This window comes from Astyanax mexicanus, chromosome 13 (assembly GCF_023375975.1).
Source record: "Astyanax mexicanus isolate ESR-SI-001 chromosome 13, AstMex3_surface, whole genome shotgun sequence".
Taxonomy (NCBI): Eukaryota; Metazoa; Chordata; class Actinopteri; order Characiformes; family Acestrorhamphidae; genus Astyanax; species Astyanax mexicanus.
The window spans coordinates 11940208-12063803 of NC_064420.1; the positions used below are offsets into that span (position 1 = coordinate 11940208).

General features: G+C 38.5%; 6 protein-coding genes across 12 annotated transcripts; 3 read left to right on the forward strand and 3 right to left on the reverse strand.

The window, feature by feature from the left end:
* Positions 1-7389: 7389 nt before the first annotated feature.
* Positions 7390-12971, forward strand: LOC103039124 (chemokine XC receptor 1-like). The gene is made up of 2 exons (XM_007233400.4): positions 7390-7393; positions 9564-12971. Exons 1-2 carry the CDS (start codon positions 7390-7392, stop codon positions 10562-10564), a joined length of 1005 nt encoding a protein of 334 aa, XP_007233462.3. The 3' UTR covers positions 10565-12971.
* Positions 12972-22529: 9558 nt separating this feature from the next.
* On the reverse strand, positions 22530-88049 carry cc2d2a (coiled-coil and C2 domain containing 2A). 5 transcript variants are annotated; one of them, XM_049486401.1, is made up of 41 exons: positions 87903-88049; positions 86947-87089; positions 84370-84445; positions 83880-83936; positions 82049-82129; positions 79928-80075; positions 79181-79272; positions 78195-78296; positions 77569-77658; positions 76559-76774; positions 76180-76339; positions 74438-74574; positions 73383-73514; positions 70866-71075; positions 70619-70725; positions 70288-70428; positions 68984-69140; positions 68431-68690; positions 65504-65681; positions 65249-65402; positions 64080-64227; positions 63177-63315; positions 62618-62821; positions 61492-61584; positions 60511-60602; positions 59607-59621; positions 56591-56758; positions 56037-56142; positions 55108-55217; positions 52405-52501; positions 51292-51390; positions 49552-49728; positions 49355-49369; positions 26297-26500; positions 25597-25686; positions 25369-25482; positions 25119-25253; positions 24330-24452; positions 24151-24209; positions 23875-24052; positions 22530-22882 (listed from the first exon to the last, which is right to left on the reverse strand). In XM_049486401.1, the coding sequence occupies exons 2-41, from the start codon at positions 86958-86960 to the stop codon at positions 22694-22696; spliced, it is 5067 nt and encodes a 1688-aa protein (XP_049342358.1). In that variant the 5' UTR covers positions 86961-87089; positions 87903-88049; the 3' UTR covers positions 22530-22693. The 5 variants fall into 5 exon arrangements, with proteins under 5 accessions (XP_049342358.1, XP_049342360.1, XP_022542788.2 ...); XM_049486403.1 differs by lacking the exon at positions 83880-83936; XM_022687067.2 differs by lacking the exon at positions 59607-59621 and having other exon boundaries at positions 87903-88047.
* LOC125806759 (TOG array regulator of axonemal microtubules protein 1-like) lies at positions 30378-43980 on the forward strand. 2 transcript variants are annotated; one of them, XM_049486417.1, is made up of 6 exons: positions 30378-30671; positions 42059-42341; positions 42503-42608; positions 42739-42974; positions 43110-43265; positions 43364-43980. In XM_049486417.1, the coding sequence occupies exons 1-6, from the start codon at positions 30428-30430 to the stop codon at positions 43473-43475; spliced, it is 1137 nt and encodes a 378-aa protein (XP_049342374.1). In that variant the 5' UTR covers positions 30378-30427; the 3' UTR covers positions 43476-43980. The 2 variants fall into 2 exon arrangements, with proteins under 2 accessions (XP_049342374.1, XP_049342373.1); XM_049486416.1 differs by lacking the exon at positions 30378-30671 and adding an exon at positions 41648-41934.
* On the forward strand, positions 36577-38909 carry LOC125806760 (TOG array regulator of axonemal microtubules protein 1-like). The gene is made up of 6 exons (XM_049486418.1): positions 36577-36863; positions 36988-37270; positions 37432-37537; positions 37668-37903; positions 38039-38194; positions 38293-38909. The coding sequence occupies exons 1-6, from the start codon at positions 36620-36622 to the stop codon at positions 38402-38404; spliced, it is 1137 nt and encodes a 378-aa protein (XP_049342375.1). The 5' UTR covers positions 36577-36619; the 3' UTR covers positions 38405-38909.
* Positions 88050-90333: 2284 nt separating the features above from the next.
* Positions 90334-102031, reverse strand: LOC103037963 (complement C1q tumor necrosis factor-related protein 7). Its single transcript, XM_007233397.3, has 3 exons — positions 101765-102031; positions 96691-96930; positions 90334-92194 (listed from the first exon to the last, which is right to left on the reverse strand). Exons 2-3 carry the CDS (start codon positions 96920-96922, stop codon positions 91566-91568), a joined length of 861 nt encoding a protein of 286 aa, XP_007233459.3. The 5' UTR covers positions 96923-96930; positions 101765-102031; the 3' UTR covers positions 90334-91565.
* Positions 102032-105827: 3796 nt separating this feature from the next.
* On the reverse strand, positions 105828-122386 carry LOC103040049 (NACHT, LRR and PYD domains-containing protein 12). 2 transcript variants are annotated; one of them, XM_022687070.2, is made up of 15 exons: positions 122172-122386; positions 121871-122011; positions 121375-121461; positions 121180-121278; positions 120966-121085; positions 119497-119566; positions 118700-118901; positions 114759-116535; positions 114010-114183; positions 113428-113595; positions 112764-112937; positions 110580-110747; positions 110289-110462; positions 110026-110196; positions 105828-106113 (listed from the first exon to the last, which is right to left on the reverse strand). In XM_022687070.2, exons 2-15 carry the CDS (start codon positions 121963-121965, stop codon positions 105951-105953), a joined length of 3642 nt encoding a protein of 1213 aa, XP_022542791.2. In that variant the 5' UTR covers positions 121966-122011; positions 122172-122386; the 3' UTR covers positions 105828-105950. The 2 variants fall into 2 exon arrangements, with proteins under 2 accessions (XP_022542791.2, XP_022542792.2); XM_022687071.2 differs by lacking the exons at positions 118700-118901; positions 119497-119566; positions 120966-121085; ... (2 more) ...; positions 121871-122011; positions 122172-122386 and adding an exon at positions 117788-118077.
* Positions 122387-123596: the final 1210 nt, after the last annotated feature.

Below are 123596 nucleotides of genomic sequence, written 5' to 3' on the forward strand. Positions count from 1 at the left end.
TGTCATTACTAATATAGAATGTGTTCTTCAAGACTGTCATGGTGCCATTGGATAACACTTTGATTTGCTGGTTTTATAGGACTTTGAAATGTTGTTTATGCAACTAAGTTTGGTATCCAATTACTCCAAAATGATACACTAATATCACTTCAAACATATATCTGGGATACATGACAATAAGGTCTTAAAGAATTTAGTGCTGTGATATGACAACAATTTGATTTGCTTATTTAAAAGCTCTCCAAACATTTTCAAAACGTTACACTGTTCTACAGATAAGCAGTGGTCTTTCTGGTGTATATCTGTGGATTAGACCTCGTTAAATCATGTTTATTTAGGTGTAAAACTAGTTTCTGTTCCATTTTAAGTCTCTGCACGAGAAGCGCCAGTCTCCGCTCCTCCGGGTGCGCTGTGCACGCTGCTACAGTAAAACACGGTTTAGACGCGCACTCCAGTTTTCGGTGTAGATAGCGCGAGCGTTTTCTAAGTGCAGATGGCGTGACCGCGGTAGATTACGGATCAAGACGAAGCTGAACTAGACTAACGTGGACCATTTGCTCAGAGATCTTTCCTGTATAAACCTGAGCAGAACTTTTCAGGCTTTTCTGAGAGAGAGACGTTTTGGAGGTGTCTATTCTCTCTCTATGTGAGGTCCGTGCAGGAAGCCTGCAGCGCGTCCACAGCAGGAAACCTACTGCCATCCCGTTAACTAGCTTGTTTATATAACTTAAGGTTACATTTAGCTATTTAGCATGTAAAGTCCAGAGTTCATTAAGACGTACATGATTTAAGTGGATATTGAAACACCCAGGCGCTGTTTGGTTGAAAAACAGCTTCATCTAGTTAGCGTTAGTTAGTTAACTAGCGTTGGCATGCTTTGGTAAGATAGCTAGCTAAGTAGCTAACGCTAGCTATGTTATCTTTTAACTGTCAGCTTATCTATAACTTACTTTGGGTAAAGTTACGTCTCGCTGCTCTGCTGGGTGGGCTCGTTGTTACTGTAGGCTTATATGGTGGTGAGGCGTGCGAGAACCAACCTCATGACGTCACTTTCAGCGCTGGGACAAGATGGCGCTGCTCTTACTTAAAAAAATTACATTTAGATTGCTTATTATTTAAATTCAGTTTCACTGACAGCTGTTAAACGTTTAAGATTTTTTAGAGTGATAATGCATCTTGTGAATTATATTAAATACTTGAAGTGTTTCATGTCCACTTTAAACACCTATCAGTCTACCTTCCTACTTCCGGCGCCCACGCGAGTTGCTGCCTGTTCCAGTAGCTCCGTTTCCTTTGTGTTTTTCTACGTATTGAACTGTTAGCGGTGAGTCTCCGACCTTACATGCCGCGGGAGTATGGCAAGCCAACTAAGCCAAAACGTGGAGGAAACAAACGCCTCTACGCGCAAAAAAATCCGGGTCCACACGTCAACAAATGTTGACAGATATAGACGTGATCTTTTTACGTGTAGAGGCGTAAATATATGCTGTCTGTACATCACATGCTTTTTTTACCTGTACAGAGGTAGATGTGAAATAGGGGGTACATCATAGTCACATAATTACAACGTTTCAGTTACGTGGACCTTACATGCAGAGTGTGTATGAGTATGTATGGGGCTATGTCACGTTATGTTGACACTGCGTTGTAACCTGAAGGAGCTGAATGACTACAGGCCGGTTGCTTTGACATCTCACGTGATGAAGACCATGGAGCGACTGCTGCTGGACCACCTCAGACCTCAGGTCCACCATGCTGAGGACCCACTGCAGAAAAGGTGGGAGTGGAAGACGCCATCCTCTATCTTCTGCACAGAGCTCTCATCCGGACAAGGGGGGAAGTGCTGTGAGGGTCATGTTCTTTGACTATTCCAGTACCTTGAACACCATCCAGCCCCTACTACTGAGAGACAAGCTGATGAAGATGGAGGTGGACATGCACCTGGTCACCTGGATCACTGACTACTTTACTGGGAGACCACAGCATGTCAGGATCAGGGACTGCTCCTCTGATACAGTGATCAGCAACACAGGAGCACCACAGGGGACTGTTCTCTCTCCAGTCCTGTTCACACTGTACACATCAGACTTCAAATACCACTCAGAGTCAAGCCACATGCAGAAGTTCTCTGACGACACTGCAATCGTGGGGTGTGTGCGTAGTGGTGATGAGAGGGAATACAGAACCCTGGTTGAGGAATTTATGGTGTGGTGCAAGATGAACCATCTGCAGCTGAACATCTCCAAAACCAAGGAGATGTGCATAGACTTCAGGAGGTCCAGGCCCTCTGCTCAGCAGCCAATCTCCATCGAGGGGGTCGATGTCGAGGTGGTCAAATCCTACAGATACCTTGGTGTGCACCTGGACGATAGGCTGGACTGGTCAGTGAACACTGACTCCCTCTAGAGGAAGGCACAGAGCAGACTGTACTTCCTCAGAAGGCTCGGGTCCTTCTGGATCTGCCAGAAACTCCTGCTGATGTTCTACCAGTCTGTGGAAGCCAGCATCCTCTTTTACGCTGTAGTGTGTTGAAGAGGCAGCATCAGCAAAAGGGACACTGGACGACTGGACAGGCTGGTGAGGAAAGCTGGTTCTGTGCTGGGATTAGAGCTGGAGTCCTTAACACCACTGGCAGACTGCTGTCCCAGTCCTGCTCCACAGAGAGACTCCGAAAGTTGCTGTTACATAACATTATTTTTATAGTCTAATCTATTTTCGCACTAGTAGTTTTTGCACAAGTTTGCACTGCCAATTTAATTATTTTACAATTATATTAGGGGTGTGACGAGACAATAATATCACGAGACGAGACGAGACATGATACTGGGTTCACGAGAACGAGACAAGACGAGATTTAAAAATAAAATTTTAAAGAAAACTTAAAAAATGAAAAATGGCTTGAAAAATAAAATTTTGACAAAATCATATAACACAAACTTAACAGACTGGTTTCTCTGTCACATTGATTCTATAATAGAAATAGAAATAAGAATAAGAATAAAAAATAAAAACAAAACGTTTCTAGTTTATAGTGCAAACAATAAGTGCAAACCACAACCAGTCATATTAAGTCTATGGTTTGTGTTTTTTTCTCCTAAATCTCTTGTAATTTAACTATTCATAACAATAAATAGTCATATTAAGACTATGCTTGAAGTGCAACAGAGACAGAAATATTTTTTTAATACAGTACAGAGCTAAGGGATTAGTACAACTGCCTATGAAACAGTCACGTGTAGGATTTACTTACAGTATTTACATACGGTTTGTGTCTTGTTGGTCACTCTGTTACCGTTTATTGTTTCCACTGGAGCCAAAATGCAGCCAGACATACAACTTAAAAAGGGGGTATGCAGCCTATGCGACGCATAGGGGCTCTGCACTAAAGGGGGCGCCAAATGAAAGCCCCAAATAAATTCTCCCTCAGGAGAAACAGCCAATCAGCTTGCTGGTTTTGCGGAGCGCAGTGGGCTAGTACTAACAGAACGTATCTCCTCCACCGCCTCCCCCCCGGGGGCGCTCATTCTCAACTAAACACAGTGGAATCCAGTTCCGTTACGCTGATTACATTTTAAGGTGGATTGTGTGCAATTCTGACACAAATTCAGAGTGGCACATTTTCCATACATCAGTGTTTAAAAGCACTCTCATGAGCATTGTATTGGAGAAAACCTGGTGTCACACTGGATACATTGTTCCTCTTATTCTCTGGTAATAATGTTTCTATTCTCTTTTCTCACAACCAACCGAGAGGGACCTTCCTAAATTTGGACTGTGCATGTGTGTTAATTTACAAAAAACTGTGAGGCGTGGGGGAGAAAATATTATTGTGATATGATTTTATAGTGACCTGTTTAATATAAACAGCTATCTAATGAGACAATAGTCAAATTGCATGGTGCAAATTAATCAGCTAATTAGCTTGACTTTGTCACATTGCATTAAAAGTTGTTTTTTTTCTGGTCACCTGATGTGTAGCATTACCTCCAGTGATCACCACAAGGCAATGTGAATATTTATATTTAAGTTAGACACTGTACAATATTAATTGATATATCCAGTAGTTCAGAGTAAATGCCTTCTTTAGTAAAATGTCTGTCAGTTTAGCCTCAAAAATAACTCTGAATTTAAAGAGACTGTAATTTATTTTTGGAATAAAATACAGGAATAAAGATTGGCATCAGGACTGATGTGCAAAAATCACTCATGTATTATAATTTGGCTCATCTGTCTCTTAAAGCAGCAGAGGGATTAATCCACTCAGATCCAATCTGCTCCGCTGCACATGAGAGTGATCTAGGTGATTTTTAAATAACCAGGAATCATCCAAAAAGAGGTGGTACTGTGCTGAATGCAACTCAACGCTGGTATTCAGAGGCAAGACTGGCTAATTAAAACAGTCACAACTAGTTTAACATTGGGTAAATATGCTAAAAACGTTTTCTGCTTTTTGGTGGGGCATCACCTGGTTGAATGAAGAAGTGGCCACTGTATCCCTGTTGTGCTGAATTCAGCACCCTCGCCAGGAAAAGCACCCTCTCTGGGGAGTGCGTACCCACGTCTTCATGGCTTTAACTTGGCTTTTACTCTTTAAAATGGAAATACCCCAGATACTGTTTTAGGTCATGAAAAGCACCCCTTCTCGGCAGCGCATATGCACTCTTGATAAAAGCAGAGAAAAGCATCTGCAGCAAGATGATGCTGCAGCTCTTTGGAGGTGGTCAGTGGATTGTTCTTGACTGTTCTCACCATTCTTCTTCTCTGCCTTTCTGATATTTTTCTTGGCCTGCCACTTCAGGGCTTAACAAGAACTGTCCCTGTGCTCTTCCATCTCCTTACTATGTTTCTCACAGTGGAAACTGACAGGTTAAATCTCTGAGACAACTTTTTGTATCCTTTCTCTGAACTAGGGCTGGGGCGACGCATCGACATAATCGACGTCATCGATTACAAAAATACATCGATTTGCATAACGTGCGTCGGCGCGTCGTAAACATGGCGGCGCCTGTGGAGAGCATTAGAGGTTAGATCGGGCCCAAAAATTCCAACTGGCTGTTTTCGGGCTGTTTTAATGAGCGAAATATGATCAGAATTATGTTAATTAACACGGTAACATAGAAGCATAGAACTATTATTTAATTAAAATGATTTTTAATAACAGCTAAACACAGTTCTGCAAGTCAAACGCGGAGGAGTTCACGTGCGAGAGAGAGAGAGAGAGAGAGAGAGAGAGATTTGCTTGTTCTACTCACAGGTGAAGGTTCTCTTTGATCTCCTCGTGCTCATATTCTAGTCCCATTCATAATTCTGCAGCTCCCTCAGTGTTTTCTGCCGTATTTTGCGGCTAGCGCGAGCGCTTACAACTGACACCGCGGACCGCGAGGTGCCGCCGCGTTTGTGCCGAATCCGACTCTCTGCTGAATCTGACTCCCGCTTCGCGGACAGAATCGGCACAACACCCCCGCTGTAGAACTGCGGTAGTGAAAACAGCGCTTATAAATAAATTAGTTTAGTTTCACTTTCAGTTTTCGTTATTTTTTTTTAAATAAAAATATAATTAAAAAACAGACGCCTACATCTCGGACTATTTTCTGGAGCCCGGGTCGGATTTACGGGCGGGCCTCGGGTCATGTCGGGTTCGGGCAGAGAATCTAAGCTCTAGAGAGCTTGGACTCCGGAGAGCAATCTCCAGCTACAAAAAAACGCCAGCGGGCATCTAAAGTTTGGGAGCATTTCACGCAAAAGGGCAACAATGTGGTCCTCTGCCATACGTGCAAAAGGAGCACTTGAAGCGCAAACATCCAGGAGCACTATGTCAACAGGGTCACACAGTAAGTTACCGTTTACATCAGGGTCTCCGCGGGTGTCCTTAAAAAGACTTAAGGCTGTCTACCAAAGGTTTTAAACCTGCCACAGGCAGAAATTATACATTTTTGGTTTATATTTGTGCATGGCATTTCGCAGTTTCCAGAAACAGTAGCATTATTCATAAGTTCAGGTGTTTAGCTAAGCTAGCTGCCTTAAGTTATTTTAGCTAGCGCCGTCGGCGCTGCGGTGTTACACCGTTTTCTGTCACCGTCGGAATTTTGTGACCAGTGCTCACGGTTATGAGCGTTCATTGGCAAAACGGAAGCTTTCTATACCTACACCTTACCCTCAGCCCTAAACTGAACCGTTTTGGCCAGTCGGGGTAAACATTAGAAACGAACACGTTTCGAATCGGCCAGTGCACCGGTCTGCTGAGAACTACTTGCCAGTGGTCACAAAATCTAGCGGTCACAGAAAACAGTGCAACACACGGTTGTGGTGTATGGGAGCTTATCCATTTTTAGCGTTATAGATCTAAACGTGTTGTACATGTAAGTGATTATAAGTGTGGGGTTTGGTTTAGTAGGCTTGTGTTGTTGTTGTTGTTGTTATTATATATAAATATAGTAATTTATCGTTTGCTTTAAAACGTAAAATAATTATTTAAATATGTTTCTCAATGAATAGATTAGTCGACTAATCGAAAAAAATAATCGTTAGATTAATCGTTTAAAAAATAATCGTTAGGGACAGCCCTACTCTGAACAACTATGTTGAACTATCTTTGTTTTTAGATCATTTGAGAGTTGTTTTAATGAGCCCATGATGTCACTCTTCAGAGGAGATTCAAATAGGAGAACAACTTGCAATTGGCCACCTTAAATACCTTTTCTCATGATTGGATACACCTGGCTATGAAGTTCAAAGCTCATTGAGGTTACCAAACCAATTTTGTGCTTCAGTAAGTCAGTAAAAGTAGTTAGGAGTATTCAAATTAATATGACAAGGGTGCCCATACTTTTGCACCGGTCAAATTTTGGTTTTCGGTTCTTTTTCAAAAATACATTTAGATTTTTTAAAACTACTTTAATTAACGTGATATTTTACCACAACAGGGTGGAAATCTTAAACTTTACCTCAGTTAATATGGACACAGTACAACAAATATTGAATAAAATAAAAAAAAAAACATACAAACAGGGTGTAAAAAATGATACACTAGTCCCATTTACTATAATCTTCTGATAAGCATCTGAACACGGTATAGCAGTGTGGTGCCACCTTGTGGAAATTTAGATTACAAATAAATAAATAAATAAATGACTTGAGCTTACCCTGTTTATCCAAAAAACGAAAAATTAAAAATCATTGGGAATACAAATAATATGTTTTTGTTATTTAACAAAGCAGCTTTTATTTAGGTCATTTATGCAGCCTATATAACAAAATGTTTCTGTACACATACTTCCTGATTGAGCAGGAAGTAACAAGCCCTTCTGCATTCCTTTTTTTCACTCATTTGAAGAGGATTACAACCATCCAATCTGAAGCAAGCCCTGCAGTACCTGGAGACCTGGAGAAATGGGTACGTAAAGCCATCTTTTAATCTCTTTCTCTCAGTTCAAGTCTGGTAGCTACTGATAGATGCAAATTAATGCAATGTGCAGTTTTCTGATCATGTATCATATATATGAATAAAACTCAAGTCATTCAATTAATCTTTATTTCCCCTCAGAGATTTATTGAGGATGATTAGTGTAGCCAATCATTCATAATAAACAAGGACTGAAAGAGAGAGAGAAAAACTAATTATTTATTAATTAATCATTTAAAAAACAACTGAAACACAAGCAAGTCACCAACAATAAAAAGGAAAAGGAAATAAAGCATATCTAATAGATGATCAAATTAAGACTTCATTAATAAGAGCTGAAAGGGGTAAAATAAAAATAGGTATAGGAAAGTGTTTTAAACAAGAAAATAAAAATTATAAAATTACAACAAAAAAGTAAAATCTGAAAGAACTTAATACAACTCAGTTTAATCCTTTATTGCATGAATGATATTTTTGGGGAAAAATAATTTCACCGCTATTTGAGAGATTTTTCTTTGTATTTTTTTTTTTTGATAACAAGCTGAATAATTGTATCAACTCTGCCTTATTATGATGGTTCTAACAAAAGTGATCTACATAATGTTGCCCAAAGGTAACAAATAAAAATAAAAAAGTTTTACTAAGCTTGCAACAAAAAATTTGTAAACAGTCAAATAAACTTCTTTACATATTCTTTGCACATATACATTTTTTATTTATGACCGAGCTGATACATGATACCTCATTGTCATGGACAACGATATATAATGTAACGCTATATTCAATAAAAATAAACAAACAAACAAACAAACAAATGAATAATACAGTATGGTACGGTATAGTATGGTGTAATAACCTAAAGATGATTTGATGTCATAGATGGTTAAGAGAAAATTAACAATTGTTTAAATGTTAAACGTAAACCACAAAAAAGTGAATTAAATGAAAAAGAATGAAAAAAAAAAAACCCTAAAATGTATTATTTAAAATGATAGAGTGGCACCAGGACTCTCTACTACACTGTGACTATCAGCAGATTTGAATCAACTCTGCTTTTTCATATAATGTTGCCCAAAAGCAACAAATAAAAAATGTTTTAATAAGCTTTCAACAAAAAAAAAACAATATAATAAGAATATAAACAGCAATTATCTTCTTTGCATATCTTGCACATATACTTTTTTGTATTTATAACCCACTTGTATACCTCATAGTCCTGGGCAATGATATACCTTGTAACATTACATTTAAAATAAATAAATAAACAAACAAATAAATGAATATGGTATGGTATGGTATAGAATGGTGTAATAACCTAAATATGATTTAATGCCATAAACATCAATTGTTTAAAAACAACAATTGTTTAATTATTAAAAGTAAACCACCAAAAGTGAATTTAATTAAAACGGGATAAAACCTCTAAAAAATGTTTTAATGTTTAAAATGATGGAGTGCCACCAGGAGCTAAACTTGTATCAAGCTCTTTACTGCTCTTTACTGTGACTATCAGCAGATTTTTTCCAGTTCAATAAAAACTCTTGAAAGCAGGCTAATTATATTTATTATAGTAATGAAATAAGTAATAGATATGATGGCATATGAGAACAAATGTTTCAGTATTTTCCTTTTAATTTTCTTCTTAATTTGGAAAATCAGTTTACTGAAATGGGTCACAATTTAACCAAAAACATTTTATTTAAATGGAATACCTGTTTTTACTCATGTAATAAAAAAATATATATTAAGTTGTTATGCTTATATATCACTGTTTATAAGAAATTTATAAGAAAGCCAGAAATTAGATTTTCTGGAACTTTTGCTGCCAGGAAAAAAAAAAAAAACAGTCACTTTATGTCTGTCAACAAAACAGAGAAGTACTGTAGTTTAAGGAACTGCCAGAGGCATTTTTGTAAATTACATTACCGATATCCAGGCCTCAGTGATTCGTTTTCATGGGGTACACGGGGAAACGGGATTTATTTCAGTATAAAAAACTCTTTACTGACAAGTTACTGACAAAGAATATATGTATATATATATATATATATATATACATATATTCTTTTTTTCAGAACAACAATTCTCTTTTCTTCATTTACCAAATACAATCTGGGATCTGAATATGACTGATCTGTTCTTTCCTCTCTTTGCTTTCCAGCGAACAGTTCAAATGAAGAAAATGAAATAGATTATGAAGGGGATGAAGTATGTCACAAGGAATACGTGGCCCAAGTTGGATCCATTGCAGTTCCATTGTTCTTTTCTCTCGTGGTCCTGCTCAGTCTGGTGGGTAACGTTCTGGTTCTTGTGATCCTGGCACTCTACGAATCTCTCAAATCCTTGACCAACATCTTCATCCTCAACTTAGCTGTATCTGACCTGATCTTCACTGCTGGACTTCCATTCTGGTCCTTTCAGTTTATCTGGGGCTGGACGTTTGGTAAAATAATGTGCAATGGTGTGAGTTTTGTCTTCTCTGCTGGATTTTATAGCAGCACTGTGTTCCTGATGGTGATGACCCTCCAGCGCTATCTAGCAGTGGTCCATCCTCTGTCTGACTGGGAGACGGGCTCAAGTCTAGCAGTTCTTCCCATCCTTGCCTGGGTGATCAGCATTGGAGCAGCTCTACCAGCCTTATTTCAAACCTCAGTCGTGCAAGACCATGATAACCATAACATATCTTACTGTTTGTACAGCAGCAATAATGCCATAATTGCTGCAACGTATCAACAGAACGTCTTCTTCGTGCTCGCCTTTTCACTTATAGCTTTTTGCTACATACGAATTCTTCAGACTGTCCTAAACTCCAGAGCGAGAAAGAGACACAGGACTGTAAGACTCATCTTCTGCATTGTGATGGTCTTCTTCATTGGTTGGGCTCCTTATAACATTGTGATATTCCTGCAGACCCTGAAGTTTTACTTCATTGCAGCTTTTACAGACTGTACCGTGTCTGATAATCTAGACTACGCCCTTTACGCCTGCAGACTGCTGGCTTTTTCCCACTGCTGCCTCAATCCAGTGTTTTACGTTTTCGTTGGGGTAAAATTCCGGAATCACTTAAAGGTGATTCTGCAACTTTTTCGTCCCCAAATCAACACGGACCCCCAGCGAGTACGAGTTGCAACAGTTCAGGGTTCTAAGGGCTCCATGTACTGATACTGAGACCACTGTAGAAAGAAATATAGAACTGACAGACTCTGAGTGACCAAACCTGTAGGCATTTTCATTGAGTGAATGGAAAAAAAATATTTTGTATATTTTTACACACATATATTTTATACTGTGAATCTAATCAATCAATAAGCTTGCTTTACTAAGGGAGTTATAGTTTCTCCTGACAAGGATCTCAGGTGTATCTTACTGGTTACAGCATATAAGAGTGACGTGGGCAGGTATCGAGGTGGGGGTGTTATTATAAATGACTGGTCGTTAATAATTTAATTTTAAATTTTAGAGGTTACGATCTGTCATCACAGCAAACAATGAAAAAGATCTATGGGAAAACCATATGTTTAGGGCATTTGACCAATGCTCTTATCCGGGTATGTACATGTACACTCACTGACCAAACAAAAAGCACCAAGAAGAAGTGGTTGGAACCAAATGAAACTTTATAATTAAACACAGAAGCTGATATGGGCTACTTTTATTTAACTACACATATGGAAGTAGTGTGTAACGCATGTGTAATGCAACATGCCGGACATCTCTGTCTTCATTACAGGCACTTTGACAACCAACAGTTCCATTGGCCCAATCTTTTCTGAACAACAGGAACATTACTCGTCCACATACTGCTAGAGTACCAACAGCTTGTCTTTAAGACACAAATGCTATGCCATGGGCAGCTGCATCGGCAGGCTTATCTTTTCCTGATTGATGGTTGTAGGGTGTAGCATGCTGTTGGGTGCACTATTAACACTCCACCCCCACCAGAAAATCTGAGGGAATATTGAAGCTGCATGGGATGGGTTATCACAAACCATCACTAAGAACTATAACTATAACTCATCAATACATCAGGACATCTATAACTAAATATCTGGCATGTTGGGTTACACCTGTTACACATCTACTATGCATCAATTCTGTATGTGGACTGCCTGGATAAATATGAAAAAGGTCAGTTGATAGTTCTTCCATTTGAACTAACACTTGCATAAAACATAACTGTCTCTGAGGTGCATTATTGTTTTGTCAGTAAGTGTAAATTTTGTAAAACAGGTAGGTGAAGGTAAAGTAATGAATCTTATCCAAGGACTGTTGGTGTGCAGGCATTGCTGCACAGTAGAATAGTGCACCAGGCACAGTGCACAGCAGAACTAGTGCAGCTAGTGACCTAAAAGCTAGAAAAGCAGTCTTAGCATGCACAAATTTAATTTTATGTTATCATAATTCAGGCTACTTTTTCACAGGCTTTGACATTGCGACTTTTTTTTACCAATGCAGCTAAGTGTTTTTTTTTGTTATGCCGCCAAAACATGTGGCCTCGTCTCATCTCGCCAGTTCAGTTAAAACAGTGTAAATCTAAGCTTACTGTAAATAAACAAAAGCCCTTTACTCACCCAAATAAACTGTTTTCAGTAGAGATAAGTGTGTATATAGATTAATATCTAGGACTCGTTGGGACAACAACGTATTTGTAACCACTCATATATCAGTGTGAATGCTGCATTTAAAGAGGGGCTTCATGCTCAATGGAAGGCTTGAATGAATAAAGGCGAGAAATTATTTACCAAAACCGGCCACATGCAAAGAGCAACTTTTGCTCAAGTCTGCAATTGGATCCTGACAGCTGCATCAGCTGATCAGCTACAGGATAAAGAAGACAGCACCAGCTCAAATGATAATTTTCACCTTTATTCTCTTAATATTACAACTGCAAGCTTGACGACTTTATTCTTGTGCCTTTTTTGGTAAGCTTTTGTACTTTTAACAGCCATGTCAGGTCACTGTTCAGAAAAAAAACATTTATGGCATGAAACACTATTCGTGTGTAGCCTATTTAATTTAAAGTTTAAAAAGGTTGGCGCAATCAATTACTTTTCCTGGAAGGCTGTTTTAAATATCAGGCACTTTTTTCACTCTTTTTTGACTCTCTATTTTCCATGTTTTTACTGTTGCTTTGTGTTGTTTTCTCAATTTTTTTTGTCTTTTTTTAGTTTTTGGTACAAAGTAAAAAAAAAAACAAAAAAACAAAAAAAACAAAAGCAACCTTGGGACAAAAAGGTCATGAGTTTTCCCCTGGACTGGGAGGAAGTGGGGGCACAGCTCTTTCCCAATTCACTTACTTGAACCTTCATGTGTGAAATACCTTTAATCTAATGTTTGCTGGCTGCTGCCCATTTCTCTGGGTGTGATTGTGTTCACTTCTGCAAAATATAAAAAATATGTTCTGTGTATCGTTACACCTATGTAGCTTGTTTGTAAGAAAGAAAGATGGACAAGACCATTAAAAATGTAGTAAATGTCTTTTTGTAATTCTTTTTTTATACATTTTATACATTTTTATATGTGAAAATGATTGTACAGAATATTCTAAATAATAAAATGAATTATGGGAAATGTAGTATTTGTGTTGTATAAACTGTACCCTGACCTGTCAAAAGTATACATGTGACGTTTCCTGCACTGAATGTAGATATGAATTCTCTATTGCTCTATTCTGATTACACATTACTGTCCTGTCCTGCTCTCATTACAGACTTCTCCTAAAACAATCTTCAACCTAACATAATCCCTGTGTTACTCATCTGTTTCACTCTCCCCTGTGTCATCTGATGCCCCCCGCTGTCGGATTCATGGGGGGCATTCGTGGTTCCAGTTCCTGCTTCCCTGAGTCGGCTCATTCCACAACTCAGCTCAGAGTTTCACCATCCTAAACCCTTTTACTTTACTTCCTTTCTCTTTCAAACTTTTTCATGTACAGTACCAGTCAAAAGTTTGGATACACCTTCTTATTTAATGTTTGTGTTTTTTCGTGAAGCCTTTAGATGCTAACTGGTAGCTGATGAACTTATCCTGTGTAACAAAGGTTGTAACTCTTGGTCTTCCTTTCCTAGGGTGGTCCTGATAAGAGCCAGTTTCACCATTACGTTTCTGATCGTCTTTGTGACTGCAATCGAGGATACTTTCAAAGTTCTTGAAATGTTCAGATTGACCGAAAATTCCTTTTTCTTTACTTTAGTTGAGTAGTTCCTGCCATAATATGGATTAGAACATTATGGAAATAGGGCTATTGACTGTATACGGCACGGTGGCTTAGTGGTCGGCACGTTCGCCTCCCAGCACTGGGGCCTTGGGTTCAAGTCCCTATCTGGGTGGAGTTTCCATGTTCTTCCTGTGTCTGCATGGGTTTCTTCTGGGGACTCCAGTTTCCTCCCACAGTCCAAAAACATGGAGATCAGGTAAATTGGATACTCTAAATTGTCCAGAAAAATTGATTACTCTTAATTGATGTGGTTTGTATGTGTGTAAAGTGTGTGGTGTGTATGTAAGTTGGTGTGTGTGTAAATATATATATGACTGTGCCCAGATATGGATTGGCATGCAGTCCTCCAGGTGGACGGTTGTTTCCGGTTGAGAGTACACTGTGTGCTATTGGCTGCCGCTTCTCACCGGTGTGTGGATGAGGGTTGATGTGTAATGTGCTTGTGTGTAAAACGTGTTAATTGTAAAAGCGTCTTTGGGTTTCTAGAAAGGCGCTATATAAGTTGAAACTCATTCATTCATATACCAACTCTACATCTTTACAACTCATACTTTTAAGAAATTTTAATAAAATTAACTCTTGATACGTTCAGCACAGCTGTTAACTGAAAGCCATTCCACCAGGTGACTCTACCTCATAAAACTGACTGAGAAAATCCAGCTATTGTGTGCAAAGCTGTCATCTAAACAAGATGTGCTACTTTGAAGAAACTAAAAGTTTAACACTTTTTTTGTTATTTAAACAATTCTACTATATTCTTTGTTCTTACTAATGTTTTTCTTCCTAGTTTGGGTGACTTGCTTATTAATCTATCGTATAGAAATGTTTAGAACAATGAACACTTCATGTAAACTTTGTCCAAACTTTTGACTGGTGCTTTATCTCATGTATTGAGATGCCCTGCTCCACCTGTTGTGTCTCCGTGCGGCTCAGCTGCAGCGCTGTCTTGCACTGGATCTCTGCATTGATGAATTGCTGCCACACTCCGTAACTGTACTTACAGCTGCTTAACCTGCGAGTACTTTTACTTTAACACTGAGTGCCTGTCCTCCACCCACTCTCTACACTCTCATAATTCATGCGTAACCTGCCGTCACACTAGTTACTGTTCCTCATTCACTTATTTATATCACTGCCCAGGTGTGTTTATTGTTCTGTTATTTGTTGTGCTGTCCAGGTTGACCAGAGAATTACGGGTTCCTCTTTCGAGTCCTGGTTCCTCTCAAGGTTTCTTTGTGCTCACACAACTCTGTCAGTCCTCGGGTTGCTATGTTTTGGGGTGTGAAACTTATCTACTGGTGTAAATATTAAACACATCAGATATAAGTGTATGTTGGTGGTCACTTGGTGACAGCTTGGCGAGCGTCTTTCAGCTGTTCACACTACGCGAGTGAAGAGTGATCACCGCGTTTGTGAACTAGGAATTACTGAACAGAGGTTTGAACCAGTATCACTCATTGTATTTGTGACATTTAAAAATATGAAAATGGATTTGATTTGAATTTAATTAAAGAACCATTTTTATGATATAAAGATTCATCACACTCTTTCACACATCTCTATCACAACATGCTTCTCTGTGACACCAGAAGTGGTTCTTCTATGCCATCACCCAAAAAAACATGTGAAGCACCTTTATTTTTAAGAGTGTAGAGAAATAGCAAACCACAGCGCAAGCGAAAGAAGCTGTGGTAACTTTCACCTGATACAGGCCAAGAACAAGAGCATGCTTCCTGTACTGCAGGTACTTCTCTAATGTCGCTCTATTCTGTGAGCCGGTAAGAAGCAGAGCGCTGTGATAAAACAGCTGGAGGTTATTCTTTTTCAAAGCAGTGTAAAAACAGAGCAAATATTTAACTTTTTGGAAATGAGAGAAGGCAGACTCAACCACCAATAGAATTAAAGCATTCTTCAGTATTTTAACAGCATTTATTAATCAGCCTATTTTATAAACACTAATTGCATGACTTTAGACATTTGAGCAAAAACTGCTCAGATGTAGTTTTACCTGCATAATGAACTGCATTTAGTTTTTTTCTTTTAAAAAAATGTGAGCACACATCTACAGTGACATGAAAAAGTGTTTACCCCTTTACAGATTTCTTGTGTTTTTAAATTTGTCATACTAACATTTTTTAGATTATCAAACAACTTTAATAACAGATAAATATAACCTGCGTAAATATAATAAGCAATTTTTAAATGATGATTTAATTTAATAAGCAAAAAAAAACATGAAGCAGCTAAAAGATCTCAAAAGCAACACAGTTTGGCCAAATGTGAAGAAATTCAGTCTGGAAAGAGTTACAAAGTAGTTTCTAAGGCTTTAATTGGGACTCCAGCGGACCACAGTGAGAGCTATTATTCACAAATGGAGAAAACATAGAACACTGGTGAACCTTCCCAGGAGTGACTGCCTGACCGAAATGAGGGGCATGAACAACATGCCCAAAAGGGCATGAACAACTCATCCAGGAGGTCACAAAAGAACCCAAACAACATTTAAAAAACTGCAAGTCTCACCTCAGTTAAGGTCAATAATTCAATAAAAAAGACTGGTTAAAAATGGTATCCATGAGAGAGTTCCAAGGCAAAAAAAAAACTGCTGACCAAAAAGAACCAGCCCATCTTACATTTGCCAAAAACAGCTTGATGGTCCCCAGGTTCTGGAGTGGCCTAGCCAGCTACACCATCTCGTCAGACAGGAGCTAACAGCGCTAGGAACAGCATGGTAGTTAATTCCTGTGTTATTTGTGCAAATATCACATCAGTGTTTTGTGCTTTGCCCAGTATTTCAGAGCTAAGGCAAAAATGGTTAGATTTTTTGTCTATGGAACACCACCAGCGAAGTACAATTGAGCTAGGTAGATATGTATCTTTAGAACATATATAATTGTTGTGCTGTCACTCAATGGTCTTTTAAACGAGATACCTGGAATTCAAGCCATAACTTGGTAAAAAGGGGAATTCAGTAAACAGTGTAAATTAGCTTATTAATAAATATTTACAGCTTCCCATTATCTCGGTTTTGTATTATTTACTTGTAAAATCAATAAAAGACTTCTGTTTACACCAGTTACTTAGCTAGCTAACTATGTTGTGTAAGCAGATGTGGGTAGTCCAGGTCCAGAAAGTAAAAATCCACCCCGCGGGTTTGTTCCAACTGCCTGAGCGGCTCTGCAGAGGCTCAGCCAACAAAACCCTGTGGATTTTTACTTTCTGGACCTGGACAACCCCCTCTGTTTGTAAGTAACTACAGGTTTAAATAGGATCTCCAGTGGATTTTGTGTTTTACAGAGACTCTAAGACTAGGTCAGTGGCTGAACTGCACTTAGCAGGGCATTACACATGTTGTAAAGTAACATATGACATTGCAAAGATCGCTGGTGTCACAGTGCTGTTAGCCAATCAGAGGTGTTTGCATGTATGAATATTCATGAGCAAGAACCAAAAACCGTCCCACTTCTCCACCGGACTAAAGCAGTGTTATACCGGATCACCGGAGCACTTTTTTTTTCCACAAAAAACTTATTTTGCATGTTTTAGGGATAATTATCTTAATCATTCTTACTTAGAATTTATACCTTATTTTAAGTAATTTTAACCAAAAGTAAGCACAATCAAGCAGCAATCAAGTTATTCTGATTCTTGTGTCCAAAAACAGTGACTTTTTTGCTTGATTTAGGTGTTTCTTCACTCATTTTGAGACTTTGTCATTACTTTTTGTAAGAAATCTTACAATCTTAAATTTTGCTTACCCCATTGGCAGATTTTGCTTAATATACATATATTTGTCTTAATTTGCATATATTTTGTCTAGTTTTTGCCAACAGATTTTTTGCAGTTTAGACTACACTTTTAAAGTGGTAAACAAATTTACACAGTAATACAGCACAGGACCAGATTACACATCATCTTTTACAGTTTTAAACATGGAACAAAAGTGATAAGAATGTTATAATACTGATTTTCAGTGTCATCACATCTCCATGGTGCAAGATATTCATACATTGATAGAGTGAGAAATGGTGAAAATAGAGACCATTAAGAGAACTGTAGGGTGATCATATTTTAAAGCATAATGCTGAATGGGCTTGTAGAAAGTGGTCTAATATAACTTGTTCCTACTTTTAGTTTATGAGCATTTCAAAAACTGCCTGTTCCAGCATGTTCTATCTTGTTACCTCAGGTTTTAGCGGTTAGCACTAGATGCTTATTTTGAGAATATTGTGCATTGCAGTAGTATTTTTATTGTACTTAAGCATAACTTCACTGATTGTGCAGCTGTAGATTTAGATTAATTTTCTTTCAAGTATTTCCAAAAGACCAAAGTTTGATGTTTTACATTAGAGCTGCATTCTTTACTGTCTGCATGTATCCTTGCTGTTTTTTCCCCTATTAATGTGACAATTAGATGTCCTGTTTAATCTGTTGATTAGTCTGTGCAATCCCTACTAAGTAGTGGTAGAAAAAAACATGAAAAACACAGAGCACAGTGCACCAAAAGGAAAATACCAAAGACTGAATACCGAACACAGTTTTATTCAATTTGAAACTTTTGTGTGGGCCTTAAAGGAAACACTGTTGAATATTGTTAAAATAGGCATTCATTCACAGTCATTGTTATAAATTATTCAGTCTTTTCACCACTTTTTAATTCTTTTTCTTTGCCATTTTCAGTTACCAAATATTTGGTGCATCCATAAAAAAAGTGAATTTGGACACTAATTTATTAACACACATCAAAACCATTCACATAATCAGCCTTTTTTTCTGATTTTTCCCCATTTCTCCCAATTTGGTTATCCAATTGTCCCACCCCTTTGTGCGTCCCCATCACCAGTGGCACCTGCTACCCTTGGGGGATGTGGACGAGCACACGCCTGCTTTGACATGTGTAAAGTCAGTCACCTCTTTTTTCAAGCTGGTGATGATGAATCATTGCCTGAGCAGCATCACTGCACGCTCGGAGGAAAGCACAGCGGCTAAGTTCCGATTCATCCCCACACAGACGCCTCGTGCCGCCAGGTGCCACCTTTAAACGTGATGGGGAGAGAGCGCCATCTACCCACCCGGAGGGAGCAGGGCCAATTGTGCTCCCTCTGAGCGCTGGCAGCTTATGGCACAGCTGCATGAGAGGGGGTTCTAACCTGCGACCTCCCGCTCATAGTGGCAGCGCATTAGACCGCTGGACCACTTGGTGCCCCCACATAATCAGCCTTTAAACCGTGTTCAAAGCTCTGCTTAAAGCTTTGGGGATTTTGCCATATTTGCATAATGACCTTTTTATGTTTTTCTCCAACTTCCTGGTGCATAATAGTACAGAGTCACATTTGCAGATATAGTTGAAGGAGGTTATAAAAAGAAAACGTGGAAGGCTTATACTAAAACCAGGCTTATAGGTCAGAGGTCATGTCAAGTTTAAAGTTTGTCATCATTTTGTAGTCTGCGCCATGTTGTATATGCCCATATTTGTGGTTCTGTGTCTAAGAGGTTCAGACCCAGAGACTGTAAAAAAAGATGGACGCCGTGTCGCCGTTCACATTCATTGAATAAAAATGAAACCAAAATCTTCCGCCATGTTGGCGATCCTGAAACCCGAGTCTGTGCAGTAGAGACCAGAGGAGGGAGAAAGACTGTGGAGAGACAGCCTTCTCATTTAAATAACCCCGCCCCTGAGGGCTGCCTCCACAGAGCTCACACAGTCTATGGTCCCGCCCATACAGTCATTGGTCCCACCCCTGCTAGGTGTAACCTAGCCCTTTTACAATAACCACACCTTTTTGAATAGAGCTGAATAACGTTTTAAAAAACGATTTATGTGGGGATATAAAATGATGCAATATAAGCAGAGGTTACACTAGCTGTTGCATTTAAATAATGGAGGTAGAATTACAGTATATTAGAAAAAAAACGTGATTGAAAGTTGTCTGTTTTGCCATTGAAACCTATGGGTATGGGTGGGGTTACACAGCTTTCTGCAACCGAACACCTGTGGTGGCTTCACTTTTGAGAGACGATGCTCTGTCCAGCTATATACAGTCTATGTTCAGACGTAAGGGAAATTTGAATGGGCTTTTCAAAAACTGGCCTCTGTCACATTCTGTTGTAAATAAATATGTTCAGAACCCTGTACGTTTTATTCTGTGTACATTTTCCTCCTAAATATCACTGGATCCTCTGAATTTCGAGATCATTTAAGGGTAGTAATTACAAAAATGCTAACTTTAAGCTAATGCTTAACTGCCGCCACAGCACAGCTGCAGGGAGTGAAACCGGATTCGACACTACACCAGCGAACTCCGGTCAGATCGCTTTTTGGATTATTATTCTTTTTCAAAGATGATCATTAAAGCATTTAAACAGGTGAAAAGTCTGGTGATGTTAAGCAGTGTAGCTTGTGTTAGAGCTTTAAAAAGCAGATAAAGAAAGTGAGCTTTGGCTGCTCAGTGGCTCGGTTCAGGAGCAGCGCTTCCCTTTGGGGTTTAGTATTTAATCACGGTCATTAGTTTATACTAATTACAGCACAGCTAATTCAAATAAACAACTAACTTATCAACTAACTATCTGCCCTTGCTGAGGCGAGCTGAGTAATACATCAGTACAGTGTTACTCTAGAACCACAGAGCTAATCCAGCTAACTTAAGAGCCATAGTCTAAAATACTCAATGTAAAAACGCTTAGTTTGGGTTTTTTCCCCCCATTAAAACATATTATAATGACAAACTTTAACGTGGCTTAATGTACTAAAACAACAAGCCAGAAACACCAAACATCTCTAACTTATTTCACTGCATAATAAAGACGGTAAATGGTAAAACATGTTATAGCATTCAAAGCTGGTTCTGGGGTAGTTATGTGCTGTTGGGTTAGTAAATTTCAGCTTCAATTCTCAGCTCTCCACAGAGAGGGCAGTTATAGTTTATGAGTTGGATCAGCTGTGTGTAATATGCTGTAAACATGCAGCCGCAGTTCGCTGGTGTTGCGCCGAAAAGAGTCCTCTACTGATCTCTGCAGCTGGGCTGGTCAGTTCACTCCGCTGTAGCATTAGCGTAAAATTAGCATTTTTCTCATTTCGACTCTTAAACGATCTCGTAATTCAGAGGAACCAGTGATGTTTCAGAGGATCCAATGTGCACAGAATAAAACGTACAGGGGTCTGAAGAGATTTATTTACCACAGAATGTGATAGAGGCGAGTTTTTGAAAACTCTATTAATTTTTCTCACAGGGAAAAACGCTTAGAAACGGAAGCGGAGGACTACAGAAAGATGCACAACTTCAGTGGACTATTGAAGAAGAAAAATAACAGGTGTTGTGCTGAAATTTTACTGCACATCAAGCAGCAAACACTTACACTGGTGACTCCTGTATCTACTGTAACTGTAGATAAACCCCTATTTATTAACAGAAATAAAAAGAATCTGAGGGGAATCTGACCGCTACCTACACTGGCAGGAAGTTATATATGAAACACACAAATGCCACAAATGACATTTCCCATTTCTAAGAAACTTTACACTCAGATATAAGATGGAGTGCCAATATGATAATAATACAACTTATGTAATGCCCTTGTTCAAGGGTTTGTTCTTCTGCCTTTAAGTTAGAATGTATTTAAATGTTTGTATCGTATTTACAATGCAGTCTGAAGTAGCTCCTGCTGTGGACACTGATCATAAAAAAAGAGTAGCTATTCTAACCCAGAATTCCCACAAAATATTTAATCTTATCTGCTTTTAGTGCATCTGTGTTAGCTACGGTGCAATTTAAGGTAGCTCAAACATTCATTAGAAAGGGTGTCTACGTATATTTGGACATATACATGTGTATTTCAGTTGAATTATTGCGCTAAAACTGCAACAACTGAGACAACTCATTTAGAGAAGCAGGTCTGTGGGTATTTCTTATTAAGCAAGTACATTTCCTTCTTTACAACTGTTCAGTATTTAATCAGTAATTTCTGAATGAAGAACTGAGAATTGTGATAATTTAGGAACAACACTGTTTTGTGTTGTTACAAAAATGTGAAAACAGAAATAAATGCAACTAAATGAAGGAAAGAGATTCAGACAGTGTTTTTCTTTTCACAGAGACAATTCAAGCCCCCACACAGTTACTGTAAAAAAGACCACTGTAAGAGGAAACATGGCAGAATTGTGGCTTTTTAAGCATTTGAAACACTTTGAAAACTTTGAAAATAAACACCTACACTGGCAGGAAGTTCAGAAATCAACTAAAAACAGGCACAAATGACATTTGCCATAACTAAGAAATTTTACGGGCAGACGTAGGAGGGGGTGCCACTATGACGATAATTCTTGTTTTTAGAGCTGGTCTATATAGAAATATTTTATTCTTACACTTAAGGAACATAATTTTTACATGTTCTCAATAAACAAAATGTATTGCAAAGTTCCGACATGCATCAGCAGCGGCAGATTCTTACATTTTTTTATTCATAAACCTCTTTATGCCTGGCACAGTGATTTTCATTCAGTTTTTGCTGCTTAATATTAAACTGGATTAATTGTACTCCTTCTAATGAAAGACACAGTTGGTCTTTGGAGTTCTTTAGGCACTGATGATATCCTCAATATATATAAAAGTATCCAGTGGGTATGATACAAAAATGTATCCACAACGTTATACAGTAGATTGAGGAATGTTAAATGTCTGCACAACTACAGAAATAGAATGTCTCATCAATGTGGCACCTACTCACTATAAAAATTTAAGCTGCATCTAGATATATGATTTTTAATAATAGGCTTAATAATTCTCAGAAGCTCAGAAAAGGCACTGTAGATAAAAAAAACGGAACTGAGTCTAATAATAGTATAGTAAAATTTCAGTGCAGAGATTAGCATGGAGTAGCTTCATATCACTTTACAGAAATGACAGGAACGCATTTGTTGAAATGTTTAATAAAATCCAAAATGTACAATACAAAGTTTAAAATCTGTACTATTTATATAAATACACATATATACATATAAAATTGTACTACCTGTACTAGAAGTAATAAATACATTCATACATAATTTTCAGGTTGTTGTGTAAAAGGCAGGCTAGCTAGCGCGTGCGAACCAGAGACGCAATGTAGACCCAGACAGAGAGGACGTTACTGGGGTAAGGGTGAACGTATACTGCCAACGCAAACTCTACATTAGGAGCCTCGACATTATGAACACCGGTGCTGTACACGGCTTCAATGATTGGTCGGATCTCGGAGAATGGGAGGTGCAGAGGAAACCCAGAAATCTGAAAGCACAAATAAAGGAAGTGCAGGTAGATAGATAATGTGTATTCTATTTTAATCAATTTATCAAAGGAACAATAAGTAATAAAAATGAGCGAGTGTGTGAAATGGCTACAGGATTCCAATTCCAAAACAATGGATAGAGATTTCTTCACCAGATGCAAAACACATGTGGGTTGCCATATGTCGACGATGAGTTTTATTCTGATGCTGATCAGTGAATATATAAGTTTCAAAGTCCAAATTGCTTGTTTTTACTACTCTAGTGGTGATAATAAATTGCCCAGCTATGATTAGCAACCTGACTGAAGGTACTGATGACCTGTTCAGTAGAAAAATAGCCAGCTCGACTGTTTTCATGTCTGCAACACACTTTTTGCGTGCTGTTGTCTAGTGTGAAAATGGGACCGGTGGTTGGTGGTGGGCAGATTGGGAGGCTAAAACTCACACAGCTTTCCATGATGTACCCCACAGTTCAAAAAAAAAAATAATAATAATACTGTTTGAGGCTCAGCTAGTTTCCTTAATATCTCATCATACATTTTCACCATGTTATGAGTTACAACAGAAAATATAATCCTTAATGTTCCTTTAAAAGTAAAGTTATATCATACTTTTCTTGACAACAAAGCTGAACAGCATATAGCAAAATAATGTTTTAAAAACTAATTTTAATTGTAGAGGAAATGAAAAAAAAAAGCCAAAATGATCCCTGGGAGAACTTACTGTTGGAATTAAACTCTGGAGATGGAAAGTCAGTTTAGAAAGGAAAATTGCTACATATGGGGCAAAGCTACATATCATATATTCCAAAGTCCAATGAAATGTATTTCTAAGTTATTATGTTACCTTAGTTCCAAACGGGCAAAAAAAATGTACATATCTTTGGATTGGTCAGAGAATAATGGTGAGCCCCCATTTTCATAAATAACAGCGTAATTATGTATGTTTCAGTGTATAATTTACCATATTGGTAATCTCTACAAACACTCACTCTGTAGTCTCCCAGCAGGCTTTGCAGCTCTAGGCGATGCTCCTCTGCCACTTCACGACCTCCACTCATTTCTAGCTTTGGCAAGAATTGCCGTAATGTGGACGTGCAGTAACGATTCCAGCGGGTTGGGTGTCGGGGGCGCCACTCCATGATCTTCTCCCTCAGAATCTTCTCAATTCTACAATAGAGTATTGACAAAATGATACAAGAAACAGCAAGAATGTAAATATATCTAAAAGGAAAGCATAATAAAAAAAACTTCAGACTTAATGTTACCTGTCCTGTAGTTCAGCAGCATAGGCCTTGTCCGTGCGCCTGTACACCAGATCCTCCGGCTTCAAAACACACAGAACCAATTTCCCACCATTTCAATGAGCTTCTGCAGTCTCTATCATTGATAATCACAAACAGATACCTGTAATTGTTGGCGGCGTAGTTAAGCTCCACCCACTCACCTGTACACTGGAGAGGCCGGGGTCCGGGAACGACCTGGAGAAGAATGGCTTCCAGAACTTTGGTTTGGTGACATCAAAACTCATCCTTATTGGAGTGGCGTACAACTGGATGTTAAACCACACCTACAAGAGAACTAAACGTCATCAAACTAATCCAGACAAAGAATGAAACTGTTCAGTTCATCTCTTATAAATCTACTTGAATATGGTGTCTATTAGGGCTTTATTTTGGGCTAAGAAACTTGCAATACAATATGCATTACGATACAGGGGATGTGATACAATATATTGCAATATATTGAGATATTGTAAAAAAGAAGATTTATAGTATTTTTTAAAACAATGTTAAAAACACATCATCTGCATAGAATAAAAAAAGTAAAAAAAAAAGTTTACTTTTATGCAATCAGGGCAGTGAGATCTAAAAGCAGAGCAACACTACTATGTAGAAGTTGGAGTTTTGAAACAGAACACAAAATTAACTGTCCTTCATCAATCTTTACATGTAAAACTATTCATTAAAATGTATTCTCCCCTCTTGGTAACAATCTCACTTTATTCGTTCCCCCAGACTACCTCTCCTTGTAGGTTTTCTTGTCATTTATATTGCATTGTACTTGTGTGGCCCTGATGATAAAGACTGTAAGAGGAAGTTACTGTTGTTTAATTATGGGTAAAGATACACTTGCTTAAATAAATAAAAAAATAAAAACTCAATTCTGTTGGGTGGAATTACTGTAAATGATTAAATTACATTCATTTAAAGAGTTATATTTTGAGTTTACTCACATTGTCTGCATTAACCAGGCATCCTACAGTTTGAAGAGGGCAAAACGTGTCATGCTGTCCATAGTATTGCCCTGTGCTGGGGTTCCAGATCAGGTATCTGTTCTGTTCTTGGGTTAGAACATATGCTGTGGGACCCTGAACATGTAAGAATCGGGTATTAAACTACATTGCTTTGAGTATGTAGTTGGTTACATAATATTTTTAACTAAAGAATCAAAGTTTAACCATATGACAGCCTGCAGTCACTCACCTCAGGGATGGCAGTTCCTATGATGAGCCATGCCTTTTTACCCATGGATAAGAAGTAATTGCAAAGCAGTACAGCATGTTCTTCCTCATCTCCTGCTAACAGTGTGAGGAATTGCTATAAAAACAATAAAACATTTCAGTCAGAGAGTTCAGAATACCTCCTCCAGTTTGATAACACTAAATACTCTGCAAAGAGGCTATTCTCTGCTGACAGCCGAGAAACACTCACATCACAAGTGCTCCATAAGTCACAGATGCCGGCAAATGATACACTGTCCGGCAGAAACGGGATGAGAGACACGTAGCGGACAACCAGTTCCTGGGAAGAGACAAGGGCTAGGTAAATACTATGCAATAAAAACACCAGAACACATAAAACCACATCAAATAAACAGCTAAACCATACTTTATATGGAAACAAAGTACTGGGGCATCTGCTCATTTATTGTTTCTTCTGAAATCAAGTGTATTAAAAAGAGTTAATCCTGCTTTTGTTTGATTAACTGTCTCTACTATTATGAAATGGCTTTCTATTAGATTTTGAAAACAGCATTAATGTAAGGTAGTACCGGGCAGTTAAACAAATTAATTTGAATAAAAGGTTATGTAACTAAAAAACTCAAATCGTAATTAAGAACTGCTCATATATTTAAAGAATATTGAGACTTTATTATTATTATTATTATTTTTTTTTTATATTCGCTCAGCCCTATTTGATTTGATTGGTCTTTAGCGCTCCACCTCATCCCAAACATTCCCAAACATGAATGGAGCACCAGCATTTTAGAGAACAGGTTCCACTGCTCCACATTTCAATATTAAGAGTGGGTTTATATGCTGCAGATGGTCCAATTTTTATTGGCATATTTTTCTACAGGGAGAGTAGTATTAAAGATGGCAGCTTAGTTGTAGCTGAAGATGAGACTGACCGTGGCCTCCTGCGAGTTGTTGGGGAAGGCGTCCAGCAGCTCCTGTGGGGGCGGCAGGGGCCGTATGAAGCGTGTGATGAAGACAGTTTTGCCGTTGATGTCCACTACAGTAGTAACACAGGGTCGGTCAGGGTAGCGCTGGCCAGCGTCCTTCTCAAAGATCTCACAGGCTAACAGCAAACGCTCCACCTCCTGAGTGTCAAACTGCACCATGGAGAGGAAGAGCAGTTAACAGAAAATTAAGGTCATTTACGATACTGTTATTTAAGATTATCCTTTAATGAAAGAACAGTTCCACTAAGATCTCACAGTGGCCCTTGTTCAAGGTATAGTGTAACTGCCTGTCACACCTCTGTCACACATCAGCATTTGAGCAGTTCCAATGAATAACCATATCTATATATATATATATATATATATATATACCATCTAATATATGTATATATAATATATTACATTCAAAAACTAAAACATGCTTCATACCTACTGGTATCATTCCTATATCATACCTATAGGTATACCTATTGAATTTGGTTGACAATAACAATCATAATACTAGTAAAGAAGTTCAGCAGGTCATGAGCCAATAGTGGTGGCCACAGAGTCTTGGTTAAGCAGTTAGTGCACAGCTCCTCTCTGCTGTTCACAACTCTGTTGGTCAGAGCTTAAAAAACATTGCAAAAATACAATAAGAAAAAGAAAAAGAATATTAAGTAAAATTATTAAACTGTCTTATAATACTTGATTGTCTCAGACAGAAAATGTGACATGTCCCAGTTCTGGTCCACACTTGGAAAAACAATGCTGACTTTGCCCAAATATGTGCCAGAACACAGATACAAACTGCATGACAAACCATAAATGTGGCAGCTACAACTTGGACAATTTTTGCCCAACACATTTGCATTTCCACAGATACCTATGATGGCTGTTTTTTTCCTTTAAAAAATGCAAATCTTCCATCTATGGTGTTTGTCCTGCTCTCATTTTACTGATATAGCTTAAGTATTCTGAACTGTTTTTGTAAATATTTGTTTAACAAATGATGTTAATTACTAATGGTATTATTATTATCATCATCAGTATGGGTGTAACAGTACACAAAAATTCACAATTCGGTTCACAACACAGTATAAACTCCACGGTTCAGTGCGATTCCAATACGATGGTTAAAGTGACGGGGTTTCCTTTCGTTAATTTATTTTGAACAGAGAATTGTGCACCTTACAGAATGTTATTTGTTCCTCCAAGAGGAAGTTAATACAGTCTGTACTGCATTAAGCAGTGAAGTGTAAACTGTGAAGATACACTCCCACATGAATCATATTTGTTTTTAGTCTGAAAAGCAGATTTTATGTTTACTGTTGTAAAATAAAAAATTCAATACAAAATAAAGTTGGTCAATAAGAGAAGTATTTTAATTAAATATAAAAGGGGCTTTAATTTTTTATAATAAAATGTATTTTATTGAGATTTTACGTGATAGGCCAACACAAACAAGTGGAATTAAATTATTCACCGTTTTAACATTTTTTATCAATTATAGCAACAAGTCTCTTGGAGTATGTCAAACTACTAGCTATGCACATAGAGAGATTGAGATTTTTGCCCATTCTTCTTTGCAAAATAACTCAAGCTGAGCCAGCATAGCAATTTTTTTGTTTCTTTCAACAGGAGCTAAATTCTATTTAGGGGTTTAGAGTACAGGGAGCTGAATACTTTTGCATTTGAAAATTTTTAGATGTTTATTTGCATTTTTATAATTTAGAAAACCATGTATATATATTTTTTTATTTCACTTCACAATTATAAACTCCTTTATATTGGTCTAAAACTTAAACTTTCCACAAAATACATTTAAGTTTGTGGTTCTAAGGTGGCAAAAGTGCCGCAAGCGGCAATCATCGGGTTCAAGCACCAACTGGCACAATGGTGCCAACTAGAGCATTGAATGGTGATGTGTAAGAAGGTCTAATATGATTGGAGATGCCCTGTCACATTTAGAGATTATAATTTTTTTTTCACCTGTTATTAATGTTGAGCAGAGGCCTTACAACATGATCAGTGCTTAAATTCACATGCAAATCTATTGAAGTTTGTAGGATATTCATCAAGTGAGTTAGAACTAGTCAAAAGGTGTCTACATGTTATGGGTATTGATCAGGTGGCTTCAACCAGAATGTTCACAAAGTGGTGTTCAGATTGACCTTTTGACCTTTGCAAAACAAGCTGAAATGTTTGACCAAACAAGTTTAAATTAACACAAAGGAGTGCATTGTCTGACATGACATGTAATTACAAAGTTATTCTAAATCTAGTTCTAAATTGAATGGCACTTCATCAAGCACCAACTGGCACAATGGTGCCTACTAGAGCATAGGATGATGATGTGTAAGAAGGTCTAACACAGTTGGAGACACTCTGTCACATTTAGAAATTATCAAAAGTCTTTCACCTGTTATTAATGTTGAGAAAAGGCACAACGGAGTGCATGTTCTGATATGACATGTAATTACAAAGTTATTCTAAATCTAGTTCTGAATTAAATGGCGCTTCATCAGAGTGATATTGTACAGAGGTCTTTAACATTGTGAGATTACAGCAAATACTGCAGAGTTACAGCAATTTAGGTTAGAAATTCCAAGGAGGCACAGATTGCTTGATGCCTGGACACTATTGTATGTGAAATTTTCACAAATGTTTTTAATGAATCTTTACCTAGAGACTCTACAGTGTGCATCAAGATCGAAATGGAGCTGATAGGCCAAATATCCAGAGAGTAGTTTCAAAATAGCTATTTTCAAACAATTAACAATCATGAATGAACAAAGCACTTTTTAAACATAGTTGTATTGACAAATTTGTCAGCGCCACTGTACTAAATAGGGCAAAAACAATTAGATGTCAAAATAGTACAGTATGATTGACATTTATTTTTTTGGAACAGCGCCCTCCAGTGGACGGATTGTTTCAGCACTTTGCAGGTCACTACAGTGTCTCCACCTGAACATAACTGCCAAGAATGATAGATTCTGCATGCAAAGTGTCAGCTTGCTAGGTTGCACAGTTGCTGAGAAACAGTGTTCCAAATTTAACTGTTGGAGTGAAAGGGGCATATATCCGGAAGGACTAATTTGCATATGGCGGCCATATTGTTTACAAATTTCAACAAATTTTTTGATTAATATTGAAGGCCATGCTCTCACGAGTATTTTGATACCAAACATGCCAGGATTGGTCAAAATTCCTAGGACTAGTTCGCAAAAGTATGTTTAGCATATTATGCAAATTAGCAAAAAATCTATATAGACGGAAGTGCATGGTCCAAATTGGAAAGTTGTAGATATTGACCCAAGGAATCCATCAAAAAAAGAATTTTGAATGTAGGTCTTATGGTTTTTGAGTTATTGAGAAAAATGTGAAAAATGAATTTCCTTGTTTATAGCGCCACCACCTGACCAATCCGTGCCATTTTTGTTGTCCAAGTTTCATATCAAGTTTCATATCTCTACGACTTACGGTTTAGGCTGCACAACTGCTTTTTCAGAGGAAAAAGAATAATAATAATAATAATAATAAGAAGAAGAAGAAGAAAAATCTTAGCAAAAACAATAGGGTTCTACGGACCTTCGGTGCTTGAACCCTAAAAATTTTAGCAAAAACAATAGGGTTCTACGCACCTTCGGTGCTTGAACCTTAATAATAATTTATATTACAGTAAGTGAGGAGAGTTTAATGTAATCACACATTTTTTAAATAACATATCAATATTCTGATTGCTGCCTTTTTCCTCTGTATCTGTTCTTTTGTTCACTGATTGGATTACACTTTTGGACTGTCTGCATTACCAGCCAGTGCTGGACGTTAAACTCAAGTTATTCTATTGTGGCGCTAATATTATGTATATTTATATATTATATATTATTTATATATGATTATTATTATTACATTTTTGTGCTAACATTGGGCTAACATTTTAAATGTAAACAAATTGCACTGGGCAAGTTACCTAGGATACGGTGGTGACATCACCAAGCCACTGTACATAAGGACATGTGTCCCTTAGTATTCCATCAGTAGGTGACTATACACCTACTGTATTGGACAACTGAGGCTGATCTCCATTTAAAAATGGATTTTCGCGGAAACTTTGAGCCCTTTTTTCCACCGCTGCCGCCCTCTGGACCTCGTCCCATCAGGCCCAAGACTCGCAGGGGTCTGAAGGTGCTGAAACCGGAATGGCTGGAGGACTCCTTCACATATGAGGAGTTCCTTTCCAGACCATTTCCTCAGCACCCCGCTCCTCCACCTGGACCTCCACCTGTCACTACCCAACCAGACATGGTGAATAAAGAGCCGGCCTACTATTCACCGGGTAAGTTTGGCTGCGCGTGCACACGCTGCAGCTTACCCTGTCTTCCTATCCTGTCCTGTTTCCCCCTTGTATGTTATTGTATGGATGGGTTGATGGCTAATTTCGCTGGTTGACCATGTGACAATAAAGGCAATTCTGATTCTGATTAATTCCTTACTAACTAATTCCTTACTAATTACTAATGTTTAATCTATAATTCTCTGCATGTTTTGGTTGTAAAACAGGGAAAGAAAAACCGAGGGACTACGGCTTGTGCGAGCTCTGGCTCAACACCATGCTGATGTGGTGCTGCCGGAGCTCCACAGCGTCAGCACAGCCGTCATTGAGGAGGTAAGAGTTTATAACACACTACATAAACACTCTACAGCAGCTTCTTCTGTAATGATATGATTCAGAAACTGATTCAGAGTTCAATAGACCGAGGCTTAGTGTGCTGCTTCTGTTGTCTCCACTTTCTCAGATAAAAAACCTCAGGACATTAGTCTCTCAGGACGCCATTTACACCATGGCACACCTGTTCCATCACCTGCAGCACAGTATGGACAGCGAGGTCGAGGGCGCCGCTCGCACCCTCCTGCACAAGGCTGGTGAGGCCAGTCTGTTTATTAAGGAGGGTGTGGAGCTCGCCCTCAGCATGATGGTGCACTCCTGTTCGCCTGGCCGAGTCCTGCGCGGGCTGCTGGCCGGTGGATTCAGGTAAATATATATTCACGTTACTTATTCATTACTAGAGTTGAAATGAAACTCTGAAAACTAAATCAAGGAAGTGCCACCAGGTCATGTGATCATGTGTATCTATCTGACTGAGCTCGTTCACTCTCTTCTGTCCAGACACAGAAACCCTGCCACCAGGGCAGCCACTGCACTATGCCTTAATAGGCTAGTGCATGTGATGGGGGCATCCCGTGTGCTGAAGGGCAGGACATTTACCAGCAAGATCCTTCCTGCCATCAGCACACTGGCGTTCGACGCTGCCCAGGAAGTGAGGTAAGCAACTGTCTGCTTTAATCAACCTAAAGCAACCACAATCATATGATTGAGATCTAAGAACTAAATCCACTAACTGTTGTTATCTTTCTCTACAGGACTCCTGCCCCTTGTACAGTTTTTGTATATAGTTCAGATGTATTCGGTGTTCAGCTGTTCAGAGTGGGTTTGGGGTGAAATCTCTGTTCTAGAGAAGCTTACAGAGTCAGAGCTGTTCACAGTGGTGGAGACAGGAACCACATCTGAAGAGGTGGTCGAGGCAGGGACTCCACTTTCTTACCAGAGGTGGGGTCTCTGCTTGGCGGGAAACGCATCGGCCCTGTGGCATCAGGACATCCCAGTCAACCAGCTGGGAATGTCCTGCCCCAAAACAAGCCCTACAAAGCTTGTGAGGGGTTCGCCCAGGGCCGGCCGGCGTCCCCCAGCCACTCTTTTAGAGCCAGTCCACCCTTCAGACATATGGGTCCTGTCTCCATCACTCTGACCAGTTCTGACTCGGTCAGCTTCTCTGGAACAGAGAACACCTTAACACCGAATACATCTCATCCATTTGAATTTTTATCATTGCAAAATAAAAATCATTTAAAAAAATCATTGTCTCTGTCATTATTCAAATACAGGTGCTGGTCAACGAATTAGAATAATTTGAAATAGTGCAATCATGAAATTCTTTGAATGCATTTTTTGTGCAGAAAGCAAATCAGGTGTTCACCGCACCTGTCCTACTCGTTAGACTAATCACAGAACTCGTTACCTGGAAAAAAATTTGCTCAGCTGAGCTTTCCAAAAGGCCCATTTAGGCCATTTAACTGTGGCACTGTTGTTTTATTGAATTAGAATAATGGAGAAACCGTGTCATTGAATTAGAATAATTTTTATTATAATTACAATCATCACTTTCTCAGTATTTTGTGGCTGCCCCCTTGGCTTGTATGACTGCCTGAAGTCTCCGCGGCATCGATTTGACCAGCTTGTCGCAAGTTTCCGCACTCACAGCTTCCCAGGCAGTGGCGATGTTCTGCTTCAGTTGGTCCAGTAGGCGTAGTAGGCTTTCTGTCGCGAATTTTCCGCTTGATGATGGCCCAAAGGTTTTCAATGACATTGAGGTCAGGCGAGTTGGCCGGCCATGCCAAAACTTCAAGCTGTTTTTTAGTGAACCAATCTTTGGTCGACTTTGCCGCATGAGCCGGTGCAAGATCCTGTTGAAATATGAAGTCTTCTTCGCCGAACTGTTCCTCAACAGTCGGAATCAGGAACGTTTCCAGAACATCTTGATATACGGCAGCATTGACAGTCTTCTTGAGGAAGCAGAGTTTCCCTACACCTCGAGCGGACATGCATCCCCAGACCATAACGCTCTGGGGAAACTTGACGGATCTTTTCACGCACTCGTGGTTGTAGGTTTCGCCACCACGACGCCAGACACGAGGACCTTGGTCACCGAAGGAGATGCAGAAGCGTGATTCGTCACTGAAGACCACTTTCTGCCAGTCTTCAGCAGTCCACTCGCCGTGTTCTTTGGCCCACTTCAGCCGTTTCTCCATTTGTTTCTTGTTCAGCATCGGTTTTACTGCTGGAACGCGAGATTTGAAGCCGAGTTCGCGCAGACGACGGTAAGTGGTTGATCTGGAGACGTCAGCGCCGGTCTGCTTGTTCCACAAGTCGGTGAGCTCGGAAGTGGACTTGAACCGGTTGCTGACTGCGATCTTTCTCAGCTGCTTGTTGTCGCGAGCAGAAGTTTTTCGGACGCCGGAACAGTTGGTGCGCTAGCTGCAGTTTTTCTTGAGAGCTTTGCAGACGGAAGACTGGCTGATGCCGAGCTGCTCAGCAATTTTAGTTTGGGTCAAGCCTTGTTGGCGAAGGGCTTGAATTTGAGCCACTATTCCGGTTGAGAGGTCGCGCTGCTTACCCATGATTGATTTTACAACTTAGAAATTCTACTCAACCCTGACTTTATACTGAACAGTGAATACTCTTCACAGAAAACAAAAATTTGAGCATTTATTCTAATTCAATGAAATGGTTTCTCCATTATTCTAATTCAATAAAACAACAGTGCCACAGTTAAATGGCCTAAATGGGCCTTTTGGAAAGCTCAGCTGAGCAAATTTTTTTCCAGGTAACGAGTTCTGTGATTAGTCTAACGAGTAGGACAGGTGCGGTGAACACCTGATTTGCTTTCTGCACAAAAAATGCATTCAAAGAATTTCATGATTGCACTATTTCAAATTATTCTAATTCGTTGACCAGCACCTGTAAGTAAAACTATTCAGACAGACAAGTAGAAAGTAAAGGTCTGAAGGAATACAGATATAATAACAACAGACAGATGCATAGACTGAATTATAACACTAGCCAGTTAGCTCTTTTAAATCTATGAATACTTTATATAACTTGAAGGATAATATTAATGCAGACTGAACTGACTGTATTTATTAACTGGAGAAACAAGGGAAAGTGATAAACTGATAAACAGCTGCTTAAAATACTTTAATGCCTCTAATGGCTTCAATAAAATCATATTGTAATTTAATATTAAACTTGTGTCTTACTTGTGCAATAGAGCTTCTGAGAAATCTCTCTTTTGAATACTTAGACACTGAGGATTTTAGGTCTATTTATAGTGTTTATAGATCTATTTACCTCTCCTGTTATGTTACGGGTCAAATTGACCTGTTTTAAAGTTTAAAGATGTAAATAAAATTGTTGAAGTATTTTTTTAAGTATGAAACTTTTTCTGCTTGCCTTAATTAGTGTAATCATAGACTGTGAATAGCTGGACAGAGCAGCGTCTCTCAAAAGTAAAGCCACCACAGGTCGGGCGCCCCCTGCTGTTCGGTTGCAGAAAGCTGTGTAACCCCATCCATCCCCATAGGTTTCAATGGCAAAACAGACAACTTTCAAATCACATTTTTTTCTAATATACTTTCATACCTTTATTTAAATGCAACAGCTAGTGTAACCTCTGCTTATATTGTCACATTTTAATATCCCCACAGAATTCTTTTTTAAACGTTATGCAGCTCTATTCAAAAAGGTGTGGCTATTGAAAAAGGGCTGGTTACGGGCGGGACCAATAACAGACCATCAGCTCCGCTCCTCTCTGCAGTCTGTGACCGCGAAGCAGCCCTCAGGGGCGGGGTTATTCAAATGAGTAGGCTGTCTCTCCACAGTCTTTCTCCCTCCTCTGGGCTCTACTGCACAGACTCGGGTTTCAGGATCGCCAACATGGCGGAAGGTTTTGGCTTAATTTTCACTGAACGAATGGGAACGGAGACACAACGTAGTGTGACGTAGAGTGTTGATGACACTCTGAGTGTAATCAACATATAATATAATACGTATTCAGTGGTGATTCAAAGCACAAATACATTCTTGACAGGGGAATATCATAAACCTGCTTTGAGCTCCATTTTACAAGCTTACATGATAAAAGAAATAAATCTTATATAAAGCTGCTTTAAGCCCCACCTCATTAGATTAATAAGATTTTAAAAGTGTTAAGAGAAAAAAAAACTAGCCCTATTTAAAAAAGGTAAGAACATAGCATTAGATGCAAACCAGCAAGAGTATGTGTGAGAAAGAGTTGCCAGATAGAAAACAACCTTTAAGGTAAAAGAATAAAAAACCCTAATATACATGCTTTAACTTAAAAAATTACTGTATTCCTGAAAAAGCAACCCTTTTCTTTTAGTCACATTTCATAAATAAGAGTTTTTATACAATTACCATTTTTGTAAAATCTGATTTTAAAAATAATAATAAATTGCCTTGCTTACAGTACTGCAATATACTGAAATATATATTGAATCGAAACTGCTAAAAAAAAAAAAGGGGGGGGGCAAAAAGCTAATGCTATACCAACTACAGTGGGCGCCAGGTAATTAGTGCTAAGCTAAATGCTAACCTGCTAAACAGCTTCAACACTATTTAAAACTGAATGTTTTAATTAAAAAAGTAATAATAATCATCATTTTAAAAATGTGTTATGTAACCACTTTATCATCCACCTTAACCAGGCAGTACTGTGAATAATGCAAAAAGGCGCCCCGCCCACCACACACCACAGGAAACTGTATAAAATGTACAGAAAGTTCTTTAAAGTGAAAATTACATTTCTTTATATGTGCATTAAAGTGTTAAACAGGGTAGATCTTGAATTTTGCAGTAACAATCAACCAATCACGGGATTGACAAAAAAAGTTTAAATAAAATAAATAAATAATAAGAAAACAGCATTTTAATAAGATATATAAGATATTATAAAAAATTAAGAGTAGGAATCATAAAATTATAGGTAAAAAAAAATTGAGGTAATAAAACTAATAAAAATGAGAGTTGTACTTAGATAAAACTTAACGTCTTTTAATCACACTTTATAAATAAGTGTTTTTATACAATCACCATTTTTGTAAAATCAAATTTTAAAAATAATAATATATTGCCTTGCTCAGAAAACTGCAATATACTGAAATATATATACTGAAACAAACTGCTTAAAAAAGGGCAAAAATGTAATGCTATGCTAACTACAGTGGGTGCCAAGTAACTAGTGCTAAGCTAAATGCTAACCTGCTAAACAGCTGCAATCCTATTCAAAACTGAATGTTTGAACTAAAAATGTAATAATAATTATCTATAAAAAAATGTGTTATTTAACCACTTTATCCTCCACCTTAACCAGGCAGTACTGTGAATAACGCTAAAAGCCTGAAATATACATAATATTATGTATATTTATATATTATATATTATTTATATATGATTATTATTACTACATTATTGTGCTAACATTGGGCTAACATTTTAAATGTAAACAAATTGCACTGGGCAAGTTACCTAGGATACGGTGGTGACATCACCAAGCCACTGTACATAAGGACTTGTGTCCCTTATTATTCCATCAGTAGGTGACTATACACCTACTGTATTGGACAACTGAGGCTGATCTCCATTTAAAAATGGATTTTCGCGAGAACTTTGAGCCCTTTTTTCCACCGCTGCCGCCCTCTGGACCTCGTCCCATCAGGCCCAAGACTCACAGGGGTCTGAAGGTGCTGAAACCGGAATGGCTGGAGGACTCCTTCACATATGAGGAGTTCCTTTCCAGACCATTTCCTCAGCACCCCGCTCCTCCACCTGTACCTCCGCTTGTCACTACCCAACCAGACATGGTGAATAAAGAGCCGGCCTACTATTCACCGGGTAAGTTCCAGTTTTGAGTGTCCCTAACTAATCTCTTACTAATTAATTCCTTACTAACTAATTCCTTACTAATTAATCCCTTACTTGACCTTACTTCTTCCATTTATCGTTTAAATAATAACAGGTAGCAGGATCCCAATCCTAGACAGGCGGAGGAAGCAGAGGCCAGTCCTCGCTGTGGAGCAGCCTACAATCAATATGGCTGCCCACAGCATCCAGGACAAAGCTGCACAGGTGGAGAGAGCCCGCAGGAAGCCCAAAATCGTCAGGGCAGCTCCTCAGGCTGTTGAGAGAGGTCAGGGACTGGAGCAGCCACCGGTGCTACCAGCCCTGACCCGGGAGGAGCCCCTCAACAGGCCTGGGGAAGCTCTCGGCCAGGCTCTGTGCCTGCTGCAGGATGAGGAATGGTAAGATCTTTACTAATTCTTTAATTCTAACCGAGCAGAGATATGTTTTAGAGTAGAGCTCAGACTAGAGTTATAAGAGCTGAACATTACTGAATACATTAGCCACCATCTTCCAGATGTGTTTAATCTATAATTCTCTGCATGTTTTGGTTGTAAAACAGGGAACGAAAAACCGAGGGACTACGGCTTGTGCGAGCTCTGGCTCAACACCATGCTGATGTGGTGCTGCCGGAGCTCCACAGCGTCAGCACAGCCGTCATTGAGGAGGTAAGAGTTTATAACACACTACATAAACACTCTACAGCAGCTTCTTCTGTAATGATATGATTCAGAAACTGATTCAGAGTTCAATAGACCGAGGCTTAGTGTGCTGCTTCTGTTGTCTCCACTTTCTCAGATAAAAAACCTCAGGACATTAGTCTCTCGGGACGCCATTTACACCATGGCACACCTGTTCCATCACCTGCAGCACAGTATGGACAGCGAGGTCGAGGGCGCCGCTCGCACCCTCCTGCACAAGGCTGGTGAGGCCAGTCTGTTTATTAAGGAGGGTGTGGAGCTCGCCCTCAGCATGATGGTGCACTCCTGTTCGCCTGGCCGAGTCCTGCGCGGGCTGCTGGCCGGTGGATTCAGGTAAATATATATTCACGTTACTTATTCATTACTAGAGTTGAAATGAAACTCTGAAAACTAAATCAAGGAAGTGCCACCAGGTCATGTGATCATGTGTATCTATCTGACTGAGCTCGTTCACTCTCTTCTGTCCAGACACAGAAACCCTGCCACCAGGGCAGCCACTGCACTATGCCTTAATAGGCTAGTGCATGTGATGGGGGCATCCCGTGTGCTGAAGGGCAGGACATTTACCAGCAAGATCCTTCCTGCCATCAGCACACTGGCGTTCGACGCTGCCCAGGAAGTGAGGTAAGCAACTGTCTGCTTTAATCAACCTAAAGCAACCACAATCATCTGATTGAGATCTAAGAACTAAATCCACTAACTGTTGTTATCTTTCTCTACAGGACTCCTGCCCGAGCCGCCTTACGGTTTTTGGGCGGGCACAGAGAGGCTGCGGCAGCGGTGGAAAAATTTATTTCCATTAGAGATCAGGCCTCAGTAAAACAATTATTGTAAATTAATCAAATCCAATTAATCCCTTGTACAGTTTTTGTATATAGTTCAGATGTATTCGGTGTTCAGCTGTTCAGAGTGGGTTTGGGGTGAAATCTCTGTTCTAGAGATGCTTACAGAGTCAGAGCTGTTCACAGTGGTGGAGACAGGAACCACATCTGAAGAGGTGGTCGAGGCAGGGACTCCACTTTCTTACCAGAGGTGGGGTCTCTGCTTGGCGGGAAACGCATCGGCCCTGTGGCATCAGGACATCCCAGTCAACCAGCTGGGAATGTCCTGCCCCAAAACAAGCCCTACAAAGCTTGTGAGGGGTTCGCCCAGGGCCGGCCGGCGTCCCCCAGCCACTCTTTTAGAGCCAGTCCACCCTTCAGACATATGGGTCCTGTCTCCATCACTCTGACCAGTTCTGACTCGGTCAGCTTCTCTGGAACAGAGAACACCTGAACACCGAATACATCTCATCCATTTGAATTTTTATCATTGCAAAATAAAAATCATTTAAAAAAATCATTGTCTCTGTCATTATTCAAATAAGTAAAACTATTCAGACAGACAGATAGACAGTAAAGGTCTGTAGGGATGTATAAATAACAACCATATGCATAGACAGTAATAAACAGACAGACAAGTAGAAAGTAAAGGTCTGAAGGAATACAGATATAATAACCACAGACAGATGCATAGACTGAATTATAACACTAGCCAGTTAGCTCTTTTAAATCTATGAATACTTTATATAACTTGAAGGATAATATTAATGCAGACTGAACTGACTGTATTTATTAACTGGAGAAACAAGGGAAAGTGATAAAATGATAAACAGCTGCTTAAAATACTTTAATGCCTCTAATGGCTTCAATAAAATCATATTGTAATTTAATATTAAACTTGTGTCTTACTTGTGCAATAGAGCTTCTGAGAAATCTCTCTTTTGAATACTTACACACTGAGGATTTTAGGTCTATTTATAGTGTTTATAGATCTATTTACCTCTCCTGTTATGTTACGGGTCAAATTGACCTGTTTTAAAGTTTAAAGATGTAAATAAAATTGTTGAAGTATTTTTTTAAGTATGAAACTTTTTCTGCTTGCCTTAATTAGTGTAACCATAGACTGTGAATAGCTGGACAGAGCAGCGTCTCTCAAAAGTAAAGCCACCACAGGTCGGGCGCCCCCTGCTGTTCGGTTGCAGAAAGCTGTGTAACCCCACCCATACCCATAGGTTTCAACAATTTTCAAATCACATTGTTTTCTAATATACTGTAATTCTACCTCCTTTATTTAAATGCAACAGCTAGTGTAACCTCTGCTTATATTGTCACATTTTAATATCCCCACAGAATTCTTTTTTAAACGTTATGCAGCTCTATTCAAAAAGGTGTGGCTATTGAAAAAGGGCTGGTTACGGGCGGGACCAATAACAGACCATCAGCTCCGCTCCTCTCTGCAGCCTGTGACCGCGAAGCAGCCCTCAGGGGCGGGGTTATTCAAATGAGTAGGCTGTCTCTCCACAGTCTTTCTCCCTCCTCTGGGCTCTACTGCACAGACTCGGGTTTCAGGATCGCCAACATGGCGGAAGGTTTTGGCTTAATTTTCACTGAACGAATGGGAACGGAGACACAACGTAGTGTGACGTAGAGTGTTGATGACACTCTGAGTGTAATCAACATATAATATAATACGTATTCAGTGGTGATTGAAAGCACAAATACATTCTTGACAGGGGAATATCATAAACCTGCTTTGAGCTCCATTTTACAAGCTTACATGATAAAAGAAATAAATCTTATATAAAGCTGCTTTAAGCCCCACCTCATTAGATTAATATGATTTTAAAAGTGTTAAGAGAAAAAAAACTAGCCCTATTTAAAAAAGGTAAGAACATAGCATTAGATGCAAACCAGCAAGAGTGTGAGAAAGAGTTGCCAGATAGAAAACAACCTTTAAGGTAAAAGAATAAAAAAACCCTAATATACATGCTTTAACTTAAAAAAATACTGTATTCCTGAAAAAGCAACCCTTTTCTTTTAGTCACATTTCATAAATAAGAGTTTTTATACAATTACCATTTTTGTAAAATCTGATTTTAAAAATAATAATAAATTGCCTTGCTTACAGTACTGCAATATACTGACATATATATTGAATCGGAACTGCTAAAAAAAGGAGGCAAAAAGCTAATACTATACCAACTACAGTGGGTGCCAGGTAATTAGTGCTAAGCTAAATGCTAACCTGCTAAACAGCTTCAACACTATTTAAAACTGAATGTTTTAATTAAAAAAGTAATAATAATCTTCATTTTAAAAATGTGTTATGTAACCACTTTATCATCCACCTTAACCAGGCAGTACTGTGAATAATGCAAAAAGGCGCCCCGCCCACCACACACCACAGGAAACTGTATAAAATGTACAGAAAGTTCTTTAAAGTGAAAATTACATTTCTTTATATGTGCATTAAAGTGTTAAACAGGGTAGATCTTGAATTTTGCAGTAACAATCAACCAATCACGGGATTGACAAAAAAAGTTTAAATAAAATAAATAAATAATAAGAAAACAGCATTTTAATAAGATATATAAGATATTATAAAAAATTAAGAGTAGGAATCATAAAATTATAGGTAAAAAAAAATTGAGGTAATAAAACTAATAAAAATGAGAGTTGTACTTAGATAAAACTTAACGTCTTTTAATCACACTTTATAAATAAGTGTTTTTATACAATCACCATTTTTGTAAAATCAAATTTTAAAAATAATAATATATTGCCTTGCTCAGAAAACTGCAATATACTGAAATATATATACTGAAACAAACTGCTTAAAAAAGGGCAAAAATGTAATGCTATGCTAACTACAGTGGGTGCCAAGTAACTAGTGCTAAGCTAAATGCTAACCTGCTAAACAGCTGCAATCCTATTCAAAACTGAATGTTTGAACTAAAAATGTAATAATAATTATCTATAAAAAAATGTGTTATTTAACCACTTTATCCTCCACCTTAACCAGGCAGTACTGTGAATAACGCTAAAAGCCTGAAATATACATAATATTATGTATATTTATATATTATATATTATTTATATATGATTATTATTACTACATTATTGTGCTAACATTGGGCTAACATTTTAAATGTAAACAAATTGCACTGGGCAAGTTACCTAGGATACGGTGGTGACATCACCAAGCCACTGTACATAAGGACTTGTGTCCCTTATTATTCCATCAGTAGGTGACTATACACCTACTGTATTGGACAACTGAGGCTGATCTCCATTTAAAAATGGATTTTCGCGAGAACTTTGAGCCCTTTTTTCCACCGCTGCCGCCCTCTGGACCTCGTCCCATCAGGCCCAAGACTCACAGGGGTCTGAAGGTGCTGAAACCGGAATGGCTGGAGGACTCCTTCACATATGAGGAGTTCCTTTCCAGACCATTTCCTCAGCACCCCGCTCCTCCACCTGTACCTCCGCTTGTCACTACCCAACCAGACATGGTGAATAAAGAGCCGGCCTACTATTCACCGGGTAAGTTCCAGTTTTGAGTGTCCCTAACTAATCTCTTACTAATTAATTCCTTACTAACTAATTCCTTACTAATTAATCCCTTACTTGACCTTACTTCTTCCATTTATCGTTTAAATAATAACAGGTAGCAGGATCCCAATCCTAGACAGGCGGAGGAAGCAGAGGCCAGTCCTCGCTGTGGAGCAGCCTACAATCAATATGGCTGCCCACAGCATCCAGGACAAAGCTGCACAGGTGGAGAGAGCCCGCAGGAAGCCCAAAATCGTCAGGGCAGCTCCTCAGGCTGTTGAGAGAGGTCAGGGACTGGAGCAGCCACCGGTGCTACCAGCCCTGACCCGGGAGGAGCCCCTCAACAGGCCTGGGGAAGCTCTCGGCCAGGCTCTGTGCCTGCTGCAGGATGAGGAATGGTAAGATCTTTACTAATTCTTTAATTCTAACCGAGCAGAGATATGTTTTAGAGTAGAGCTCAGACTAGAGTTATAAGAGCTGAACATTACTGAATACATTAGCCACCATCTTCCAGATGTGTTTAATCTATAATTCTCTGCATGTTTTGGTTGTAAAACAGGGAACGAAAAACCGAGGGACTACGGCTTGTGCGAGCTCTGGCTCAACACCATGCTGATGTGGTGCTGCCGGAGCTCCACAGCGTCAGCACAGCCGTCATTGAGGAGGTAAGAGTTTATAACACACTACATAAACACTCTACAGCAGCTTCTTCTGTAATGATATGATTCAGAAACTGATTCAGAGTTCAATAGACCGAGGCTTAGTGTGCTGCTTCTGTTGTCTCCACTTTCTCAGATAAAAAACCTCAGGACATTAGTCTCTCGGGACGCCATTTACACCATGGCACACCTGTTCCATCACCTGCAGCACAGTATGGACAGCGAGGTCGAGGGCGCCGCTCGCACCCTCCTGCACAAGGCTGGTGAGGCCAGTCTGTTTATTAAGGAGGGTGTGGAGCTCGCCCTCAGCATGATGGTGCACTCCTGTTCGCCTGGCCGAGTCCTGCGCGGGCTGCTGGCCGGTGGATTCAGGTAAATATATATTCACGTTACTTATTCATTACTAGAGTTGAAATGAAACTCTGAAAACTAAATCAAGGAAGTGCCACCAGGTCATGTGATCATGTGTATCTATCTGACTGAGCTCGTTCACTCTCTTCTGTCCAGACACAGAAACCCTGCCACCAGGGCAGCCACTGCACTATGCCTTAATAGGCTAGTGCATGTGATGGGGGCATCCCGTGTGCTGAAGGGCAGGACATTTACCAGCAAGATCCTTCCTGCCATCAGCACACTGGCGTTCGACGCTGCCCAGGAAGTGAGGTAAGCAACTGTCTGCTTTAATCAACCTAAAGCAACCACAATCATATGATTGAGATCTAAGAACTAAATCCACTAACTGTTGTTATCTTTCTCTACAGGACTCCTGCCCGAGCCGCCTTACGGTTTTTGGGCGGGCACAGAGAGGCTGCGGCAGCGGTGGAAAAATTTATTTCCATTAGAGATCAGGCCTCAGTAAAACAATTATTGTAAATTAATCAAATCCAATTAATCCCTTGTACAGTTTTTGTATATAGTTCAGATGTATTCGGTGTTCAGCTGTTCAGAGTGGGTTTGGGGTGAAATCTCTGTTCTAGAGAAGCTTACAGAGTCAGAGCTGTTCACAGTGGTGGAGACAGGAACCACATCTGAAGAGGTGGTCGAGGCAGGGACTCCACTTTCTTACCAGGGGTGGGGTCTCTGCTTGGCGGGAAACGCATCGGCCCTGTGGCATCAGGACATCCCAGTCAACCAGCTGGGAATGTCCTGCCCCAAAACAAGCCCTACAAAGCTTGTGAGGGGTTCGCCCAGGGCCGGCCGGCGTCCCCCAGCCACTCTTTTAGAGCCAGTCCACCCTTCAGACATATGGGTCCTGTCTCCATCACTCTGACCAGTTCTGACTCGGTCAGCTTCTCTGGAACAGAGAACACCTGAACACCGAATACATCTCATCCATTTGAATTTTTATCATTGCAAAATAAAAATCATTTAAAAAAATCATTGTCTCTGTCATTATTCAAATAAGTAAAACTATTCAGACAGACAGATAGACAGTAAAGGTCTGTAGGGATGTATAAATAACAACCATATGCATAGACAGTAATAAACAGACAGACAAGTAGAAAGTAAAGGTCTGAAGGAATACAGATATAATAACCACAGACAGATGCATAGACTGAATTATAACACTAGCCAGTTAGCTCTTTTAAATCTATGAATACTTTATATAACTTGAAGGATAATATTAATGCAGACTGAACTGACTGTATTTATTAACTGGAGAAACAAGGGAAAGTGATAAAATGATAAACAGCTGCTTAAAATACTTTAATGCCTCTAATGGCTTCAATAAAATCATATTGTAATTTAATATTAAACTTGTGTCTTACTTGTGCAATAGAGCTTCTGAGAAATCTCTCTTTTGAATACTTACACACTGAGGATTTTAGGTCTATTTATAGTGTTTATAGATCTATTTACCTCTCCTGTTATGTTACGGGTCAAATTGACCTGTTTTAAAGTTTAAAGATGTAAATAAAATTGTTGAAGTATTTTTTTAAGTATGAAACTTTTTCTGCTTGTCTTAATTAGTGTAATCATAGACTGTGAATAGCTGGACAGAGCAGCGTCTCTCAAAAGTAAAGCCACCACAGGTCGGGCGCCCCCTGCTGTTCGGTTGCAGAAAGCTGTGTAACCCCACCCATACCCATAGGTTTCAACAATTTTCAAATCACATTGTTTTCTAATATACTGTAATTCTACCTCCTTTATTTAAATGCAACAGCTAGTGTAACCTCTGCTTATATTGTCACATTTTAATATCCCCACAGAATTCTTTTTTAAACGTTATGCAGCTCTATTCAAAAAGGTGTGGCTATTGAAAAAGGGCTGGTTACGGGCGGGACCAATAACAGACCATCAGCTCCGCTCCTCTCTGCAGCCTGTGACCGCGAAGCAGCCCTCAGGGGCGGGGTTATTCAAATGAGTAGGCTGTCTCTCCACAGTCTTTCTCCCTCCTCTGGGCTCTACTGCACAGACCCGGGTTTCAGGATCGCCAACATGGCGGAAGGTTTTGGCTTAATTTTCACTGAACGAATGGGAACGGAGACACAACGTAGTGTGACATAGAGTGTTGATGACACTCTGAGTGTAATCAACATATAATATAATACGTATTCAGTGGTGATTCAAAGCACAAATACATTCTTGACAGGGGAATATCATAAACCTGCTTTGAGCTCCATTTTACAAGCTTACATGATAAAAGAAATAAATCTTATATAAAGCTGCTTTAAGCCCCACCTCATTAGATTAATATGATTTTAAAAGTGTTAAGAGAAAAAAAACTAGCCCTATTTAAAAAAGGTAAGAACATAGCATTAGATGCAAACCAGCAAGAGTGTGAGAAAGAGTTGCCAGATAGAAAACAACCTTTAAGGTAAAAGAATAAAAAAACCCTAATATACATGCTTTAAGTTAAAACATTACTGTAGTCCTGAAAAAGCAACCCTTTTCTTTTAGTCACATTTCATAAATAAGAGTTTTTATACAATTACCATTTTTGTAAAATCTGATTTTAAAAATAATAATAAATTGCCTTGCTTACAGTACTGCAATATACTGAAATATATATTGAATCGGAACTGCTAAAAAAAAAGGAGGCAAAAAGCTAATACTATACCAACTACAGTGGGTGCCAGGTAATTAGTGCTAAGCTAAATGCTAACCTGCTAAACAGCTTCAACACTATTTAAAACTGAATGTTTTAATTAAAAATGTAATAATAATCATCATTTTAAAAATGTGTTATGTAACCACTTTATCATCCACCTTAACCAGGCAGTACTGTGTATAATGCAAAAAGGCGGCCCCCCCACACCACAGAAAACTGTATAAAATGTACAGAAAGTTCTTTAAAGTGAAAATTAACATTTCTTTATATGTGTAATAACGTTTTCAACAAAGTAGATCTTGAGAAATGTGTTACAGAGTGATAAGAGTGAGAAAAATTAAACTAAGGGACAATAATAATAATAACAATAATAATAATATAGCCGCAAGCGGCAATCTGCCGGTTCAAGCACCAATTGGCACAATGGTGCCTACTAAAGCATAGAATGGTGATGTGTGAAAGGACTAATGTAATTGGAGATGCCCTGTCACATTTAGAAATTATCAAAAGTTTTTCACCTGTTATTAATATTGAGCAGAGGCCTTTCAACATGATCAGTCTAGAACTAGTCAAACAAGAGTTAGAACTAGTCAAAAGGTGTCTACATGTTATGGGTATTGATCAGGTGGCTTCAACCAGAATGTTCACAAAGTGGTGTTCAGATTGACCTTTTGACCTTTGCAAAACAAGCTGATATGTTTGACCAAACAAGTTTAAATTAACACAAAGGAGTGCATTGTCTGACATGACATGTAATTACAAAGTTATTCTAAATCTAGTTCTGAATTAAATGGCGCTTCATCAAGCACCAACTGGCACAATGGTGCCTACTAGAGCATAGGATGATGATGTGTAAGAAGGTCTAACACAGTTGGAGACATTCTGTCACATTTAAAATGATCAAAAGTCTTTCACCTGTTATTAATGTTGAGCAGAGGCACAAAAGAGTGCATGTTCTGATATGACATGTAATTACAAAGTTATTCTAAATCTAGTTCTGAATTAAATGGCGCTTCACCAGAGTGATATTGTACAGAGGTCTTTAACATTGTGAGATTACAGCAAATACTGCAGAGTTACAGCAATTTAGGTTAGAAATTCCAAGGACACTATTGTATGTGAAATTTTCACAAATGTTTTAATGAATCTTTACCTAGAGACTCTACAGTGTGCAGCAAGACTGAAATGGAGGTGATAGGCCAAATATCCAGAGAGTAGTTTCAAAATAGCTATTTTCAAACAATTAACAATCATGAATGAACAAAGCACTTTTTAAACATAGTTGTATTGACAGATTTGTCAGCGCCACTGTACTAAATATGGCAAAAACAATTAGATGTCAAAACAGTACAGTATGATTGACATATACTAGTTTTGTTGGAACAGCGCCCCCAGTGGACGGATTGTTTCAGCACTTTGCAGGTCACTACAGTGTCTTCACCTGAACATAACTGCCAAGAATGATAGATTCTGCATGCAAAGTGTCAGCTTGCTAGGTTGCACAGTTGCTGAGAAACAGTGTTCCAAATTTAACTGTTGAAGTGAATGGGGCATATATCCGGAAGGACTAATTTGCATATGGCGGCCATATTGTTTACAGATTTCAACATTTTTTTGATGAATATTGAAGGCCATGCTCTCACGAGTATTTTGATACCAAACATGCCAGGATTGGTCAAAATCCTAGGACTAGTTCGCAAAAGTATGTTTTGCATATTATGCAAATTAGCAAAAAATCTATATAGACGGAAGTGCATGGTCCAAATTGAAAAGTTGTAGGTTTTGACCCAAGGAATCCATCAAAAAAGAATTTTGAACATAGGTCTTATGGTTCTGGAGTTATAAATGTGAAAAATTAACTTTCTTTCTTTATAGCGCCACCACTTAAACAATCGGTGCCAATTTTGTTGTCCTCCGAGATGCACTAATACTACATATACCTACCAAGTTTCACATCTCTACGACTTACGGTTTAGGCTGTAGATATGCTTTTTCAGAGGAAAAAGAATAATAATAAGAAGAAAAAATTTAGCAAAAACAATAGGGTTCTACGCACCTTCGGTGCTTGAACCCTAATAAAACAGGAAAAGAGCTTTGGTAGTAGCTAAGGATAGCTCCTATTCTGCACAGTCTCACCTTTATTAACTTAATTATTACAATGCAACACAGATCTTGCTATATGCTGTACTACACTCTTGTGTATGTATATGAAACTGAAAAACAATATCCAATCTGAGTTGCTCGATCCTGTCACTTTCCACTGTACACAACAAACCACCCAACTCCTGGTACAAGCAGGAGGTCATCTCATGCCTCAACTAATGCAATGTCATACTAACAGGCCTCTGACCTGTGTTATAAAAACACTTTAGATGGTCCAAAATGCAGCAGTGCGCCTGGTCTTCAACCAGCCAAAACGGACACAAAGATCTCTAATGGGATTGCTGCTCGAATTAAATGTAAAACTCTTACAGTCGCCTACAAGGTGATGACAAAGTGGCTCCTTCTTACTTGCATTCACTCCTACAGGCTCCTCTACCTTTCTCCTATGTCCCACAATTTACATTTGGCCTCCTTTAAGCACTACCTAAAAAGTGTTTTGTCTTGAGTTTCTTTAATTGTTAAATACCTATACACTATAGGCTGCACCTAGCATGGCAGGCTTAGCAAGTTGCTAATAGCAAAGATGTTCCGCTAAAATTTCTGGGTGCAACTCTGGTAAACTTTGGTTTCGCATTAAACTCCTTGGTTTTTGCACATTTCTACAGACTGTGTATTCTCTGTGCGATCGTAATGGATTGTGAGGGTTTGTGATAAATATATGTACTGTTACACCCCTAATTCTTGTTGTTATTATCACAAAAATGGAAATGCAGACTCCAATTTTCTTGCATTTAAATATCAGGTGTATACCTGTATGTATTAAAACATTCTGTAACCTATGTTGTCGCTAAAGCTTGTCTAACCATCACCTTAACCACACTGATTTTCACACATTTACTGATTTATTGATCAATGACACACTGCCCTTTGAGTTACCAATCGGAGTAAAAAAAAAAAAAAAAAAAGATAATTCGATCTGTACGAGAATTTAGAAGACCTAGACCTTTTAACTAGAAAAGCGTAAAAATAAAAACCATATCTGTTTATGTATCAGTATATACTGAATATGGGTCATTGTGTGGTGCGCACAGTAAGTATTACTACTATTTTTTGTTATTATTGATAATGAGTACTGTACATCCTGAATACTTCACTGTAAATATGTGAATACTGTGAATATTTCATGTTGTTAAACCTGTACAGGCAGGTCTGCATGCGGTCTCAGCAGGCCTGAGATTAATTTTACAGATAGACGCAGGAAAATGTGGATAACTAAACAGATGCTAAAATTACAAAATAACAGGGCCATACTGTTTCATTTATTTTATGGCAGTTGGCTGAGCGAGATATGTTCCTCCAGGGTTTCTTTGTGGTCAGGCACATGTAGGAGAATGAAGACCTAATTATGTCTAATTTGCATGATTCAAAATTGTGTTGAGCTAGTCTGGTAGCACCTGGTAGCTTAGGATGGGGACTTCTAGGAAATTCTACATAGAGGCAGGCTGATACCACTTACAGAACAGCACAGAAAAACCTTTTTTTTGCCACAGAACAATATTTATACTCTATTCAAGACAAATGATTTCATATCAGTTACCTTTACGTCCTTCATCTATCAAAATGAGAAAGCAAAACAGAGGAAATAAAGAGGGAAAAACACAGGTGAAACAAGTAAAAAGTAAATTGCTATAAAATCCAACTAAGAGATTATTAACACCAAAAGAACATAACTAGAAAAAAAAAGCAAAAGGACTTAACATTTGAGAGAGGAATAAAAGAATAAGTGAGTTTCACCTTTTCTCTGATGCTGTCTCCAGGCACCAGCTGAGGCTCGATGGTGATGAAGAGGGTGAGGAAGGTGCCCTCACTCAGACTGCGGATGGCATCATATCCGCCCTCACTGCCCAGACTCCGCTCCTTACTGTAGCCTAGCAACACTGAAGGCGTGCCTAACTTAAATGTCCCATCAATCTACCAAAAGAAGGAGAACACAGCATTAAATCAAATCTCACCTTCTGATCTGAACATCCCCCTTTTTTATATTTAACCTTTATATGTTAAATATATGTCAAGTGTTTCTCACTTCTAGGCAGTGAATTCCATGAAGTTGCTAGGTAGTTGTTAAGTGGTTACTATGGTGCTGCTGGATGGATGTTACGGTGCTGCTAATTGGTAATGCTAGATGCAATTAGATGCCATAATATCCCAGATGATTGCTAGGTGGGTTTTGGGTGTCAGCTACGGAGTTTTAAACGATAGGTTCTATAACATTTTTAGGTGGTTGCAAGGAAAATTATATGTTATATTATATGTGTCTGCTATGATTTCAAGATAGATGCTACAGTATTGCTCGGTGGTTGCTATTGAGGTGCAAGTGGTTGGTTGGGTATTACTAGTGTATTCATATCATCAGTATTATTTATTCCATTCCAATTAGTGCTGCATGATATAGCCAAAATCATCACAACAATGGAAATCTGTACCTACTACTGTCCCTAAAATTTAATTTAAGTCTTTAAAACCTCCTTTCACAAAAACTACATAATACTTTAGAAATAAAAATGGTCAAAATAAACTAATGCTCACTTTTATTTCCACATCCCTGACAAACATAAACATATAGCCTATATACATATTACCAATATAAATAACTTTAAATCACAACAGAGGCAGAGCTTCTTATTCTTTTGTAAACAAATTTAACAGATTAAAACAAAAGTGCTTCATTCAGGATGAAGAATACAATAAGCCTTCATATACATAAATGGAACATGATATCCCAGTCAAATAAGCAAACCTATAGACTTTATATACTATAAATAACTTAGTTACAACATAGCTTGTAACTTGTGTATTGCCGTCAGGGGCACTCATTTTGCATCTAAAATGTCCAACGCTGGAGCTGAGCAGAGCTGAGACTAGCCAAGCCTAGCCTAGCCTAGCCTATCTGGCTACGTGCCTGTGTGATTACGTCATCACGTACTGACGTAGCCTGGCTACGGAGGCTGATTGTGTTCAGCTCGAACTGACGGCAGTATAAAACACCTGTCCGTAACAGATTCTATAAATAATACATAATAAAATACCACAAAAATGATATCACCATTATAGAAACATTTCTTATCATGATAAATACCGATAATGAATTATTGTCCAGGCCTAACTCCAATAATGGATACACAGAATGCATTACTTTTGGTTTAAATTAATGTATTTTTAAATAACGCAATATATATTGCAAAAACAAATACTGCAAGTTAATTCTCTCCCAATATGACATTGCAGCCCTTATGTAAACAGTACAGCAAAATAAGAGTAATAATAATTTAGGGTTAAACATGAATGATAGAATGACTTTTTTGTACACTGTGTCTGATTTGAGTGGAACCCTGATGGAGTTCATCATGTCTAAACTCTGAACGACGTTTGAAAAGCTGCTGGGTCATCAATCAAACTGAAACTGTAGCTTTTTTTCACAAATTTCACAATCTACAACAATTCCGGTCAGATGCATGCGGTCTTAAAGCAACATACTCGTGACTGCATGTAGATTGTGCTGAATGGGATCTTGATGGACCCCAGCCAGTGTCTCTCAATGCGAGTGTGAACACTGCTTCCTCGTTCTCTCTCGTCCTGAAAAAACACACAAAAATCTGCATCACAAGATGCAGTGGAGTCCAGATACTGGATAGAATAAGCCTGCTTACATCTTTAGATTAACTCTATTATACAGTATTAATATACTGAATTATTGTAAGATATGTTCACTTAGATCAGGGATGGGCAACTGGCGGCCCGGGGGCCGCACACGGCCCTCGTCATCACTCAGTGCGGCCCGCGAATAGATCACAAATAATTTCATAATTTCCTAATTAAAAAAAACAAAACGTAATTCTACTTTTGACCGCTAGAGGGCGCTGCCAAACAACCACGAAAATTGACATTGACATCCAGTCCATTGTGAGCCAGCAGGCCAAACCACAGCTCTCTCATTAGCTTCAATAAATGTTGGGCCTCTGTGGTCTAGTTTTCTGCTATTATTGAATGAGCTATTTGCAATCAGTTTTTAAATCTTTTTTGTTCTTTGTTATAAATGAGTTCAAATGCCTTTTGCACTTTTATAAGCAAATGTTTTGTCCTTGTTGCTTATGAAGGACTTGTTATAATGAACTTATTTTACACAGAGGAACTACTGTATTTGCAATCAGTTTTTTAAGCAAACTTTTTGTTCTTTGATATGAAGGACTTCCTTTTTGCACTTTTTTTAAGCAAACGGTTTGTCTTTTGCCGTATTAAAATGCAATAATATGCAGAAAATAGTTGTTGATAAATGTTGGTGCTGTAAACATACAGATATAAATTCATATAAAATTTGTTCTTATTGAAAATCATTTGTAGCGTTTTTCATATTCAATTATTTGAAGTGCGAGGTCATGTGGCCCTCCAATGGTCATGCTGAAAAAAATGTGGCCCTCTCCATCATGGAAGTTGCCCATCCCTGACTTAGATCTTCTTTTTTCCTGTAGGTATCTAAAACAGTTTATTCTTAAAAAGGAACTACCAGTAACAACAAAGTTTTAGTGTAATCTCTGTTAAAGAGGAACAGCACACAGTTCTGACTAATAGCTTGGGCTGTAAATGACTCACTTCTACCACGTCATGAAGAACCTCATCAAAGATGCTGATGAAGACTTCATCCCGCACCGCCTGCAGGCTGGAGGTGCTGTAGTCCCCGTTTGGAGCACTGTTGAGCAGAAAATATGCTGATGCTGATAAAAACACTCATTTTGTAACTACTAAGAGTGTTAGAATTAGTGGTGTCATTTGATTAAAAGATTAATCAGATTAATCACAATAGAATGAATTAATCTCACCTCTTATTTAAATGTAAATAAAATAATTAGTGGTGGATTGGCAATATTAAATAATATTTATATTAGTTGTGTATTTGTATTAATCACATCATTATTCTGTGACTATGATTAAAATCAAGAATATATTTTTTTTATGCTAGTACTTCCCTATATTTATAGGAAGTGGCCAAAATACAGTGTAGTGTTGTTTGCCTGGCAGACTAAATCCTTTCTTTAGTTTATTAAATCTCATTGTAATGTTGATGCTTTTTAAATTTCAATATTTTTAGATCAGTCTTTTAGACAGTAATTAAGGCAATAATCAATAAAGATCAATTATCAAATAATCTACCTTCTGAACTCGATAGTAATTAAAAAATAACATATATTAAGATTTCAGATTAATTTTCATCATCAGTTTGGTAGCACAGGCAGCTCTAGTCACAAGCAAGCAAACAAACAAAGTTTTTTTTTTTTGATGACTAAGAAGATCAGATAACAATATAGTGTATATTGTTTCGTAACCATAACTATTCTAATTATAGGTACACATTAATATAAAATTGCACATTTTAAGTTCATATTTTGCCAAAATATATACCTAAATCTGTCCGTGTTTTATACCGTTTTCACACACTATTTATTAAAACATAAAATTCTGCAAAACCTTGTGTTTAACCTCCTAGTAGTACAAGAAACAATCAGCTGACTTTACTACATTCATTTCCCTTATAGTGAAAAAACCAACACCACCAGCAACCACACAACTACGAGCTACATGTTAACTGTAACAGTGAAGCCAAAAACGCTTTAAGCATAATGTAGATTCAGCAGATACACTGTATTCCTGAAAGTGTGTGCTTACCCATCCAAATCATTGAACTCAAAGTGAAAGCGACTGGGAACAAAAAACATTTGCTCTGCCTACGTTAAAATACCGAGCAGTGTCACCGGACGCTGAGTCAGTTGCTATTAGGGTTGTCACAATACCACCCCTTCAACAGCGACTGCAATACCAACTGTAGTATCATGATTCTTGATACCAAAACGATACTTGGAAGAAGAAAAATACAACAATAAAATTGTCTGAACATGAAGTAATTTCTGCCAGGCATGTCATATTTCTGTCTAACTGCTGTATCAGATTTCTGAACCCGGATTTCTCCACTCTATATAGAGGCACTTGGTCCATGCAGATGTATTGAGCTACAGCTCTGTTTATTCTTTCTGATTCTTTAGAGCAGGGGTCACTAATAGGCGGATCGTGGTCCGGACCCAGACGTTGTCCAATGCGGACCCAAACCGATAAACTACTGAAAAGGATTCAATTCCAACAGTATTAAATTGAAGCGGCGGAACGTTTATTGTCTTAACAGCGCAGTAAACTTACAGACCAATCACGTGTGTTGTAAGATCACCAAAAACTAAAGACACACCGAGCGCGAGAGAGACAGGGGAGGAACACAAAATCTGGCCAGAGAGGCATTTTATTATTATATATTTTTTCCTTCATAGTTCAAACAACCTCACGGGTGAGATTCATGTATATATATATATATATACACAGGATATAGCACTGAATCATAACACCACGATGGTCCGGACTTTGGACTGACAAAATTTTCTCCAACTGGACCGTCCTAAATTCTAATTAAATACCCCTGCTTTAGAGGATTTATCATATTCTCTGTGTCTGTGTAGTACATATGTAATGGTAGCCTGACTGTATGAATCTGAAGGGGTGGCAGAAGTTAAGTTCTACATCAAGAAAATATTTATTAATTTAAACACTCATTTCTCTGTTTATTAATCAACATTTTACAGTTTTAAATAATCCCACGCTCAATGTAACGATCAGGCAGGTATGTGCCTGACATCCAATTTGCAATGGAAAAACAAAAATGTGAAGATCTCGAGTTCACACGGCAAGACGGTAGTCTAATTATCTTATCACTGCCGCTTAAACAGTTGGATTAGCAGTCCCTAGTAAGTCTTAGTAAAGCTTTAAACAGAGTGTATCTTAACTAACTTCACTATCCTCTACTTCTCAGCTCTCTGTGGGGATCAGCGTGTTTGCTGGTGCTTAGCTCCTTCGCTCTGGGAAGATTTGTAGCGTTGTTTGTAAACTGGGTTTGTGTTGTTGGTTAGGTTTCTGTCTTTTTTAGCAATATGGGCAAAAACATGCCCACTCTCCACCCCTCGATTTATTTGTTCAGAATACTTAGTTTACCTTAATCCTGCCACACCGGCTGCAGTGTGAATCAGTTTTCTTATGAAGTGAATCAAATCGTGCCTACTAATTTGACTTCCTTGAAGCTAGTTCGGGCTATATAGCTACAGTAGAAAAAGCATTGAACACTAAATGACCGAATCATTTGTGACGACATGTACTAAAAAAATAAGCATCGAACATTCGGTGCATCATGCAACTCTAGTTGCTACAGACCTCCATGAAAGCATGTACTGCTGTAATTATAAAAGGTGTATGAACTCAGACCTGAAGGGCAGCACCAGCTCCTCATTCCAGCAGGGGTTTGGTCCCTCAGCGGTAGAGGTCTGCAGCAATGTACGCTGGAAGGATACCTCCACGAAAGGACGGATTACTGGCTGGAAGTGCACCGAAACACATAAACTCAATTATAACATAAGCATGTAAAATAAATCAAATGTATTGCAAATGAGAAGAGGACATAAAAAGCCATGATTGGAAAATGAATCTCCTTTCTATGGGTCAGTAAAGTATAAGCAAAACAAATCCACAAGTGCAACAATGCAGAAAGTCTCTGAGGCTGTTTTTAAAAGTTGTCTGAACCAAAGTTTGGGTTTTGTAACATTGTTTAGTCGAGTTTTGGTTTCACATTGTAGTTTAGTGAAGACACTACGTGAGTTGCATCTGCTTTTATGTATATTTGATTAGTTGTCAGCTTAGTAAATTTCCTTTTCCATCCAATTTTGCCATCCTGCCAGAATACGGCTCCCTTTTGCATACAGTTACTCCTACTTATGTTTATAAATAAGGGTTAATCTACAGTTACAGTAGATACAGGAGTTGTTCCCAGACTGCTGTGAGATGCACCTGCATGCTAAAGTGGATCAGATTTCTGTTTCGTCACACCCCCATAATTTGTCCCCTTCTGTTGTTGAATGGGTGATGATAGACTGCCTCAATTTCCTGTAATTGGTCTGAAACTCTGAACCATCCAAAACCAACACAATACAAACGAACTAGACCACAGTTCATTAGACCCAGGCTGAGACCTTTTGTGTGGACCGTGCTTCACGGCATGTTTTACAACTGATATTTTCAAGAAAGTCAGTAAGTCTGGACCAAACAAAGCAGATGTGAAAGCCCCCTGACATCTGTTAGTGGGGTCATACCCTGAAGAAAAGTTGAAATTGCTGGTTTAGTGGTGTAAAGTGAGTTACCTGGCCGAGGGGCCATTCACTGGCCTGCAGTGCAGTCTGGGAGGTTGAAGCTGCGGTGAACGTCTCTGTGTAGGAGCGAGCACCCTTAGAACCAGCTGCAGGTTTACTGAAAATAATAATGTTATTGCTTATTAAAATAACATAATCATTGTTCTAGACCCACAGTTCCAGTCAGTAAATAACACAGACAGTCTGTACCTTTGAAAATAAAGGTAATATAACTAAAGACATACCACTGAACAAATGTTTTTAAAATGATTTGTAAATTTTTTCTGAAGAATTTTCACATTTAGTACTATTTCAATATCTGAAGTGATCACATCAGCTGCAGTTAATTAGATCATGGTAAAAGAGAGTATGAGCAGAGGGGTCTGTCTAATTTAAACCACAGACATTAGATTGGTTGGGTCTTTATTGTCGAAATGAAGGGTCAGTTAATTTGTTATAAATCCACACAACGATTTTCAGTAACTATTAGTGATTTATATGATTATTCATATAAAGGACAGTGACAGCACTGTATTGAAAACAATCAAATCTAGAAGTTGTGATACCTGGTGTGAGGTTTGCGGATGGGAATGTCGTAGCCTCTGATGATGTTGACGAGGAGTTTAATATCTCCATCTGAGAGATTCTGAGCCGTGACCTTCTTCCTCTCTTTCCTTCGAGGCTTCAGAGGCCGCTTGGGTTCAGCTAGCTTAAACAGGTTCAGGCCCAAAACCCTGAGAGCGCAAAACAGCAATCATAGTTATTATATGCCGTAGGATCGGATGGTATTTGTAATCCATCCACAGATTAGTACAATTTATTAGCTCTTAATGAAAACATTTTCCATAAAAAAAAAATTCCTGGCTATTGACAGTCATGTTTTTGTGAGTTTTACTACACTTTAACTACTAGCATTCCTTTAGAATTAGCAGAATTGGCTTTCCCAAACCTTTGTAAACAAACAACCTGAAAACTGCATACTACTGGGATTATGTTATATTATTATACCACTATGGTGGTAAATGTTTTATGGTAAATACATCATCACAGCACGCCATGCAAGAAAGACAAGCTCAAGATTCTCCCCAAGGGGCGCTGTTACACCCAACTAGCTCAGAGAGAGTCATTAAAACAGAGAAAAGGTCTGCAGTGTATCACACACACATGCTCACTCGATTTATATAAAAAAGCAAAGGTAAGAGTAGTTATTGTTTTAGACTGTAATGTGAGCTAATGTTACACCAATACTGAAGCTGTGAAATAGTGTTACACTGATACTGGCACTTCCGCACAGTTTCTGATCACAGATACCATGAAGCAGTTTCCAATATGCAAACGCACCACTAGATGATGCTTGACTAAGACAGCAGAATGTCTGCAGCGTGCGATTATTATGTTTTACTATTAGCATGTGTTACTGCATTGCGGCATTTTTTATGTCTAGTAAATGCTGATTTTTTTTAAGATAATAATATTTTATTTTGGACAAAGAACACTGCATTTCCCATATTAAAACCTATACAAATTGGAACATTGGGAATATCAGTGGGAATACCTCTTTTTAGGTAGCTATAGTAAAAAAAGGAGTAATGGTGCATCACTAATGAAATCATTACTAGTAATCACGTTTAAAAAAAACTGTGATCTAATTATTTACTTATTCACTGTAAATCCACTCTGCTGAAGTACAGCTTTATACAGGAGTTTCAGTAAAATGTCTCCAGTACTGAGACGTGAGCAGAATTAGCAATAGCTGCTAACCACGCTAAGCGCTAGTTCTTTCACCATTCAGAGGTGAATATTATCGGCCTCAAGTCTGCTGCTAACCCCGGCTAGCACTGCTGGAGCAGTATTAGCATTAGGCGCTAACAATGTGGGAAGACCGCTAGATAATACTGCACTGGCTTACCGGAACACTCAGGGTTCCTCAGTGTAGCACTGTCGGATGGCATTAGCCTCTAACTGCGGCTAGTGCTAGCGGTTAACCGCTAATGCTTATGCTGCTGCAGCCAGCCTTTGTGGATATTTAAATATCTAAACTTACTGTGAATAAACGGAAGAGCTTTACATATAAAATGTGTGTAGATTAAGATCCAGTGCTCGATTGACTTTAAAAGAAAATGGGTCTGTTTACTAAGCATAGCTTTACAGGTCTCGCTACCCAGCGGCGAGACCTGCTTAATTAGAAGGAAAACATGGCGTCACTTATATGTATATATTAATTAAATAAACAAATGAATAAACAAAGTATTAACAGTCCTTTGAAGAGGGACTAGAGGGAATAGACCAGAAAATATAAGTTTATTAATAGTGCGCCTTGTAATCAAGTGCGCCTTATAGTGCAAAAAATACGGTACTTTTTTGTATCCTGATTATGTAACAATATTATATGTATACATATATGTTGTTTCTCAACCTTGGTAGCGGAGATTGTGAAGACCTTACACAGAGTGTAAGCAGCCTTCCCTTTGACTTTCTTTGACACGTAGCACATCTCTATTAAAAACATGGCTCTTTGTAAAAAAAAAAAAAAAAAAAAAAAGCAAATGCTTATACACTGTATTTTATAAACTGATAAATGTAAATGGGCTTTAGATGGTAATTTGAACAATAACATGAACAAATCATTACATCATGCATTACGATTTATATTATAGGATAACTCTCAGAGTTTAAGCCTTTTAAATTAGAACACAGTTTTACTGTTGCTCTAGACTTTTACAATGTTTGTTCAAATTATATAAAAAATGTTTCGCTTGATTTCAAATGTATTTCAAAAGAAACTACTTTGCGATGCGTGTGCATTTCGCCCAGTGGGGGTGGGAAGGTTTTGGCTTGTGGTATGTTTTGTGCACCTGACCTTGCACGCAACTGCAGAATTGCTATGCTACATCTCTTTTCTGATGGAAAACATGTAATCAGCCACCAGATCTTGCCTAAAACTAAGTTTGAATATGTAAAATGTGTTCCGCTTAGTAGTGACCTCTGTTCTATGGAATCTCTCATAGAACCATCTGACGCACCTTTGCTGATGATCACCTGATATTGTGGTGGCGGACTTTAGGGGGGGATGTTTTTTGAAATGTTGCCAATAAAGAACTATTTTCTTACCAAAAAGAGAGGCCAATTACTTAACCCAATCACTAAGACTCCTCCTATCACTAGTAATGCACTCAACACTAAGAAGGAGAAGACTAGCACATTTTAAGTCAGTCACTGCTTGTTTTCATACTGATGTAGCATCACTGGGTGATAGTGTAGGATGTCTGTGAAGCTGATGATTACCTGCTATAGTGTTGGTGTACCTCAGGTGGGGATGTTTTCCATAGCCACCGAATGTTAGTTTGACAGGAATCAAGACTCACCCTAACTCACACTGATACACGCACTGACAAACTGGACGCTTCTAGAACTACACACTGACTGGTACAGTACTACAGAGGAGGGGAACATGTACTTAGAGAAAGGAAAACTAACAGGACATAATAAGTGGAGTTAATAACTAGCTCCACGTAGCTAAATAAGAGGGTATAATGAAAGAAAATCACAAAAAGAACAGAAAAAAAAAACCTGAACACATACCCTTGTCCTGGACCTCTACATACACAACAACGCAAAGAGGAAACGGAGGATAAAACAGAGGAGAATTACCAAATAAATATAAACTGAACTACAACCCCAATTTAAAAAAAAGCTGGGGTGCTGTATAAAATAAAATGTAAATAAACATAAATAAAAACAAAATTATTCAATTATTTGGCCCAGAGAAGACAGTAGCTTTACATGTGCTTTAAATGCAGATTTGATCTGCATTTGTGGATTGCACTGTGAACTGTGATCACAAACAATGATTTTTGGAAGTGTTCCTGAGCCCATTCAGTGATTTCCAGTACAGAATTATGGCTGTTTTAATGCAGTGCCGCCTGAGGGCTTGACAATCACCAGCTTCCAATGCTGACCAACACAGCATGTGCTTGTGCTTAGGAATTTGATGCTATTATGTACTGTAGATGGTAAAATATCTAAAGCCTTTACAATTTTAAGTTGAACATTTTCTGAAATTTTACCACAATTTATTGACATTTTTTCGCTGTTGAACCTTCTGACAGACTTGTACAGCATTTGTTACCCCATCCTAACTTTTCTGAGATGTGCTGCAGCTATCACGTTTCGAATGAGTTAATGTTTTTCATGAAATGGTAAAATATCTCATATTCAACAGCTGATATGTTTTCCATGTTTAACTATAAAATATGGGTCTGTATAATTTGCCAATCATTGCATTCTGTTTTTATTTACATGTATTAACATTTTACACAGCATCCCACATTTTTGAAATTAGGGTTGTAAATTAATAAATAAAAAAATATTTTAAAAGGTGCAAAACTAAAGCTTACATTTAGACCAAAGTTAATTCAGATTATCTTTAAAAACACTTTGTTATTAAAATAATGGAGGTAATTTGTGGGAGACTGCAGATAATTACCCGATGCTAGGAACCTCCTCCTCCACAACCAGATCAGACAGGATATAATGATGCTTGGAGATGAGGAAGCGGTTAATGACTGACTCTCGTACCTGAAAGAGAAAGAGAAAGATTTTATAATCTGACTCAGTTCAAACATGATATTAATACATATTCTCTGTTTGTTTCATTTCCTGGGCTGTTCTAAAACCCAGGTCTGCTCAGAACAGCATCAGCCATTAATGCCCTTTACTAGAAACTAGAAATCCACCCACTGCATTGTGTTGTTTATGTTAAAACACTGCTAAATGGATTTTTACTAGTTGTCAAACAATCCCCAGTTCAAGACAGAACCACAACATTTAAATGTATTAAAAACACACCTTCATCTGCAACTATGAGTAAATCAACCAGCAGCTACCAATCAAATATGCAGCAGAGAATAGCTCCAGTTCCACTTAAGAATCTGAATTGCAACAAAAATCCAGAAAACAAGTTGTATGAACTCCCTCCCATTAGGCTTTCTCTTAGATGTCGAGTCATTGATGTAAGGATTTGATTGCACTCAACTACATGAGCATTAGTGAGATTAAGATGTTTGGATAATAACCTAAACATCTAATCCTCAACTCCTTAAATTATCTCAAAAATACTGAATGGAGCAAAATAATTCTAGACGACAGAGTTCCACTGCTCCACACCTCAATGATGGAAGCTTTTTACTGCTTCTTCCCACACCTGGAAATAGGCATCATGGTGCCAACAGGTTTATCCATATCTGCTCTAGAGAATCCTATTCTACTGGCATTACATTTCCTCACGGACTAGACAAGCTATATGTATGCATCTGCACATCTTTCATTTGTCAGCAATGGGTGAAACCTGAAGTACCTGAATGCACTTATTAGAAGGTGTGTCCCAAACATTTAGACATATAGTGTATAACAAAGATATGACTCACAGTTGCTATTTAGGAACAGATATTAATGAAGTGACACTTACCTTCTGTAAATATTTGGCCACCAGGGCTCTGTGGGCGTCTATGTGCTCCTTTGTGTCGATGACCTCGCCTTCTTTTAGCCTGCGATCGTACTCCTGAAGTGGTGCATATACAGTTCAATTTATAGTTCTCAATCTGACTGAGCCATATTATATACCGGAGCTATCTCTGCCCTGCAGTGAAATTGACCGAAAGGCATTCTTTGAGTGCCGGTATCTCAGGATAATGTCACTCTAAACGCATCTCTGTAAATATTAGGGTAAAACTGAAATTTTAATATTTGGCTAAAACTGAACAACAGTAAATATTTATCCAAAAGCCAAATATTAAACACAGCTTTACACAGGTTTCCATTAAAATTTCTTTTATTTACCATGAAATAGATTAAATAGCCTAAATGTATTTGTGTCTTGCTTTTTAAAGAGAACACAACTACAAACTACAACCACTACAACCCTGACACACATCCCAACAAACCACAATATGACAAAAAATATACTTAATAATGAGGGCTTTTTGTGAAGCCCTCTTTTGTGGATGCATATGTTCAGTTGCTAATATCTATTACCCGATAATGACCAGAAAAAATATTAAATTACAATTAATAGCAATCAGTCTTTGGTCTTGTGCTTACTACAGAGCACCTGTATTAAAATCCACTGTATACCACAACTTTGTGTGAATTATTGTGTAATATAAGCACTGAAGCTGCTGGAAGGACTATCAATTCCAATGTTTTTATTTTGTATTACATTGCTGTGATTCTAAAGAAGGGATTTATCAGGTAATATGTCCTCATTTATGCCTTCTAATCCAGTTTGAGTACTTTAATGCTACATACCACCTGATGCCAAAAGCAGAAACATGATGGGAGTATATTTCTCACATGGTTTACGTGACATGAGAAAAAGTAGAAAATAGACTAGGGTAAAAGCAGCTTGAAAAAAAAAAAAGGTTGGAAATTATAAGCAGTTCAATGACACCTAGAGGGGACCAGAGAGTGCTCTGCGCACAGCGGTAAAAACAAAGAATTGGATCTGGATTGGGATGTAAATAACCTGATACTCTTCGCCTGGATTGGTTTAGATCCCAATTCACCAAGACAATATCTTTTAGAGTAATTCTTACCTCAAATACTTTCTCTGATATCTCGCGCTCTGTGGCTGGAATAGTTTTAAAGTTGCGAAACTCTGGCTCCTCCTGGCTCCTCAATCTAATCAGCCGAAAACGTCGAGAACGCTCCAGCTCCTCATCAGACAGGAAGTTAAATTCCTCCTGCAGCTGCTCCAGTCGGAAATAATCAGGGGCAACCACCTCCCCTCCACTTGCTACCTACAGAGAGAGACACAGAGAAAGAGAAATTAAGCGTCAAATTTGACTGCTTTCATTTGTGTAAACAAGTGAAATTGGTTCTTCTCAGGTTTATGGATCAAGAATTCCACAGACAAGAATTCCACATTTCCTCACATTTAAAAGAGAGGGTGGGGGTGGATGAGAAGTACATCTCTACATCAGGTGAAATATAATCTTCTCTAGCTTTTGGAAGTTCACAGATGTTTATGTGTTCCTCAAGTGGAGAGAAAATGTATTTTCTCTGATGGTTATAGCCTGCTGTGTGAAAAAGGGTGTCAAGGTCTTCTGAAGTGAAAGCTACTGAGAGGTTTGTCTACTGTAGACATTCACTCACTGAGAGCAGCTGCATTATGGAGGCGTTGTTGGGGTCATTGGGGTCAAGCCGAGACTCGGCTGCCCATTTCCCCAACCTCTTCATGTCGTTAAGACCTGACGCCCCAATACAGGCAATAGCATCCATCTGCCTTAGACCACTTTAGAGAAAAAGAGAGAGAGAGAGAGAGAGAGAGAGAGAGAGAGAGAAAAAGAGTGATTGAAAACATAAGCAACTGATATCCATAATTAAACATCAAATATATAACAAAAAGTAATTGTAACAGTGGCTTGTTGTGAAATTATCTGTTTTAAAAAATCTAGATCAGTCTAGTTTCGTTAATGTAACAAAGGTGTGGGTGGAAAGTGTTTCACAAAATTTAAAGAGCTTTAACAGTAATATATACAGCTCTGGAAAAAATTAAGAGACCTCTTAAACATTATGATTTTCTTTGATTTAAGAAAATAAAAATCTCTGGAATATAATCAAGAGAAACATGGATGATCACAAGCCATTAAACCAAGCTAAACTGCTTGTTTTTTAAACTAGGAGTGGCATAAAGTTATCCAAAAGCAGTGTGTAAGACTGGTGGAGGAGAACATGCCAAGATGCATAAAAACTATGATTAAAAACCTGCAACCATGCAAAATCTGCTGTGCATCCAGTTAAACACGGTTAATGAAACTATTTTTTTTTTGAATTTGCAGTTTGTCAGTATTTTTACGCATTGATCATATCCACAACATAAAGCAATGCAATGCATGTATCACAGTAACCAAACAAATACACAAAAAGAAGAAAAACACACCCCAAATGCATTTTTAAAACAAACAAACTTCTAACAAATTAAAGCAGTAATAAATTAGACTGTATTGACAAGGAGAAAATGAAAGAGGCACATGATGAATACATCAGCACTTTTACCTGTGCATGCCTGCACCATGCTGGGTGGAAGGGGGAGCTAGGGGTATGTCATCCTCCCCTACAGCCCAGGACACGCAGCAGGACAGCTTGCCTGATGTCAGCAGTGTCTGTATGTTACTGCCATCATTCGTAAATGATACTGGAACATCTGAAAAAAAAAAAACATAACAGCAAAACAGACTGCCATTAGAAAGCTTGACAAAGATGCTTACGAATATATCTATGCAGATGGGTGTAATGAGGTTTGTTTAGTTCATTTCTGGTGTATTGCTATCTTAGCAATAGAAAACAGATGCGCCACTGACTGATTTGAACCCTGACACCAGTCAACAGTCAGATGTTAGTTGCTATCTTGGCAATGTAGATGAGCCGCGCATGCTCAACGCACATACACCTCGCTCGGTACACACACACACACACAAGGACACACAGCAGCACAAACCCAACATCAACAACATCTTCACACGCAAGTTTACTCTGCTGAGAAGCGCTGCGCCATTAAAATACCAAAATCAGAGCACACCTGGCTCTTAAAGTGAAAGGCAAGTGACACGCTAACAGGTTTATTTCATGTTACACAGCAAAAAACACCCACAATTGATTGATTGAAGAGGATTAGTACATGCATTTTGTGCTTTTTGTGCTGCACAAGACGTCCTTTAGATCACAAAGACACACTGACATGCCTTAAATCAAGCTCCGCAGTGCACCGTTGACAGCTTGACTACAGATTGCTAAAATAGGTTCCATAGGGTCACAATGAGCAGAGCGGTCAAATAGTCGCCTTCTGTTAAAGTAGGCAGCTCTCAAGTCAAATCAAATCCACTGTCAAACATGGCACTAGCAGTAAAATGCTTAGACATCTAAACAGGAGTGATATATACTGAGTTATATATAGCAGCATAGAAATTGATCAAGTGTTACATCAGGAGATGGCTTTAGAATGCTCTCGACTGTATAAGTTGTACGTGAGGCTGAATTGAGGCAGGCAAAAAACTGTACAAGTATGAGCGAGGTCTGATAGTGGGCACCACATGCAATACAGGAGGCCTTATAAACATATTCTGCAGGACAGTGCAGCATTCTTTAGCTTCCATTGAGCATAGCAAAAGTCACGAGACATAATACTTTTTCTATGGTTTTGGCAAGCAGTGAATGTGAATCTTTACCGCTGCCAACCCCTTCATGGTTAAAGGTGACTCTTTGGTTGCTGCTGAACTCCAGTTCTTCAGATGGAGTGCTGCCTGTTAGGACAGAAGACTCTGGAACTGGAACACACACCTCGGCTATCAGAGAAGAGGAGGAGCTCACGCCTTCATAGATCTAAAGGAGAAAACATGAAAAAGTGTTTAAAAAAAAAAAAAAAAATACAGGTAACTCATAGAATCCCAGACACAACCCAAACAAACTCTGAAACACACTACCTGCAGTTTGATGCTCTCTGGCCAGTTTACTATCTTCAGATTGAAGATCTGGCCAAAGTGAACCCTGAAGTCCATGTTGAGCGAGCGGCTGTCCGTTCTAGAAACTTCTTTGTCGTTGTACAAAACTTTGACAAAGAGAGAGCGCTTGGATACGTCTTCTCTCCGGGAAATCTCACCCCTTAAAACACGACCAGACAAGAAGTTTTATCAGAAATTAATGTATGTCGTAGTGGAGGTCAATAACGTGTGGCTTACATCTGCTGTGTTATTGGGCTACATTACATCTAAGACTATGTTCAAACTGCAGGCAAATCAGATTTGTTTCTCAAATCAGATCTGTTAAGATAACTGTTTATACTGTTATTTGCAAGTGATCAGGGGCCTCATTTATAAAGGGTGCGTACGCATAAAAACAGGCCTGAAATGTGCATGTGTAACATCTCACGCAAGAACTGTGATTTATAAAGAAATACTTGGTGTGAAAACGAGCGCACATTTAGGCAAGGTTTGAGGCTTCCATATCCCTTCAAAAGACTGTGGAGAGAGTGGGAATTAGTGACATCACGTGGTAAAGCAGGAAGAATAAGGAAGATTACCTTGTTTAAATATATTTTTGTTTGTATGTATAAAGTGTCAATGCTTTCGGTTTCTTATCTTCTGCTTATATGTACCGTATTGTAGTACTATTGTTATGCTAACTTGTGTATTTCAGTTTATTTCAATTGTATTATCTGTTGTGTTTTATCTCACAATTTTTTAATTCAAAGGTGATTCCTAAATTTAGTACATTAAAGCTGTATAAATAGGCAGAAAAGAGTGATGCACTCTCTGTTATAAAGCCGTTTTTGACATTACTCGAAGATTTAGCCAACCGACAAACTGACAATGTGTTTCAGAGATTTCTGTGAATGATGCTGACTGGTTAATAAACCGATTTAGGTTAAAGGCAGATTTGAATCAGTTAAAATGTCTTTTTACAAAAGTTAATAACCCTTGTAAAATGTGTGCAGTTGAAGCAGCTTTTAAATCTGGCCTCTATTTTTTAACTTCTGCAACAGTTCGGCTTGTGGTGTAATTATTATTTTTAACTGCTGCAGCCAGGTGTGGGCTAAAACAACCAAACAACAGATTCTTCCTCATCTCGATCTCCGAAACATGGACTTCTACCTCACAGACTCCAAAATTTTGCTTCTTTGCGGTACGTTTCTCCGCTTTATCCTGCTCAGGATTGAAGTGGAATCCCACATTTAAATATTCAGTGAGTGATTTGCATGGACCTTTTATGGGTAAATATGGGCGGTACTGAGGCGGAACACAAGGCTTGGTCACCTGCACCCATTTATAAGCAGGTTAAAAGTTTATAAAGAGGAAACAGCTTTCAGGCGTGTGTACGCACGCTTTTAAATTTTTTTTTTAAAACGCCATTTCCTGTTTTTTTGTGCATGCGCACACTTTCAGTCTAAAAGCTACGCAGAGTTTTATAAATGAGGCCCCAGATCAGATTTGCTTATCTGGACATACCAAACACAAGTTTGTTCTTAGATCAGATCAAAGTACCAACTAGTAGAGAAATGCTTACACAACTGAACATACAGTGGTGTGAAGTGTTTGCCCCCTTCATGATTTCTTATTTTTTCTAATATTATATGTTTGTCACTCTTAAATGTTTCAGATCTTTAAACTAATTTAAATATTAGTCAAAGACAACACAAGTAAACACAAAATGCAGTTTTTAAAAGAGTTCAATTTCTCTGGCCACACCCAGGCCTAATTACTGCCACACCTGTTCTTAATCAAGAAATCACGTAAATAAGACCTGCCTGACAAAGTAAAGTCCACCAAAAGATACACAAAATCTAGACATCATGCAAATATCTAAAGAAATTCAGGAAATAATGAGAAAGAAAATAACTGAGATTTAGCAGTTTGGGAAAGGTTATAAAGCTATTTTCAAAGTTTTGAAACTACATGGAACTACATGGGATCACAGGAGTGGCCTACGGCGACCAAAAGTACCAAGTTGATGTACTTTTTTGAAGGTGTGTGTCCCGTCTTGTGTAAAAGTAAGAAAAAGAACATCATACCCACAGTAAACAGGGTGGTAGTGTGATGGTCTAGAGCTGTTTTGCTGTGATAAATGGAACCATGAATTCCGCTGTCTACCAAAAAGCCCTGAATGAGAATGTCCTGTAATCTGTTCATGACCTCAGGCTTCACCAGAAAGTCCACCTCTGAATGGCTGAAGAAACACAAACTGAAGACTTTGGAGTGGCCTAATCAAAGTCCTGACCTGAATCTGATTGAGATGCTGTGGCATGACTTTAAAAAGTCTATCTATGCTTGAGAACCTTCCAATATGACAAAATTACAACAGTTATGTAAAGAAGAATGGAGCCAAAATGTCTTTCACAACGCTGTAAAAGACTCAGTGTAGGTTATCACAAACGCTTGGTTGCAGTTGTTACTGCTAAGGTTGGCCCAAACAGTTATTAGGTTTAGTGGCAAATAATGTTTACTTGTGGTGATCTGAAACATTAAATAGTGACAAACATGCAATAAATTAAGTAGTCATGAAGGGGGCAAACACTTTTTCACTCCATTGCTGTATACTGACATGGCAAAAATCCTAAAATATCATTATATAATATGACCATGAAATGTTGCACTGAGAGAATGGATTTGTGTGTACAGATCTCTGCTGTTGAAATATGATTTGAGCATCCAAAGCATCCAGACTGACACATCTATACAAATCTGATCGTAAATGCATTCCAAACAAAGCTCCAAATGTGTTTTGAATCTGAGTTGTAAAACTCTTATAGTTCAATGGTTGTCCAGACTATCAAAAATCAATCTGAATACAATCTAGATATGCCAAATCAGTGAACTGTTAGATGCAAACTCTTAAATGGGCTCTGTGTGCTCACCGTGGACACGCCTCATTAGGAGTGATTGGATTGGAGGCAGTAAGTTCTGGAACTAAAACAGGCTCCCCGGGCTTTCTTCGGATCTTGGCAGCTTTCTCTCGTACCTGCTGCTCCAGCCCTGCAATGTCAGGCTTCTCTGGAGCTTCTGGCTTCACTGGCTCCTCCCCCAACTCTTCCTCACTGTGCTCATCTTCCTCTTCCTCCTCATCCACATCCTGGGACTGCTGTCTCCTCTGCTTCTGTTTCTTCTTTAACGTTTTCTGAACGCAGCAGAAACAAAAGCAAGCCAACATATTGCTTATTTTTTATTTATTAAACATTTATTTATTTTTATTTACGAATTAGACATTTTCAAACGACAGGCCTTAATGCAAATCTAATGTAAATATCTATGTAGATAATTACAAAAAAGTTCAAAGTGCAAAGGGCAAAACTTAATGCACAGTAAAACAACAAAAATTACATCTAATTGTCAAACTACACAACCTTTCTGCCAATAGATGTTTTTTTTTCTGTTTTATGATAAAAGCCACAGACATACTGTTGCACCAACCTGCTTCTTCTTCCAGGACTTCCACTCCTCGTGCTTTCTCTTGTACTCATTCAGCTTTCTCTCATAGTCTTCCTCACTCTCTGCCTGAAGCTCCGCCACCTCGGCCAGGATCTCTGCCTCCTGCTCCTGCTCATCTAAAGCCCTCTGAATCTCCTCCCTGAGGAAAACATCAGATATAAGAAAGGGGAAATAATTAGCAGGGAAGTATTTAGTATTATTACATGTTTGGGTTTTAATAGTTTTGGATTATTGCTCTTTAAATTCTCTTTTATTGTTATAACTATTATTTTTACTATTATTACTGCTTTTATTTTTGTTAGTTCATTTATTTATTTGAATTTCTATTGTATTATGTACAAGTTAGTTTTAGCTAATTTTAATCATTAAATTTAGCTTTTATTTTCTCTGTCATGTCAATCCCTGTTTCTGTAAATGCTTGGCTACATTGAAAATGAGGGCTGCCCTCAATGTACATCCAAGTTAAAATAAAGGTTGATTGATTGATTGATTGAAAGTTATGAGTTATGACTTGAGAGACTGATTGTCTCTCAAATAAGACTGATTTGACTTATTAATGTTAAGTGTCGGGTTAACTTACTGCTTATAGCCGGCTTATTGATGTTTGTTGGAAAATGTAGGTGTTCACCTGCTGAAGTGTGTTGGGTTGACTCATGGATGTTTTTGCTAAGTGTTGAGTTGGCTTGTTGATGTCTTAAAAGTGGTCTGGATTTGATTATTGAGGTTTTTTCTGTTGCCTTATTTATGTTTGTTGAAGAGGCTTGGTTTGGCTAATAGATGTTGAGTGTTAGGTTGGATTACTAATGTCTAAGGTTTGGGTTGGGATATTGATGTTAAGTGTTGGGTTAACTGCATTGTGTTTGCTGCAGTGTGTGGAGTTATTATGTCGCTTATGTTTAGTTTATTAAGTTTAGTTATTAGTTTTAGTTTGTTTATTAAGTGTTAGATTCACTGATTTACATTGTTGTTTGTTGAAGGTTGACCTTCTGACTTACTGATGTTTCTAAAATACTGCTGTGTTTACAAAGTGTTTTTATAGAAAAACAAGGGAGCTTTAAACTTAATTCTCAAACATCACACATCAGTGTGAATTGTTAGTCAATCGAGCACTCGGGACAAAGTGCCAATCCATTTCTCTTATTGAAATATCTTTAAAAACCTTTGGCTTTGCTTATGAATGACTGTGGAACAGTGTTTGGGTTAGTTTTTAGATTTGTTGTTTTGAGTTATACTAGATATGCAACTGTTTTGTGATTGTCATGCTGTTCGATTGTTAGAGTTCATACCTTCTGATGTAGAGTTTATAGGGCGTATTGGTGCATCCCTTGTCTTCCCTCAGTGATTTAAGCTCCTTCCACACTTTTATGATGCTTTTCAGCAGAGTTCTGTCCTTCTCCTGCTCTGTGTCTCTCAGCTGACGTGTGTGTCTGACAAAACAGCAGCAAGACATAAACTGAAAATAGAATTTATAGCAGAGATTCTAAAGTCTAAAAACTTGAAAACCAATCTGGCCTCTATAAGTTACATTATCTTGGGTTATTTAATGTAAAACAATAATTAAAAAAAACACCAAAGATTCATTCTATTGCATCACTCAGTCTGACTTTAATTACTTACCTCACTTCTTGTTTGTACTCTGCTATTCTCTGCTGGGTCACATGACTGATGCCTTCTCCACTATGCAGCTCCAGCATGTTACGAATGGTATTTCGCAAACCATTTAACTGCACACATACACATAAAGACAAAACACTGTAAAATCGTGTTACAGTACTCTGTAACAGAAATTCTGTAATCATGAACAGCAACTTTAAACTGCAAGCTTGTGAAGAGAAACAGGTAAAGAAACCTCATGCTAAATTACCTTATCAGTGAGCAGGCAGGTTAGATTTTTGTGCTGTCTGCTGAGGTACTGGTCGTAGAGCTGGGCAAGACGGGCCCCCAGCACATGTTCTTTGCTGAACAGGGGATGATGGGAAAATATAAGTCCAGACACGTCCACGTCCAGCTGGTAGTCTCCCTGTGTGTCCCCGACACCCGCAATGTAGCGGTTCACGTACTTAGACTTAAGCGGCTGAAAAAAAAAAGGTAAAAACGTATTTCTGTCATTTCTGTATGGCTCTCTCACATCCTGACCAGTAGAGCAGTGGTTCCCAACCTATGGGTCGCGACCCAACCTATGGGTCGCCAAAGATCCACGATGGGTCGCGAAGCCCTCTTGATTTTAAGGGGTTTCATTTTAATACTATATATAGTCTAGGGTAAGCAAAATTCGCCGCGCTGCGCTGCGCTCTCTCTGTCTCTCTCTCTCTCTCTCTGGCACACGCGCGGGCGCTCTCTCCTGCAGCGCGGAGCTGAATTCAGCGCGAGGCTGTATATAATAATATAATAATATAAGAATATAAAACTCAGTTTAGTTAAATAAATGAAAATGAGTGAGGGCCTGTAAAGTTAATCAATTATTGTCCAATATTTGGACAGGTTGAGGTTTTGGTGAGCTGTTTTACTGATTTGAAACTGAAACTGATATTATTCTTTTTTTTTTTGTTTGTTTTTATTTTATATAAATTATTTTTTATTCATTTTAAATAGTTGTATTATTTTATTGATCTAATTTTTTTTTTCTTCATAAGATAAAAATTCCTTATGTTTTATGTATCAATTTTTCCTTTTTTACGTGTTTATTTTATTAATCTATAGTAAATGTCAGTTTTTATTTGTCATTTCTAACCCCCCGCCCCCCCCCACCCCAACCCAACACTTACATCTTTTACATTTGGGGGGGGGGTTATGTTGGGTCACCAAAGCTTACAATGGTAAAAATATGGGTCCCTGAAGAAAAAGGTTGGGAACCACTGCAGTAGAGTGAGGTATATGGATCAAAAATTAAATCATATAATGATATTCTTGGTGATATGATAAAAACTGAAACATATTATATATTAATTTTAAGAATATACTACTGCAACTAAACAAACATTAAAGTTCTATTTCTTATTAATGTAACATGAGAATATTTAACAGTAAAGTTTGTAAATTTTGCAAAAATTTTGTGCATGCATTTAAACAACAAATATGAACAATTATACCAAAATGTTTAAAGCTTTACAGTAAATAGCAAAGCATACTATACAGGTGCTTTCAACACAGAACACAGCTATTATCAGGATATGAACTTTTTCATCATTTAAAAAAATTCATACAATATGGCACACAACTCTTAAACAGCCATGTCCTGTTGTCCACTCAATTCTGGTGCACATTTGCATTTCTAACGTGCTGCTTATAAGAGGCGTAGACCAGTTTTTTCTGTTCTTCTCTCATCTCAAAAAATATATAAAACAGTGAGTTTTTTTTTCATGAAATAATACCCTCTAATATTTTACAAAGATCCAAAGGAGATATGACACTTTCTAACACTAAGCCAAATTATTATCTCTTGCTGCAGTCACAAACCCTGAACCAAAACCACTTGTGTTTATTATTAATGCCACATGTCACTTTAGGCTTTCATTCATGTGAGAAAGTGCGGAATTCATTAGGGAGGTCAAACCAGTGCTTCACTGCTTCACACAAACTGTCCACTCTGAACTTAACAACAAAGTTCCTGCTCCACTGATGACCTCATTACACATCTGGAGCCACTCCTAGTGCTCACGCCACTCATGCCTGCAAATATTACTGGCAGGTCTTGTTGCTTAGCAAAAGTCTGCATTCATGGACAAAAATGAGCACAGGGAGATTGAGGTGTGGCGTTTTTACATCTACAATAAAGTGGGTATTCAAACGTGAAACACATAAAAAGGTGGGCTTTCTGAAATAAACCAGATGGCGAGAATGTAATGTATGCAATGCATACAATCAAATGATCCATTAATTAAAGTGACAGCTTGGTCAGTTTCAATTACATTAGTGTAAGCTAGATTTGTTTAGTTTTACACTGGAATAAAAAAAGTGATGGTAGATAGTCACACACACCAAACCACCCATCAAACCACCTACCTATCCTCCTACATATCTACTTACTTAAACCCACCTATTCACCTACCTACCTACTCACTCACTCACTCATGCACCTTCCTACTTATTAACAAACCTAAATACCTACCTTTCTATTTACCAACCTACCTACTTACTTTTGTATGTCACCACCCACCTACCCATCCATCTACCTACCTGCTTTTCTCCGACATACCCACCAACTCAACATCCTACCCACCAAACACCCTAAACAGCCACTCTCTCAACCACCTACATACATAAGAACATTCAGCCACACTAGCATTAGTGAGGACAGGTTCTGGATCACAAACGGAACTCAGATTAGATGGGTGAGCACACAGATGAGAACACATGTTTAATGCAAAGCAGCTTGATGTACCTTTCTGTAGACAGTCTGCAGTGCTGGGTCAAGCTCCTCCTCCAGATGATAAAGGGGTGGTCTTGAGGAAGACTCTTTGATTGGGTCAGGCAAAGCCAAGATCCGCCCGTCATCTCCAAACCACTTTTTGCCCTGATCAGAGAGAAAAGGTCACAGTATTTCAGTGCGCACATTAAAGATGTTTAGACACATGGAAACTTTTTGGATAACAGATTAAAGTAGCTCTTCACAAGCAGACCATTCCATATCCCACTGAGACACAGAAGTTGATATTAGCCAAACAGGTCCAAATCAAACACAGGCTTTAGTTTTACTGTGTTGTTTTTTTCCTGTTTAGATTGAAATCTCAGTGACCTCAGAGAGGCTTTGTACTGATTAACACTTTAATGTCCTGATCAACATTTTGTTAGAGCACATTTATTTAGTAAGGTGTTGAAATGAACTCAATCTGATTAGGCCATTATGCTATCCACTAGGGGACGCTGTGCTTTTTCAGTTGTTATCCGTAAATCATTCCACACATTGCTTTTGATGGAATTTTTGTCCAGCAGTTAATAGTTTCAGAGGTTTTGACAAAAGTCTATGGACAATTGGATAAACTAGGATACTTTTCATTTTGGATATTTTTTTGCATTTTGTTTTGTTTACTAATATAAGTGTATTAAAAAAAAAGGTAATTGTGTTTTCTTATTGAGGATATTAAAGGTTTAAATAAAGTCATATGGATGTCATTTGAAAAGCAGAGTAAGATAATAAAGTGATTTACACCCCAACTACCTAAACTGATATTTAGCAAAAAACATCATACACATTAGAAGGCTTTGATTACAGTGAGTGTGGCAATAAATACAGGATCTCAAAATCAATGACATCTGGCACTGTGATGCAGTTGTATATTGCGGTTGTTCCACATCCATCAGAAAGTGCTACTCTAATAAATAAGTTCCTGTTTCTCAAAAAGCTGAAGTTTCCCTGAAACTTCAAAAAAAATGAGGTTTCAGGCTATATTTCCTAGTCAGAGCAAAACTATACGACTACGCAATAAGCTCAGTTACCCCATCTTCCTTCAGAATGCGATTTTCCAAAATGTTCTGATTGGACAAGGCGACAGGTGGTCTTTCCCCTACATAAAGTCCCTCATCCTCCAGGTAGCGGGGCTGTACATTCTCTGGTAGCTTACAGGAAGCTGGCACTGAAATGCAAAGCACATAGTGGTCATAGTGGTGAATACAGTGTAACTAGAAATACCACAGGAGGGGAGTCCATTCTGTTTAGGAATAAAATCCTGCACAGGATTGGACACCCCTGTTTTAAAACACATCACTAACATATTCTACACACTAATGTCTGTGTTTCATTAGAGTAAAAAAATTATGTTTGCATAAACCCCAGTCCCAACATCAACTTTTGTCACTCAAGACCATCATGGAGCCTCCTGTAATCTTAAGGGTTATGTATTGGCAAGCATGCTACAGATCAGGAGACAGGGGTTATGATTCAATATAACACAAGTGTGTAAGACTGCTGGAGGAAAACATGCCAAGATACATTAAAACTGTAAATAAAACCAGGGTTAATCCACCAAATATTGATTTCTGAACTCTTAAAACTTTATGAATATGAACTTGTTTTCTTTGCATTATTTAAGGTCTGAAAGCTCTGCATATTTTTTGTTATTTCAGCCATTTCTCATTTTTTGCACATAAATTCTTCAAATAATTTCTATTTGGAATTTGTGAGAAATGTTGACTGTTGTTTATAGAATAAAACAACAATGTTAATTTTACTCAAACATAAACCTTTAAACAGCAAAATTAGAGAAACTGATTTAGAAACTCAAGTGTTCTCCTTGAGTATGTATCTCCTTGAGCTGTATATTGCGATACTGAAAGCAAGGCGACATTATGTGATTGTTAAAAAAATAAAAATAAAAGTATATTTTATAAAAGCCCTTGTAATCAATTAAATGTTCAAGGCAAGGCTGCATTCTGTGCTGTACCAGGAATAGGAGGGCCATCTTTACTACCCAGATAGACCAACTGTGGCATCTTTAAGGGTGTACTCACACTAGGCAATCCATGACGTGTCCGGGCATGGTTATCTCCCAATAACTGGTCGTTTGACTAGTGTGATTGCTCTGAACTGTGCCTGGGCATGGTACACTGACCCGTGCCCTTGCCCACTTAAAGAGGTGGGCCAGAGCAAGGTTCACTTGGGCTCGAGCACGGTATCGTGCAACAAGAAGATGAGAGCATACAGCAGCAGCTGGAAACAACACACAGTAATGCTGATTTATTTGGTCAAATTCGTAAATACCATCTAGCTCATGGATACCAAAGATTCATTAAACACTGTCAGGAAAGCTGAAGAAACTGCGCAGGCAGGTGTTTAAATCTGGAAGCTCATCAGATGAAAAGGATCAATTTGCATGGTATGATGCTGTCGATAAAATAATCCATCTGAAACCAAGTAGCCATCCTAATGTTTTGGAGTCTGAAACACAGTCTGACCTATTGGACAGCTTTATGTAGGATGTAAGTGTGCTCAGGCACAGATTGTTTAAACACAGTGTGAGCGCAGGCACGATTTAACCAAACTGTGCTTAAATGTGAGTAAACCCTAAGACTTAAACTTCCACAATGATGGCACCTTTGCATAGGCAGAGCCCCTCAGGAACCACCTGGAACCTCCTTTAATCCCTGGTCAGTCCATCAGCATCCAAGACAAGGCTTTCTTAGTTTAAGCATTTGTTTTAGCATTTAATATGTTGCCATTAGTCATTCAATCCTGACTGTACCTGGTCTCGTGCTGGGAGTGAAGAAAATCTCCCTCTCTCTCAGGACTCGTCTATTATACCCAATATAATCTGCCTTTTTCAACTCTAAAAAGTCTTTTGCTGACTGATCAATGATGAACAAATCCTCCTCTTCATCCCGGACCAGAGGAGCATCTTCATCCTGAATTTCAGTCATAGAAATCAACATGTTACTCGACAAGCAAATAATTTGAGGAACTTTTTATATATGTGAATATAATGATGAGTATGTGTATGCAAGTGATGACAATATACTGGTCCCTTTGGCAAAATCTAATGTCTAATCATACCACACCTGTAATCATTTACAGTATTATAACAATCCAGGGTGCATTATTTAGGTATTAGATCAATGGCTTACCCTTTCTCTGGACTCATCCTCTCCTTCACGTGCTCTTGCCCTCCCAGTTTCTTCCTCTTCCTCCTCTTCATCCTCCTCCCCCTCATTTTCCTCATCATCTGTGCTTCTAGTTTTTTTCTTTGCTCGATCTTTACGTCGGCTTTCTTGGGGTTCGGGATCAAAGTTGAAGGTGAAGAATTTGTAAGCCTCCTCCTCAGTGGGCAACCCAGTTTCTGTCTGTTTAAAGGAAGAAAAAATGTGGTTTTACTAAAAAAACAAAAAAAAATGTGATGCTAAGTATTATTATTGTTATTGCCACTACTATATTGAACTAAGGCTGCACAATATTGGTATTAAAAATTTTCTTTATTTAGCTATATATATATCGCAATATTAAACAATGCAGGGCCCATGATGTCATCAGCCCCACCCCCACCCACACGCTGTCTCGCGTCCGGAACAATCAAGAGCTGAGTCAGTGCCGGGCACTCAAAACCCAAGAAAAACAGCAAAACAACAGTAATCAGGCGTTAAAATGGCTTTTTAAAGGAAAATAAGATCGTTTTTCTGTGATTAAAAGCGTGATTTCAGCTGTAACTGGAAATATTTGTGCACAATTTTGCTGGACTGAGGTGCACAGCTTTCAACACGTGCGTTTACACTCACCCCCCCCCCTCCCCCACCCCACTAGCGCTCCCCCTCCTATCTCCTATCCTTGAGGCAAGAATCAAAACATTGCAATATGACATGTTTGATATACTTGCCTTAATGTGACTATCTCGCATGTGCACATCACAATGACTATGCTTAAACGTTATATCAGGGTTCAGTATAGCCCTATACTGAACCCTGGTTCAACAGATTCCACACTTTTCAAAGTCAAAACACTGATTACATGCCTTCATTGATGTTCACTGTTAGTTTTGACTAATAGGTTATAGTGTAAAGATATATAGATAGACCTTTTGTATTACACACCTTTTGAAGAATGTTCAGTCTAATCTACTACAATAAAAATAATGCACCCTTACCCGCTTGTCTCGTGTGGCTTTTCTGGCTGCATCACGAAATTTCACTCTGGCAGCAAAGGAGGACTCTTCCTCATGGACGTCCAGGTCAGTCTGCAAAACCAGAACAACGACATCATCTCTATTACTGAAGTTCATGTGCAGAATTTTGGAAATTAGCAAAAATACTGGTTTGACAAATAAGTGCTGTTTTTTCCTGTGAGGAGGACTGCATTTGCTGTTAAATGTTTAAAATAATAAATCAATACAATGACAATAGTGAAGATTTGCAGGAATTTAAAATATCTCGATTCTGAAATATGTGGTAAAGACATCACCATCAGTGGACAGAGCAGTGGATGGTAATGATCAGGACTAGCAGTGTCCGGCTAGAACTGTCCGTAAGAACAGACAAGCAAAATCAGGAGACCCCACATGTATATCCTAAAGGTCAGTGCAGCATTCTTTAGCTTTTATTGGACATGGCAAAAGTCATGGTAAACAAAACTAGCTCATGGCCCATGACATGTGGCATGCCAGGGTAATTGGGAGGAACTAGATAGACAAATTACTCAAGGAACATCATATTTAAGATGACAGAGACAGAAAAGCTTTTTTGGAAGCAAACTGCTGAGACTGGGTGGGCGTACCTCTCTGTCGAACCTGGTGAGTGTTTCCCTGTCTCTGGGACCCCGCAGATGACTGGGCTGCTCCAGGGAGGCCTCCTGCTGCAGCAAACTTGCGGCTTTGGACTGGTGGACAGGTAAGAGTGTTAGGTATATTAGAATTGCCTTTATGATAAGAACAATAAACAGAACAATCTGGGGATGCTCCGAGTACTTGGCAACCAAATATATTCTGCAAAAAACAGCTAACTACTTTAAATGTTTGGCTAATAAGTGAAAAGGCTGCATGATTCATACAAAACAATGACTAATGAATTCAAAATAATTAACCTAATAAATTAACCTCTATTTGCTTTGTTTCTATGTCTACTGGGGGGAATCGTATTGTATGGTATTTGTTACAATTTTGAAAACAATTAAAAAACATGTTTTTGTTGCATTACATTATTTATTGTGTTACATAATTGATTTAGTTACATTATTAATATTATTTTTGTTTTACACTATAGTTTTATAACTGCTTATTCTTTTAAAAGCAAGACAAAATACATTTAATTATATTAATATTTACTCCACTTAAAAAATAGCTATATTAATAAAAAGCATAAAAAAATGATATTTGGCCTTCAGTCAAATGTTCTATTTTGTTCTGTACCATTTTTAGCCAAAAATCTTCATGCCATTGCATCCCTAGAATATAACCATACAACTGCACATTTCTTTTGGTTCCTAATGATAACATTTAGAAAGTTGAATAATACAATAAAAAAAAAACATGACAGTTACTGACAGTTACATAACTTGACCTTTTGCTGTTGTTGGTGGTTCAGACTTTAGTTGATGCACTGTAACACTGCCAAGTTGCAAAACAAGCCCTCAAGTAAATGTTTTGAAATCATTCCTTTCCTGTTTCTCCCCTGTTCCTTCCATTTGCTTAAATAAACCAGCAGAAGTTTGACTTCAATCCAAGCAAAAAGTAGCTTTAGCCTACATTTAGTGAGTTAACTTACCCTGGCCACTCTTAGCTTCTCTCTCATACGCTGCCTCATTGAGCTCTCTGAAAGACTGGAATCAGCTCTTGCAACAGGAAGGGGAGGAAGATCTGCAAAAGAGAAGAGATGGGGTTAAGCGATATATATGATACATATATTTTGTATTATGACACATGACTGTGGGCTTTGTTAAACATCTTTCCATTCATATATGTTTGTTTTTGCTTTTTCCTGGACAAGGTTGTGGTGGGCGATATTTGGAATCATTGAAGGCAATAATACCTTATAAACAAGGTGCCAGTGCACAGCAGATTCACACCATTAAATTTATGGCACTTAGCTATTATCACTCTTATCCAAATCAATTAGCCACAATAGGTGCCACAAGTATAGGCCCAATCCCATTTCTAATTTGTACCCCTACAAAACAGGTTGTTAAATGTAACCCTTCCCCATTGGAATAGTATCCCTTAGAAGTGGTGTTGGTGTAGTGCAGTATAGTCACCCAAACTAGAAATCAATCCCCAATCTTCTGCATGGTGTGGTAGCTCTAGGGCCAGTTTAGCATAGCCAATCCACCAATCTAGCGCCATCTACCTACCCGGAGGGAGCAAAGCCAATTGTGCTCCCTCTGAGCATCGGCAGCTGATGGAAAAGCTGCATGAGTGGGGGTTTGAACGCTCCTACTCATAGTGGCAGCGCTTTAGACCGCTGGACCACTCGGCGCCCGTAAGACCTCTATTTTATTTACTCAGATTCATTCACCTCTTTGTAATCTGACTGAGCGACCTTCCTCTGCCAGGGTCTCCACTGAATGCTCCTCCTGATCATGCTGTAGCTCCTGCACAGCTGTGATCTCCTCGTTTACCATCTCTTCCTCTGGAGGACCCTCCATCGACATCTCTTCTAAGAGCTGTAATACAGGGGTAAAAAGTCAGGTTATTAGCCACAATAGGCACCACAAGTATAGGCCCAATCCCATTTCTAATTTGTACCCTTCCCTTTGTTGTTGAGCATAACCCTTCCACATTGGAATCGTAACCCTTAGAATTCGGACAACCCTTCAAGAACCTGCTGACAACCCTGCCGGGTCGACGTGATAGCAGTGGCATCATAAGTTTTTAAAATTGGGGCACGCTGCTAATTGACAGTGATTTCTCATAGCTCTCTGTTGTGCCTTTGAAAAGTCTAACAAGAATTGAGCCACCCTTTTCTTAGGCACAAATGTGCAAAACAGGCGGGTAGGGCTAAGTGATAGGACCAAAAATTTCCATGTGACCCACTTCCTCCTTAATCACTGGTGTATTCCCGACTGTTTTCATGCAAGCCCAAGTCACACGACTGCTTAAAAAGCCTTCTCTCAAGTTGATAACTACAGATCGGTCTCACTACTACCCTTCCTTTCTAAATCTATAGAAAGTGCAGCCTCTCTGGTTTCCTATCCCTAAATGACCTCCTGTACCAGAACCAATCAGGTTTCAAAAAAGGGCACTCCACTGAAATGGCTCTGCTGTCTGTGACAGAAGCGCTAAAAACTGCCAGAGCGGCAAGACAGTCCTCAGTACTCATTCTGCTGGACCTCTCAGCTGCCTTCGACACGGTCAACCATGACTTCCTCCTCCCTATACTCTTAAACATAAGTATCAGGGACAATGCGAAATTATAGTTCAAATCATACCTCTCATTTGAGGTGTTGTAGCTAGGCTTGCTGTCCTCAGCCCATTGCTGTCCCCAACCCCACTGGGGTTCCCCAGGGCTGAGTGCTAGGACCCCATCTACACCACCTCTCTAGGTCAGGTTATCTGCTCACATTGCTTCTCTGATCATTGCTTTGCTGATGGCACCCAGCTATTCCTGTCATTCACGCCCTGAAGACCCTTCGATCTCTGCACGGATATCACAGTGCCTCTCGGACATATCCGCATGGATGAAGGAACACCACCTTCCACTAAACCTTTCCAAGGTTGAACTTCCACATAACGTCCAACAAAACTTCACCATAACCATCAAATCACTCACTTTCCCCGACAAAGTTGCTTGGATCCTTGGTGTTACGGTTGATGAGCAGCTATCCTGCCTCTTTGTGCTTTACAACCAGACAGATTTGACCAACACCTGGTACAAGCAGTGGTCATCTCACACCTCTACTACTGCCATGCAATGCTAACGAGCCTCCCGGCCTGTGCAGTAAATCCAATACAGATGCTTCAGAAGGCAGCAGCATGTCTGGTCTTTAACCAGCAAAAATGGGCACGCTACCCCAATACTCACTGAACTCCACTGGCTAGCGGTTGATGCTTGCATTAAATCCTAAGTCCTTACGATTGACTACAGGGTGATGACAGAGCAGTTCTCTCCTACCTGAACTCACTCCTGAAGGCTTACGCTACCTCCCGGCCACTGCGCTCCTCCAGTGAACGTCGCCTCGCTTTACCAAACAAACATTCACACAAAGCAATCCAGACTGTTCTCATACAGAGTTCCCCAATGGTGGAACAAACTACCTTCCACTACCAGATCAGGAGAATCTCTCGCTATCTTTAATAAACTCCTGAAGACAGAGCTCTTCAAAGAGCACCCACTATCCTAACACCTCTAACATGCTAACTACTTCTAACCTCATTTTCTTCTTCATCTCCTTTCCCCCTCTATCCCACTATTCCCCTTGGCCTCCTTTAAGCCCTGTCCATTTTTTTTTCTAGAACTTCTATGACCTCTATTGCTAAATGTAAATAATGTGTAAGTCATTTTGGATAAAAGCATCTGCTAAAAGAAATGTAAAGTAATGTAATGAAATTAAATGGGATTGGGCCATAGACTTCCTCAACCCTCAACCCAAAGGTTTGCAACTTTGATTTTGGAGACAAAACTCTGGAGACATTTTACCTTCTTTTTCTTCTTCATTCTCTGTGCTTTCAGCGAGCGTCGTAGAGTTTCACCTGGATCATCCCCTCTGCCAGTCAGTTTCTGATGTAGCATATTATTACAATGCAAGGAGGTTAACATACATATTATGAGATGTGTTATGACTATGAGATCAGACAAGAGGTCTTCTAAAGCTCTATTAAATTTATAGAGACCAATAGAAGTGTTCTGGCCCAGAGTGAAAATTTCCTTATAAGTAGGTGGAGCATCAACATAATTGTAAAACTGATATTTAAAGGTAAATTGCACCATAATGTTGTTTTAGACATGTTGTTTAAGATATATTGTGTTGCTAGCAGAGCCTGTCCAGATCATCACAAATATGCATAACTGAGCCCAAAGATATGTTTTAATATATCTGAGCTAAACAGTAACTGTGCATTAAAATGTGCAGATAGTTGTTGTCTATAAAATATGTGTACCTAGAAAACTAGGGAATGTCAAATCAATTTGATAAATGTTATCATTTCACTGTAGGGGTGGGACAAAATATTGATATTGTGCCCACAGTTAAGTTAAGGCTTTAAGTCAAAGCAAGAATGATGTTAGAGAGTTCAGGATATTAACTTAACTCCCTAACTTATTACAGAGAACACAGTTCCACTGCTCCACAGCTCAATGTGGAGGAGAGGGGGTCTGTAGGCATAGTGTGGATAGGTACATTTGCACATCTGTGTCAACAATATGTGCAACTTAAAGTAGTTCAATGCATTAAGCAGAAGGAGAGTCCACAAATATTTAGGCACATACTGAGTCAAAGTTAGCATTGGAGGGAAAAGGGATTAGAAAGGACTATTAGCTCTACATAGAAAAGAGGTCTAGATCAGAGGTCACACTTCTTATTCACAGCTAACTCTGGCTGCTGGTTTACATTCTTATCAAGCAGAAGAGCTCCTTTTAAAAAGAAAACTAGTGGTGACCCCTGATCTAGTATATTCTACACCAAGCACAATCAGGTCAAGCTTTTAGTGAAGAAGGAAACAAAGCAAAGATTTTTTTTTGCAGGTGCTTAAGCAATGCCACTGAAGAGCCATTTTTGGTTCTATAAAGAATTAGTTACAGGGTTTTTAAATAAAAAAACTCAGTTTGAAAGTGAACCTAAATGTAAACCAGCTGCAACTGTGCATGTTGTGTTCACACAGCAAGTAAAGAGTAATTTTTCCTGGTTTTCTTAAGTATAAATGAGATCTTGGACTACTTTTTGTATAAAACATAATTTTTAGAACTCCAGATCTGATACTTTCAGCACAAATACTGCTACCCTTCCCTTTTCAGAACAAAACATAATAAAACTATTATTATGTTCTCAATTATCTAAATGCTGCAGTCTTTCCACAGTGGTACAACAGCACTTTTCTATTGCACCCACTTTTATTTTTTATATTAGCAACTTTTTATTTAGATTTTCATGTGTGAGATTTTAGATATCTAAATTGGCCAGTCTCAGTTCTCAGAGTCTCACAGTTAAAATTCAGCTACTCTTGATAAGGCGTTTTGAATTTGACAGAATAGCAGCTTGTTAAGGCAAGCCTCCATGTTCTGTGCATTCTTATGAGTTGTACAGAACCTTCAAATTGATAAAGAACCTTACTCTCTTGTAACCAAAAATGTTTCTTCTATGGCATTGCTCAAAGAACCATTTGTGGAACCTTTATTTTTTTAAGAGTGTTGAAAGGACCGAACATCAGGGTAAGAAACTTTGTTCTAGAGCACAGCAGGGCTGTTCTGGAACATGATAGGACAGAACACAGCAATAAATGTTAGAACGCAAGCTGAGGCGAATAGAACCAACCTCCACCGCAGTGCGTTCATTCTCCTTAGTCACATCAGAGTCGGAGGGAACCAAAGCCTAACAGTAGAGTACAGAGAGTACACAGAGCGTCTTACCAGCTTGTGTGTGTGTGCTATGTTTGAGTATGTTAGTATGTGTTCATGCTGCCCCAGCACCTCAATAGGCATGTTGAGTCATGCTCTTTTGCTGAAGTCGTCTGCAGTTAACTATAAACAATGTCTTTGTGTGTGGATTCAGTTAAAGCTGAGTGTGTGAGAGTGAGCCCCAAGCCCCACATTAATGTATACTTTTGTCAGACTTGCAAAGTGTTGCATTTTAGGGAAATCCCATGGATTAATAAACTGACCTACTACTATAGCATGCTGGCTAATAGTGAAAGTACAGTAAGTGATTATACAATTGAACAAACAAAATTAATTTGCAGACAAAAACGATCTATTTCTGAGAAAACATAGAAGCCAAGACTCAACCACACTGCCGCAACACATACCTGAGTGTCATCCTTCACTTTCCCCAGAGACTCCTGCAGAGCCCTCCGTTTCTTCCGCAGCTTGTCCCTCAGATCACTAGGGAAGAGCACTAAACAGTCAGGTGACCTTAAAACTGGAAACTGCACACACACTCTGTGGAACAGTAGGCTGTGGGGTGCGGAAATGCATGCACTAACCTGAAGGCACTGATTTTGAACTGTCAGGATAGAATAAACTATGTGCTCATTTTTTTTCTCCCAGTGTAATCAAACCAGTTATTCACACCAGTGTCATTATTATACCACATAGACCTTTGAAGTCATGCCTCATTCTGTAATACTCATGATTTGGATCTAACATTGATTTTCATTGACAGAAATAAATGTTATATAGTAAATAAATATGTCCAGAGGGTCTAGCACACAAAACACAGGGTTCTGAACAGATTTTTTTAACCACGATATATATAACAAAAATAAAATAAAAAAATAAAAAATAATAATAATAAATAATAATTTAAAAAGGGAATATTTTTTTTAACAGTCAGTTATAAAATTATGTTCTATCTTTCAGTGTGGTTGGAACAAAAGCTTTTACTTTTTCATTTTTTACAAACATTAACTAAACATTTTTCTGTGTCAAAAGTTAACAAGAAAATCAGGAATTGACTTCAGAGTTTTTATCTTCTTTTTTTAAGGTTTTGTACACTTCTGCCAAGATATAGGGCACAAGCGCTATTTTTTATCCTTTTACTTTGTTTCAGTAAAAAGCAATCAAATCACAACTCAATATGTATTTCTCACTTAAATAAGGTTTGGGCAAAAACATGATGCTTTCATGTTTTTAGTTAGCCTGGGTGCTACTATTATTATTATTATCATTCAATGTGCTTACATTGTAAATCTAATATTTAAGACATTAAACCTATACAGGAACACATGCTGAACTATTCAGTAGACGAAAAGTGTGTTTTATACTTATAATTCTTCTAAAAAGCCACATTTATCTTTGAGGACAGATCTGCACACTCTTAGTATTTTAATCTCAGTGTCTTCATAAGGTAGAGTCACCTGGAATAGTTTTCTCAGCACCTTGAAGGATTTTCTGGAGGTGCTGAATAGGGTTGCAGCGGTAACCAGTTTCACGGTATACCATGGTATTAAAATGCACGGTTATCATACCGTGTGTGTTTGCTTATTACCGGTAAAACGCAAGCCAGCGGAGAAACTCACCCGCGCATGCGCAACTCTGCTCCGCTTCAGCTGCTCAGCACACAGCGGTGAGAACAGCAGAAAGTGCATCAGACTAAACAAATCTCCGTCCGGCCAAAAAAAGGCTAAACTAAAATCAGCAGTGTGGGACTATTTCAGAGACCCGCCGAACGCACCCGAGGATGGTTATCCGATTTATAATCAATGTGGCCGTAAAGTCACAGCTAAAGGTGGACATACGTCAAACCTGTTCTCCCATCTCCAAGAACACCACCCCGCCGTGCAGCGCAAAGTATGTGTTTAGTTTATCATTTTAATCTGAACATAAATAAAATCTCTTTGTAGTCGTGCACAACCCATGCGGTAAGCGCCCGCAAAAGCGCTGAGTTATCCGAAATTTGGGCACGCAGGTACAGGCGTGAAGTGTGTGCTACGACGGATTCACGTGTCCGTGTAAAGGTGCTCGCCGGACTGGATGTGAAAGACGCCATTCATTTACATGCGTTAATTTTCAAATTCTGACGTGCCTGTTTTTCATGTGTTAAAACCAGACTCGGTGTGAAAGCCTTAAAATAGAAATCTCTATTGTGAGGATTATGTCAGAAATAAATACCCTCTTTCTGCAGTATCTGGTTATACACCAACTTGTATAATTTAAACTTAAATAATTGTACTGAATAGTTTAAACACAGGATCTTTACTTCTTAGAGGACATGTAATGTGTGACACGTGTGTGTGTGTGTGTGTGTGTGTGTGTATGTGTATATATATATATATATATTATATATATATATTTTTTTTTATATACACCCTTAATGACCTTAAGAGTAGTGGAAAAACCTGGTTTCCTTCACCTAATGGTGTACAGTTTATTTTTTTTAAGGAGACATTATCTATATAGTTGTTCCAGGTTTCTACAATAAATAGTTAATTGAACAAAAAACCTTTGTTGTAATTTCTTTAAGGGTCAGTTTAATAATATATGTAACAAACTGTGATACCGTGATAACCGTGATACCGCGGTATTTTCTGAGACGGTTATCATACCGTGAAAATCTCATACCGTTGCAACCCTAGTGCTGAACAATAGTTACTGCTTTTCCTTTACGCCTCGAAGCTCCAGCTCATCCCAAATCACCAAGCCCATTTTCAGGGTTTAGATCAGGGGATTGTGGAGGACACACTTTTTTGTTTACTATGTAATTCGACTGTGTCCCTTAATTGTTTTCATGTCTGTAATATTAATCTACAATGTAGAAAATAATTTAAATAAAGAAAAAAAATGACTGAAAATAGGTGTCCAATACTTAGACTGGTACTATATTTGGTATCATCATTTCTTCTCTACTACTACTGTTTCAATAAGTTAGCTCCAGTGCTGCTCACCTGGGAGTGGACATGATGGAGGAGGAGGTTCTAGTTTATTCTCTTCTGAATGATATTCAGCCTGTGGATTGTGTTTACTACATTTCAGAGGGCAGGTGAGAGAAGAGTCGAAGCTTTTCTTTGGAGAGAACGACAGGGTTCACCTGAAACCATACAGAGAACAGCATATTTAACCCTTTAACAGGCCAGCATTTTAATCAATGATATTGCACGCATAAATCTTGAGGATTTCTATTCAAGCATTACTAAAGAAAATCCTAACTGTAACTGTACTGGAAATGATTAAAAATATTGTTGAGAAATATATATATATATTTTTGTCAAAATTAGGCATAATGCCTAAAAAATGGTGCTTTCCAAAACTTTTTAAAATCCATGTTGTTGACAATACAAATGATTTTTTTTTTTTGTTCTCTAAACCTTGTGTTTTCAGAATGTAAATAACTTATTTTACTGTAGAGAAAAGGGGTTTGTATCACCTACAGTTGTAGCCCATGTAAGTTACAGTCCAAGGCCTGTTAAGGGGTTAAACCGTTAACGTTACAGCAAACCTGAAGAGTTCTGATAAAAAAAAAAAGATATCTTGTTAACAAACCTGTGAACTGCGTTTAGCAACAGGTTTGACGTTAAAAGTCGCTCATACGAGGAGACATACTGAGTTATATTTCAGTCAGCTCTGTCTAAATACAAAAAATAAAATATGGTTAACGGATAAAAGAGCAAGACTGGAGACAGAAACGGTACCGTTAGGTTATACACAGAGGATACTAAGCTAATCCCGCTGCTAGCTAGGTAAACCTCGGTTAACTAGTGAAAATTACAGCTTTAGCGCGTGTGTTTGTTATCCAGGCGGTTGTTATCGACACTCCGCTGTGATATTTAAAAACTGAGCAGGTCTTATAGCTTTATAAATGCTTTAACACGGTATCTATTCCTGTTTATTTCTCCACACTTACTGAAACACTGAGAGTTAGCCGCCATCCTGTTCCCCCGCTGCCTGGTAACGGTAAATACTTCCCCTCAACCGAACCGCTCACACAGCGCGACACACTACCCTGCATGCTGAAAGAGGCGGGGTCTCATCTCGCGGCCCGTCTTCTCATTGGCCAAGGACACTGTCACTCAACAAACTGCGATGAGGTAAGTTCAAAAGAAAGCTGTGTTTTATCTTGTTCTAAAAAAATGTTTAAAAAAAAGGTAATAAAAACAGAAAAGTGCGTTTTCTGAAAAATACTGAATGAATAAGTAGAAGTGTTTCCCACTTCCATTCAGATTCACTAGTTTGCTTCTAGTGGATACTTGGGCAAAAATGCCCTTGCTAGATAGTTGCTATGGGGATGCTAAGCTGTTGCTAAGATGGTACTATATGGTTGCTAAGCTGGTTACTATGGGGTTGACTCCAAACTGTCAGTAGGTTGTTACTGGTGGTTGCCATTAGTGATGGCATAGTTACTCAGAAAAAGTAATCTGGGCTCTGAGTGGTCCAGCGGGCTAAGTGCTGCCACTATGAATGGGAGATTGCAGGTACGAATCCTGTTCATGTAACTTGCTATCAGCTACTTGGCCTTGATCTCTCTGGGTGAGTACATGGCACTCTCTCCCCACATCACACCAAAGGGTGACGTGGTTCAGCATAAGGCGTCTGTGAGCTGATGTATCTGAACCGAGTCACTGCACTTTCCTCTGAGCTTGTGTCTTTACCCTCCTGGTGTTGGGGCATCACTAGTGATAGCAGGAGTCCTAATGAGAGGGTAAAATGGGATAAAAATATAAAAAAATATATTTATCTGATTACTGATCACCCCTTGAAAAACGTTACATGCAAAAGTTATGTTATGGATTACTTGATTTTCTTTCTTTTTTTAAAATTACTTTCAAGTTACTTTATTAGTGACTTTCAGCCTCTGCCGACATACCCCCCCCACACACACACGCCCACACACACACACAAAAATCTTTGATCAGAGGCAAATCAGCAATCACTTGTAGCTCTCACACTTGTGTAGTATACAGTATTGAAGGACGCTCACCCAGGGTTGAAAGAGTGATCGCAGATGTGTCGCAGACACTAGGCAAATAAAATTAATTAATAAATGTTGTCAACACAGAACAATATCAAATGTTACAGTACCACAGACAATTTTTAATGGTTTTAAACTCCAGTTATAAGTCTTTTCAACATGCCCTGCCTTTATCTCCAGCATCAACTCACCAACCAGTCAGCTCACAGTAACAATATTGCTACATTTACTGGGTAAAATGGAATGACGTAGAATAAGAGAACAACGGATCGAAAGTGTTTCTTCTGTATTTTCTCTTTCCCCTGTTATATCAGGAAAACACTGTTAAATAGTAGAGGGAACTTGTGAGTGAGTCCTGAAGAATGGGGGCGAATTTTAGCTAAAAGCTAAAAACTTAAATTAAAAATAGTATTTCTTTAATTTTAGAAAGCAGAATAATGTATTTTACTAGTAAAGCAATGAACGCATACATTTCCATACAGAAAACAAGTTTTAGGCGCTAGCAATACTGCTACTCTGTGCTGACTGGTTGGTGAGCTGATGCTGGAGTTACAGCCAGTCTAAAATTATCAGACATTTATAAACTTTAACTCTGATTTTGCTCAGTTTCTCCATATTGTTGCTGTCCAATGAAAAACAAGAATCTTCTAAAGAAGAAAAAAACTTCTAAAGTTTTAATAGAAGTCAATGTAAAATGTATTTATTTCAGGTCATTTTAAAGTAGTCAATAAATGTTGGCACAGTGTAAGGGACAGTTTGTGTGTTCAAATTATGTAGTGAACTAAACATTGGACAGCAACAATATGAACCTATTCATTTTGTACTCCATTCAAGAGGTATTTCTAGTTCTGTACATGTTTAGTTTTGCCGTGTTCTCATGACAAAACGTGTCGTTGAAAAGAAGCCAGATAAGTCTGCTTACATGGTTTTCACATGACGCAACAAACCGTGGTTTTACTACAGAGGAACTGATAAAGCACACCCTGTGTTGCCTGTAAGTCATGTAGTGTGAAAGGTACAACAACTGATATGCTGCTATGGTATGCCTGTTGGTTGCTATGAGGATTATAGATAATAATTCTATGGTTAATGTGGTGTTGCTAAGTGGTTGCTATACGGGTGCAATGAGTCTTGTGAAACATTTTTGTTCCAGGATCAGAGCATGTTCTTACTGTTATGATTTACACATACACATACCTGTAGTGTTTTTATTGGCTTGAAAATATGCATTCCAGCTGATGATGATGATCATGTAAAGATGGAAATTCCCCTCTGCATGTTTTATCTGAATACACACCGGAGGAGGAACCAAGGAATATTTACTGTAGGAGGAACCAAGAAATGCACTTTCCATTATAGAGAAGTATATTATATCTACACACTTAAAATGGTTATTTATTAACTCCTCCGTAATGTGTGTATCTCTGTAGTTGGTTTATCCTCATGACAGACTGTGTTACTGACATTTACACTTTTTCTTTGCAGAAAAGAAAAACAAATGATGAGACTTCAAATGATGTGACACCTAGACTTTAGGACTCTTATGAATAAGCTAATGATGCAAGCTAATACATCACAGTTCACACAGCCAAGACTCAGCCCTGCATCCTAAGCCTCCGGAACAGTACTATCTGAAAACTGTCAAAACTGCATTCAAGGGACTAAACATTGTTCGGTTTCAGATCCAATGAACAGAGCAGTAAAAACAATGTAATTTTTTTATAGACTGTACAAAGTTTTTATAGACTGTATTATATATGTATAATGTATAAATATATATATATATATTTACAAAAGTATCTTATGTACCAATGTGTTGATACAACTGTTACAATAAATACAAAATATATGTTCCACCATCAGATTCAATTACAGTAATGTAGACATTATATAATATTTTCATAATTAAATTGTACATTAGTTACCTTATCTTAAGAAATATATATAAAAGCACCACATACTAGACCATGACACTGTACTGAACAAGAAAATGCATTGCATATACACAGTGTTTCTGGGCTAAATAACTGTAAGACTAGAAACTCCAACTTGGTACATGTTGTGTTACATGGGTCCAGGTCTGCTAACACCACATTAAGCTTATCCTTAGTCTAAAATTATTACTGTAAACACTTGTAAATCCTTTTGGGACATGGAAAAATAATGGTACAGACACTTGTCTGTCACAATTTACTATAAATTACATACACTGTGGCAAGATATAGTTGGGAAAAGCCTAATTCTGTGCATGGAAGTGTTTTTCAGCCCTGGTCCTAAAGGTACATTGCCCGGAACAGTTTAGTGTTTTTCCACTGTTTTACTGAATAAGTCTTAGGCTTTTTGTAGTGGTTGGGCTCGCTCTAGTAAGTGAGCCCTCTGAATCAGATAGTAAACAGACCCAAGTGACGGTGTTACTCGAGGCCCCCCTCTGGTGGCTGGAGGGGGCCCTGACCAGGGGCCAATCCTTACACTTTTAATGAGCTAATTAGTTGTATCAGGTGTGCTGGAAGCAGAGTAAACACTATAAAGTGAAGGGCAGTGATCTTCCAAGCCCAGGGTTGAGAAACATCTCTCTAATGAATGCTTCATTATTTACGTCTAAGTGTAATCCTCTGACAATGTATCTAGGTAATTAGTATCTGCATAGAGCAAAAACCCTGAAAAGAGACTGTCCGCCCATCCAGGATCAGTAAACAGACCGTTCTGATCCTTATAAAAGATCTCTAGCCACACTTCATCCTCTGGGTTGAGGTACATCACTGTGGATCCAGAAGCCACGTCATGGTTCCCGGTGTTGGCATCAAAAGTCTTTATACGGAACTCTCCATTCCGCACTAGGCCGATGGCCAGGTGCTTATCAGCTAGTGTGATGTCATAGGAGAAGTAGTAGACTCCTGGGTATGCGCAGATGAATTTGCCAGTCTGCGGGTTGTAGTGCCCACCTTCATCGAAAAGGACCTTGTTGAATTTGATTGGTGACTGCTCAGCTGGGTAGCTGCTGGTGATGCCCACAGAAAAGGCTGATTTGGGCACCAGGCTGCCACAGAGGCACGTGCCTGGGGTGCCCCGTGGTCCCCGTTGACCCTTCTTTCCTCGCTCTCCTGGTGACCCTGGTGGTCCCGGGGGTCCTGAGTCTCCAGCATCACCCTCCGGACCTCGCTTCCCTATGGGTCCTCTCTCTCCACGCTCGCCGAGTTTACCCGTTGGCCCCACTCTTCCTTTAATGCCTGAGAGAACACAAGCAGGACAAGCAGGGGTTAAAATAACAACAAACCAGAATTCATGATCCTGAACATAAGAGCTTATCTTTGAAACACAGTGGAGGTGTCCAGTGTCATGGCTTGGGCTTGCATGGCTTTTTCTGGAACATACCCATTAAACTTTATTTATGTACAAAGGAACTCTAGAAGTCTATAGAAGCATTTTGTCTGTTCGTTTAAAGAAAGTTGCTTCATCGTGCAGCAAGATAATGAACCATAACACTCTAAATTACAAAGAACTACATCAGAAGTAAGAATTGGAAGGTTTTAGACTGGCATAGTCAATCTTCTGACTTAAAACCTATCAGGAATGCATTTTACCTGCTAATGAGGAGTCTAAAGAGAGAAACGCCCCAAAACAAACACCACCTGAATCAGGCTGCTGTGAAAGCCTGGAAAAGCATCACTAAAGAAGACTGCAAAAGTTGAATGGGTCATAGACTTGATTCAGTTATTGCAAGCAAAAGACTTGAACTAAATATTTAAGTGGCAGTCCATATTATGTGTTATATATGTGTATATTGTGTTTAATGGTACCAGTGTGCTGGAACAACCATCCCTGCTAAGACTAATATATATTTTTTATAAAAACTGGGGTACTGGGGAGTTCTTCTGGCCACGTCACATGTCTTTACGTACTTATGCCACATGTACAGCCTCTGAAAGAGGATCCGGCTCAGTTTTACTGAACGTGAGTGGCTGGTGGAGCAATGGAGACTTCAGAAGGGGAAACTCATTCACTCATAGTAAAACCAAAGTGTTTAGTTGAAGTAAAGTTTCTGACTGAGCACGCTCTCTCTCTCTGACAGAACGCAACCTGGAATTGGATTCATCCGCTCTGAAAGGAGACCACATCACATCTGCCCAGTTTAAAATGATTCTTCCAAATGCTTGGTGCAATTATCCATTCTCACCAGAGAGGGCCCTAAATCCCAAAACTTACAGACATCAGCTTCAAGTATTATTTATTTCACTCAAAAAACAAAAGAAAAATGGGTAGGTTCAGACAGATGGTGCTTTTCTGAACTGAGTATCAGATCCAGACGGAAATTAAAGTTGAAATGTTAATGGTTTGTTTTATATTATAATTTTTTAATGTCAAAACAATTTTTTTTCAGTCTAAAACAAAAAAGGAGTTTCCCTCACTGTTCCAACACTTTTGAAGGGGACTGTATGTCTCTTGAAAAAAACTACTCTTTTGATTTACAAAGTTATGGCTTGTAATGCACATTTTTTACCGGATAAAGGTTAAATAATAACTGAACAGTAACATAAAGTACAACATCAGACTTTTACTGTGGCTGGTCCCAAATGGATGCCTGCCAACAACACATCTGCTTGAATGCCTGTTATAAGTGTAGGGATAATTTTATTGGCACTCATAGTGTTGACTTAGGTAGTGATGACTGATGTGGTCACCAGCTGAAATGGAGCCATGTAAACAAACCAAATCACAAATCTGTCATTGAAGGCTTACAAATTGTCAGCTTTTCCATGATGTTTTTCAAACATGTTCTTACCTGCCTGGCCTAGCATGTAGACGTATATTCCTTTGTGTGCACTACACTGCCTGACAAAAAGTATAAGTGGGGAGGTGTTCTCTCGTGAGTGAGACTGAACACTGGACAGTGTGCTCATGGCAAGTTTATGTGAATTATGGAAGTTGGAATGAGGCCTGATAGTGGGTGCCAGATAGAGGAGACATACCATTTGTAGTTTCAATTTGAAGTTGTGCAAATATTTAACATTCCCCAGACTATAATGTCACGTGTGTACTGGGAATATGTGATAGAAGGCATTATCACCTGCAGTGGACAGTGCAGTGGCTTTGGCAGAATTCACATCCACTTTTTAATACAGATGACCACACCAGTATATACTGCAGGTCAGTGCAGAGTTCTTTAGGTTCCATGGGACAGGAGAAAAAATAATATGTCAATATGTTTATGATTATGATTGATATGTGCATCTGAAGTAAAACAGTTAAAATGCACAAAAGATTGAGCTCAAATTGTCCAATGTTGTTGTCTAATACGTCTAATATAGACAAGAATGGTCATATTGCTGTATAAGTTCCTCTGTAGTAAAACCCTGGTTTGTTGCTCCATGTGAAAACCATGTAAGTAAAAAAAACCAAAGCATTCTCCAACTCCATCTGTTATAGGAATTTTGAACTTTGCCAGCAGATCTGGATGCAGAACAGAGAAACACTTAGCAGTGACGGATTGTGTTTTAAAGTGAGATACTACTACTATGATTCATTAAGATATCTTCTGAACACATCAGTGGTTCTCAGTGTGTGAGATCATCTATACGGTGGAGAGGTCAATATGCACGAGCAGAGGCAAACATACTGTTACAACAGTGAACCTTTTCCTGTCTGCTAACCCTTGTGAAAAGGAAGTAAACATAAGAGCATTAAAAGTATGTTCAAATTAGGTGATGAATACTAAAAGTGCATTTTCAATTTGATATACTTAAAAAAAAACACATTAAATATACTTTCTCTGTATTTCCATAGATTTAATTTTTAAGCATATGCTTTTAATTATATGTTGTGTTGATAGAAAAAAATATATAGTGGCATTAAATAATGCTGAAAGTGCATTTTAATGTTTTTTATTCCAGTAGCATTAAGTTGTACACAATATGTGCATCATTAAACAAAAAAGTACATTTACAATATACTTCAAGTGTAATAAAAAGGTGTTTAAAAACACATACTTAAATCTACTTAAGTTTGCTTTTTTCAGTTGTATGAAAAAAGCACTCAAAAGCAAAACCTAATTCTTTTATGTTGTGTTCAAATGTCACTGAATTACAATTCAAGTATACTTAAGTTGCCATAATTTGTTCCAAAATTGTACATTTAAAATGTATTTAAGTATATAATTTAATTGTAAAAAGTATGTACTTTTCCATGTTAAGCATACTTTGAAAAAATATACTTCACACACTGTTCTTTTATAAGGGAATTGACAAGCCCACCCACAAAACAGGGAGTATCCAGGACTAGGGTCGAGAACCACTGGTGTAGTGGGTAACCCTGCTGAGTACATGAATTAGTTACCCCCTAACAGGATGAGGTTGTATACATCACACTAAATAACTTTAGCAGAAGTTCTAACAGAAGACTCTATGTCTACCTATGTCACCTTTACCTTGACCAATTACCAGCTTCCACTTTGCTTTAAAATGCAGCTACTTAAACATCTACTTTGCTGCTTCCCTCTCCACCACCACCATTTTGGTCTCACTCAGGGCCCAGAGGCCTGGACTAATGATGGTGTCTTTACCTAAGAATTTACCTTACTAATACTGTTATCGATCTTGGGATTTCCAACCTTTTGTAACTCCACTTAACCTAACAAAACATTCCACGGCCCATACAAAAGTAAAATCAACCGAAATGTAAACATATTCAGCACAACAATCAATGTACCAAATCAATTTGACTTATTTATTTATTTATTTATTTATTATAATTTTATTTCTGATTTTTCCCCATTTTCTTCCAATTTGGATATCCCTTTGTGCGTCCCCATCACCGGTGACGCCCGAGACCTTCGGAGGATGTGGATGAGCACATGCCTCCTCCGACACGTGTGAAGTCAATCACCCCTTTTTTTTTTCAAGCTGCTGCGGATGAATCATTGCCTGAGCAGCTAGGGAAAGCTAGAGGAAAGCACAGCGGCTAGGTTCCGATTCATCCGCTCACAGACACCTCGTGCCGCCCAGCGCCACCTTAAGTGTGATGGGGAGAGAGCGCCATCTACCCACCCCAGAGGGAGCAGAGCCAATTTTGCTCCCTCTGAGCGCCGGCAGCTTGATGGCAAAGCTGCATGAGCGGGGGTTCGAACCTGCGACCTCCCGCTAATAGTGGCAGCGCATTAGACCGCTGGACCACTCGGCGCCCTAATTTGACTTATTTTTTAATTAATGATCCCAAGCTGATACAAGAAACACTAATAGCTCAGGGATATGTGCAGGACATCCTGTGGCAACAAGTGTTGCCTCTCATGGCCTGCCTGATCACCAGATATCTCGCCAATCGAGTATTTATCAACTAACTGGGATGTCAGCTTCAGTAACCTACTAGTATGCTGAATTTACAGGCCTAGCTGCAGCATCTGTGTGTAAATATACTAAAGGATGCTCTACAGAACATATTTATCTGCATGAACTACTGGAACAAGATGGAACATCTTGTAATCAGACTAGATGACTGATTTTTTCTTTGGAAACTCCTTCCCAGCATTTATATCCTTTTTCTGAAAGCCTTACACAGCTGTTTTCTTTTCAAAAGCTTTTCTGTTGTAATTATATGACTCTATTTCTATGTTTAGGGACATTAGCATGACTTTTTTTTTTGTTTGTAAAAATGTGTACTGTGTGGAGGTAATAAAGGGATTTATTCATTTGCTTAAGTGGTAAAGGAATGATGACACCTTTTATGAATGTACCTGTATCTCCCTTCTCTCCTTTTTCTCCCTTCCTCCCATCCCTGCCATCTCTTCCTGGAATTCCGACATGGCCGTCGGCCCCTGAGGGCCCGGGAGAACCTGGCTTCCCTGGTGGCCCTGCCAGTCCTGGGATGCTGCAGATAAAGCGAGGTTGAGATCCCTTTGCCTTGGCCTCCAGCAGCTGACCAATTACACACTGGCACAGACACACCACACCCACAATGACCCGCATCTCCAGACCTGAAAAAGATATTACCATTTCTATTATTATTGTCAGGAAATTTGCTTCTCTTTCACTTGGTTCTGAGTGTGCTGGTTAGTGGTGGTTTAAAAACACATAACAGTCTTTGATTTTTCCTGCCGGTAAAACAAAGCATTTCCACAGTAATATTATACAGATTCAGGTATTATTTTAAGTTTTTTTATGATAGTTTTTAAAATATTTCCACACTGCAGACTCTTACTAAACCCTTTTATTTACCTTCTGTGAACTCTCCCTAGTACTGTGAGCTGAGCGATATATCTGTCAATGGCCTGCTTTACTGTATACATCACAAGACAATTTTCAAGAAATACTATATGGCATCTGTGTTACTAAAAATACGCCTAAATAAGGAAATGCTACTGAAGTCTAATTCTGAAGGTTTGGCCTTCAGTTCTGCGTACGAATTCCCAACCAATGTAAACCAATGGAATGCTTTGGTCTATTTACCTGAATTTGAAGAAAATTCTGTTACCAACCAACCAGTTAATTTGGTATACTGTGGGGCAAACTAGAACCGGTATGTGTTTCTCTCATACCACCATACCGCTAGAGGGCGCTGCGGAGCACCGTGCTGAACAGTGATATAGGGGTGTGCCATATCGTATCGTGCGCGATAATATATCCAACATTTTTGAATATCGTGAACGATATTTTACCCTGAAATATCATTACATTTCACCCACTCCTAATTATTATATCAGGGTACTACATTTTTGCTGTTTTTAGCAAAAGAAAAATTCACACTGTTCTCATTTCCCATTATATATCTACTGGAGACAGATTATATCTGTTCAGTGTCATTTATTTTAACTTTAGTCCTGGATATATAGAGATAATTAGAGTTTATTATTAGTATCTTGACATTCTGGATCATTGACTTCTGTTAGAACTCACTTATTATGCAATAATAACATTTAATTTTTATTTTGTTGCAGTAGAGTATTCTTGAAATATTTCTTTTAATTAAGTGTTTTTTTTATCATATCGCCAATAGTATCGTTATCGCAAAAATACCATGAAATATTGTGATATTATTTTAGGACCATATCGCCCACCCCTACAGTGATATACCGTGAAACCATCAGAATCTTGAAAAATACTGTGATATGCATTTTTGGCCATACTGCCCAGCACTACAACCAACCAAAACAACATCTGTGTAAGATTAGTTCCCTAAAATGTACAGATTTTAAACAAAGATTACAGACATCCCTTCTGTAATTTTCAGAAATAATTAGGCCCTGACCTAGACCTTGAAAACTCAGAAGAATTCTCACTGCAAATAAATTGAATGCATGTTCTGAAATTTAAATAATTTTAATCCAGAATTTGGATCCACAAGAAAGATAAAGGCCTGCAAGCCATGATTCCGCCATCCTGTGTTAGTTCATCTTATACAACAGCACATGGCTTTAGCTGGGAAGTTCAAGTCCACTGGGAGGCAGTGGGATTACACATCACACTTTAGTGCTTGGCGAGCCACATCAAGACAGCCAGATGTGTGTTTCAGTGGACAGAATGATGGTGTGGGCTGGAACATGTGTTTGCCCATAACACACACTTCCAACCTCCCACCCACACATAAACACACACTGTTGGGGAAATTCTCAGGGCTTTCCTAGCTGGTGCGTTACCCCACAGATACGGGTTCTCTCAGTATGTGACTTCATATGTGTCATAGCCCTGTGTGATGCTGTAGCTCTCACACTGACCATTTACTAAGACTTGGCTTGTAATGCTGCCTGGAATCAGACTGAGGAACATAGTAATGAGTATTTTGCAATGGGTGACCCAAGTTCAGATTACATAACGTGTACAGCCTCTCAGTGTTAAAATACTGACCAGGAATCTGCTTTTAATATTTACATTCACTCCACTTACCAAATACTGTTTAGAGTCTTGGTTGGCACCTAAAGAACATCATCCATCAATCCAACCACTCTTCAACATCTTAAATTGGCTATAAAGAAATGGCCATTATCTGCAATGACAGATCTGCAAAGTAAATGGCAGTGTTGCCTACTAAAACAGCTTTGATAAGAAAACCCACAGCACTGTTGAATTGTGCACACTCAGCTGGCTGGCATGTAGACCACTTGGCCTGATGTGTCCAGTATCAGCCCTTTAAAGTGGATCAGACAGTTGCAGCCAAGTCTGCACACAGAACGGGACAATGCACTTAGGCTGGCTCAGTTACTAATGAAACTCCATTTGTAATGGCGATTACGGTGAAAGATGACAACAAGCAGCTGCGAGCCAGAGTGGAAAGAATGTAACAGCAGAACATGGTCCACAGAGAGACACACACAGCGTTTCCATGAGAGCTGCAGAAACAGATTTGTCAGTTTTAACAGATGCTACACACTAAATTGATTAATGAAGTAATGTTTGTACATTATTAAACATTATATTTACCATAGTTAAAAAAGATTATAAACTCTAATACAACTACTAATCAGAAAACAAATAATCTCAGACAGTATGAACCCAAGAACCCATTTTGTGTTGTCGGCTTAACTTCCATTATTGTTTATAATTATTTGGATAGGCTTTTTCCAAGAATGAGAGTAGGTGGTCTGTGTCTGTTTCCAAATAAACACATATGTTTGTGGTGAGAACTTGATCAGATCTTGATCCAACCCAACTATCAGATGTACTGTGTAGGTTTGAGCTGAACTCCATTCTGTGAGTGCATGCTGGTATATTCACTCACCCATCCAAATAATTGAACTCATTGAAACTGAGCTTATTGAAGTCACTGACAATTCCAAACACTTCCATGGCCACAAGTGTATAAAACCAAGCCCTTGCATGCAAACTGCTACTAGAATCATTAGTTAAAGAATAGGTCGCTCTCAGGAGCTCATTGAAAAACAGCATGATGAGTCCAGTCCTGAAATTTCCTCACTAATAATTATATTCCACAGTCAACTGTCAGTGATATTATAACAAATTGAAAGCAGTTGGGAATGACAGCAACTCAGCCACAAAGTGATAAGCCACATAAAATAACAGTGCTGGGTCAGCAGATGCTGAGACCCATAGTGCACAGAGGTCGGCAACTTTCTAGGATTCAATCACTGCAGCTGTACAAACTTTATGTGACCTACAGATCTGCGTTTCTATGGCCGAGCTTATATAACCAAGCGCAATGCAAAGCGTCAGATGCAATGGTGTAGAACACTCTGGAGGAGTGGTTTGGTGGAGGGGGGGATTATGGTGTGGGGCTGTTTTTCAGGATTTGAGCCCGCCCATTAGTTCCAGTGAATATAACTCTTAGTGCTTCAGCATACCAGTAGAGATTGGACAATTTCACGTTCCCAACTTTTATGGCAAAACTTTGGGGATGACCCCTTTCTGTTTTAGCATGACTGAGAACTAGTGCACAATGCAAGGTCCATAAAGACAAACCAAATGAAAATTTATTCAAATTTAACTTGTTAAATGATTAGGACCACAGCAAACAAACTATATATATTTTGCTGTTCTCAATACTGGCCATTAAGTTTTGTAGAAAAGAGGGCCTATTAAAGGAGAACTCCGGTGTAAAATTGACTTTTTTTTGTAGTAAAACATGATAAAAAGTACTTACCTTTATTAAATAGCACACCTCCGCCCTCCCACAGCGTTCCGAGATCCAGGAATTTTAAGAATTTGAAGCACACTTCAGACTGGGTCACACGGTGCATTATTTGCCCTGATAAATAGCTTTTTCCACCGTTATACAGCTTAAAGTAGCTCCACGCTTCCTTGCTGCTACACCAAGAGGCTGGCTATGCATAGTCTATGTATATATACATATATGTCTATTTCATTAACAGTACAGTGATGGCGGCGCTCGGAGCTGAAGCTAGCGTTATGGGATGTAAACAGTGTTTTTTAATAAGATTCTTGTGCACTTTTTAAGGTATTAATGCCTCGTTTTAAATGTCAGGGCTCTCCGGATTCTAGCAAGGAGGTGTGGAGCTACTTTGAGCTGGATAGCGGTGGAAAAAGCGATTTATCGGGGTAAATTATGCCCCGTGTCACCCAGTCTGAAGGGTGTTTGAACAAACTGTTAAAATGTCTGGATCTCTAGATCTTCTGGAACGCTATGGAAGAACGAAGGCGTGCTTTTCAACAAAGGTAAGTACTTTTTATCATGTTTTACTACACCAAAAGTCCATTTTACACCAAAGTTCTCCTTTAATGTGAATTAGGCAATATGTTGACTTTTCTTTTTTAAATCAGTGGTTAATTGAGGATATTTTTTTAAATTGTGTCATTGCTCGTTTAATTGGTGCATTAGATTTATCATGCTATTATATTATCATTATATCAGTGGAATTAAATAAATTATTTTTGAGACAATACATCAAACATACAGAAGTAGTCATTGTGACAGAGTTATAGTTTAATAGCATAGTAAAGGAAGCTTGGCCATGTCAAAGATGGACTTTGTGGAAAACTAAACAATAAAATATGCAAACAAATATAAAGGATATGAGCCTTGTAACCCCTGCACACACTCCCATGAGAGCCATGTTCTCAGTCAGTGTAATTCAGTTAACTTCCCAGTTACAACATGGACATGATCACAGCTGAGTTTACAGCCAAATGAAAAGATGCCAAACAATAGCAGGAATCTTTCATTAACGCTGTGAGAAAACAGACGAAAATCACCTCAAAAACAACATGAAACATCATTGGTGATAATGCAAACAACTGTATGTAATGCAGTTACCGTAGTTACACATTAAATCACCTCATCAGGTCATATAGGAGTCAGTGTTATGGCACATTATAATGAGATTAAAGGAAGAAAAGTACCTTTACAGCTCAAGTAGTTCAAGTCCAAGTTCAATGCTGCTGCTTGTGGAGAAAGCCACCCCAGTTATGGATGTTGTCTATATGACCAGCAGCATTTCAGCAATTTCTCTCCATCTTTTCATATTTCTTCTTCTTTTCTCCTCTATATTTTATTTTCTGCAGCATCTGCTGGTGCAGTACAGTTGACCAGTTCTCCAGATCTGCATCAGCTGTTGTTCCCTCTCTCTCTCTCTCTCTCTTTCTTTATCGGTTTCTCATAACTCTTCTGCATGTCTTGGCTTCAGTCTGATGTTCTCATTGCTCCTCACTCCCTCCGTCCCCTCCTCCTCCTCCTCCTCCTTTATTTTCTCAGAGCAGGAAGACAGACAGGCACTAAATCCCTGCTGTCAGCCGCAATGAGCTCAGCCTGAAAGAACTCCTGAATGAGCTGAAACAGGTATAGCCTTTAAAATATTCAGCTGGTAAATAACCCAACTTCACTATTGAAATGTGGTTAAAATAATGTCAGGTGTTTTATTCCATGAGTAGAGACGAATACAGCTCTGGAAAAAATTACAGCTTTGGAAAAAAATAAGAGACCACTTCAGTTTCTGAATCAGTTTCTCTGGCTTAGCTATTTATAGTTATATGTTTTGGATTTATAGGTATTTCTCCCAAATTCCAAATAAAAATATTGTCATTTAGAGCATTTATTTGCAGAAAATGAGAAATGACTGAAATAACAAAAAAGATGCAGAGCTTTCAGACCTCAAATAATGCAAAGGAAACAAGTTCATATTCATAAAGAGATCAGAAATGAATATTTGGTGGAATAACCCTGTTTTTTAATCGGTTTTCTTGCATCTTGGCATGTTCTCCTCCACCAGTCTTACACACTGCTTTTGGATAACTTTATGCCTTTACTCCTGGTGCAAAATTTCCAAGCAGTTCAGCTTGGTTTGATGGCTTGTGATCGTCCATCTTCCTCTTGATTATATTCCAGTGGTTTTTAATTTGGTAAAATAAAAAAAACTCATCATTTTTAAGTGCTCTCTTATTTTTTCCAGAGCTGTATATATAAATCAGCATTGATTTTTTTTTTACTTTAAATCAGTGAAATGTTTTATAAATCTGATAATTATTATGAATAAATTAGCACTTGATTATATTTTGATTGTAAGAAAATATATATGTTTAAACAGAAAACAACATCATACTAAACAATAATACCGTAAACAAAAACCGAGGTGTCTCCAGGGGTGCCACAGAATGATAGATAGATAGATAGATAGATAGATAGATAGATAGATAGATAGATAGATAGATAGATAGATAGATAGATAGATAGATAGATAGGCAGGCAGGTAGGTAGGTCGGTCGGTAGGTAGGTAGGTGGGTGGGTGGGTGGGTGGGTGGGTAGGTAGGTAGGTAGGTAGGTAGATAGATACTGTATTTATCCCGAAGGAAATTTGGGACCCGGTGCTCTGACCAAGAGTAAGGTGAAGCTAAAGCTGAATGAGTTTTCAGAGTCAGAGACAGTGTTTTTTTATTTACATAATAAACAATTACATGTTAATTAATCCCATATGGTAAAAAAAAACATTCAAAATATTTAATAAAGCATGGAAAACTAATTTTAACTAGTTTATAATCTTTAAATGTACAATATAAAAGGTATAATTATATAAAAATAGCACATTTTATATATTACAAGAAAATCTAGAAATAAATTATACACAAAAATAATGTATATACATATTACATAAAGACAGAGGAGCAGAAATGTAGTCTCTTTCACTTTTTTATATTTTGTTATGTTGTGGCCTTGTGCTAAATATATAAAGTGGCATGAAAAAGTATTTGCCCCACACAGATATTTAATTCAGACACATTGGAGGGGTTTTCAGCATGAACAGCTTGTTTAAGATCATGACACAGCATGACACTTTGACTAGACCACTCCTCCAAAACCTTCATTTAGTTTTTTAAGACTTTTATAGGTGAACTTGTTTGTGTGTTTTGGATCATTGTCCTGCAGCAGAACCAAAGTACGCCTGACCTTGAGGTCACAAATTCCTGGATTCCTGGTTCCATCTATTTCAGCAAGTTTTCCAGACCCTGAAGCAGCAAAGCAGCCCCAGACTATCACACTACCACTGCCATGTTTTACATTTAGCATGATGTTCTTTTTCTAAAATTATTTGTTAGGTTTATGCCAGATGTAACGGGACACACCTTCCAAAAAGTTCCCTGTTGTCACGTCAGTCCAGTTTTTTGGTAAATGTGAGAAGGGCCGTGGTGTTCTTTTTGATCAGCAGAGTTTTTTGCCTTGGAATTCTCCCATGTTTAAAAAGCACTTTTTATATTAACTTAGATTGTATTTGTTAGATATTAAAGTTTGTTTAATAATCAGAAAATGTAAGTTTGAAAAAATACAAAAACAAAAGAAATCTGCAATGGGGTAAATACTTTTTCATGCCATTTTATATATCTGTCTTTAGTCTGTTATTATGCAGTATTGAGCGACTTTCAGAATGTGTTGTATGCATATAAATTATAAGACAGAAATGTATTACAGCAAGTCACATTTTCTGCTTCTGCTCATATGTCTTCATTATTTCTGACACTTTTTTTCCCAGCTGGCAGTGCAAACGTTCCAACTGGATGTAAACCAGACTGTGTGTGAGACACTGCTGTACTTGACTATATGTAACGGGAACCTCCCTGGATAATCTCACACACTTATCTCCTACTGTGTTCCACGTCCTCCCACAGTCCTTCACAGAAAATCACACGCCTCAGAATTCTAACAGGAATATCAGCAGACAAGAACGGTATTTAATTACAATCATATGTGACGTGCCTGTCCCCTGATTGGGTGTTAGGGGGTGGGGCTACAGACCTAATCAATATATGCACCTGTGTAGGTGTGCTGCGGGAGGCCTTTCTTTTGTTCTGTTTGCTGCAGGCAGCTCAGTTTTCTGGGCCTGCTTGGTTTGGTTCTGTTTGACATTATGCTTTAGTTGTTTTTTGTTGATACGTAGGTTTTCTTTGGGCCGCCTTTTTGTTTATAAATGTCTGGACATGAACCTTTTTCTAATTTCTTCATTAAATTTATATTTTTTGCCATTTAAATACTGTGTGTCTTCCATTCATTTGTCACGGCCTAGAGCCAGTCGTGACACATACGTATAAATTATAAGTATAGCATAAAGTCATTTCTATAATGTTTTTTATGCTGTTTGTAGGTGGATACTGTGGTATTGATGGTGTTGCTAGGTGACTAGGTGCAACAGAACCAGAACGGAACTAGTCTAGACGAGGATGTTGCTAAGCGCATCTAGTCTGTATTTAGAAATTTACTCACACTGGATTTGGTCAGTTGTGCAATAGTTGTCAAAAGTATTCAAATTCATTACTAGAAATATAGATCCTATGGTTTAAAATACTTTTGTAGAAGTTGAAGTATCAACAAGATTTTTACTCAAGTAAAAGTGCTACTTTTAAAACTACCTAAAGTATAAGTAAAGAAAAAAACACCATTAGTGAAAAAGCTCAGGCTGTTACACAGGAAAATAACTAAATGTTATATTAAAATGTTAATGCTAAAAAATATATATACCATAGAAAATGAATGCATTTGTGTACAGTGTAAATATATTAAAATCTTCATAGTAGGCTACATACGTCTGCTATGTTCTTGCTGGAGTGTGGTGTGTGAGTATAAACCTATAAAGAGTCGGGATGGTATATGTTTATACTTCTCATCCAATCACAATCAAATTCAAATCTGGATAAGTACAGCTCCACACAGAGACCCAGGCAAATCAGTTTTACACTGTTTTGCTGTAAATAAACACACAGCTCTGAGCTCTCACAAACTGTCTCTAATTATGGGATATAGTTGTTTAGCATGTGCTCTTAATGTCGCATACTTTATTATAATTTAATGCTAATGCTAAAGGCTTCTTGGTGACCACAGGCTTCCAGTCCAGCTCCAGTCATACTAATTTTACACGCTAAAAGAACTTTAAGAACTGCAAGTCTGTAGTGTGACTAAAGCTTAAGTGTGTTTTGAGTCAAATGTCCGTGACAACTGACTGTGCTTTAGAGACAAGAATCACAGAGGAAGTTGGAGTATTCCCAACACAGTGAGAGCATCGAGTGTCCCAATACAGAGACTGGGAGATCAACCTAGTGACTCTCATCACAGTGTGAGATTTATGGTGGACACTGAGCACAAAACAGTGGGTCCATATGGGCCGAGGTTGTTCCTGCTCAGATCCAGCTCTAAAAGGCTGGTGGAGTTTGAGCTGAGTACGGAAGCCAAGATGTCACAACTGCTCTCTGTGAGGGAACAGTCGGCAAGCCTGGAAAATAGAAGAGACAATAAAAATAAACAGTTAAACAAAATGATAAGTTTTGAAAGTCAAAGCTAAGCTTAATTAGGCCTGGACAATAATTCGATATCGGTATTTATCGCGATAAGAAATGTTTCAATAACGGTGATATCATTTTTGTGGTATATCGATATGTATTATTTACAGAATCTGTCACGGACAGGTGTTTTACTGGCGTCAGCTCGCCGCACACCTGAACACAATCAGCCTCCGTAGCTGGACTATCTCTGTGCGTGATGATGTAATCACATAGGCACGTAGCCAGATAGGCTAGGCTAGGCTAGGCTAGATTTGGCTAGGCTAGGCTAGGCTCGGGTCCGCTACGCATCTAAAATGCCTCGCGCTGGAGCCAAACGGAGCCGGGACGAGCGGATCCAAGGCTAAGGTAGGCTCGGTTTGCATCTGAAATGCTCCGCGCTGGAGTGGAACGGAGCGGAACCAAGCCGAGCCTAGCCTAGCCTAGCCTCGGGTCCGCTCGGTCCGCCCACGGGTCCGCTCGGTCAGCGGTCAGTCGCGGGTCCTCTCGGTCAGCCTCCCTGGGAGCCTCTCTTGGCTCCCAGCACGGGACATTTTTGATGCAAAATGAATGCCCCTGCCGCTTCCACAAGTGATCAATTGAAGGAGGGAGGTCTAATTCAGTGGTGAGGATTTGGTTCAACTCTCAAAGGTCTGCTAAACTTCAGTTTGCTGCAAATTGTGCCGGAGAGTGGAGCAGGTTAGCAGCGGTAACGTTAAAACATCTAATCTGTTCCACCACCTCAATCAGTTCCACTACATACAATATTTTCCTTATTCTGGCTGAATCACTTTTATAGCGTATGTTGTAAGTTATTTAAGTTATTTAAAGTTTATGAATCCTTTAGGTTTGTTTATTTGACGGGGATATCATGTTCCTTTTATGTTTATAAAGAGTTGTATTTTGGCTGAAGCACTTTTGTAGCTTATATTGTAACTAAGTTATTTATAGTTGATAAAGCCTATAGGTTTGTTTATTTGACTGGAAAATCTTGTTGCTTTTATGTATATAAAGGCTTCTTTTATTCTTTATCCTAGTTGAAACACTTTTGTTTTGATCTGTTAAATTTGTTTACAAAAGAATAAGAAGCTCTGCTTCTATCCTAATTTAAAGTTATTTTTATTGGTAATAGTTATATAGGCTTATGTTTGACAGGGATGTCATGTTTTTATTTTGCTATATGCAAATAAAATTGAGCATTGATTTATCTTGACTATTTTTTATTTCTTAAGTATTATAATGTTTTCGTGAAAGGAGGTTTCAAAGACTTAAATTAAATTTTCAGACAGTAGTAGGTACATATTTCCATTGCAGGGATTCTTCGCAGTTTTCTGTGGCCTTCTAAGTATTTATATCGATATCGAAATTATATCGTATCGACCGAAATTAAGGAATATATCGTGATATGAATTTTGGCCATATCGTCCAGCACTAAGCTTAATATAGCTACAAAACCTCCGTATCTCTGTATGTAGAGCCAATCAGCCATTACATTAAAACTGCTGACACAGATCAGATTAAAATAGCTTATCTGGGTAAAATAGCACCTGTAAACAGGTAGGATCTAATGTACATACAAAAGTAAATATCAGACAAAAGTTTGGACACATTGGTACCACTTTAAAATAAGACTACCTTTATAAAGGGTTTATAAATGGGTTACAATTAGTTTATTAATGTTACTAATTAGGTTGTAAATGCCTTAAAAATCATTAATAATCAGTTATAACACATGCGCAGAAAGGACAACAATGACCTGTTGTTTGTCAAATAGTGAACCCACAGCCATCTATATTGTTGCCCTGTCTAGTCATGTGTTATAACTGATTATTAATGATTTTTAAGGCATTTACAACCTAATTAGCAACCATTAATAAACTAATTGTAAACCATTTATAAACCCTTTATAAAGGTAGTCTTATTTTAAAGTGGTACCCACATAAGAAATCATGTAGTAACTTAAACAAAAATACTCTCTGGAGCATCTGGGGATCTTTTAACCTGGATGATCTAATCCTGTGCAACAGAGGTAACTCTTGGTCTTTCCCTCCTGGGGCAGTCCTGATAAGAGCCAGTTTCATAATAAAGTTTTTGATCTTTTGTGACTGTACTTGAAGATACTTTCAAAGTTCTTAAATCTGTTCAGATTAACTGACCTTCATTTTTTTAAAGTAATATTTTTCATTACTTAATTGAGGAGTCCTTGCCTTTATATGAATTAGAATAAAATTACTCAAATAGGTCTATTCACTGTATACCAACTCTACCTCTTTACAACTTTACAACTGATGCTCTCAAACACTTTAAGAGGCAAGAAATTCAAGTCATTAACTCTTGACAAGTTCAGCACAGCTGTTAACTGGAGGCAATTCCTGGTGACTCTACCTTTGATTGAGACTGACTAAGAAAATACACCCAAGACGTGCAAAGATGTCATCTAAGAAAGAGGTGCCTACTTTAAAGAATCTAAAATATAAAACATATTCTAATCTGTTTAACACTTTTTTGTTTGTTATAATTCCATGTTTTTATAGTTTAGATGATTTTAGTCTTAATCTACAATGCAGAAGGTGTGTCCAAACTTTTGACTGGTACTATATATCTAAATTGAACATGAAGTATTACTTCAGCAGACAGCTTAGGAACATCGACACATGTATATCTGTTATCTTGTAAGGGAGGTTATACACTGGCCAGCATGTTAATGGAAAGGTGCCGTTAATTATGAGAGTTTAAGTGATGCCTGAAAGTGGGAGTCAAATAGAGTGCACATTCTATTTTCTGGAACCACAGTACGTGTGCATACTGGAAATACAGTATGTCACAGAAGGCATTACCACCCACAGTGTACAGTGTAGTCAGAAGTAATTATTGTGAATGGTAACATCTGACAGGAATTGTCCATGCAAACAGAAAAGGAAAAAATCACATCCATGATGAAAGCAGATGACACATATCCTGTAGATCAGTGTTGCATTTTTTAGCATCTACTGGATTTGGCTTGGCCTCTTAACTTTTGCATTGACAGTGTTAGAGATGCATGAATGAGTTTTGCCTCATCTGATGTGGTCCTAACGTGACATAATTTCATAATTTCTTAAAAAATATGTAAAAAAAAGTTTATATAATTTGACTCTGTCGCAATAAAACTCAAAATTAACAAATTAACTGTCGCATTTCTCTACTTTACAAATACACTATTACGAAATACTCCTGATTGCTTAATGATAAATAGGTAATGGTATTGATATTGGCCAGTACAAAAATACACATACTTGTATTCGTACTTGGTTGGAAAAAAAAAAATCTATAGCCCTATCTGAACAGGATTAATTTCTCAGAGGGACGTCTGTGAAAATGATTTTACACTTCTACTCAGTGATAAAACTCTTGCATCCAGACTGCAATTAAAAAAACAGGAGGACCAGTGAGTTTTGGGCTTTCTTAGTCACATGACATCGCATTCAGTAGCTGTTTGCTGTTGCGTTTACGTGGATCTTTGTGAAAACACCCGCCCAAAGTGTAATTACGGTGACTGGCAGTTGACAGTTATTTTATTAAACGCGATATGGTGAAACTCAGTGATTTGCTTCCAGACCGGACTAAAATTACTGGAGGACCTAGGAGTTCAGCGAAAAACAGTAGATCATTCAGCCTGTACTTTTCTCAGAGGACGTTTGAGAAAAACACATACATGGACGGGAATAATATCACAGAGGACCCGCCCCATTAACGAGAAAATTACCCCAGGACTCCCTGAGAAACTTATCCCGTCCATATAGGGTTTATGTCTGACTAGTCAATGTATATACCTGATGGCACAGCGTAATTTGTCAAGGTTTTAACTGGCCTGTAAGTGACTTTACCTCAAAGTCCCAAGGGAAGAAAGTCCAGTTTGTAGTCCAGTAAAGAGTGTCTTTACTCCCATATCTCCGATCTCATTACTACTCAGACTCAGCTCTCTCAGACTGGAGTTGCGGGTGAGAACTGTGGCCAAGGATGTGCATATTTCTGAGCCCAGGCCACAGTGTTCCACTCTGTACAGGAAAACAATGATTCAGATCAATTAAAGTAAAAGGGGTCTGGCACATCTGTGGAAAGGCAAGTGCTTGTTGGGTTCAGTACTTACAGCAGTGTGTGGAGGGCACAGGTGGGCTGCTGCAGGGCTGAAAGCAGGTCCACCATCCCTGCACTGCCAGGGAAATTCTTACATACATCCAGCTCTTTCAGGCAGGAGGGGTTCATTCTCAGAGCTGAAGCTAATGCTGAGAATCCTCTCTGGGTGAAACAGCAGTTAGACAACCTGCAGAGGGAGACAAAGCTCTCATTAAAGACAGACAACTGTCTCTTCCATGACATGAACCAAAGGATAAACATGTCATTTTGAAATTAAACACTTTATTGTGTTCTGTATTTTTACCTCAATTTCTGCAGTCTGCAGCTTTTCAGGTCATATGCAAGTGACTTCACTCCTGAGTCCTGCAGGTCATTATCACTCAGGTCGAGTTCTTTGAGACTCCAGGACATTGAGGTGGACGCACCCTCCAGAATTTTACAGCTTTTCCAAGTTATGTTACATTTCTCCAGCCTGGAAAATATGAAATTGACAATTTTAAAATGAGCTTAATGGGAGGCTGGAGGTCCTCTGCTGAATTGTCAAATGGTATTTAGCTACTTTCCCGATCATACAATTAAATAACTATATGACATAATTATTATGATATTAATGGTGCTTTTCCACTGCCATAAATTTGATACCTGTTACCTGGAACTGAAAATGTTTTAGTACCTGCTCTGCCTCGGTCCCAAGTGAATCTAAAATGTGACCTATAAACCTTGCACTGGAGAACTGTCACTATATGCAATGCATACATCTAACACAACCTAAATATTTGTTAAATCTCCAATCTGCCATATTGACAAAAGTTTCAGATGTCAAAAATGTATTTGTGAAGGGAAATGTGATAAGCTTTAGAAAACAAGCTTTCACTATCCATGTAGGTCACCAACAGGTCTCTACATTCAGTCATAATAACAGATTATATTCTTCTGTGTTAGCTTGTAAAACACTTAGTATTAGACTACACCTTTAACCTTCCTGTTGTATTGATTTATAACACTCATAAATATTGTGTTTATATCCTCCACACTATGCACTTAAACATGCTGATGATTACCTGTCACAGTTTAGCCCATGTCTGTCTCCCTCGTTTGGTCTCTTGTGCTCCTGCCCCTCTGTTTACCTGTCATGTGTTCCCTGCCATGTGCTTGTGTTGTGTTTTTGTACCTGTTTCCGCCCTAGCCCCGCCCTAGTCCCGCCCTAGCTATTAGTGTTCTCACCTGTGTCTTGTTTGTAACCCTGCCCCCTCGTTATCCAAGCCCAGGTGTTCCTCACTCTCCTCATGTATTTAAGCCCCTCTGTTTGAGCGTTCAGTGTTGAGTCTTTTGTATCCTTGTCCTCTGTATGTAAGTGTTCCAAGTTTGTTCAGGTTGTTATCTTTGTGTTCTCAGGTTATTTTATGTTTAGAGTTATATTTAGAGTTTCATGTTTCCTCAGTTTTTCTAGTCTTTGTCTTAGTTAGATTTATATCCTTATCTTGTTTTTTTGAGTTATTGCGCTACCCGTGTTTTGTTTTCTGTTTTTATAATCTAGTTTGTTTAAATAAACAATATTGTGCACTTACGTCCATCCCTCCATCTTCATTCGTGACATTACCACTTTCATTGAATCTTGAGTGTTTTGATATACTTTGCTACACTTGTGGTGTTCCCGGTCAAAAGCGACCGCCATAGGAAATGAATAGGTATTCAGAATATAATTATCTATCAGACAGAAAACATCCCCATACACACCACCTCAACTTACTCATTCACTCCCTATGTATCAAATCTTCACACAGCTCCCATAAATAGCCTGATGTTTGCCTTGCACTCCTTTTACTCTGAGCACAATAAGTAGGCGATTGACCAAGCGATTATCTGTCGAAGAGGTTCTGCTCCAGGTTTTTCAACTATGTTGAGTTTGTTTTTTTTTTATTTATTTTTACATTTTGTAATACATGTTCAGTGCCTATTTGTATTTTCACTGCAGTTATTTGATGTTGAATTCTATAAATTTATATTAAACACTACTTTGAGACATTGTTCACAGCTAAAGAATGTTAAATAAATATTTTAAAATGTTTTGTGCTAATATTTAAGGGCAGTTAAAACATTAAAACATTAAAGTAAGGGGCGGGAGGTGAACACAACAGAAGGCAAGTTTTTTGTTGCCTTCGATTAAAACACAGCCAAAGCATTATCTTAAGACAAAAACACTCTTAAAGTGTGTCTAAAATGTACAGCGACCACATAGACAATGATGAAGTCTCCTGGAGGAAAGTTAGTATGGTTTAGGAGTAATGGTAATGGCCTTCAACACTAAGAATACTAACATCTGATAAAACAACATGCTCTAGGTCTGTAAAGATTTAGTTCGAGAAAACCCAATTTTCCAATGACTGTATGTGTATAAACTTCCGGGCACACATTAAATTAAATCCATTAACCATTTAGTATCATTTATTTTAATGAGCATAATAAAATAAGTGCCTTATAAGCTTACCACAAGTGCTCAATCTTACAGTGCTCACTGCTCAGTAATGAAGAAAACACTCCTGCTCCATAGTCGCCTATTGAGTTGTTACTCAGATCCAGTTTTCTTAGATGGCATGGTTTGGAGCTGATTGCTGATTCCAGAAAAGCACAGCCTTCTTTTGTCATGTTACAACTCGAAATCCTGCAGTGAATAGAAAAATATACAACTTTAAAAACCTTCTTAGAGGACAATTAAGGATTATATTTTTCTGTAGTATCTCAAAACATGAGAATATATCATCAGATATTAAGGAAACATGCTGTGTTCAGCACTGGCAGTTCTTCTCAGCAGAACTTTAGCCATTTTTTTAAACTGTGCATTACGTGAAATAAATCTCCCTACTGCCATTCCCCTAGTCCCACTTCCACACTCAGGGTTGCCAGGTATAGATAGCAGCACAAAGTGTACTGTAACAATGGATTTTTTTTTTGCTAAACAGCTAATCAATGAGCTTCAGTAAGGTTGCTGGGCAATTTATCACCACCACTAGCATACTAGGGATGGACATTTTTATATATATAATATATAGTATATGTATTTATTGATCAGGTACAGAGTAAGACCTGGCGTTGCTTGCCACTGTGCCACTCTGGCGACTCAATGAAAGCTAAAATATTGCATAAAGTCAAACCTCAGTGTTTCGATTCTGCAGTCAGGCAATAATGCAAAAAGTACAGTAAGTGCCTCGTTTCCAGTAGAATTGAAGCTCAGGTCCAGCTCTCTCAGGTGGGAAGGATTTGATCTTATAGCAGAAACAAGGGATGAACAGCCTTCTCTTCTTATTCCACAAAACTGAAGTCTGTAAAAAGACACAGAAACAAGTGAGGAGTACTGTAGTGTGTTATTAATACTATTAGTGCTACTAATAATAAAGGGTCATAACAACATGGGGTTTAAAATAGCAAATAAGTTAGGCCCAATGTATAGTTTCCCTTCCAGAATAAAAATGATCTTGCATTGTCTACTTTAGTGATTCTCAATGGCCACCAGTGGGTCATGCATCCTCAGGGGCAGGCAATATTCTGTAGTGGGCCAGAAAGAATACTTTAAATTATATAAGTACAATAAAAAAAAACAGTACTAAGAAAATTTGAGAGCTCATGTTCAAACTATAAACATTACATAAATAGTCATAGAAACATAAAATAACTCAAGGCAAATTAAACATTATTTCGATATGACACACCTTTATTTTTTAAGTTTAAAAGCTTACTTTAGTGTTTCCAGCTGACACTGTGGATTCCTCAGTCCATAGCACAGCTGCTTTACTCCTTTGTCCTGTAGGTCATTGAAACCTAAATCCAGCACACGAGTAGCACAGGAGTTTGAAGCCAGAACACCAGCCAGAGAACGACAGGTAGTCTTTGTGAGGCCACAATCAGACAATCTAAAACACAGATTCACAACTTAATCCTTTTTTATTTTAAAACATTACTAGGCCAACAGCAATAAGCTCAAATATAACAAATATAACTGACAAACTCACTATTTTTTTAAAGAGTGAAATAATGGGGAATATATAATTCCTAAGCATGAAGTTTACATACTTATATATAAGCCTCTGCTAGACCTTTGCTATCGTAAGGATACCAAAAATACGCCCTGCATGGCTCAAAACACAAAAGCAAAAGGCAGGCACTAATTGTATTTGTATTGACTTAAATCCATATTTTTAAATTTAATTTGGACTATTTTATTTTTGGATTAAGTAAACATTTGATCAAAATATTGTTAAATATCTGAATTCTGTTTATATTTGCATTTTTAAGCATCATTTTTAAGTCTTTTGAACAGGGTTGTTATATTTTAATATTACAGAGTGACACATTTCAGCTATGTAAGAGTATAGCTACTCTTTAACAGATATTTGATATTTGCTCCTCAGCTAAAATTCAATTGAGTTGTTGAGTTTAAAATACTTTAGTGATGAGTGTGATTAAGTGTGACACAGGTCATACTAACATGACAGTCCTGGATGCTCTGGCGACAGATTTCAGCCTCCTAAATCCTTCATCCGATCGGACATATTTTCTGAGGTCAAACACTTCCATTCCCTCATCGCTGGTCAACAACACGAAGACAAGAGCTGACCAGTGTGCAGGGGAGAGGTTTTCTGGGGACAGATTCCTTGAGCTTAAGTAACCTTGGATTTCCTGCACAAGAGAATGGTCGTTGAGTTCGTGCAGGCAGTGGAAGAGATTGATGGACTGGTCAGGCCTGAGGTTCTCTCCTAGCTTCTGCTTTATGTAGTTGGATGTTTCCTGGTGACTCTCTTCAGCACTCACTTCCTGCGTCAGTAGATCACGTAGCAGGTTCTGATTCGATTCCAGAGACAGACCAAGGAGGAACTGGAGGAAAAGATCCAGGCGACCATGTTGTGAACGCAAAGCCAGGTCCACTGCACTCTTGTGCAGGTCAAAAAGTGTTGAATTCCAACACAGACCTTCAAAGGCAGCATCTGACTCCTGATACTGGCCTTTGGAGCTGAGCCAGCTTAGGTACACAAACAAAGCTGAGAGGTACTCCTGGAAGCTCAAGTGCACAAAGCAGTAGACATTACTTTGGTACAAATCCTCTCTGAAGATTTGCGTGCACACTCCAGAGTAGACCGACGCATCTTTGACCTCCATCCCACATTCCCTCAGGTCGTTTTCGTAGAAGATCAAGTTCCCTTTACGTAGCTGCTGGAAGGCTAGCTTGCCCAGAAAAAGAATGTTTTCCTTAGTCAAGCAAGGATCCATGGCGTTTCCTTCAGCGTACTTATCGTGTCTTTGCACTGTCTGGAAAATCAAGAAATGTGTGTACATTTCGGTCAGAGACTTTGGAACCTGACGACTCTTGGCTTCAGACAGCAGCCTTTCAAGCACGGTAGCTGTGATCCAGCAGAAGACCGGTATGTGGCACATGATGTGGAGGCTTCTAGAGGACTTCACATGTTGGATGATTCTGCCAGCCATGCTCTGATCACTGATCCTCTTGTAGAAGTACTCTTCCTTTTCTGGGTCATTGAATCCTCTTACCTCTGTAACCTGGTCGATACATGTGGGGGGTAACCGGGAAGCGGCCGCTGGTCGGGAAGTGATCCAGAGAAGAGCCGATGGAAGCAGATTCCCCTGGATAAGATTTGTCAGAAGAATATCCAGAGGTGCTGGCTTAGTTATGTCTGAACACCTCTTGTTGTTCTTGAAGTTTAGTGGAAGTCGACATTCATCCAGGCCATCAAAGACAAATACAACTTTGTAGTCTTCGAGTACAGAGATTTCTAAATCTAACAAATCCTTGAAAAAGCAACGAAGAAGATTCTCCATGCTGTAAAGTTCATTCATCATCTGATTTAGCTCTCGAAATGGCAACGGGAACATGAAATGAACATCCTGATTGGACCTTCCATCAGCCCAGTCCAAGATGAACTTCTGCACAGAGACAGTTTTTCCGATGCCAGCTATCCCTTTGGTCAGTACTGTTCTGATGCGTCTGTCCTGCCCTGGTAATGGTTTAAAGATATCATCCAAGTATATTTGAGTCTCTTCTGCCACCGAACCTTTATATGACGCTTCGATCTGTCTCACTTCGTGATCGATGTTGGGGGTTCCAGTTCCACCCTCTGTGATGTAGAGTTCTGTGTAAATTTTGTTGAGCAGTGATGGATTTCCATGCTTAGCGATTCCTTCAAATACCCGCTCGCTCTTGCTCTTCAGGCTTTGTTTCAGTTTCTTTTGGTGTGAGAATGCACGTTCAACTAAATGAAAAAGAAAAAAGAAAATAATTTTTTACACAACAAATAGTTTTTTTTGGCTTTAAAAAGTATAGATGCACCAAATGGAAATAAAAAAAAACACACACAGGGATTTAGACTGTCATCAATGCAGTTAGTAATCCCAGACAGTGCAAAGCTCAAAAAAACATCACATCTAAACGGCTCTGTGTCTGTTAGAATCACAGTTACAATGCTGCAGCCCACTGGAGGCTGGGTTCTGTGTGTGTTTTAGCTTTGCAGCTTAACCCGACCTCTTTAGCCCAGCCGAGGTTAGCTGTAGTGTCTGTTAGCATCAGAGTTTTAAAGGGGACATGAAACACTTCAAGTATTTTTGTCAGTGAAGCAGAATTAAAATAATGAGCAATCTAAATGTCATTTTCTTAAGTAAGCTCAGCGCCATCTTGTCCCAGCGCTGAAAGTGATGTCATGTGGTTGGTTCTCGCACGCCTCACTAACAAACTATGAGCTTACAGTAATTTAGTTCCTCAATAGATAATACAATCCAAACCAAAAATCTATGCAAAGTGGGGGGCACTTTTGTATTGCCACTGTGTGTAGTAATACTGGGTATAGTATACTTTTATAAGGTAAAGAATGAGAAAAAGGTTCATTTTCACTTTCATATGTCGCCTCTTAAGTGGACAGCTGTTCTTCAGCGGTGGCTAGCGGCGCTGAAGTGCGAGAATCCTCCGGTTAGCTGCAATGCTGGGGTTAGGAGCGAGCACTTTCTAGACCAGGACTATGTGGAGGAGAGGGTTTTGAGTTGGGAGCATAAGTGTCGGACAAATAAGCTCAAGTCCGAGGCTTTTTTCCTCCGTTTTTATTCTTCCTCTGAACAACTGGGATGTACAGACCGTCAGACTGGAGGTACTGTAACAGCGGCAGCTGTGAGCCGCAAGGAACGAGCTAAACAACTCGCTCACCCAGCAGAGCACCGAGAGGTAACTCACCGAAAGTCTAGATAAGCTAACAGTTAAAAGATAACATAACTAGCTACTTATCTAGCTTACCATAGCTAGCCAACGCTAGCTAACTAACTAACGCTAACTAGATAAAGCTAAGTACCCAGTAAGCCTTTTAACTTTCAAACTGAACGGTTTATCAACCAAACAGCGCCTTGGTGTTTCAATATCCACTTAAATCATGTACGTTTCATTCAGTCTTAATGACACTGGACTTTACATGTTAAATAGCTAAATGTATATAAAATAGCTGGTTAATTGGATGGCAGTACCTGCTGTTGACGGGCTGCAGGCTTCCTGCACAGACCTCCCATAGAGAGAGAATAGGCACCTCCAAAACGTCTCTCTCTCTCTGAAAAGCATCTAAAAAGTTCTGCTCAGGTTTATACAGGAAAGATCTCTGAGTAAATGCTCCATGTTAGCCTAGTTCAGCTTCGTCTTCATCCATAATCTCCACAAACAATAAGCACTTTTACGCTAGTTATGTACCTGGACTCTTCTACCAACCAACCTCGTGACGTCACCAGTGCTTCACGGGCAACATGGCGGCGCCCTAGCGCAAACGTAACAAATATAAATATATTATAATTTAGTGTGTAAACATTTTATATAAAAAAATCCCCCCCAGATAAATTCCATTATATTTAATCCCTTAGAAAACTGAAATGTTTCATGTCCTCTTTAACTTGGCTATTAGCAACCGTGGCTAAACAACTACAGCCCAGGCGAGGCCGGCTGTTGTGTCTGTTATTACTAGAGTTTTTACCCGGCCGTTTATAAAACATGGTTAAATTACATGGCTATTTTTTTTTTATTAAAAGCCCTCTGAAGAGTCTGAAGAGTGAGACACCATTGCAAAACATATGCAGTAAAACCCTGCATTGTGCTTTTTTTGACATGTCTGGTGAGATGATAAAAATGTTCGGTTTTCAATAAATCATTTTAATTTTTTAAACTGTAGTGCAATTGTTTTTTCTTTTAAAGCAAGACAAATATATACTTAAGATAAATAATATATGCAATGGTGAAAAAGTGGCAAAATATATGAAAACCTAAGAAAAGCCATGTTTAGTATTAGAAGTTTAGTTGTTTGGTTAAGGTTTCAGACAAAAAGTTGCATTTTGTTGCATCACAATTAAACTGTATGTATAATATATATATTAAAGCAAAAATGTGGAATCTACCTTTGACAAGCTGTTCAACAAGATTAGGCTCCTTCATGCCCTTTAAAATGTGCAGTGCAATTTTCACAGTTGCCTCTCTGGCATCTCTGCTATCTTCCTCTTCTTCTGACCTCTCTATCCCTCCAATGTGATCTGGACTCAAAAATCGACTGATTTTCTTCATCTCTTCCTTCACAAAGGTCATATACCGCTCCTCAAACGTCTAATATAAACAGATTGAAGATTATGGAGATTATTATGTTGTCAAGTGGAAATTCTACAAGTGCTGGATAGCATTATGTAAAATGATCATAAAATGTTATCTTGGGAACGGCTTGAGATGCCCACACCTGTATAAGTCGTAAAGCATTATCCTGTGAGTAATTACTAGCCAATGTGCTCATGGCAAGGCAATGTGAATCATTGAAGCAAAGCCAGTGTCACGTGTGTTCCAAAATAAAACACATCATAGAAATAATTACCACCCACACCAGACAGTGCAGTGGGTGGTAATGATTGGGACCAGCAGTGTCTGGCCAGAATTGCCCACAAAAACAGTCAAATGCCTGAATCACATTTAAAATCCATGCAGGAGTTCCCTCATGCATATTCCAGAAATCAGTGCAGCTTTTTAGCTTCCATGGGACAATGCAAAATTAAAGGGACACAATACTAATTCCTGGCCCATGACATTTGGCATGTCAGTGGATTTATTTATCAATGGCATACATGTGTATTTATTCAACAGAACCTGTGTGGGATTATGAACTTTGTTATAAACACAGGCATAAATCTCACATTACATTTGCTGCCCTCACCTTTAATGTATCAGAGAGATACATCTGTTGGTTTTGGTCCAATTGTGTGCTTGATTCCCCTTTCTGGTCTCTATAGAAACAAAACACAGTTATTCATCTGAACTGTGTCTGTAATTTCCCTAATTTACAGGGTAAAACATTTTTCTGCAAAAAATGAAAAGAACATGGTTGATCACTAACCTCAAATGTCATCAATTAATCAAGTTTATTCTCAACATGTGCTTCATTAGTTCAGAAAATTGTATTCTAGGCTGAAATTACTGTGAACAACACCAGTCACATGCAAAACCAAAAAAACAAGCCATAGTCAAAAAATAGTATTCAAACACCACCATGCAACCAAAGCAAAAAGGACAATCTAAAATAGAAAAAGAGAGTTACAACATATGATCTCTGGCTGAGGAGAAGCAGAGAAGCATGTGTGTTACAAGATTGAGGTTCATGTCCCTTTAAGAGATATATGTGGAAGCGCACTAGATTTTGTTTAGATCAGTTTGGGGGAGACAGCAGCAGGGTGTGATTTAGAGCAATTAGGATTCGGAGGCTGCTGCTTCGTCTGTCTGTCTGTTAATAAATGAAACACGTGCTGTGGAACTCAACCTGGACTCCTGTAACTCACTCTGAAAGAAAACTAAGTAAATGTGGGTATCACCTTAGAGCAATTAGCTTTAGCTAAAGGAACTACAAGTTTCACTGGTTCCTGTCTGCAGTCGAGAGAAACAACTACCAGGAAAATAAAGGTGACAAGTGACTAGATTGAAGAGATGATTTAAAAAATGCAAACATGATTGCAAGTCAATAAACGCATGTTTTTTTTGCACATGGCCCACGGTAATATTAAATTTAAGCATTTAGTATTCAGCAGCTCTACCACAAAAGGCATATGGGAAATAGGTGAAAATGATCAGTACTCCAGTGATGAGGAAGGGGAAAACAGTTTGTGATTTGTGGACTGTAGACTAGGAACTGTGATGTCAGTTTGTGAGGGAATTTGGGTCATTGGTGGCTCAGTGATTTGAGCACTGGGTCATTTACCAGAAGGTTGTGGGTTCGAGACCCAGGTCTGGCAGGCAGCCACTGGTTAGGAATAATAGCTCACCAGGGCCTAATATCACAGTGTTTCCTCTGAGTGTGTACTTCACTACTTAAATAAGACCGGCTGAGAAGCTGATATGGCTGGGACTGGACACTAAAGTAACAAAATTAAGACATTTGATCTAATGCTTGATGCAGAATCATTTATTCGAAAAACGCTTCCATCCTACTTTCCGGCATTTTGGCTTTAGCGTTAACTTTTTCACCTTGTGCTTGCATATAAAAATCTTTTAGCATTTTAGCATCCACATAGTGGATGGAAAAGCTTCTAGTTACTGGAAGGCATTTATTGTCAGTGAGAGTTAGCCACAGGTAGCAGTGTTCAGGGATGTGACCGTTTTAGCAAAAACAATAATTAAAATCCTAGATCCTACCTCTGCTCAGCAAAGAAATGTGCCTCCTTAAAAGAGTTCGGAGGGTTCATTGACTGCTCACTCCTCATGGACAGATGGCTGGCAGCTGGAGAGCTCGCTCTCCGTCGCCGGACACTCAGACTAGACAATAATGCATTTCATTATATCAAAAGAAACAAACCAGAAAAAAGAAAACAACACATGATATGATACAAATGGAACCCGTGTTCAGTACCTCTGTTCCTCCTTAAATGTGACTGGTGGATCCACAGACTGGTCACTTATCATAGACACACAGCCAGGCACAGATGAGCTTAAGCTCCCTCTGGGAGTCCTTAAACACACATGATTAAACCAACATCAGTTTCTGGACCTCAGTGACCAACAGCAGAAGCTGCACTGAGCGTGAAGAGAGTGTAAGAGACATTACCTCTGCTCACTGCGAGAGACTCTATCTTTCAGCGTGAGCGGTGGATCCATCGAATGGTTACTTTTTAAGGAAACACAGCTGGATACACTGAACAAAACAAAAAAAGGAGATTTATACGATGAACAAAAATATAAACGCAAAAAGTTTGGTTTTGCTCCCATTTTTTCATGAGCTGAAAGATAAGATAAGTAAGACTTTGCCTATACACACTTAAGGTCTTTTTCTCTCACATTTGGTTCACAATTAGGTCTAAATCTGTGTTAGAAAGCCCTTCTCCTTTGCTGAGATAAGCCATCTTCCAGTCACAGGTGTGGAATATCAAGATGCTGATTAGACACAGTGATTATTACACAGCTGGCCACAAGAAAAGCCCACAAACCAGTGCCTTATTTTTATAAAGAAAAATCAGGAAAACTATCAGGGGGGCTCAACATTTTAATAGCAATGTATTTAAGTCATGTCAAGTGTTGAGGGTCATTAATAGAGTACACTCTACCTTTCAGTTCTTTTAAGAGTCTCGTGTTTCTGAGGAAAACAAATTTCCTCCTCATCTTCAACACCCAAGGAAGCGATAGTGTTTCCCTCCTCCATTTCTCCTGCATGGAGCTTCCTGCTCTTCTACCTCACCTGAACTCACCTGAACAAATGAACAGAGAGTAACAGAGAGAAAGACACGGAAGAACAGGGAAAGGGTCAAATAAACTCAAATTAAAGCAAGAACAATTCAATTATGGTCAGGATATAGTGTCAGTACTCCAGTACGTTATTAGCAAGGTTTAGCATTAGCATAACCTTACCTGATCCAGTGTCGAGAGTGTTCAGTAATTACTAAATGAATCACTCCCCCAACAAAGCAAGTTTTAACGGACAAAAACAGTAGATACGCTGATACGCTAGTTTATGACAGTCTTCTCTTTAGCCTGAAGCCTCTCCTGAAGCTTAAAACAGGCCAGTTTTTATAGTAAACAGAGTCTAATTAACTTTATATATATACTCAGTTGTGTTCCTGTTCCACAAACTGTTTATCTCTGCAAGTTTCGATTTCATTTCATTTTTTAGATCAGATCTTTCCCAGAACAGCAGGGGGAGCGCTAACACTGCTTAACACTGACACTGTGCTCCCTGGCCTTTACCTTTAACAGTGAAACTGTAGAGAGGGGAATACCGCCAGGGGGCGCTCCAGAGTGAGCCCAAAATGAATGAGTTCATATGGAATATTTGAGCAAAATCAGTTTATAAATATTTGATCATATTATCCTGAAAAATGTAAAAAAAAAAAAAAAAAAATTAAAATACAATCAGATGTTTCAGTACTGAATAATAAGTTTTAAAGCTTTTAAACTCCATTCATAATCATGTAAGCTCATTCTTCTGTAGTTCACAAATCGTTTGCTGTAGAAAATAAAATATATTTATACGTTTTATTTGACTTTTTAGCTAAAAAAAAATCAATTTAAATGAATATTGCAGATAAAAAAAAACAAAATCTATTTTTAACTTTTTTTTTTTTGCTCATGCTTCCATAAATCAGCTCTGCCAATGTCAGTGTTATAATATCAGTGGTACTGAAAGTTTCTAAACCCTCCAGAACTGTTTTTATGTTTTTTTATTTGACCTAAAGTCCTAGTAAAAAAGTAGAAAATGAGAACCAAATCAAACAAATTAAATATAGTCATTAGACTTGCTCATTTATTTACTGAGGGAAATGATCCAGTTATATACATACAGTGCAATAGAAAAGTTTGGGCACCCCTGACAAGTTTCATGATTTTTCTTTATACATCATTGGTTGTTCAGATCAGCAATTTTAGTTACATATATCATTTAGCAGACACAGTGAAATTGAGAAGTAAAATGAAGTTTATAGAATTTACAGAAAGTGTGCAATAATTCTTTAAACAAAATTAGGCAGGTGTATAAATTTGGCACCCTTGTCGTTTTATTGATTTGAAAACCTATAGCACTAATTACTGGAACACAAAATTAGTTCGGTAAGCTCATTGACCCTTGACCTATATATACAATTATGAGAAAAGCTTAAGGTGGCCAATTGCAAGTTTTTTCATCATCATCTTGCTGCAGATGGAGTCTCTGTGCATCGTTCAACTATTCAGCGCACTTTACACAAGGAGAGGATGTATGGGAGAGTAATGCAGAAGAAGCCTTTTCTGAGCCACAAACAGAGTCGCTGTTCATCTGCTATATCATAAACTGAAATTGCT

What these genes read in the sequence shown, in the direction of transcription:
- LOC125806759 (XM_049486417.1), top strand. Translation starts at nt 30,428, where the DNA reads ATGGATTTTCGCGGAAACTTTGAGCCCTTTTTTCCACCGCTGCCGCCC. An exon ending in GCACAGCCGTCATTGAGGAG is followed by an intron (nt 42,609 to 42,738) that starts GTAAGAGTTTAT and finishes CCACTTTCTCAG; the next exon opens with ATAAAAAACCTCAGGACATT. An exon ending in GACGCTGCCCAGGAAGTGAG is followed by an intron (nt 43,266 to 43,363) that starts GTAAGCAACTGT and finishes CTTTCTCTACAG; the next exon opens with GACTCCTGCCCGAGCCGCCT.
- LOC125806760 (XM_049486418.1), top strand. Translation starts at nt 36,620, where the DNA reads ATGGATTTTCGCGAGAACTTTGAGCCCTTTTTTCCACCGCTGCCGCCC. An exon ending in CTGCTGGCCGGTGGATTCAG is followed by an intron (nt 37,904 to 38,038) that starts GTAAATATATAT and finishes TCTTCTGTCCAG; the next exon opens with ACACAGAAACCCTGCCACCA. An exon ending in GACGCTGCCCAGGAAGTGAG is followed by an intron (nt 38,195 to 38,292) that starts GTAAGCAACTGT and finishes CTTTCTCTACAG; the next exon opens with GACTCCTGCCCGAGCCGCCT.
- cc2d2a (XM_049486401.1), bottom strand. An exon ending in AGGATGAGTCCAGAGAAAGG is followed by an intron (nt 76,340 to 76,558) that starts GTAAGCCATTGA and finishes ACTGAAATTCAG; the next exon opens with GATGAAGATGCTCCTCTGGT. An exon ending in GAGCTGGTGCTGCCCTTCAG is followed by an intron (nt 52,502 to 55,107) that starts GTCTGAGTTCAT and finishes TCTGCTCAACAG; the next exon opens with TGCTCCAAACGGGGACTACA.
- LOC103037963 (XM_007233397.3), bottom strand. Translation starts at nt 96,922, where the DNA reads ATGCGGGTCATTGTGGGTGTGGTGTGTCTGTGCCAGTGTGTAATTGGT. An exon ending in AGGAGAGAAGGGAGATACAG is followed by an intron (nt 92,195 to 96,690) that starts GTACATTCATAA and finishes GTGTTCTCTCAG; the next exon opens with GCATTAAAGGAAGAGTGGGG.
- LOC103040049 (XM_022687070.2), bottom strand. Translation starts at nt 121,965, where the DNA reads ATGGAGGAGGGAAACACTATCGCTTCCTTGGGTGTTGAAGATGAGGAG. An exon ending in TGTTGAACAGCTTGTCAAAG is followed by an intron (nt 116,536 to 118,699) that starts GTAGATTCCACA and finishes TTTTTCATTTAG; the next exon opens with TTGAACGTGCATTCTCACAC. An exon ending in TGTCAGCTGGAAACACTAAA is followed by an intron (nt 113,596 to 114,009) that starts GTAAGCTTTTAA and finishes GTCTTTTTACAG; the next exon opens with ACTTCAGTTTTGTGGAATAA.